This window comes from Chaetodon auriga, chromosome 5 (genome assembly GCF_051107435.1).
Source record: "Chaetodon auriga isolate fChaAug3 chromosome 5, fChaAug3.hap1, whole genome shotgun sequence".
NCBI lineage: Eukaryota > Metazoa > Chordata > Actinopteri > Chaetodontiformes > Chaetodontidae > Chaetodon > Chaetodon auriga.
The window spans coordinates 16284727-16412474 of record NC_135078.1 but is presented as its reverse complement, the minus strand read 5'-3'; the positions used below and the strand labels follow the sequence as shown (position 1 = coordinate 16412474).

Below are 127748 nucleotides of genomic sequence, written 5' to 3'. Positions count from 1 at the left end.
ACTATGCTAAAGTTTAGTTTAGGTTAGTTATGTGTTAAAGAACCCCCCTGTGCCACAATATGGTCCAAATGACAACAGATACTGAATTACTGACTAAAAGTGTTACCTTGTAGTTTTCAGTCATATTGAGCATCATGTACTCTCAGCCTAAGCTGTTATTGGAGTGTTAGAGGCAGAGAGCTGAAAGTTAGAAGAGGTCCTAAAAATATCTGGTCATCTCTGTGCCTGGTCCAAAATGTATTTGGCAGCATCCCTCAAAACCTACAAACATTTTTAATCTGGAGAAAATGGGCACGAAATGTCAGCGCTGTTTTCAAATAATAACAGTAAAAATAGACTGTGGTCAGTGAAAGGACATCGTCTGAAGTTCAGTACTGATACATATCTATGATATCAGCTGTCCAGCTGAAGATTTTACAAATACTTTACACTTTTTATACTTTGCTCTATTTCATGGTGCTAACACTTCTATTTGCAGGCACCAGACACTTCACCCATCAGTGAAGTGCAATTTTTGTTCTTTTTTTTTTTTTTTTGCAGGCTCTCTGCCTGTATGTTTTTTCAATCCATTTGTGTACTGTAGATAATCATAATGGTTATTGTAAGTTATCTTTACAATGCATCTGTTCTTGCAGGCAACTTCTGCTGCTGTAACACAATTTCTTTGTGCAGGATTGATAAAGATTCCCTTTTGCCTTTTAAAAGGGTAGAACTGGAAAATCAGTAAATAGTAATGTGCATGTTCATGAACTTCTTGATTTTTGATGTGCAAACTGATTTTAATCTGACATGGAGAAGAAAACAATGTAAAGGCGAGAAATAGAAGGAACAGAAAATTTACATGGTAAACATGAGACACAAGAGGGCAGTGTTGAAACGTCCAAAAAATGGAGGGTGGCGAGGCTGTCTTATCTGTCAAGGCGCTGCAATTTAACCTCACGGCCAAACTCACACTTGGCTGCTGCATAATCCTATTGTTACATGTGAAATAGGCACTGCATTGCAAATGTAAAATACAGGATGGTAAAAAATAATACCCCAAACCACTGACCTGCTCAGTTTTAACAATCATGCAAAATTTATTTTCAAATTACACCAACATAGATCTTGATTGTCAAATTTGGGTCTCGCTCCAGATAACATGAACTGAGCCCCAGCTGCTTTGGAAGTCCTTCCTAATGCATAATCCATGAGTTTTTATTTTTCCCTTGAAATGTGAGTTGTCTCTTTGAAGTGTTTTGTGGTATTATTATACTGTGGTTTGACGAGTAATAACGTTGATGTCTTGTATGAGCTGTAATTACTGGATCTGGAGGTAGGAGGGCAATGCCAAAATGGGCTTGAAGTTTCAGTGTGGCCGTGCTTTGATGTTTCATGGGTTGGGGGAGCGAAGCGAGGCGGCTTTTCTGCAGGAGAAAATACCCACAACTTGCTGAACTTTTCCTTACAGACACGGACATGTGTAACTAACCATAATGAGGCATAATGGCAAATAAAACAACAGTCCTTTTGAAGAGACTAGCCATTTAGCATTTGGCTTCAGTAATCACCAAATGATAAATACTCTCATCTCAGGGTAATTATGTGTATCCTTTAAACACTCATCAAATGATAAGCTTTCATTTTGGTGTATGTGTAAAACTGCACAGAGAGGGATAATGGGCTTTGTTTGCACTCAGTAAACCAAACCAGCTGCACTGCACTGCATGATAATACTGTTTTTGTTAGTGCCATCTCTGGCAGGCTTTCTGCGTTTGTAATCCACCAGCTCTTCCTCCTCTGTACTATAATTTCAACACTGTCCTACATTTCTGCGTAATGCTGCGACTGGAGTCAAAGCGTCCTTGGCTGTGAATGTTGTCGAGTCAACTGAAGGTGAGTTTACATGCGTGTGTCTGTGTGTGTTTTTGGCTGTCAGCATGTGTGAAGGCCTGCGTACATCAGCGCACGTATCCATCTGTGCGCGCGTGCACGCGGACGTGTGTGCGTCATCGCGTGAGGTGTCTATGAGTGTATCTCCTGTGCGTCGTGCAGAGGTAACTGTGAAACGATGGGAACAGACATTAGCAGTGGAGGAAGAGGGGTGAGCAGGCAGGATATCCCATCACATCAGGACTGCTGCTGCGCCCACTTCCTTCAGCTCTTCCCAGCGAGAGGTCAGCAGAGGTCAAGCAGGCTCCTCCCTCTGTCATTATCCTTCCATCACCTGCCGCCCTCCCTCTGCTGACAACAGAACTTTCTCCCCTCTGTTTCCACTCTTTACTCTCAGCACCAGCTTTAGCTCTTTATGATCCCTCACCCCTCTTCTTTTTCTTCCTGCCTGACTCTGCCTTTATGATATTCACATCTTTTTGCTCTCCATCTGTTCCCCAGCTCTGGCTCTTTTCTTGGCCTTTTATTTGTCTCTTTTTTGCTCTTTTGATGGCCCCGCCAACACCCTCAATTTCCCTCTGTCATTTTCTCTCTCAGATTCAGAGAACTCAGGGGTCTCTCTTTCTGAGACCTTTTGTTGAGTCTGCAGCTGATCTCTAGATTGCAACAGAGATACTATACACCCACAGCTGCCTTCAGAGACAGACTGCAGATTGAACCAAATTCTTTCAGAGGAGGATCTCTGGTGAGTTTTTAGTGAGAGAGGAGAGGACTTGCTGTGTGTTGTGACTCTGAGAGTGCAGTCTGATGTGTGTCAAAACTACAGCTAAAATCTGGGGCACGTGGTAATGCAATATAGATGTTATGTCATCATGAATATTTCATGATGCACAACAATGAACCTTAATAGAATAATGTATGGGTATTGACTAAACTGAGCAACATAGGTGATAATTTGATGCCTTTATATTCTGTGTCATGCAAATTTAAAGTGAAATCTTTCAGCCGTCTTTGAGAAAAATATGACAGCTGCATGGAAATGGAGCAAACTTCATTCACTTAATTCAGCACTTCAGCGTAGCAGCATGATGGTTCAAAATTTTAGCAAAAACTATCCCACTCAAAACTAGAAATTAAACTTCTCCGATTTGAGTTGTACTTTATGGTGTTGATCTCTCCTTGTTTTGAGCACAAAGAGGCTCTGGTTAACACGAATTGGAGCTGGATTCGCCTAGATGTGTTTTGACATTGTTTGAGCTCAGGTCTCTTCATCATCAGATGCTTCGGCGTCATTCTTTGTCTGACTGCCTCCTCCTGTCTGAGGAAATGTGGAGTGAACTTGCTTAATGAGGAGACAAGAATATTTTTATGTGATTTAAACCGAGATCACAGAGCAGGCGTCCAGAACACATCCCTCTCAAACAACACACATCTGATAACAAATCAGATACAGTGCAGAGACGCCGTAGATGAAAAACACTTACCACGGGAATCTTTTCTCCTGTCATAAGAAACTAGACTCACGCATACATAAAGTGACGCCAACATTCACTACATAGATTCCTGATATTTCTCACATAAAGTTTGCACCACCTTCACTTAAATGATCCTTAAGTTATGAGGATAGCTTATTACGAGACACACTTCACTCTAGCTGACCTCAAATCAAGAATCGCTTCATGTTTAAACACTTAACTGTCCATATTTTCTACAACATCCAATTATCTGTTCATCGGACAATGTGCAATCCAGCATTCAGCGGCTGTGACACATTGTTGAGCTACGGTTGTTGAATATACCTGTAATGGCTGTGGTTGGGCCATTATCCTCCATGATATCTGGTTATTATCCCCGTCTGATTTATACTGCTTCTGTCGACCCTCACCCACGGTGACCTACATTCACTTTCATCTCACCCATCAATCATTTAACAGTTCAAAGCCGAGGTCTGTCTGTGGAGGAATGCGCGGGGCTTGATCATAATGGCATTAATTCTCCAATGACACCATAAAAAAAGTATGTATCTAAATGTATCTGCCACAGTGCCGCCGCGGATAAAGCGGAATAGAGACTACAATACATCAAGAGATGGTAAACGGGAGGCAGATTGTTGTGACAATCGTCTTCGTGTAAGTGGAGTTATCCAGCTGTTATCAAGGCTTGCAGTAAATGCAAATGCTGTGGTTTTTCAAGGTCAAAGTCCAATTTCAGCAAATTATTCTCCCTCCTGCGATGTGGACCTCCCATCCGCTCACCCCCAAACAGCCACAAGCAACCTCTGTGCAGAGATAATTCAACAGAGACAGATACAGACAGACAGAGACAGATGGACAGGCAGACAGCATGCGAGTGAGAAGGAAAGCAATGGCCTGGACTAAAAAATAGATGAGTACTATGGGTGTGTAAGAAGAGGCTGGATTACTTATTCAGTAGCAACTGTGTGTACGTGTCATTAAATCAGCTACTATACCCACATCTAACCGCTCAGGTGAAGTTAACGCTGGAGCTCAGGGAGAAAATTGAGACACTGGGGTCGAATCTGGACCTGATTTTGGATCTGGATCAACGGGCTGGGATGGAGATGGGAATGATAATATGCAATGTCAGGGGAACATCTGCTTCCACTTTGTATGCCACTGTAGTTGTTCCGAGCTATACTGTGCTCTGCAGCATCATTTCCTCATAAAATCAATTCCACTCAACACCTGATATGCATTCGCAGGTGCAACAAGCAAGCAAAGGTACACTTGGCATGGCGTGTACACAAATATTTTGCTTGCTCATGTAGACAGAGCAAGGAGACAAAGGTCAGCTATGCTTCCTGCAAAAATGTGTACTGTTGGCAAACTTTCGAAATATCCCTCCAACCCCAAATCAACAATTAATGATGCTGTTGCATTATTTTATATATATGTGTATCTATATATATATATATTTTATATATAGATACACCTTCTAAATAATTTGCCTTTAATGAAACCACTGCAGCAAAATTATGTTAAGTCTACTTCTACTTTTCTAACGAGTAAAACCAGTACAAGCGGAACCGGCATTACCAGAAGCTGTCTTAACTGACATGACATAATAATGAGATAAGAACTGGCATGTAGGCAGAGGAGAGATAAGTGGCCATAGACAAAACAGAGCTCAGGAGTCAGCTGGAATGAGGGCTTGTCTGGCCTTTGCTTTCCACAGTTTGTCCAGCTATGAAGATTTGTCATTGCCTTCAAAGAGTTTTGACTCCCAAAGTTGTTTGTAAAAACTGGGAATTTATATCTTACATCTCGTTAAAGTTTCTTTTGGTGCATCATCCCTCCAACACAGCAACTAATAGAGGGAAGAAGAAAACACACAGGCTCAGACTCTCCAAAAAGTCCAAATCAGGATAGTCCATCGCGTATTGGCAGATGATGCTTAAATGCATTCACAAATCAAGGGATGCACAGGTGTTTAAGGACAGGTGATTCTGTGTTGGCAACACAGAATGCAGCCAAATATTTGAGTGTGGATTCATATTTGACCTTCAGATCACATATAACTGATAACGTACTGTGAGCTTAAGGCTCAGATTTCTCCCCCTGTGATCACACTTCAGCAAAGATCCATCCAAATGGACGTATGTTTAAAAATTTCTGGAAAAAAGGTTAGTAAGTGAGTTTAGAATAAACCCAGAAATATTAGTGTTCAGTTCTGTGATGACCCAGTTTGTTCACCTGAACCCTCAGCGGTATTCCCTTTTCACTTTACGGCTCCATTTGCAGCTGACGTCAACAACCCCCTTTCTCTGTCTTCCAGACCTCATTGGTGGCATGACGTCCATTTGTAAGGTAGAGGAGGGGAGGGGGAAGACACAAGCTCACGTGTTCAAGCACTCAGCCGCCCCCACCCGCCCTCCGCCCACCTCCCCAATCATACACACACACACACACACACACACACACACACACACACACTCACAGTCCCATCTGAGATTCTTAAGACTATGCTCTCTAACTGTCACTCCTAGTTACAGACCTATCATGCAGAAATGTTGACTTATTCATGGCTTTCATGCAAACCTGGATGCACAGAAGAAACTGAGGCTGGCTGGGGCGAGGCCCAGCAGGCTTGTGTGTGTGTGTGTGTGTGTGTATGGTCTGCCTTACAGTACTTTGCTAACTGTACCTTACTCAGCCATGCTTTACATCATTTTGCCATTACAGGTCACTCTGACAGACACACAAACACACACGGGCGCACACACACACACACACACACACACACACACACACACACACACACACACACTATATTTAGGTTATACGTGCTGACACAGATGCCTCTGGCTTACACTCAGAGCCAATTTCTAATAAGGCTTTTAGTATTTCTGGCAACTGTTGACTACATGACAGAACAGAAATGCAGTTTTTGCAGTGTGTAAGGGAGAATACACTCTGCTACTGTATTATCTCATCCTATTTTCATATTACAGCATATTCAGAGCATGGCTACTGATGATGGCACTTCTGTTGGTTTAGAAACACTTAGACAATCAAATAAAGCAGGACACTGTTAGTGGCCAATGAGCAACAATATAACAGCACCAACTCCATGCCAGCAGGTTAGCTATAATTAATGATGATAAAACATTCTAAAAACTGTTAAATTAACGTTCACACACACACACACACACACACACACACACACACACACAGTAAGTGTTGCCTATTCTTGGCAATGTTTTGAGGTGAAAATAGTGATAAGTGCCTGATGTTTATGTCACTGTATAAAAATTTTGCAGCGATCAATCATCCCTGAATACAAATCAGCTGCTCAAAACCTTTCGCCACCCCAGCAGTGATGCTTGAGCGGGTAGTGCTCAAAAGATTTACTCCACTCGAATTTTCTTGGAGACCAATTAAAATGTTGTGAAAGTGTTGCTTGCCAGTTGGATGGTGCTAAAAAATATGAATGTGCTTCCTGTAACACTGGGTGATTCTTATTTTCTGTAATTTTTACTACTGTCTACTAATTATCATAGTGCGTAACCACCAAACTCTGTGTGTGTGTGTGTGTGTGTGTGTGTGTGTGTGTATGTATATATATATATATATATATACATATGTGTGTGTGTATATATATACACGCACACTGAATTCCTAACTAGGGCATCTGACTGTAACTCTCTTCAGGGTCTTTCTTGTATGCATGTGTGTGTAAACCTGTGTGAATGTGGAGACATATGTGCATATGAGTGCACGTGTGAGTGACATCCCCCTGCTTGTGACAACTGAGGCATCTAATGATCATTATTCTGCTGCTCAGCAGGAACAGCATCTCAGTATATTCTGTGTTTGTTTTTTTTTTTTCCTGCCTTAATGCAGAAACTGACACTCTATCATCCAGGATCTGTTGAATGTTTTTCTTGATGTCAGGGGTTTGACAGTTACCTCACACAGAGGCGATGACATATCAGATGTACAGTAAACATGAACGCACAAACACTCATGTAGGCAAAAGTGCACTGATACACATAGAAAAAAGCACAGGGATACACAGACAGCAGTTTCTTAGCTTTGCTAGTTTTGTGCATAGTGTCAACAGGCCAGCGGCTCTCTGACTGGACTGGCGTGCTAATTGTTAAAAAACACACCTCCTGTTAAAACACACCTAATTACTTCAGTTGTTGCAGTCTAAGCAAGTATGAATTATCATTGTAGAATTTTTCAGTTGATTTATTAGTTCCGTTTTAATACTGTTAGATGAACCTCTGCTGGAAACAGACTCAAGGGTTTTGGAGTGAAAAATGCACAATGACAACAGCTAAATAATTTCCCTCTATATGTGCCTAAACTACAGCGAGGACTTTGTGGACCGTTGGGCAAAATGTCTCACTGTGGAACACAGCGGTGTGCACTTCGTTTCCCTATACTCTATGCAGTTTGTTAAGTTATTTATTCAACATTTTCTGGGCCCCATGTTTTCAAACAAATGTTTCCTTTGCTGAAAAATTGATTGTGGTATTGCAAAGCTTTAAATTATATACTGTAATTTATTCATTTTACTCGCATGCAGTACATCACATTGATTTAGGGAGCTTTGGTAATATACCACAAACAGCACTTTTAGATGGCTTCGACACTTTTATACAAAATTACATTCTGAAACTGTATTCATGATACTTCATTAAGCCCCAAGGGTTAAAAATGAGTTCATATATCATAATTAACTAGTTAGATGAAGTTATCTTGTGACTGTAGTTGAGTGAAAATGCAGGATTTTTGAACATCATCTGTTTTTCCCCTTGTATCTGGTAGCCTATATACTTTGTGACATATTAAATCTCAGCAGATGGATTTTATTATCTGTACAGCTGTTAAATCTCAGCACAGACTCTTCTGTTGATAAATTGGCCTGTTGGTGTTCATAGTGAACACTCATAGTCACTCTTAGTGTTTTTTTTATTTATCTTCAGTAACTGTTTTTTTTTTTTTTTTGTACTTGACTTCTTACTGCATCTGCACTAAAATAAACACAGTGCAAAATAACCGTGCTTCTACTTAATATCAATATCAATTTGGTCCATTTTATAGTCCTGGAGGTGCTGCAGGCTCATATTACAATGTGCTGTACCTGGACAACATTTCCAAAAACCTACAGTATCACTTTCAAGCCTGTGGCAGTTTACCAGTGTTTTAGTAGATCCTTATAATCCCCACTTTCCTGCCTGTTTTCAACATGGTCCATAAGTGAATATCCCTCACGAGATGACAGAAACAGCAGAATACGGTCCATGCTGTGAGTGCAGGTACAGCTGTCGTGCTCCCAGAAGTCCCATATGGAAAGGTTTACCAATCAGCACTATGTTAGCCACAAATTTTAGATGTAGCTACATGTTTACTCTATTCCACTTTACACCCTTTGGGGAAAATAAACAGGCTGCAGTGCCCATTATAGCACTAAGAGGAGAGGTAGCAGACAGATTCAGTGATTGGTCTGCAACAGTACAATGGTAGTTACCTCTGTAAATGGGCTATGTTCCTTTCTCAGCTGCCTGTATGATCCACAGGTGAGCAGCAGCCATTAGGACTCTGGCAGCAGCGGCCGTGGCAGTTTTAACAAATGATGCTCCTCCAGCGGTCCAGCTGTAAAACACACAGCTCAGCAGGCTTCGAACAGACATCCTATCACCTACATCATATTGTGATATAAAGGCACAACAAAACTCCTGTAGCACGAGCAGGCTGAGACCCCGAACCTGCCAAATCCCAAAGACACACTGCAGGCTGTTTGTGGGTTTGCTGTTTCTTTACCAGCCTTTTCTGTGCGTAAGCGTGCATGCATGTATTCAATGCTAAGATGACTTCTGCTCTGGTGGAATAACACAAAGGACATTTACAAGTACTGTTTTTGAGCAGACCTGCAAATCTGAGGTGTTTGTATTTAACTTGATTATATTTTACTTTACTTTAAAATTCAATCACTACATTTTTGAGGGAAATATTGCACTTTTTACCTCACTACAGTTACTAGTTACTTGTTCCGATTTTACATCAAAAACACATCATAATTTCACAAAAAACAATGCATGTTTATACCTCAACCACAACAAAAATGTACTCTTCTCTCTGCTGCGGTCAGGAAGGCCAAAATAGAGAGGATGACGTGGAGATTCTTCCCTCAGGCCATTTTGGTCCTGAACCAGTAACCTACAGAAAACTTTACTCCTAACTATAATTTATAATTCAGTATTAATATCATCACCACCCCTTCTAATGCACATATCATTATGTGCAGATTATAGTGTTATATTTTTCTGAAACTTTCTGAAATTTCTAGTTTTATTATTTGTCGATTTATTTTAAGTCTATTGACAGATTTCTTATAGATATTTTAGTTATCGATTCGTTTTTTTTTTTTTTTCAGAATTTCATTATATGCTGCACTGTTTGCTTGTCATGGAATAGTTACAATGTTCTAAAGTATTTTTCTACAGAATGAGAACTTTACTTCTACTGATACTTTAAGTACACTTTGCTGATTACACTTCTGTACTTTAACTTAAGTAAACTTTTGAATGCAGAATTTTCTTTCCTCATGAAGCTTCTACATGACATCAGTTTCACTTAAGTAAGAATCTAATTGCTCCTTCTGCCACCTGTGCGATGTGACAGCTTTTCCATCGACAGGTGGGGAGGAAGGAAAAGAGGTGTGAAGTGTCAGAGGCACAGGAAATTGCTACATGTTGTTACAAAGATTTTATTGATACACACTGTCTGGAGGAAAGTGGGCTCAGTTCCTTCAGTATGTTTTCAGGCCAGCAAAAGGGCATGAATTCGTCGTAGGACATTACTGGAAGCCCTTAGAATGGGTAGAGGATGTCTGTGACACTGTAATGTTTAGATCAAGTTCCAGGGGTTGGAGAGGAGATAGGTGGGGAAAGGAGCTGCTGTAGTCTAGTCAGAGACAAGATGAAAAAAAAAAAAGGCTGGGTATGGAGCTGAGCTGAGTCCCTGAAGAATGGCTGGTGTGTGCATTCTGTCTGTCCCAGCCGGGGATGCGATGGTTGCTCTATTTCAACCGCCTCTCCTCCACACGCAGTCCTAATGCGCCTGGGACAACTTTAGCAAGATAAGCGAGATAAGCTCTGACACGAGCATATTTCCAGAGTTCAAAACTAACTGGTGTGAATCTTGACATTAGTGAGCTCGAATTATACCCTGCCCGCCTCCCACACTTAGCAACACTTCCACTTCAAAGTGTGTGTGTGTGTGTGTGTGTGTATGTGTGTGAAAGGGATAGAGAGGGAGAGATTAAAGAATGTAAAGATAGAGTGTGTGAAATACAGAAGGGTTGCAGTTTGTTTTGGTTGGAGGCTTGCAGCATTTGCATTACTACTGATGTTAGCAGATCAAAATGCCTTTTTTCTCATGTGGTTTTGTGTATAGTATCCTTAATGATTCACCTGCATGGATCAACAGCACACGGTAAACTTGCACTCAAACGTCTCTCTCACGCAGAATGTTAATGAACTCTGAACAAGCCTGCAGTACATTATACTGTAAGATGAGATGTATGATATATGAATGCACTCCAGGCAGTTAATTGCCATAGAAGGCCTTGTATTTGCATACGTGTCAACCACATTTTAAATGTGGTCTGTTTATAATAAGTGTATTTTTAAACCACAAAAACTGAGTCCAATCTGCCAGAAGGACTAATAGAAAAACAACAGAGGTTGTGTTGTCTCCATCATGTGCACATACCCTGCATGATGGTTCAGTTGCATGATGGTAAATGACTTTTGTTTTTTCAAGCAAATTAAGTGATAGAGACAGATGAGGAAAGGAGTGGCAGGCATGAGTGCACTGGTTATATCAAAGAACAACAGTATAGTGTTTGGCACTGGGCCTGTGGAGGCAGCACTGTACTGAGTTGTTACAGTAACAAGACAGCAATAGTGCCTGACAGGCCACTACTCAGGAGCACAATTACACACACACACACACACACACACACACACACACACACACACACACAGAGGCATTGCTTTAACAGGTGGCCTGTTATTATATAATGATAAGCCCAAAGGCTCACACACATTAGCTCTGTCCCTCTGGAGTTTATATATCTATACGTATATGATCTAAATGTCTACCTTGGTGTGTGTGCGCATTGTAACATAATGTGAGTTTGTGTATCTTTGAGCATGTGGTAGCAGTTATAGTTGTGTTTTGTGGCAAGTTTGCAGTTTTCAATCTGACAAATTGATGTTGATTTTGGCTTGGTTTAACGCTAGGATGGCGTGTGCGTGTGTGCGTGTATGTATGTGTGACCAGGTATTTATCACGTTGTGGGGACAAAAAATCTGTTTGCACAGTCACATTGTGGGGACTCACCTGCCTTATGGGGACAAAATGCAGGTCCCCTTAATGTAAATGATTCAATTTTAAGGTGAAGACTGAGGATAGGGTTACGGGTTAGGTAAGGTTAGGGTAGGTACAGGGTTAGGAAAACGCAGATAGAGGTTAGGGTTAGGGTTAGGGTTAGGGTAAGGCTCCAGGAAAGGAATGTAAGTCTATTCTGTAATGTCCCCACAAGTGATAAAAACACAACTTGTGTGTGTGTGTGTGTGTGTGTGTGTGTGTGTGGCATGAATCCCTGACATCAGATTGTACCCTAAATGTACCATAAATTTAAGCAACAACTTTCTGAACTTTGCTGTTGTTTCCAGTCTGTACCTGATGGCCCCTCAGATGAGATCAGGGCTCATTTGTAAAGACCCAACAACTGCGAAGCATGTGTTTCTGTGTGCGTGCGCCCGCGCGCGCGCGCCAGCCCCGGACCAGGAGGGACCACCAGGGAAGGAAGGGCGGTTCAGAGACCACAGACAACAGACAAGAGAGGCTTTGAACCGGTTGACATAGCGATTCGCATCGGCTGTGCACAAAAAAACGAACAAAGTGCAGCAATGCGGGCGGCATGAAGGAGGACCTGCATCTTCATTGTGTCTTCAAAATGACCATTGACAGTTTGCATGACACAGAGCCAGCAGACCAACCTGCGTGTCTAGAAAATGCCAATTAATCTTATTTGAATTTCCAACTGACCTCTTCACATTTTCCTTTCATTTTCCTTCGGTGTCGAACTATTAACAGCGCTCGGGCTTTCTCCTCCAACGCGCATTCTTATGAAATGCCGCTGCGTAAAAATAGAAATACAGTTGTCCATAACTGGCACCCATTGACACAATACCTCCCGTTCCAGAGACGTAGCTCCTCCCTAAATATGTGTGAGAGCGTGTGTGTGTGTAGCGGGTGGGTGACAGCTGGGCTCGCTGCGCTGCGCTCCAGTCTGGTAAGAAGCTTCATCTCCAAATAGGATGACCGTCGGCTTTTGTGGAAGGGACTGCATTCAGCTCCGTAGCTAGTTCTGGGACACCGGGTTGGCTGCATGCGTTCAGTTTACCTGAGGGGAGTTTAAAAGCCAAAACGTCGGTTTATCTCTCCAGTGTGGATTTCCGATGGATATTCCCATTTGAAGAGGTGTGATTTCAGCGCGGCATGTAACAAAAAGAAGCGCAAGAGAAAAGTAGCGCTCGTATTGTTGTTCTGAAACGAGCATCGTCTGAACTGCTTTGACAGCCATATCTCATGGATTACTAAAAGACAGAGCTGTGAAACCACTCCGAGGCACTTCCATTCATGAGCTGAAGGTAAGATTTCTTTGTTTATTTCAAACTTTAGGTGCGCTTATAGCCTGAAACCAGTCTTTCTCCAGCCCCGGAGGCTCGCTTTCTGCGCAGCCAGGCTGCCGGGCGACAAGTGCACAAGCTTCACGGGACTACTTTATCAACTTAGGGCGATTTCGCGTATTTATATATCATTTTTAAAGTTCTAAAAAATGTGCAAAGGCCCTGTTTTTAACTCAAGTGAGAAATGCGACGCTCTCCTTCAAGAAAAACACCTTCTGCCGATATAAACAGACCATTTCCCGTGCGTAATCCCTCTATAGCTGTTTAGCCATGTCAAATGAAGAAGTGTTTGCCTCAGAGGACCTATTGCGAATCAAACAGTCTTAACACAATAAAAAACAATGTCAGCGTCATTCCGGGTATGGCAGATAATAAATTTGTTTGTGAAACTTGGAGGACTTGGGCCGACTGCTCCGTTTTTGTTTTTTTTTTTTCTTTTTTGTGCCTTTTTTAACCCCGTTGACTGTCTAAAGATGTTGCAGAACTACAGCCACTGACCTCCGATAGACTGTAGATTTCGAGAAAAACGAAGCATTTCACGATTTATATGAGCCTAATGACACATTCATGCTTGATTTGTTATGAAAACGCTCAAACACTTAAGCGCCTGCCCCGTTACTACAGTGCATGATGGGATTTTCACTTGCCATTTATTTTCACATGATTGGAAATTAGAGCAGCAATTTACATGTAGACTAATGATGCAGCCTGTGTTTCCAATCTCCCTTTCTGTTTTGAGTCTTTCTGTACAACTCTTATTTCAATCAGAGATTTGATGTGAGTTAATTAGTTATTTTACATGCAGATTTTTATTGTTCTCAAGTGAGTTACTCTGCAGGCTGAGACTTTTTTCTCTCTCTGTTTCACACACTCACTCACACACACACACACACACACACACACACACACACACACACACACACACACACACACACACACACACAAACTGGCCAGGGTGTGTTCAGGGATGTCAATTTATTCCAGGAGGCAGAGTGGTCACTGTTACTGTGGTCCAAGAGATCAATCAAATGTTTGTAATTCTGACCAGGAAACAAAATTGCACCGGTCTTCAGAAGTGGATTTGCCATTAAATGAAGTGCTGCTGCATATTATTTCTTTAACAAGCTGGGAGAAGAGATAGAGGCCTCGCAAACCACATCCAGCAGCCTGACTGCCAACACCCAGTCATTGCTAGTGGTTTCTTCTCCTCTCCTCTCCTCTCCTCTCCTCTCCTCTCCTCTCCTCTCCCAGTATGAAGGATCCCCCGAGAGGCACTGGGAAAAGCTGGAAAAAAGATTCAGCAACTCTAAATGTAGGTTATAGATTATCAAGTGCGCAAGGGTGATGGTATAAACGGGTGAATCTAAGGAGTGTTGAATGCCCCCAGCAAAATGTGCCTCTTGTCAGCTGATTTTCAGCAGCAGGACATGGTGTTTTGGAAACATATGAGCTTTTACACAAAAAAAAGAAGAAAAAAAAAGAAAAGGAGATTGAAAGATTTCATGCCAGCTCAGCGAGGAAAGGGTGTTGTATTTCATCTGTTTTTCCTGAAATCACTGGAAATATTTGGTACTCCTGTGTGTTGCAGGTCTTTTCATCTGTAACTTTATGCCTTTCTGTTTTTTTTTATTTTTTATATGCTTAGTATACGCACTGTGCTGGGGATAACACATAGATCTTGAGTGTGAAATACCAGAATGTTTTAACATTTTACCACCGCTCCTCCTACAACATTAGCCTCAAGGCATGCGAATGTCCTGGAGGCATGTTTTGAGATGCTGCACGGGCTGTAGATCCCACCACACTGCTTCATAAAGGCTACAACGCCACAAACCAGAGTGCAAATCCTGCTTTTAACACATTATACAATGACATGTTGTGGGGCTGATACATGAATTACAGCATGATTACCTTTGTGACAGCAGTTTGCCTGTTCTCTTCCTGGAGAGGCAGAATAGAGCACAGCGACCAGAGTTGTTGCTTGTATTTGGAGCAATGCTCCGTGGAGCGTTTGATCTGCCGATCCCCTAACAATAGCAATGGGGATGGCATTGTGTGTGACTGATGTGGATTTGTCACACTGTATGTGTGTGCGTGTACGTGTGCGAGAGAGGAAGAGAGAGGCAGAGAGAGAGAGAGGGAGTTAGTATTTACCTTTGCCAGTTAAGGACATATGAATACAGTAGCTTTGAATAATTGATAAATGGCTTTGCTCCCTTTCAGATGAATTGGCCTTCTATTATAAACGGCGAGACCGGTCGGCCGCTGTTAACCATTGGTCCTCATTCAGTCAGTGTCAACACCCAGCATTCAATAGTGTGTGTATTTATGCATATTTTATAAAAGCCATGCTTTATTTATGCAAGTCCTTCGTGTGTGGGTTGGTGTTTTTTTTTTTTTTTTGGAAACAATTAGAGTGAGAGAAAGCATCAAACCCCTCTCACTCATCTTGATGTGATTTATTGATGCTTCACCCATTTTCCAGATTCCACGTCTTTCTAAATTGCTGCTGCTTCAATTACACCGCCTGAACGCTAAATGACAAACCTGCTCTTGTAGCGGAACATTAAAAGAGGATAATCATGAGCCTGCGTATGCGTTGTGGCTCATTTTGTTTCAGAAATACAGGTCAGCATAATCAAAGCGCTTGTGTTTTAATGCAACTGTCCATCACAGATGTTACACGGCACATTCGCTGATTTTAGCTGCACTCAAGTTGGCTCTTTCGTCAGATTCAGCGTGAGTCTGTTGTGATTCAGAAGGTGAAAAAAAAGAAGCAGGAAGATTTTCTAACCTGCTTTAACAAATTACACAACTCCCCCTCTGTATAAACATTTTACTTAACCTTCTGCCGTTCCATCTTCTCACATTTTTTTGGTTCAGATTTCCCTGACCCTCTGCAGTTGAACTCAGTATTTTATAAATGTCTTTCATTTTATCTAAAAAAAAAACACCCTGAGTGATATTATACAGGATGAGAGGAGATGGCAGAACAGTGTTTAAATCTCATTGTATCTGCTTTGTTGATATATTTGATTTCTGAAGAGCCAGCAGTTTATTTTCTCACTACCCCCATCCTTTCCTGTTAACTTGGAACACATCGCCTACTGTTTATAGGAGATGATAAATGATACTCAGTGTACTGTAGAGACCTAATATATCTCACTACGCAGTATGGTCCACTGTGCTCTATGCACAGCATGGCTCATTGAAAATGTAATCACTCGCTAATCACTTGCTTTAGCGTGTTGTTTCATGTTCTCTGTGTCTGTTACACACACACACACGCAGTTGTGTTTCCATCACTTTTGGAGACATCACATAGATTTACATTTATTTCCTGGGTGCTTACCCTGAACATAACCATAAGTGCGACTTGCCTAACCTGAACCCTTATCCTAACCTGAACTCCAGTCTTCACCCTAACATTGAATGATTTACTTTATAGGGATCTGTGTTTTGTGCCCATAAGGCAGGCGAGGCCCGACAATGTGACTGTGAAAACAGATGTATGTCCCAACAATATGAGTAACACACACACACACACACACACACACACACACACACACACACACACACACACGGACGCATGCATGGATGCAATGCGTTCCAGTTTCATTGTGTTGTTCTATATGGGTGCTTTCTCCCACTTAGCCTTAACCCTTCCAGCATCCTATTAATGACTCTACAGTGCATCCATTGAGTTAACTGTCCATGTGTTAAACACATCTCATACTCGTTACATTAGCATAATTGATTGAGCGTGTTGTCTGTGCCAAGAAAGCCAGAGGCATGAAGGACCCGGCAAAAAGCTTATTTGGGCCAGGCGCCGCAAGTCAGTGGTGGAATTGGCGGAGTGTCTGTTGGTGTTTTGGCTGTTGATCCTTGGCAAAGCTTTGTTGTTAGAAATTAAGTGAATTAGAAAGTGATAGCCAGCCCATCTAGGAGAAGATTGTTGAGGAGCCAAGCCTGAGCACATGCGTGCCAAATGAAAAGGCAACAACATTTAAAATCAGCGCATAACATCAGGTTTTTGTCCGGGGAAGTTTTTGTGTTTTAAATACTCAGTACATGCGATATTAACATGCAGTAATTCCTTTGTCAAAGCTGAGTTTGGTCGCCTGTCATTATTCAAATGGAAAGGAAATGCATTTGCAGGGATAATCCAGAAGCAGCAGGGCTTTGTGTGATTGCCTGGGAGATGGATGAATGACTGGCCTTGAAAGGAGCCAAGTCCTGTACTCCAGATCAGATGATGTAAATCGTAGTACACAGCGTAAAAATATGATGTCCTAATTCTGGTCCTGCTGTTGTGCTTTTACAGGTGAGAGCAGCCAGCTGTGAGTCATGGAGACAGCCACAGTCTGTTAAGACTCATTAGGGCCGCATCCGCTGCTGAGGCTGTGGTTATTTCTGTGGTTAGTTTGCTTGTTGGCAGCCAATAAGGAAGATGTGTGTCCTGAAGATGTTAAGCATCAGGAAATCTCTGCCGCCTCTTTGTTCGCTCTTTTAGCCCCAACTCTGCCTGTAACGCATGTGCCTATGTGTTGCTGTGCGGTGTGTAAGTCAGACCCTTTTGCATTTTCTGTGTGTCTATTACCACCAAACACGGAGGGTGGCTAATGGTGGGGGGGGCGTTGAGTGCGTGTACTCAGTGTGTGTGCTATGCGTGCATGTTTGTGTGGCGTTGTTCGAGTGCATCTGTCCCTCCTCCCCAGGCCCTAGCGATTGGCACTGCATCTCTCATCTATTAATCATAGAGAGCGCTTGCTCTCTCATTCCGTTGCCATAGTTTCAGGACCTGAGACAGTGTTGGGGTGCCTGGCTGCCTAGAGAGGAGAAGTGAGAGGAAGAGGAGGAGGAGAGAGGAGGAAAGGAAAGGAAAGGAGAAGAAAGGAAAGGAAAGGAAAGGAAAGGAAAGGAAAGGAAAGGAAAGGAAAGGGAAGGAGAGGAAAGCCAAGGAAAGGAATGGAAAGAGGTGTGACTATGGAGGCAAGGCGGAAATTATATAAACAGTGTAGCGAGGGGAAGGCGGAACAATTGAAACAGAGCAGAGGAGGAATGAGGGGAAGTGATTGAAAGAGCAATGGCAGGCTAACACACCAAGCAGGTCCTCACACCGTGGATGAGTGTGCTTCAAGAACCAAAATGGATTCCATTTTTATCACAGCAGTGAACCCTCTGTCTCCTTCTGTGCGTGCATCTTGTCAGTCTCTCTCTCACACACATAAACTCTTTCCATCTCTCTACGCTCGCCTTGCTAAAGAGAGCAGAAGAATATTTTCACAGTAGGCATCATCTTGTAAATAGCATGCTCATGGGGTTGGTGCATCTCCAGTGTGTTACAGTACATTGAATAGCTGTTATTTCACCTTGCTTTACAATAGGAAAGCGTTCCACTGAGCTGAGATGGAAGATGGGCCAGGGCCTCCTGTTTCATGCTCAGTTGGATGTTTTGATGGTAAATCATGCTGAATTCATGCGTTATTCAATGATGGATTACTACAGAAATCGACCACTATGGAAATTTCCAAGTCAGGGAATACTTGTCTTGTCTTGCCTTGTCTCTCTGTCTCTGTCTCTCTGTATTTATCTGCCTGTCTTTCTCTCTTCCTTCCTTTTCCTGCCCTGTTTTCTTTCTCTCTACCTTCCTCCACATTTAGACTTTGTTCCTCTTTCTGCAGAGGGAATACTGAACACGCACTGTTACTTTCAGAGAGAAGGGGTTCTTGTTTTGGCTGTAGGCTTTGTACCTCCCATATGACCTCATAATCTCATTTGGGTCTTTTAATGGATAACCATGCACTAATGTGGTGGTTGTATTATCGCCTTGTCTCATCACATCATACCCTGCTTGTGAACATTTCCAGTGGGAGCTTTTGGAGAGCAGGCAACCAGCAGCACTGTAATCATGGGATTGTCAGCACACACAGCCACCTTTGACTGGATTGCGTGTACACAATCACAGATGAACTCGCTCATACGCACAAAAAAGACAGATGTAAGTGCACACAAATTTGCGCACCAGGGTGGTTTCTTTCATGTCACTAAGAGGGAAGAGGGATAAAGAAAGCTTGTCATTGTTGCAGTGGTGCACAGTGAGTGCCAATGGGCAGAAACCCAAGAATACCTGATTGTAGAGCACACTGTGAAATTCTCCCTTCACTGTGTATGGACTTTCTGCAGGGGAATTACCATTAGGGGACAGAAGGACAAAGGAGGAAGTGAGAGGGTGCTCTTGCTCTTTGTGCTGAGGGCACCGAGGTGCCTTTGTGCCTTTGAAGTGATGGGATTGCAGGTGACATCATAGCGGGCACATTCTCAGGTGCAGCAGGTGAATTAATCCAGGTGGGGGATGAGGTAAAGGTGTATGTGTGTGTCTGTGTGTGCAAATCCGCCGTGTTAATGCTCCTGAGTATCTGTGGAAGCAGGCATGCATGGCAGCATGTGTAGAAGTGCATGTGTGTGTGTGTGCATCAGTCATCAAAGCGGAGGAAAGCCAGTGTGTAAGGTGATCTGTATGCTCATGGCAGAGCAGCAGTCATACTCTCCCAGAGGCTATAAGCCTCGCTGAATGTGGAACAGGCAGCTTCTTCTTCCAAGAGCCCCACTGCAGGTTTCCACGTGCGGTCCAAGGGAGGCTATACAGATTCTGTTTATTATCCATGTTTCTGGATTGCCTCCACAGCAAGGGATATAGTTTCACATAATCTAATATTGCTCTCTATCTTGTCATGCAAACATTTATTAGCTAGCCCTAAACCTGGCGGGACGGGCTCAGCTCAAACAAGCATGATATCCTAGACAGCAGGTAATTTGTAACAACCATCCCAAGCTCATCTGACACACTGATGATGATAGATTGCTTGTAATTGACTCTGGATGTGTATGAATTATTTCCAGGTAACCGGTTAATCTTTACAATGACCTGGAGTTATTCTGACACGTAAACACACGTAAACATAATAAGGAAAGATTTTATTTTCAGTCATATTAAAGCATTCAAAACAATTTTCCAAGTTGTGGATATTAGCGGCTAATTTCTTACACAACCAATATGTTTTAGTTTATATTCACAGTGTTCCAAATATATACGACTAATTTAAAAATATAGACTACATGTGCTTCGTCAGAGTTTGCCTCAAACCTTGTTAAGAAATCAGCCTTCTCCTGGTCACAGTGGCTGGCAGACTACAAGTGATTCCCCTGAGGGTCCTCTATTTCAGAATCCAATCAGGCAGAACTCGGAACAATATTACCTCTGTGTGTGTGTGTACATTTATTACATAGCTAATGAACAAATTGCAGCCATGTGGCATGGTCTGGTGGCGTGGCTGGTGAAAAAAAGAAACACACACGCAGGCTCACACACCACACACACACACACACACACACACACACACACACACATGCACACACACCCCACAGTCCCCAGCCACCGTCTTCCCCTTTCCCTCTTTGCACCACAATACACACACAGGTATACACACACACACGCACGCATGCACACACGTCCAACCACAAGGCCCCCAGTGTTCTCGGCCTGTCTGTCCATCAGCTCATGTGGAGCGCTGGGCTGGGAGTACTTATCATCACTCTGCTGAGTGGAGGCCTCACAAAGGCCCACTCACATCACACAAACACACACATACATGCACACAGTTCAGTGAGCACAGGGAGACTGTTCGGTATAGCTGAACTGATTAAATGTATGGTGTGACAGCAGCCTGAGCCAGCACTGGGAGGAAAGGAGCCTGATAGGCAAATGTAGACTAGCAGGCAGGCAGACAGGTAGAAAGGCAACCCTATCTCCAATGAAATACCAAATACCTTGTGGAAGAAATGAAATTGCTGAATTACAGTCATGTTTTTTTTTGTTTTTTTTTTGTTTACAATCCATAAAGTGTAACATCCTTATAGTACGCAGAAGTGAAGAGGTCAAGGTGAATGGTTGGGCATGCAAAACCCAGAACTTTGACATGGAGGTCAGGCGCCACATCGTTTAGGCTAATGAAACACTTGGTTAAGGTTCGGGAAACACTCTCTTGTGCTCTCAACATCTCATACTTCAAGTCAGTGTTGACGCTTTCAGTAATTAGCCAGACTTCAGGAAGTTACTGCACCCTGTACATAACACCCCGTAAAAAAACACAAGGTGTCTCAAGCTTTTGTACAGGTTAAACAAACAGGATATAATGTGTTAACTTAGCAGATTTTTTTGCTTCTTGTTTCCTTCTTTTCTAGTCTTCATGCTAAGCTAACCAACTAGCGGCTGTAGTTTCATATTTTCCACGCAGACGTATGAGTGGTATCGATCTACCTCGAGGCAAAAAAGCCAAGATATTGCCAGATATTCAGGGCTTAGTAAGTACACAGGTAGAGTGGGAGACAGCCTGCCAGGGAGAGGGTAATAGAAGGAGGCTGGACTGTTAGCAGGGGAGGCAGGCAGTGAGGTTTAGAGGCACACTGAGTAAAGAAACTCAACACATCTCCTTTTCAAAATGAATTCTTGTGAAAAGAAATAATATTTCACCTCGCCCCCATCCATGCCCCTTTAATCTGGAAAAAAGGTGCTCTGTATGTGGGCAGGTAATCAGGCAAGCAGGTTGATAGGCAGGAAGACAGACAAGCTGTGAGGCAGGAGAAGACAAGTTGTGCCTTGCATGATAATGTATTCATTCATCCCCCACTCTGATAATGTTCACAGCATGCTTGGCTTGATTCATTCATCACAGTCTACTGGGGGCCTTTTTGCGTTATTTGTTAAAAAGCTTCTTTGCTTTTCTAAACCTGTTAAGGTTTTGATTTGTGTGCTTACTGGATTATTCAGGAGGCGATTGCTTCTGGGTTTGTGAAGGTGTGTGAGGCTATGTGCATGTATTTGAGTGTCTTGTTTGTGTATGTATGCACTCTTGCATAAATTGGTGTGTGTAGAGACTGCAATGAGGCCTATTTTGGTCTCTGAGTACTTTGGTTTGATTGGGCAGTGCAGCAGCTGCATACTGAAACGCCGTGTCTTTTGATCTACTCCCATCCTCAACTAATCTGGGACCGTCTCATCTGTTTCACTGACAAGCTCTCTGTTTTTGTTTCTTGTGGAATCTGTTTAGTTTCATCCAAATAACCAAGAAATCCTCTGTTTATTGATTGTGGCATTATAGAACAATTGAACCCTTGATTGTTTAATTGGGTTTAGAGTCTGTGTGAGGATGCATGGCTATGTGCCCAGCTCCTCTGAAGCGAGTCTGATGAGTCAAAACTGGTCAGACATCATCACGAAGAATTATTCCTGTTTTGCGAAGCGATTATTAGAATGTGTGTGTTTTCTCGCTGATGAATCCTGTTTGCATAAAGGCTTTCAATTGCCACTCTCAGCTGTTCGACAGGTAGGAAAAACACAAGACAGCCAATTCATTAGTCACCCCCTCTTCAGTTTCTTTCTTCCTCCCTGTATTTCTTTCTTCCTCTGTGTATTTGTGTCACAGTACATGTGAGCTAACACTGGGTGCATGGCATCTAGTAATGTTAGCTAGTCTAGTAATGCTAGCCTGGTAACTAGATAGGAAACACAGGACAGCAGGTGAGGTTATCTAAACCTGCTATCCGTTAATCATTTACATGCCATGGCTCAGTCTTACTAAGAAGGAATGGCTCTATTTACAGCTAATCTTCTTTCTTTAAGTGATTTTTTTGTGTTTTGTTTTTAATAGACATTCATATCAGGAGAATGTAATGCTCTTAACCAGGTTTTCAGCTGTTTTTAAACTCGTGTTCTGCAGTTGATTATATTGGGAATTAGAAAACCACAAACTCTCTAAGTTTTGGAGCCTTGTTTTTCAGCGCCTCCTCAGTGACTCGGTTATTTCAGAGAGTAGTGTTACTATCATGAGTGTTTTCAACACATGCCTCCGCTACCTGTTCTCCATCTTGACTTTACACTGCAAAGTTACAGTATGTTACATCACATGACAACAAAGAAATCAGACAGCAAGGAAAGGAGGTGGGATGAGTCTTTGGAGGTGCAGCTCTGACCTAGATAAGATTGGGAGTTTGGAGCGTTGAGTTGGTCCTGTGGTGTAGGCCTATTGTTGTCATCCAGCCTGTACCATTGATCTTCATCCTTCCCCTGTGATGCGGTGGATTTGCCCCTCTGTTCAGTCCTGTGAGGTGCACTCATCCAGGGCCAGCTGAATTCCCTCAAGCTGACGGGTTGATTGTTGCAGACTATCTAGAACAAACAGGTTTTCATGCAGCCAGCCGATAAGATGGGACATGGTGGTGTGTTCACACTGGCGCCGCTGCAGCAGTCATTTGTTTCACACATTAACAGGTGAAGGACTTAGTGTGTGTATGCAAGTGTGTTTGCCTGTGTTTGTGTGTGTGTGCTCTTGTGTTAGTCAAGCTGTCTAACTCCGGGTGACCCAGACTTTGGTAAATGAACAGACACAGATAGCACAGGGCACTCGGACAAAGATATTTGATGTCATTACAACACAGTGAAGAATGAGGATGTGGTTCATTTGTGTGCGTTACCAAACAAACATAATCACGTCAGCTCAATAAAGCCAGACCTAAAGCCAATCGAGCTGTGACAGCTGAGCGATTAAAAGGTGGGTTTGAAATACGTGCCATGGTAGAGTTCAGCACATAACTGGGATTCCGCATTTTAATGGTTACCGTGAATTTAAGTGCTTCTAGTAGTACATGTTGACCCTAACTTTGTTCAATATACTGTATATAGCGCATCTGTGCTTATAGACTCACGAAAGAATGAGCAAATCTTGCTTAAGAATAGTGTGGGAGCCATTTTAGCACCATTTACAAGCATGTTATTTAAATTTCACAGAGGCAACTCACTCACCTTTAGTGTAACCCACTCCTAAATCCCCACTTCTTGTTATCTGAATAGTTCATATTTTATTCTGCACTATGAGATATGCTGATTACGAAGCAAACCACTGCGAGGTTTCAGCCGTTTTTCCCATTTCCACTTGCGTCTCAGTCTTGTTGAGGGTGATTGTCTGTAAGAAGCAACCTACATGGCCTCAATTACCTTGGGAGGCTGTATTACTTACCTCCACCACTTGCATAACAAGGCGTGACTTTCTATTTGAGTGCTCTCATTGCCTGTCCCACCCTGGAGGCAGTCAGATAGTTATTCCTTCATCACGGGGATTTCCATGCTTGTAACACTGGGCTAATTACTATAGTAAATACTGCCTGGGCTGTGACTACAGCATCAACTGAATGGAAGGGGTGAGCGCAGGGGAGATGCATTTAATTAATTGATTGTTATTTGGAATCCTCTGCGAATGACTGGAGTCAGTCTGACACAACAAGAGGAAGAGTGGCGCTATTTTTATCCAAAGCACCTTACCGGATAGCAACAGAGTGGATTTTTTAGCATGGATGAATCAGTCTGAACCAGTTAACATACTGTTATAGTGTGCAAACTTTGGATAGGTGCTAGGATGTAGTGGCAGTGCTTCAGTCAATTTAGGATAATCCAAAAGGAGCAAAGTCTCCCGTTCTGTTCTGACTGAGCAATTTCTCATCCGCTTTTCATCCTTAATTCTTTGTGCCACTATATTGAGATTAAATAAAGATTGTGGTTGTGGGAGATATCGATTAGAGTGGCTAGAACGTTAGCTGATTCTCAGGAGCTTTTTATAGCCGTTAGCAATAGTTATTCATTCCCTGGGATGCATTGTATTACATCTAAAGAGGCTGTATGAGCGGATGGCGAGATTGTGATCAATAGAAGCATTAATACTGTTTTTGCCCCTTGTGTCTTTCCTCTTCTTCCTCTTTTAGATGAAACCACACTTATCATGAGTTCAGCTCATGGTTCAAATGTGCTCGGATATCGTCATCATATGATGTGGTCATAAGAGTGCAGTAACAAAACCATGACGGAAGGTTAGTCATAGGAACAGCTTGCTGACTACAGTAGGCCTGCCATATGCCTCAAGTAAACAGAGCTAAAAGGGGATATTATTCACAGTGGGATGTAATGAGGAGCTGAATGCAGAGAAAAGGGGGGGACCCGGCAAGTGAAGAGGCTTTGGTTACCCTTTTAACTGATAGCTATCTCTCAAATGGACAGAGGGAGGAGCGCACCTGTATTGCAGCCATTTGTATAAGAGGACAAATAGTGTATTTTATTACCTGGCGGATGGCGGAACTTTATCCTCCTCTGAGGGGTTTTATGGTGGAGTATGATGAACAAATATGTGTGAGAGATAACATGCTTCAGATAAGCTTCTGTGGCACTCTGACAGTTAGCTGTAAGTAAGTCAAGTGTGCACACACACATGCATGCATTCGTAGGTACGTATATGCATATACACACATTCAAGCATGCATGTATGCACGCACAAGCAATCATATATCATAGACAGCCTCTCAATGTCAAAAACACATTCAGAGCTACACAGCTTCTGGCTGAAGACACGCTATGCTATGGGCTGGGTTGCATATATGTACCTCTCTGGTTTCTGCTATCAGAGTTTTGGGCTGGGTTCTGTGTATCAAGTGTCGGTGGGTCGGACATGTGCTGGGAGTCAGATGACTTTGTGGTCAGATGAAGATCTGATCTGTGAGAAGCCTGATTCTCTGACTCAGGTTTTCTTTGTTTGCTTGGCGTCAGATGCCTCCCGGACACCACAATTAAATTGTGTAAGGAGTTCAGCCAGGATGTGTGGACTAAACTGAAACTGTGAGTGGATTAATCGATTAATATGTTACTTTTCTTTGCCATATATGATAGTGAACTGAATTTCTTTGGGTTTTGGATTGTTGGTCTGATAAACCAGGCGATCTAAATATGTCACCTTGAGCTCTGCATTTTTCAGGATACAAAATGATGAATTGAGTAATGGAGAAAATAATCTGCAGGTTAATCTGTAAGGAAATAATCGCTTTTTGCAACCCCAGTATGGACACAGTGCCACAAATGCAATGTATGGGTGGTAGATAAAATATACTGTGAGCTGATGGAAATTTGTCAACTAGCAGACATTTAGTTGTGGCTTGCTCTATCATATCTCTAAATGTTGTGTGCAAGAGCCAAAACAAACCAATTATAGTTTTTTTTTACTTTCCAGAAAATGTCCTATATCATGATATATATTCAGCCACAGAGAGACTAGTAAACCTCACACACTAAACACAAACAAAAGATGGTTTTTGGCACCATCACTCCCTACAACTCCACTGGGGGCACTAAAACAAGGTACGGCACAATATTGCTGCGTAATATAACACTTTGTCACACCATCTGTTGTTTCCAATTTCTTTACATTACAATATGTTTGTGGATTTGAACATCAAAGTGAAGCCAAAGTTAGAACATTGAGTCATTAAGGCTTCTGACAGAATGACTTTTTCCTCAATTACAGATTTTGCCGGTGTGGTGAATATAGCATTTCTCCCTCTTTATGATGTGATAAAAAGACATGTCACAGTGAGATTAGGTAGACCTGATTGCAGGGTGTGTTCTGTGCTTCCTGGACTGAAACTACTATAGATCTGATTTTTCATATTTAAACAGAGAAGAACATGATTCTACTGAGTGTTGAGTTGAGTGTTCAATCGAACCTATCCGATCGTGTTTCTGCCCACCCACCCTGCAGCTCAAGGATGTAAGCTATAGTAGTCAATCACAAAGAGCCATTCAAGAAAACTTCCTCTCCCAAACAGATCAAATGTATAGATAAGAGAAACAAACTCGTGTTGGGTGCCCGACCAAATCATATGATATTTCCTCTTACTCTGTTTCAGTCGATACTGCTGTTCTTTTGAATGTAGCAGGTGTAGCAGGCCTGTTCTTCCAGCTTTTAAGGTAAAGGCAGGCAGAGGGAAGTATCAGGTCACGAGAAAAAGCTGCAGGGTGAGAAATATTTGTTACCTCAGGAAACATTACTCACGTTTACAGTTTGCCCTTGTGCACACATAGTTTGACCAGGTAAGACAAGACAGGAAAATGTATTGACACGTTTGGTAATGAGTAGTTATCACCGTGCCATATTTATATGAAAAATTGACACATCAATTTAATTCAATTCCTTTAGCTTGAATTTTTTTCCTCCCGCTGTCAGCCTTGTTCTCGTCTCTCCAGCTACTGTACACTGACTCATGCTAATTACCCAGCTCTTTCTTACCCTATACAAACCTGTTGTCAGAACAACATCAATTACTGTGGATAAGAGAAGAGAAAGAGTCCAACTTCCACCTGGTCTTTAGAAAAGCAAATGGAAAAAATCTCTCCTGAATTGAGCATGTCTGAATCAGAGTTGCATTGGAGCGATAGTGGCAAAACAAACATTTATTTACGTGAAAATGTCTGATTTTCGAATAGAAAAAGCAATGCCTGTTCTCTCCCTTCTTACAGATTTCAGCTGCTGACATAGTGTAAGATTTGAAGTGTTTCTGTGAGGAGGAGGTGGATGAGGAGAGAAGAGAAATAGATCTGCCTTTGGTGGAGGTTGGCCTCTCAAGTGCACAGTATGGTGCCCTTGTAGTTGAAAGTGTGTGCATGTTTTCGTGTGAACATATGTGCGAGTGTGTGTACATCAAAGTTTTTGTTTCATGTATTTTCTCTGTGCTTTTGCCCGCCCCGCTGTGAGCTTGTGTGTACTTAGGTGTGCGAGCGAGTGTCTTTGCTGCTCTGTCAACCCCCTATGAAGTAAATATTGCAGCGCTGGGAAAGTAGACCCAGGAGGACCTGGCCAGAGCAGTAGAGGCGAAACAGGGCAGACAACCTGCTCACAGACCCTTCTTTATACCCCATTAATAACACAGTTCCACGAAGGACAGCCTGAGGCCAGAGAAGGTCTGTCAAGGTAGTTCATTGTGCGTTAGGAAGTGAGTTGTTCATATGGTAATGGCTGCTGGAGCGGGTTCCTTCAGAGCCCGTTTGTTTTAGTGTAAGTTGTAGTCACTCATTGAGGGGGACTGGATGGAATGTGACAGGCTGCACTGCTGTTTAGTTACTGTAGCTTAATTGACCCTGAGAAAGACGAGCGAAGGCGGGGGAAGGAGGGTAGGAGGAGGGTCGGCGCAGAAAGGAGTAGAGGGAGAGAAAGAGGGAGGGGGAGGGAAACGGATAGAACAGTGGGGGGCAAAAACCGAAAGCAGAAATTGATAGAGACAGAGGGAAAGAAAGAAAAGAGAAGACGCTTCATTATGGCAGAAGCAGCTCTCTGCTGGAATCTGTTTATCTGTTCAGTCAACAGGAAAAGTCTTATTGGTGAATGCACAGCACAGTGAGATGGATTCCTCTGAAGTCCATTCTACTAATGAGCCAACATGTCCAGAATCATCATCTTTTTAATTATTTACTTCATTTTTATTTACGGGTCCATTTATGTTTTTTCTGTTTATTGCATGCTGATTCGCTGTTTCATTTTCTAGGTCAGGAAAAAGCTGAGTCTTGTCTTTTCTCATTATGCTACATTAAGAATAACAATCACAAAGATGTTGGCTCTGCAGGAAAACATATTTGAAAGGTTTCTGCAAAACTGGGGTTTCTCCACCTACATGGGATCATGGACCTGTACAGGACGTGATGGTCTCCATATGAGGTGCCATCATGGAAACAGATACTGCAGAAAGAGCCACACTAGCAGCTCTGTGAGGCTAGTTCTTTGAGCTAAATGCTAATGTCACCATGCTAACATGCTCAGAATGACAATGCTAACATGCTGATGGTCAGCAGGTATAATCTTTACCATGTTTTTCATCTTTGTTTAGCTTGTTAGCATTTGCTAATTAGCACAAACTGAGGCTGATGGGAGTGACTTTAGCTTTGCAGGTATACCAAGTGCTTGGATGTATTAAATGTTTGACCAATTTGTGAAAGATCATGGGCTTACCAAACAGTTCATCCTGTGAGGAACATGACTATGTATGGCAGTCAGTGTGATGCTTTTCAACATTTCACTCAAAACCACAAATGTCAACCTGCTTCTGACACTAAAAGAAAACTCAGAGGATCACCTAAATCATTGGGATTATTCTTCTGGGGCCCATGAATATCTGTATGGAATTTTTTGAGCTACTTGGACAAAAGTGGTGGACCAACTGACTGATATTGCCATCCTTAGATCCACATCACTGAGATGGCTGAAAAAGATTCATCCAATGTGGTAACTACTTTTCTCTTCTTTTTTGATGAAAGAGTCATTCCTGTTTTGTTTTTGTTTTTTTTCTCTTAATACAGTAATGCACCCACTAAGATCATTAAAGTTTAATCTTATCTTAATGTGTACTCAGTCTCGGCAGCACCAGTCCCTTTGGAAGAGGAGGCTTTGATAATACTTTATTTGTCTAAGCTTTCATATTCAATGTCAAGCTGTTTCTTTTGCTAAAGAACACAAAGCTTACAGTGGACAGATATTGTGTGTGTGTGTGTGTGTGTGTGTGTGTGTGCGTGTGTGCGTGTCTATCTGTGTGGGTGGGTGGGTATTTGACTGTCTGACATTCCCCTGAAGCCATTACTAGGTAGGTTTAATCTGACAGATGTGATGGATGATGACACAGAAGCTCCACACGCAGACAAACACAGACACACACAGACACACACACAGACACACACACACACACACTCACTCTCACACAAAGACTTGTTGTGTGTGGGCTGCATTGTCACGTTACACCCTGATCTTTTCCTCAAACGTTCTCCAAAACACCAGTTCAAGGCCACAGACACACAGAACGAGTTAGATAGCCAGTTCTGTCCCATTTTTCTGTCTCCTCAGTATGAAATCTCTGTTCTGTCTCCACTCTACCCGGAGGTCATGAGCTAATCAAAAATGTAGAGACCTCCACAGACCTTGGTCAGCCTCCCCATTATTTGGGTTAAAGCTGAGCTGCAATCGGTGGAGCTATTTTAAGGCGCCGGCTGCTGCTTGCCCTGTACTTCCTATCTCTCTCAGTGGGAACACAGAGTCATTGATCTATTGCCTAGCAGCCCTCCTGCACCCCACCTCCACCCTTCCTCTCAGTGCGAACCCACAAAGCATCTCTACCCCGCAGCTTTCACCTTCAGATGGCATACCAGCTATACTGTGAGGAAACAAAATATCAGCGTGAAAGAAAATCAGTTGAAAATGCTTTAAGTGACACCATCAGCCTCACATCACAACACCCTGAGCCCCTTGAAAGACGTTTGTGCTCAGTGTTCAGTACACAGAGACTATGAACTGTAGTTTAGAAATCATAGACCCCGAGACCCTTGCCCTGTGCAGTGCTTGGGAATAGAAAAGTATTCCTCAGGTATGTGAGTTGAAACAAAGATAAAATGCTGCCTGACTCTCCAGCCAAGCATTAAATAGCCTGGCTGAGCACTACTGCTGATGATGATGAACAAAGAGCCCATGCGCCTCTCTTTGAGAGTAGATATTTTTCTGCTTCTGTTTTGCTGTGGTGCTGCTGTTCAGAGGGGAGCTGGTGGTTGTTTTTTAATATAATGACTTTTTGGAGTGGATCATTTAACTGAAGAGTGACTACACACATTTTCTGTGCTGGATAACAGAGCTTGGAATTTGAAGCTGTTTTTAGGGAAAATAAACAGTGAAATTACTGATTACTGTACTTCATAAGTTGTGGTAGAGATTTGGCATCAGGGGCGGGTTTCTGTCCAGATGTAGTGCAAATTTCAACCACATTTTCAGAATAGTGGGAAAAGAAAATGAGAATTACTGTGTGTTTCCATCTACTACTGTTATACAAACAGTAGGAGAATCAAGAAGGCAGAAGAAGAAGGCTCAACGAGATGACGTGATGAAAGAGCTCCAGTCAAACCTCAAATGGTAAACCATGTCGAAAACATGGTGGAAATGTGGCATTTATGTTCGAATAGAATAGACTAGAAATAACTTCAGTTTCTGTCACAAAGTAACAGAAATTTTCCTTTGGCCTCAAGATTTATTCGCTGAGTTGGTTTTCATTCCACCTTGTCTCATTCTGTTTTCACTGATACCTCAACTTTTCCACCTTATTGAAGCATGAAGACTTTTTTTTCTCAAATTTCTGCTGTTTTCACTCTGTTTTTGTTAATGCACATAAAAACAGTTAGCTGGAAACACACTTTACGTCAGATGAAATTCTCTCTACCTCACAGTAATACCTCACAGTGGGCTATTTCCTATCATTTTAAATGTCTATTTGACCAGGCGAGTGGTCACCTTGCAAGTTTCACCTGTTCCGGCTTGTCGGCACTCAGCTTGGTGACACTGGAGAGGAGGGTGACCAGCAGGAGAGAGGATTGCTGGAGAAAACTGACATCCACAAATATCCCACATTCAGCTCTCTCTGTGTCTGCCTCAGTCTCTCTCTATGTGTTTCTCTCTTCTCTCAAGTTATGTTCCCTAAGCTCTCTGCTGATGGTCAGTGTAGCAGAGGTGAGAGGAGAAAATGGCACGTTAAATCTGGAGTGTGTATTAGTGTGCTTAGTGAGGGTTAGTGCCAGCCTGTCTGTGTGCAGCTTAATCTCTCATATGAAAAGTCAATAGAATTTAGCTGTTTTTCAAAGAGACACAGACTTAAGGGATGTTTGAATGTTATAATAGTTGAAAGCTAAGTATTTCAGATTAAATCCTCTTGAGTCTGAGTCAAGATAATTCTGACTCATGAAAGCGTTTACTCAAACTACAGGCAGGGAGAAATTTGACTTTTCTGTAAATGCTTTTATTGAATGTCATCGGATGTCTTTCAAAGCCCCCTTTTTTCCCCCCAATAAGCAGTGGGGGAGGGTTTCACTGGAGTGATAATGCAACTATTGAGACATCTCGTCACTGTGACATGTGTTTTGGTTCATCAGCAATCAGGGTCGCTCATTCAAAAGTTCCTCCTGCGCCTACTCAATCACCACTTTAGTTTACACAGCCTGTCCCTCTCCCTGAGGTTCCTGCTGCAGACTCTCCTGCTATGTCTTTGTTTGTTTTGGTAATGGATTCCAAGTTGCTATTGTTGTTTATGTCACTTGGTGATTGATGGGAAAAATTCACCTTCTCTGAACCCCCCTCCTTCCTCTCCAAAAGCCATCCTTGTATGCCTTCCAGGATGAGGACACAGTGAGAAGAACAAGTTCCATCCTATTCTCCTGACAAAGTGACTCACTGACATCCGGATGCTCGCTTTTTTTGGACCAGCGGGTCGTGCCTTTAAATCAAGAAGGAGACCTTTCTGAAAACAAGGTTGAATCTGTGTGGCTATGACAGTGTAGCCTGCACATGGAAGACTGAGATTATATGCGTGGACGGTTCGGGGGTCCCTCTATTCATCGGCCATGTCACCCCATGGGGGAGGACTAATTGGTGGCCCCAAAGAGCCCCCTGTTTTGTCTCCGGCGCTCACAAAGACATCGGGGTGCGGTCGCATCGAGGATGGGGGTAGAGGGAAGCAGCAGCAAGGATGGAGAGAGGAGCAGGTTTCCCATAGAATAGTTGGCTGGGATGGACTGGAGGGGGGCCTCGCCACTGGGTTGCAAGGGGACACACTCATTCTCACACACACACACACGCACACACACATATATACACACTCTCAGTGGGGGATTCTGGTGCCAGTTGCTGGCCTCCTCCTCTACAAATGATCCAAGGCTGACCCACATAGTCAGCCATGTGTGAGGCTTCCCTTTATCCCACAGCCCAGTTGAAACATTGAGTTATGGGTGTTCTCTGGTGCTCCCTGCCTTCTCGGCTGGGACTGCACTGGGGCCCCATGTGGGCTGACATTGTTCACCCCGACCCAAGGACAATGAAGCTGTTGGCTGGGCAGAGAGAAAGAGAGAGAGAGAGGGAGGGGGGAAAGATGGGTGGAAGAGAGAAAGAAAGAGGGAGGCATGGAGAAAGAGATTGAGATGGACAGAATGAATAATAGAGAGAGGAAGGGAATGGTTGAGAGCTACAGATGGACAGATAGGAGGTATAGAAAGTGTTTGGGGTAAAAGAGACAGAGAGAGATTGCATCTTGGAAACAGAGAGGGAGGAGATAAGAACTTAGATGACAGAGGTGAAGGGAGAGTGAAAGATAGGCATGAGAGATAGAGAGACAGATGGTGAGACAGACAGCGAGCAAAATACTGAGGCGGTATAAGAAAAGTATTGATTGCAGTGTGTGCTGGGTGTCTTCAGCTGTCGTAGCTGGATCCAGAGCGAGGTCGTTAGTGTCTGCAAAGCATGGAGCCATGGACATTAGTGGCTCTTTAACAAACTCTGTATTGATTGGGGCTTAGAGGAAGACTTACATGTATACTAAGGGATAATGTCCTGTATGTAATTAGCACCATTGCTCTGATAGTGACATCATGCGAGAGGTAAAGGCTGCAGTAAAGGGGAAAACCATCACTTCCAATCAGAAAGATTTTTTTTTCTTTCAAAGTAAAAGCGTCATTTCATAATTTCTCTCCCAGCAGTTTTTATGAGCCTTTTAGCCTATCCACCCTCTCCAATATTCGATCTGGATTCAGGCATTTTATGCGGTTAAAAGCAGCTGATGAAGCTAATGCTAATAGTTTATCTTTAAGGCATAAAGAGGATAAATCAGGGAGTGGGAGCTGCGACTGTGTCATGGATCATTTAACGCGTTCTCATTCTCTCCTCTCTCCACCATCTCTCCCTCTCCATTTAACCATGATTAGTGACTGGTCCGGCTCTCAAAGAGAGCAGTATAATTGACAAATGACTTCAGCTAATCAAGTGATTGTGGCGATGATTACTGAGAGAAAATGTTACCTCGTATGCAACGTAGCAGTTAAAGTGTGCACACAATGAAAAAGTGCAAGTAGTATTTTCAGATGGAGGAATTTTTTCTTTAAGCCCACTGAGCTCATATTGCACCACTTGCTCCTGCCGTTAAGAGGCAGCCTTTTTTGAGAATCATGCAATGTTGAGTGAGCAATGAGTAGGGTGTGTGAAGGGTTCTGGCACACATGCATGCACACTTGCCAACAGAAACACACACATCCATACACATACTGAATAAGGTGTTTACATTACCCAAGACAAACAAGTTCATCTGTCACATCTCTTTGTAGGAGTTGTCCTACTGAGGTATTTGTTTTGACATTTTGCAGCATCAGTGTCCACAGTTATGGATGAAAGATGCTGCTGAATCCAGTGATAAAAGCTGCCTGGTTTCGACAAGAGTCCTATGTACGTCAGCTGTCATGTTTCCAGGTATATCTGCAAAGATCAAACACTTGTTCATGTTGGACAGTAAAGACTTTGTGGGAGTGTTAGGTGTATCAAACACTTTGTTACAGTTAATTGCTTGTAGTGTTAAAGAACATATAGCTAAGTATTGATTTACACGCTTTTATGTTTTTTCATTAAAGTTCCTGTTTTATTCTCAGCTCACATTCCTACTTTTACCTCCTAACTTGACTTTGTTTTTTGAAACAAAGGATTACATGGTTCTGACTCTGTGTGTGTGTCCTCACATGCATCTTCCAGGACACACACATACACACCACACCACACCAGTAGCATGTCATCAAAAGCTTACACTTAAGCGCTGTGTGTATGCAGCGCATTCGCTTCTGGAACCCATTTTAGAGTGGGGTAAAACCACATGAAAGGTCTGCCCCTATCCTTCCGCCCATACCCCCATCACTCCTTTTTCCCCGCCTTCCCGCCACTGCTGTTCAAAGATTAGACAACTTCACTGGATCTTATAATCAGTGATGTCAACCACAGATGAAAATGCCCAGCCAAATGCGTTTTGATAGCTCCCAAGAAGACGGAGACATATGCAGGCCATTACACTTTTTCCTCAAAGACAGCTGCTGCCTCTGGATCTCTGGACTCCTTGAAAGTCTCTGGCATAAATGGAAGGTAATTACCATATCAGAGATCAAGACTCTGGGCCCTGACACCACTTTTTCAATTACTCAGACAGGTTGTTAAGATGCAAATTCAACAAAATGGCAGAAACCCCCAGAGAGGGATACAGTTTCACACCCAAAGCTGCTTCTTGAGTTTCTTAGCTCATCACATTTTGACAGACAAAGAGAGAAACAGAGGGAGGGATAGAGGTTGGGTGGGGTAATGCAGGGTATCTATAATTCATTCTGTTCGTTAGCGTGACAACCCAACATCTCATCTCAGTGTGTTTTCATTTCTAAGCATGCAAAATCACCTCATTCATCCTCGAGTCAGGTCTCATTTTGTGTCGATATCGTGCATAGAGTGTGTTTTTTGAGTGGCTCTTTCATCAAATATAAAACTTTGGGCTCCTACTTCCCAAGTCAGTGTTTCTTCACCATTGCATATGAAATCACCTCATTCAATTTTAATCTGTAAGTTTGTTTTCAGAGTTCTAATATTTAGTTTCTTTGGATGATGCTTTGTAATGCAGATGAAATTATGCAGCAGCAATGTACAGACCGGTGCTGCACGTCTCCTGCAATAGTTATGCAAATCTGGGATTTTGCCTTCAGCACAAGCTCAGAGGAAATGATCCATTGTGTATGTAAGGAAAGATGCAGAGATAATACATAGGGAACATGTACTCATGGCAAACTGCACACAGATGAAAGATAAAAGTTTGTACTGGAGGACAAAAGATAACAAAACAGCTACTCATGCTCCATCTTAGATCAAAACTGGCTTGAACTTGACCCCTAATTGACCGTGTAGCAGACAGACCATCCTCAGCATCCTCAAAAGCTCAGCTCTCTTGCTTCTGTGGACCTACCAAGATATGAATGATATGATGATATGAGTGAAACTGGCATAGCTTGTGTTTCTGCTCTTGTATCATTTTTCATGATATCTACCAGCCACTTAGAGATAAATGTTCAATTTCACCAGCTGCTCAATAGTAAATCATTATTTTCTGTCTACCAGCTGCTTTCATATTTCACCAGCATTTAGCTGGTGGCTGGAGCAAATCCCCCACCCTGTTTCTGAAGTAGAATAAAAGTAGAAAGTCCAAGATTTTTCATGATGTGTCAAACACGTCCTGATAGTGTTTGTAGCTGAAACATCATTAAAACATCATGTCTTCAGGAGATATGACTGGAAATTGTATTGTGTTTCTTACAGCTCCCTGTGGAATAAATACAAATACAATTCGAAACAGTAACTGAAAGATCTGGAAGAGCAGCCTGGTTCGACTGGCGCTGCCAGGAACGCTGGAAACACTGTGTGTGTGTGTGTGTGTGTGTGTGTGTGTGTGTGTGTGTGTGTGTGTGTGTTTGCGTGTGTGTGTGTGTGTGCACGAGTGTGTGCGCGTGTGTTAGAAAGTGTGCGTGTGTGTGGGTGTCAGGGCCTGGAGGAGGGAAGTCTCTCGCTGAGGTCATGCCATGCAGGCCTCTCCACTGGGGCCCACCCTGCCTGGCAGCCACACACACACACACATGCACACACACACACACACACACACGCATACACACATGCATGCACACACTGGGTTTAGTGCCAGATAGACTAGAGGAGACTCCACGGCTCTATGTATGAATGGCTGTCTGTTAACTCTGTGTTGCCCTCATCATGATGGCCTCATTATGTAGGAGCTGAATTGTGTGTGTGTGTGTGTGTTTGTATAGTCAGAGAAAGAGAGAGAGAGAATGACAATGACACAGTGAAGGCCTTCATGTGCGTTCATGGGCAGCACATTTAGTGTGTGTGTGTGTGTGTGTGTGTGTGTGTGGCCTTGCTCCTGGGGTATTCCTATGTGCTGGAGTGTATCAACGGATGTTTCTTCTCAGTGAACACTTAAGGTAGGATGTCTTCATCCAGAGAAGGAAGAGGACTCCTACAGTGTCTAGGAACGCACTGAAGGGCTTATGTAATAATTCATTAGAACTGCATTTTATGCACATATACATAAAATTTGCTTGCTTTCTATTGTTAGTGCCGTGCCCAATTTTCCTCTTGACAATCTATACACAGAACTCATGCATTATGCAGGTAGCACAAGAGAACTAGTTTGCTGTGTGAGAAGAGAGAAAGTATGACTCCGTAGCGAATTATTAGCACACACACATGCCACATTGTTGTTTACACATTCTTACATATTCAGAAAGAAAAGGCAAGAGGAATGCGATGATTGGAGTGGTGTTTTTTTTTTTTTTTACTTCTCCCTTGCCTCCCTCCATCTTTCATGCTGCTTCTTAGAGTTAATAAAAACACTTTGGCAAGGGGGGATTTATTTGCATTTCCATGCCATGCTTTCCCATGCCACTCTTTGTTTTCCTTTAAGCAAACATGAGTGTATCCTGTGTGCAGCACCCTCTCTTTCCTCACCCCTACCTTCACCCTCCCTCCTCCCTCTCTAGTGTAGCACATATCTCATTACTCCCATGTATATCTTATTTGCAGTGCCTCCTCTCCTCACCCCTCTCTATCCTGTGCACGTTCACAAAAAAACGCTCATATTTACACCCCATTCTCCGCTCCCTCATGCCCTACTTTCTCCTCCCTCTTCTCTCAAGTAGTGTCACCCCCCTGGCTCCTCTGTATCCCTTGTGCATACTCCCCTCTTTCTCATCACCCATTTGTGCTGCTCTCCGTGGACAGAGCCCCCACGGCCCCACTTCTCCCATTCACTCACTGGTGCCATCGCGGCAGCATAATAACTTTTAATCGGCAGTCCTCCCTGTGCTCCCAGTGTTTCATTATGGCCTTGGCTCTGCTCCCCACTCAGTCAATTCTGGATGTTACCGGAGCCGCTCTCAGTGAGCTTATGCCAGCCTCCTACTTGATTAGAAGAAAAAGAAGAATGAGCACATGAGGAGGGAGAGTGAGGCAAAAAAAAGATAAAGACAGAAACTGAGCAAACGATATATTTGCTCAGGGAAGAGTGTACTGTAGGGACAGAGGAAGACAGACAAACAATCAGTATAGACAAACAGCATCTCTCGCAGAGTCTGAGAGCGTCGGCCAGCCTGCACAGCGAGCGGGCTGTAGACGTCACCTTTGCTTTTAAAATAGTTAATCTGCTCCTGGAGGGACAATGACTGCTTTAAGTCCCTCTCCTCTCTCCCTCTCTCTCTTGCCTAAGTCTCTCCCATGAGCTAAAGCCCACTGAGGCACATTGCTCGGATTAGCTTGTGTTGTTGTTGCGTCTCTTCAGCTCTATAGCACCAGCCCTAGATACAAATACAGCAGTTATATATACTGGGAAAGCCAGTAAATATAAGAAATCTGTGAATGGAGGGAGGTGATCATTTGGTAATCTGATGGTGTATATATGGAATAAGAAGAAAACATAGGTAAATCTGGTGATGTTAAAGCTATTGAATATTGGCAAAACAGCAGTATACACAGCTTGAATGTGCATGCTCTTGCTTTGTGTGTCTTTGTTACTCTTAGATGAAAAGCTGAAAGAAAAGCAGTTGAAATCACAGCTGCATTGTAATCTGTTGATTTGTCTCATGTAATTTCACATTCAATATGTGCTCTGTTAAAAATAGTATTCAGTGATGCAAACAGAAGTCTTTGGTTACTTGCCCAGTGATGTTCTCTGGCTGCAGTTTCTATGTCATTTCTCTAAGACTGTATTCAGGCTCCGGTTGGGAGGGTAATTTTTACCCTGACCCATCTGAAAAATGTAAGACAGATGTAGTTGGTTGAATTCTGAGTCATATCATGCAGTACTTCTTTGGCACTGTGCACTACACTGTACTGCTGTCATGTGACCAACTGTAATATCATTGGAGATAATGAAATGAACTGTACTGACATATCCTGTTTTTTTAAATAGAGATTATATCTTGATTATAAAAGATTATCCTGTCCATTTGGATTAATGTGATGCACTGTATGCATTTTAATGATCTGGTCATACACTTACAGAGTCACATGTAAATACACTGCAGGGACCATTCAAATTGAGACCTGTCTTCAAGTCGCCTTCGTCAAGCCCTGTCTCCTAGACATTGCGCTTATATACTTGTAATTTGTTTTTCCAATTATGTTTTGTACAGCAATGTAATTGCTGCTTGGATTATGTTCCCTGGCAACGTGTTTTTTTTTCTTTCTTGTAAGTGCACACAAGTCACAGGGATGTGGTAAGTTAGTTGCTAAGGGTAGATTTTGTATGCAAGAGCGGATTTACACAAGAGTAGGGAAAAAAAAATTAAATTTGTTGTCAGTGAACATTGGCTGATGCGTTCAGTATCAACACTTTGTGACTTGGCAAATATGCTAATTAACAATGTTTCCTCATTATGTTGATAAGAAAATAATACAGGTGGCATTGCATTTGTTTTAAAATGTATTTGCTTTTACAAATGAATACTATATAAAGATAAGTTCTAGGACACAGCGTGGACTCATCACAGTACCACAGTGTAGAAATATATGACTGGATTTTAATAATTGATGCATTGATGTGTCTTTAATGTTGCAGCTGGTGAAGGTGGGGCTGATTTTAAAAATGTTTTGAAAAATATACAATATTTGTTTGTGAATTGTAGTTGAGTACACGTATACATTAGCAATGAAGTATAAAGCAGTACAGTAGAAACAATGGAAAAGGAAATCTCAAAATTGTACTTAAGCGCAATAGTTGAGTAAATGTACTTGAACTCTGAAATGTCATTGTCCCACTATGAAACACAGCGATCCATGTTCATTTGATATTACAGTCTGTTCTACTTGGCAGCCTTTGTCTTTGAAACCTGTCACCTTTGACCTCTCACTTCAGCTGACTCTCCCTGTGTCCTCGTGGCATGCTCCACTGCTATGGCACGAGGGGATTAGCTGCTGTTGCCTGTTGGTGTTGTCTTGTCTACCAGCCAGTTTCATCAGACAGTCAACAGACACAGAGGAGGCAACAGTGGACTTACAGTTGAGTAATCTTGACGGGCCATTTTACTTTGCAGGCGCAGTTTTGACAGCACTTCAGCTGTCAGCTGCAGCCTTTTGACTGATGTCGAAATGGTGTCAAAGGGCAAATCAGATGTGTGTGTGCTTCTGGAGACATGTCAGACACAGGGTTACCTGTGTGTCATGGATTGTTTCTACAGAAAATGGCTTGGATTCAACATGACATAAAAATGCAGGGAGTGGCTCTCCAGAAAAGAGAAAGGACATCTCACACAGAGTTTGAGAGCATCGGCCAGCCTGCACAGGGAACGTGCGATGGACGCCACCTTTGCCTTTAAGAACAAGCTGAAACAAGCTTTGATTCTGAAACAGAAAGTGGCCACAGAAGATCCTCACAGGTCTCTATTGTAGATACTGTTTGACACTAAAGCAGATAAAAATATTTAATACATATTTAGACATGTAGAGCGCATGTGTAGCTGAATGGCAACACAACTACATGGGTGCAACCATCGCCGGTTCGATTCCAGCCGGAGACCTTTGTGGCATATGACACCCCTCACTCTCTCGTATTTCCATCTGCATCTTCACTGTTGTCATCTAATAATTGTGTCCACATTTCTTTGGATAGCAAAATCAGTCTGTGGTTGAACCTCCCTGCTAAATCTACCGAAATATCTTACTAAATCACCTCATAACCGTTTGTAGTAATTGTCTCCTAACCTGTCAGCGCGTGATTTTAATTCATCACATTAATATGCCACAAGAGAATGAATCTCTGCAGCATCATTTCACAGATGGCTTATCTTTGCAGAAGAAAAATGAAAATGAAAAATGAACTCTTCTGGAATGCTGCGCTGAATTGATTCCTTCGGAAACTGCTGAACTGAAGTGACTACCAATTAACAAACCGAATTGAGAGAGAAACAAGGGTAGTGATTAGACGCGCAGTATATAAATGTGTTTGACACATGCTAATGAATTTTTTCTATTAAAGTTGAAGTTCTTATCTTTTGGAGTGATGCAGGTGTATTTTGGACTGCAGGGTTAGAGCAGAGTCCTCAGTATTGTGTTTTAATGAACTGAAGATTATATTCTACAGTTGCATCAAATTTGAAAAGTTGAAATGCTTTTATATGAAAAAAATCAACTTCAATTAAAATATAATAATGGGATTTAATATAACTTCACCCTCCAGAATAATATCACAGCGGTGCAGTGTGGTGAAGGCTTTGAATGAGCATGCAGGAAGATGAATCTACAAAGAAAAGTTATATTGACCAATAAATGAAAATTTTGGAGAAAAGAAATATTTCGGTTGCGGGTCAAAAACCGGGGTGAAGCAACACCTCTTGGGAAACCGCTAGATGTGTTTGGATGTCAAAAAATCCACCATCTGTATTTTACACAATTGCACAAATGCAGGCAGCTTTGTCTTTTTAAAAAATAAAAAACACCAATGTACAGAAATCAAAAGCTTAGACAGAACCCAGTCAAATGTAATGCTAATTATCCCAATGTTGCATTATCCTTCTTTTTCAGATTAAGTAACAGTACCATTGAGCTTTAATGTAAAGTTAGTAAGCCACAGATCCCCCCCCACCAACAACAAGACTAGATGCTGTGGAGGGTCCGTACTGCTCCACTTTAGCTTATAAGTCAATTAGACAAAGACAAAGTTTGCATTAACAGTAACAGGCTACTTCAAGTTCTGGTTTAACGGAAAAGAAGCAGCTTTTATCCTTAAAAAAAACATCACATAGTGACAAAAATACACAAAAAAAGCAACTTCATGACTGTGACTGTTTGGTACAGTCCCTGTCACATAAGTAGTCTTTAAAAAAATTTAAATCTAAATTCGGAGTATTTTCTTTAAGCCAGCTTGATCAGGGTATTAAGCCTTAGCATTGTCTGACAAGATAGCTCCTTTGCATTGTTTTCTGTTCAAAAATTGCATGTCGTTGGAATTAAATGCACAAACAGTTAAATGGTTTAAGTTACCGGATGAGCAACCTGATCCTCTTATGTCTTTAGGGGTCCTAACTCTGTCAGTAAAGCACAGATTTCATTGTTGCAGCTAGTGGACTGAAAAGTGCTGTCTTTCTGCAGGCTTTCTCTCTGATTGCGTGCACGTGAAGGTGCGTGTGCACGTGTGCCCTGCTACAGGCCCTGTCCTTAGATTAGTGATGGTGGTGGTGCTGGTGGTAATGGTTTGGATGGGATCATATGTGGATGGATGAAAGCAGGATTGGAGGGATGGATGGAAGAGAGGGGCGGGTTACTCCAGGGACTCATCAAAAGAAGACAGAATGGGGGAAACAAGAAGAAAGAAAAAAGGAGGACATGAACCATCCTCCCTTTTTTCCTCTCCAAGGCCAGCGTGACAGCAGTTGAGGCCTGCTTACTGTTGTTGCCTTTTAGCTGAGTGGATATTTGAACCCTGAGCAACCCTCTCCCTCTCCCTCTATCTCCTTCTATCTCTTCCTCCCCTCCTGCTCCTCCTCGTCCCTTCATTTTGTGTCTTCAATTCCATTAAGTTGATTTACATTATTCAGACAAACTCATTAATCACATTTTCCCTCTGATATAATCTGCTTGTCAGTCTGAACCTAGTGAGGGGTGAGGGGAGGGGAAAAAAAGAAGAAGAAAGAATTCGAGGTAAGGAAAAATGAGGTAGACAGATGGATTATGTTCTGCTGGAGGGTGGCTTGGACTAAACAGCCAAACCAGCGCAGTTCACTGTGATTACGCTCATCTTCATAGATATTTTGTCTGTGTGAGGAGAGCCAGACTTGTGTTTATCTCAAGAGCCAGATGGACATGAGAGCGATAGAGGAGCACGGAGAGAGGAAGGGGAGAGGTAAAGACAAAGAGGGAAGGCCAGAGACGAGGGCAGAAAAGGGATGGGGAAAAAGAAAGTAGAAACTAGAGAGAGAGAGAGAGAGATGTGGAGTCGGGGGAGGCTCCAGCCACAGTCTTCCAGTCGATGATGATGAATTACTTTGACAGAGACAATCAGGATGAAATGTTAATGCGAGTGTGCCAGAGGATGCAGTCACAGCCAGACTAAGTCCTCCTATGGGGAAATGAGATGGTTAGTTAGAGCACACACACACACACACACACACACACACGCACACACACGCACACAGAGGCAGGCACACTCAAATGTTTGCCCAGATATACAGTCATGCAACAAATCACTCAGGGATTGGAAGTTATATTTGCTGGCTATTTGTTCATGTATGTATCGCTGCACTGAGGGATGAAATGTATGAAATGCCACTGCTCTCCTGACCTTTGTACACAAGTAGGTGTGTGGGTACGTCTGGAGTGTGTTTGCTTCTCGAGCTAAGAAGAGATATTCATACAGTGTAGTAGAGGCTGCGTGGGATGCCGGGTTTGCCTACAAATCCATTTTTCAACTCTCAGGATGCGCTGTCACAAAGCTATTGAAACATTTTGGGGTACCATCATCTCGTATCTGCTCTGTTTCTCATCATTCTAGCTGTGTGTAGTGATGACAGTTGTGCAGTAGCCCAGCGTCAGAAGTAATGGCCACATGTTTTGCTTGTTTATTTTGATAAAGGTTAGATAGACTTTTCCACTCCTGTTTTTTTCTGTTGATGGTGATGTCAGTCGGTTGGACCAGACTGAAATATCTCAACTATTGGATGGATTTCCCTCACATGTTGCACAGTCATTAATGGTCCACAGAGGATGAATCCTGATGACTTTGAAGATCCTCTCCCTTTCTCTGTAGCGCCAACATGAGGTGGACGTTTGTAGTTTTAAATGAAATGTCTCAGTCAGCAATGTGATGGACTGCCATAAAATTTGGTACATACATTCATGATACCCTCAGGATGAACTGAAAAAACTTTGGTGATGCTCTGACTTGTTCTATAGCGCCACCATGATGTCGAAATTTGAACTGCATTTCATTAACCACCAGCCTAGATTGTCTTCAGGGCTGATTAGTAAATGTTAGCATGCCAAACTAGGACAGTGAACATGATGAACAAACCTGCTAAACATGAGCATGTATACTGTCAGCATGATGACATTAGCATTTAGCTCAAAGCACCGCTGTGAGCACAGCCTCACAACCGCTAGTTGTAGCCTCTTCGTCTTGTTTAATGAAACACACAAAATCATCAATCATCTATCAAAGAATGTTCTGCAAAATAAAGGTGTACAGGCCTGCTGCTGCGGTCATGAATCAATGCCGCCTGGCTCTCAATCATTTAGGTCTGATTGAGAGTAGCTGTTCTTTTGTCTCTCTGCAGTGTTTGAGACAAAAAAGAGGCCTCCCTCCACACGATTCATCAAACTCTCCTGAAAAGTGGACTGACATGATAGCTCTCCATCTAGCGAAAAACAGGTATGACAGATGTGTCTGTTTATCCAAAAATAAGACTTTCTTTTGCTCTCTCTTAAATCCGCCCCTTTTCTTGCACACTTCAGCAACCATCCCCTAACTTCTCTTCAAACTCCCTCGTTTGATGTTTCCATGAACTGTGAGAGCATATAATTAAGAGAGGCCGGTTTAAGCCGTTTTATACCTGACGTACTGTGGGTTTGTTGTCTGGCAGTCAGTCAGGCAGACGGAGCAGAGACAGACAAAGAGAAAGACAAAGAGCCAGGCAGACGGGGAAATATAGCTAGATTCTTGTCTCGGTTTTGATTGAAAGGAAGCAGTAATCTTGGCATTAGTTTAACATCACGGTGAGTGGGCTTGACAGGCTCTGGTTTCCCCTCTGTGCTTCCACTGTGTAAAGGCTGGGAGCTGCAGGTAGGCACACGCCCACCATCTGACCGACTGACTGTAACGCAACACCTGCAAGGGCATGCACATAACCACATGCTGCATCGCACAAACACGCACGACAGCCCATCACGGCAGTCTCCCTCCTCAGTCTCTTCACACTCCATCCTTCATTATCACTCAGACTGAGAACAATAAGTCGGGGCTGAGGCTCTCGCCACCTACAATCTGGCTCCCTTCTCTTTCATTTTCCCCTCCTCTGCCCTTATGCTGACAGGAAGTCGTAAATGCAGATCTGGGATGTTCCCTGAGTGGGGAAGTGGAAGGGGTTAGAAGGTTAGAAGGTTAAAGATGAAAGGCAGACAAACTGGTTGCGGTTTTAAGCAGAAGCCTTGTGTGTGTGGTATATTCTTATAGACTCTTCGTCTGCTGGCGAGCAGCTGAAATAAAGGGAAGTTTTTTCCCCCCCAAAAAAGTAATCAGGATTTGTAAGCGTGAAATGGGAAGCTGTTAAAGCTTTTATCACTTCCGAGGAACAACACTTAGTGAGTTATGGTGTGAAAAAGAAAATAGATAAGAAAGAATAATTGTATCTTTCACCTTCCCGACTGCAACTTTTCAGCAATTAGAGTTCTCGTAACAGTTTTTTTTCCAGTTCACTGCTCATTTGTACCCTGGAAATCAAGCTACTTCTTCGTACATGCTTCATTTTACTGTTTTGAATGGATTTTGGTGCATCTATTATTTACTGTTGACCTCTCATATTTTTCTCTTTCGGGTAAAATAAATTTGCGTCTGCCTCGATCAATGAAATTTTAATGAAATGAGCAATTTTTTTAAGTTTTTGATATGATAATTAGTCTATCCGATGACTGCAGAATTCGCTTAACCTATCAATTATCAAATAATCATTTAATTGAGGACAAAATATGAAATTTCCCAAAAAACTTGAGCTAATTAATTTGTTTTCCAGAATCCAGAAACAGCAACAGTAAAAGTTTTTGTTTTTTATCTTTTTAGTTTTGGTCCTCTCAGGATATGAAGAACGCAGTAAGCATTAAGCAAAAATGGAGGTCTCTCGTGTGTTGCCTCTTCCTTGAAGGCTAGTCTGGTCTCGCTCAGCTCAGCTCAGCTCAGCAGTAAGACCCCACAAGGGAAATTTACAGCCATGATGTATAGCCCTCGCCACTGAATTAATGCAACATTTCCATTAGAAAAATTGCATGACACAGCTGATATAAGAAGTTAGTGATCACAAAGACGCTGTGACACAGCATGGAAAATTACTTATTGGGGAACCGTCATCTGCGCTTTGCTGAAATTTGTGACTGGAGGCAGAGACACAGACTGCAATAGATGTGCAGCTGTGGAAGGGCAGAGCTTAGGGAGTGAGATTTTGCCGAGGATCTTGTTAAAGTCTCATGTGACACTTGAAATAAATTTCAACACAAATGTCAATTAGGTTCTGCGTATTCGAACACTTATAATATCTAAAGAAGGTGATTTGGATGTAATCTCATACTGTTCTCGCTCAGTTAGTACGTGATTTGGAAGTCTCTGAAGTACAACCAGTGTTCATTGAAACCGAACACTGTAATTACCATGTGATTACTGCGCATAGGAGAAAGGATCTTGGTTCGAGGAACTGTTAAACAAAAGCAAGGTCAGTACACACAGTGCTGTTATCTTTGTCTTTCTTAATTTTACTCTTACTTTTAAAACATCTCTTTTTGTCAAGTTTGGGACCCCAAAGACATCCCTTAAGAAAGCAGCATATATTTTCAGTTGTCACACGCTGTTACATTTACAATTAGCATGTGCTTCACTCATGCTACCCAATCAGCCAAGCGTTTAAAGTGCTATGGGCACTTGCATTACCATTACATCACTTACAGTACGCAACAACAGGACGAACATGGAGAGGATTGTAACACTTTTCATATGCTGATCACATAACATTTTTTACTTGATTTACTTTTATCCCGAAGCAGTCTTTTACACTGCTGAATAAATGAACTTCAGAGCTGCAGAGCAGCTTCTGTGTATTGATTTTGTGGTCTCATTATAAAGAATGCACCTCTCTCGTGGCACCAGTATTCATACAGCTCGTTACATGAACCTGGCGTTCAGCGTTTATTAACTTATGCTTCAGTGCCAGTCATGCAAATGCTCTCTGTTTTATAACGTCTTTGACATTAAAAAACATTACATGCTATTTATAACTTCTTGTTGCAATGTTAATTATTGTAAGATGAGCTCATGTGGGACCCAACGTGCTATATGCACAGCAGCCATAAACACATCTTGAGTTAACTGAGGTTAACTGGTAATCCAGGCCCATGTATGTACAAACCAACGGGATTGTGTTTGCAGTCTTGTAGCTAATTGCTAATGAATAATTAGCCTACACTACTAAGTAGGCTTTGTAGTTAAAGGGTTCAGCATCTTGAATATAGATTTTTTTTTTTTTTCTATCCATGGCTGTTGCTTGCACATGGTGTTATTGTAACCCAGGTCACAGCCATGTTAAGGTCATAATTTGCATAGTTTTAATAGATGGGCAGCTTTTTGGATTAGAAAGTAGCATTTTTTGAAACATAGATCTATTTTTTACTTCTTAGAGACAGCTAGGGAAAGATATTTTAATGGTGGTTTACTTCATAAGCTCAGACAGAGCACAAGAGAGGATTTAGAATAGTTTATTTTCAATTAAAAATGTTACATGCCCACAGGCCTTTACTGTGTGGGTGCTTGCCCTATAGCTAGTCCTGTGTTCCTGCTGTCATGAGCGTCTAGCTAGCAACAGACATGGTAGTCTACAGCGTTGTGGGTATACTGACACACTAAGTGGTTGAATTGCACTGATTGGCTTGGCTCTAATCAGGTTTGGAGATGGAAACATTGGTTTCCTGAAGGATTACACACTTATGTCACTTCTATTATGCATCTTTGAAAGAATATTTTTAAAATCTTTTCCCTCTACTCTCTTCTGTTTCTTAATTCCTCTCATTTCTCCACATCTTGCCTCCTGCAGGGTAATTTATTGGCAGTTAGACCAAAACACAAGCATGCAATAGCTTTCCAAAGTCGCTCCCATGTCACCGTTGATCACTGTACTTTCTTGTACTGTGTTGCCTCTTCTTGTGACATAATGGTAACAGTAATGACAATCACCGCTCTGCTGCAGACTGACAGACTTTATTTGCAAAATGCTGTACTGCATGTTATACGTTTTCTTTTCATACATTTTGTTTTGCACACTAGTGAAGCGTCTCAATGATCTGCTTGCCTGAGCATTGTCATCTTGTTCATTAGTTTAGAGCTGGATGTGAGCGGCATCACTCGCACAATATGGTCTGTGGAGATAACAACATTCAGACAGATTCATTCTGTACGTTGGCAATACAACAGCTACTGTGGTACAATGTGTTGTCAGTCAGTCGCTGTGGCCGGGTGCAGCAGCAGGATTGAATGTCCTGGTTTATCAGAGATGATTCATAATTCTATTGGATATGATGCACTAACAGAAAACAAGATACTCTGTTATCAGTATCACAACATCACGGGCTAACACAGAACGTAATTATGTTTGGTTTATTCCGTTTTCCATTATAACTATATGTTTCCTGTCATAGAGGGAAATGGAGAGAAACAGAGTGCGGGACGAGGTCTTCTTCCATTCTGAATATGTATGCGGTGTTTAGTTGCAGGGAAGCTGAGAGAAGGAGGGAAAAGAAGAGAAAGAGAATGAGGACATGTCATGGACGGAGACTGACTGAACAAGGTGTTTTGTACTCACTGAATAAGAAGTAAAGACAGATATTAGGAGACAAACCAAGAAAGCGTGGTGTGCTCTGCTGCCTGTCCCCCGACCCTTGGCCAGCACATTACCTTAATAGAGATTAACATCATGCTCAGTCAGATCTGATAGGATGGTTTCTGTGGAACGGAAGGCCAGCTAGCCAGTTATCTGCGAGGACACAGACTCAATCACTTAGCATAATGGAACCTGCATCAAATGAGCTGGGGGCTCAACAAGAGAAATGCCATTAACAGATGTGAACTGATTTCTGTGGTGGTAAAATGAAAAGAAATTATGTTACATTTGCAGATTTTATGACTGAAACAGATGCCCACGGTATCTTGTGTTATAGCGCTGCATTATTTACATTGCACTTTTATGGCTTGCACTTCTTTCTTTGGTCACAAGGACGTGTAAGTGATGACATGCCTATAGTGATATCTCCAGTATGTTTCGCAGCATCGCACTGCTAATCGTGCAGCTACCAAAAAATGCACAGTTGATGGATTGTTGAACAGCGGCACAGTTCAACATGCTGCAAAGCTTGCTGAACAGCAGCAGAGGATCACATTAGGTGCACAATGAGGCGCAGATAGAGATTGTATCACACCTTTTAAAACTCTGAAGCACACCTATTATGAAGAGGCAGGAGGCTGTGAGATGTGAAAACTGCACCAGATGGATACAACAACAGAAAGCCATCACACCTCCGTCCCTGCAGGCCACCCGCTTATATGCTGTGTCTGTTTTTCCAGTTTAGTTGCAAGGAGTAAAAAGAACACAATAATGACAACAAAAACAAAACAGCTGCATTCTTGAGTGTTAAGATAGATGCAAAAAAATACAGCATATATTCAATATATAATCATCCATATCAAGTATACAGTCTTGCCATTGCAAAGTGAATTCTTGAAGGCATTTCGGCTTTTTGCCAGATGTCTTGGCTTGGAGTTGAACTGCAGCACAAGGTTCAACACAGGCACTATTTTTATCTTTCTGCCTCTACCCAAGAACAGAGGTCATGTCAGCTGCAGATACTGATGCATATGATTTTCTTGACTTCTTACATACTGTACATGCTGTATTGATTATAACTTTATGTCTGCTTAGTCAAGGTCCAGCAATGATAAAAATTTCTATTTCTTTCCTCCAAATCTCCTTGAGCTTGTTATATCCATAGTAAAAACCACTTAGCGAGCTGCCGTTGAATATCGACTTGGAGGCCTCTCTCATTTACAGTCTGAGCCTGTCGAGGAAAAGGGTTTGTAACTATCCAGCTCTTTGGCCAGACAGCTATTGTTTTATTGATTCCTCTTCCTCTTTTATTTGTGGGAAAACTACCTCAGGAACACAGTGTCCCTCAGCTTCTTCTCCCATACTCCTCTAAATACCCAAACTAATTTCTGCTGCGACTCAAAGAACTTATTGCATGAATTGCTGCAAGTCCACCAAGCCTTCTCCTCCTCCCCTCACTGAACCATTTTTTCCCCTTCTTGAAATTACATAAAAAATCATTTTAGGGCTCATGCATTTTGGATTTGGAAATACTTAACCAGAGACCCACAGAAATGGATTTCTCTGTTATGCTTCTCCCAGCTGATGGCTTAGCTGATGTTTACTGAGGACAAGAGCCAGAGGAGGACGTGCTTAACCCATTTCTAGAAGTCTTATCTGCCCCCTGCATTTAGTTTCCCCCTGTATCGGACACACATTTCCAAACATATTGTCATGTGTTTTCAACCCCAGGCAGCCTACTTTAAAGCATTACTTGACTCACCAACCTTGCAGGCTGGAAGTCCCAGGTCTGTATCATGACTAAGCATAGCGTGGCATGGCGCAGCATCGCCTGAAGGCACCCTGCAGTCGGCCTTCGTAATGTGAGTTTCCAAGTAAAAAGTGCATTATGCCGTGTGACAGTTTCAACACCCCCATCACTGCTCCACAGGGTGCTGAGCTTCAGTCATTCCAGCATCTCTCTCTCTCTGTGGAGTTAATGTGGCATTTAGCTCAGTGACATTCTGACATTTTTTTTGCTGGTGTTTCTTCTCTGTTGCACCTCAGGAGAAACACTGAGTCTTGGTTTGTATCCTTCAGCTAACTCTGCTCTTCTTACCAGGGTCAAACTCGGCACCAGATGGAAGATTTTTATTCAAAATGACCAGCTGCTTTAAGGACTGACAAAGGTCTGGCCTAAGGTTATGAGGTATATGAAGAGAAAAGGGATAAACAGGTTCATGTCAAACAATTAAAACGGCAGGCAACAGCATCAGACCAAAGAGATAATTGGATCAAAAGAGAGACAGAAAGAGACGGAAGACCGTGTGCTACCAAACATGTCCTTATCAGCAGCAATTTTCTCAGCTTTGCCCACACAGCTCTCTATCAGCTGCTTCCAGATTGATTAAGTTGCCCTGCTTGCATCATTGCGAGCGATGATTGACAGGCCTGGAAAAGGTTTTGATATTTAAATGTGTAACCTCGTTCTCTTTTTGGGGTCAATCTCTTAAGCACCAGTTGTGTGTGTAATGTGAGTTGGGCTTTGTGTTTGTGTGTGCGGTTGAATGTGTGTCACTGAGCAGGGGCTTGTTTTGATTCATAAATGCTTTTTCCAGACAAAGCAAAGGAGCAGCCTGCACCACACTCACCTTTTTCTTCTTCGCTGCCATTCTCAAGGAGATGAAGAGGAGCGAAAAGAGAGTTAGGAGAATGAAGGGAGTGGAGAAAGGGAGGAATGATGGATACCATAACAAATGTTTTCATTAAGTCTGTGAGAGGTAGTAAGGGAACATAGAGGATAAATGGGTATGTGGGCCTGATAGACCAAGAGTAAACAAAACTAAGAGCAAGCTAGCAGCTCTGTGAGCCTGCACTTAGATACTGTAGTGCTGTGAGCTAAATGCTAATGCTGCCATGCTCACAATAACAATAACAATAGTTTAGCATTTCCTAATTAGCAATAAACACAAAGCATGGCTGAGGCTGATTAGATGTCATTACTTTTGCATGTATTTGCTCATAAGCTATGGGACAAATCAACATTTTGACCTTATGATGGTGGTAGATGAGTAGTTCAGGGATCGCCAAAGTGATTACAAATTATCCTGAAGGGATCATGAATGTCTGTAACAAATTTCATGGCAATCCAATCAGCAGCTGTTGAAACATTTCACCAAAAACAAGAATGCCAACCTCTTCTTGGTGCTATTGGGAAAGTCAGGGGTTAACCAAAGTTAGAGGGCTTCACCCTCTGGGCAACATAAATCTCTGCTCAACATTTCATGGCAATTTAACCTAAAGTTGCAGAGATGTTTCACTCTTGAACAAACCACAGCACAAGCATGGCTAAAAAGGCTGAAGTAGTGTCCAGGTTGTAGGCCGAATCAAAAATTATTTGCAGGTGGAAAAGCCTGATATTTCCTTTCATTGTTCATTTTCCGTGTTGAGTATCCATACTTTAAAACCCATTTTGGTCATTTTTTAATCTAACTCCACGTAACATACTGTCTAGTGCTAAACCATTAGCTGTTAGAGGTTTTCCAGAGTACATTTTGGGAACTCATCCGAGTCCCAGAAGCCTAACATGCTCTTGACCTACTTTTAAAAACAATGTAGTCAGTTGTAGGTAGTTATCTCCTCTCATCTTTCTCCCCGGTTGGTTTCTGCTGGTGGCAGGGTTGGTGTGATGTCAGTTTATCTTGGATCATTCTCAGACAGCGAACACCCATTAACCTCCCTTCCTCTTCCCCTCTCTGCTCTGCTGTCTTTTCCTTTCCCTTCCTTTCCTTGTTACACTTTTACTTTTCATTCCTCTTATAGTTAAATCTATGATAATTTGCTACAAAGGGTGTCCTCAATACATCCCAAAAAAGGATATCCATTGCTTTGCGACAGATAATTGTTTTCAATCATTAAGAAGCACAGAGGCATGTCCAGGCCTAATGGCTTTTAGATCACAAAGGCAGAGTTTTAAAGATAGCAGCTTATCTCCAGTCACTGAATGTCTTTGTTAGGTTGCTGTTGTTCCAAGTTGGTACTTTGCCTCTCTTCTCTCACTCCTCTTATTTCTCTTGTTCCCTCTCTTTTCCCTCTCGGCTTTTTGAGCCGTCTTTGGCCCCCTTCCAGAATCAATCCGTCACCTCTTTAAAGGGAGACGTTCTTGCATTTGGGCTTGTGTTTCAATAAAGGGCCTACAGCGACAGGGTGCCTCATTCATGTCCACTTCATTGTCTTTTAATAATCAAACCATGATGGATTACTTCCATACAGATATTCATTTGAAAGCAACATCTAAGGCATGGAAAACAGGGGAGGAGAAGAAAAACACCAGTATGCTTTTTGATAGCTGAAGGATTGTTTGTGGGAGTGTGCATGTGAGTGCGCGAGTCTGTATTTGTGTGCTTATATTGGATGCTACTTTGGCTCTCGTTCTCAAAAAAGACAGGCAGGTTCCTCCCTCTCGCTCACTCTCCATTCCCTTCTCTTATCATGGCCTCCTGGGTTCAGGCAGACAGCTCCTCCTGTCTTTTCTCTCTGATTTATCAGGCCAGGGCTGACAAGTGTAAACACCTGCCAGAGTATCCTCCCCATTTGGGAGCCCTAGGTGGTTGGATATGTTCCATTTTTTATCCCCATATGCTGGATCAATGCATTATTCTCACCTGGCTGTGTTTCCAATGTTCTCTGCTAGGTCCTCTTCTACTTTCACACCTCACCCAAAATCATTTCCTCCAGCCTGCCTGTGAACAAGTGTTACTATGGACGGTGGTCTGAAACTCAGTTAGGTGTAGCAGTATTGTGGCTGTGTGGCTGAGTTGTAAAAGTGTACAGTTTTATTGTGGTCTGGTGTTGGAGGTGTTGTGTTCACACTCATGTGTAAGGTCTGTTTCTGCTCTGTAATGATGTGAGATTGTCACCCAGCAGAAACTTCTGAAGTTGTGGGAATTCCCCTGCTGACATCCATCCACCTGTAAAATCGCTTGGACTTTTATTCAGTTCCAGCAACCATGAAAAGCAACACACAGACTCTCCTCTTTCTCAGACATCCTTTTTACTGCTTTTATTCATGTTCGACGGGTGGGTTTACAGAGGCATGCAGTCAGTTTTGATTGTATTTGTCAAGGTTTTCTATCTCTACCTGAATGCAATGAAGACTTGAACTGCTCACAGGATTACCAAAATAATTGTTAAATAATTGAACAGTTTTCTGACAAAATGTATGGATAGTCCATAGAAAATGTTGTGAACAGTTTTCTTTGGAACGGCTTTGTACTGAAGAAATAGTCCTGCTGATGGTGATGTCTAGATGAGTAACAGGGACAAATATGTTCCATCCTAATTTGGCTAACCCAAAACTTTTTATTACGACACAAAATTCCTGAAACTGATGCAAAAACACAAACACTCTTTCTGGTATTCTGCTTGTGTCATCTGTTACAAAATTCCAATTGAAGAGAGAAATAGCAGCAGCTCCTCCAAATGTGGTGACGGGCCGCAATTACAGACACGTAACAGCCCATTGCCAGTAAGCTACACCCTCTCTTTGGGATTCCTGTCATATGTAAACCCTTCAGCTCCAATCTGCAGACATTACCCAGACTGCCAAATATAAACACAAGCAGGCTGCACATATCGAAGCTGTCAGACAGCATTTATAAGAAGCTGCTACTTAAAAATCTTCATATGGAACGGTTCCTCCAGACTTGACTATGATCAACTGCAAAAGTACAAGGAAATGAAAACAATGAAAACGTTCAGTATTACACAATTTGATCACATGACACAGAAGACAGAACACACGACTTTATGTAGCGCATGCCCTTAACCGTCAGGTCAACTATGCTGCACAGCTCTGTTATGTAAACCACTCATATTGGTAGCAGCCACTCAGAATATGTGTGAAGAGTTCAAGTACAGAGTGGTGGACATGAAGGAAGCAGTGAAGAACACACCAGCATATCCAAACATAAGAAGGCCTCCGAGTTGTCGAGCATTTTAGATCTCGTGTTGACATCATTTATCAGTGCCTTTAAAAACATTGCTGTGCTTAAGGTTTGATTCAGTTGAGGCACAAAAACAACTTGGCTAGGGAAAGAAAAGCTGTCCCACATGTTCAACTCTGACTTTTTATTGACTCATCCATTCACCCAGAGCACCTCCCTCTGCGGACTTTGCGGCTCGGTAACAACGTCACACTACTTCCTCCTTTTCTCATGACGGACGAGGCCGCTCGAGCGCTTAGTCACTCGGGCGTAAACACGTGTTGTTTCTGGACATTTGCTGAAACGACTGATGCTGTCGTTATTTTGTGGGAGAGCAGCTTCTAAACACGTTCAGAAGTGTCAGCCTATCATCAACAGGTCTGCGCTGATATAATTAAATGGCAGTCTCTCACTTCATTGCACAGTCTGATGGCTGGCACAGTGGGGGCCTTCAGGAGATGAATGGCTGGGACCTTCACGGGATGAGCTGTGTGCGTGTCTGTGTGTGTGTGTGGGAAAATGTCTTTTGTTTGTTTACGCATTTGACAAACTAAATGTGTAACTAAATGACGGGTAACATTTCCTTCGTTCTCCTCACCTTAAGCCCACCGTGGCTGACCCTGTCACTCCAGTGAATGTGTGTTGCTGTGTGTATGTTTAAGCTCCGAGCACCTACGGCTAACATGTTGATGCAACAGCAGCAATAACATCATTAGGCCTCATAATATGTTTATTGTTAAAGCTAATGCAGTTTGAGTCGGCGGCCCCCCTGGGGCTGCTCAGTCTGGGGAGGGAAAGTGGCTGAGTGTGTTTGTGATTTCCTGCCTGCTTTGAGTTGTATGAAATTGTTTGTTGCCACCACAGTGTGTTTTCTTCAAGTCTTCTGGTGCATTTGCTTCTTGCAAGGAAATAAAGTGACTGTGTGTGTGCGTGCACATATGTGTATAGTTCTTCATATGTAGAGGGATTCTGGGGGGTCCTTGTGTTTTTATTACCTGCTGTTGGCCTCCTGCCAGCATTCAGCTTGATTAACTCCCCGCTCTGCCTTACACACACGCGCACACTTAAGCACACACACACACAACCAGCTACTTTATCACTGAGAATGCGAGGGAGGTGTGAGGGAATAGAAGCTAAGGTTCTCAAAATGTTATTATCTATTAAAAGCCTGAGGAGGAGGCACAGGGCGCCACCGTTACTCTTTATGTCTTCTCTTTGGTTGATTTCAAGGAGAGCTTTTACAAGAGAGGAAATCCACACACTTCCACCTGCGCAAGTGTGGTTTTTGGTAGTCGGTAATTTATTGTTGAAGCTTGAGTCTTGATTCTTGGATCCTGATGTTCACAGCTTGTGTGTGTCTGTGTGTGTTTAAACAGACGTCTAGAGTGGTCCACAAAAGTAGCATTTTACAACAGGATTTAACACACACGCACGCACACACACACAGTCACACTCACAAGGAAGCAATTTGCTCGTCCACAAAAAGAGTGTAATTCGGTAAAGACAGACTGTGTCTCGCTCCCCCCTGTTACTCATGTGTGGCAGCTGGTAACGAGAGGGCCACTGGAAGGCTTAGGGGTTTCACTTAAGTCATTTTGTGCTCAATTAATTTTGTTTATCACAGGAGGCAGTGTGAGATGGTTCGACTAACAGTTTTTAGCATGCTATTACACCTCACTGATATAGATGGAGGATGTGCCTCGCTTTCAGCAGCCACCGATTCACAGGAAGCCGGCGTGCGATTAACCCCATGGGATTCATTTCAGTGAACAATAACACGACAACATCTACATTCATAAGGAAGATGCAACTAGTTTCACATTTGATTCTGCCATAATCAAGCCCTATCTAAAAATGGCTTTGTAGAATTATTCCCATTCATTAGATTTGAGTACAGATCTCCTTTTCTTGCTTAGGGCAACCTCTATCTGTCATTCACTGTGTTCGCTCCCTCAGGGCTAAACCTCTGTGCCTCATGCCACTTCCTGCTCATCAATCAGTCAATTACTGGAGGACTTCCGGGTCAAGGTTTTGGAGAAAAACACTTTTCAGTCCTCCGCAGAGGTTTCCTGTAGAGAGAAGAAAGAGAACATTTTTATTAACAATTCAGACAAAGTTGGAATGCACAGCGTGAGCGTAGCTCAGTCAGCCTTTGCTGTATGGTAAAGGTTAGGGTGAGGGAAAATCCAGTTTAGTGTTTTTTTTTCTTCATGAAATATAGAGTGCAGTATCAAAAAAAAAAAAAAATGTTAGTGTAAAAGTGTAAGGATAAGAGGAGGAGGCCAAGGAGGAAAAGAGGAGGGAGAGGGACAGAGAGGCTTGTGAGATCAAGGTCGTATCCAGGCTTTAGTATTGGTATTCTCCTCAGTGTTAAAGTGATTCTCCGAGTGAATAGTGTTTTCATTCCTCTCCTGAATGAGATTCACAGGAGCATGGAGAGAGAGAGAGAGAGAGACAGAGAGAGAGAGACAGAGAGAGAGAGAGAGAGAGAGACAGAGAGAGAGAGCGGGAGATGTGACAAAGAGAAGAGAAAGTAATTCCCTCCCTCTTTCTCACTTTCTCCATCCTTCCTCCCCCCTGTGCGTTCCCCCTCGGACATACAATAGCAAATGAAAATACAGCGTGGGATAAACAACTTTTATCAGACTTGAGCAAATGAAATCGACTATTTTATTCAATTCTTCATCCCTGAAGCATCCCTTACTCTATCTACCCGGCAACATCTCACCCCTCCAGCTTCAACTGAGAAAAGAAAGAGGAACGTGCTTTATGCAAATTAAATGCTTTATTCTTGATTAGATTACAGACGCAATAATTGTCTTGGATGATTTATGGGTGTAATTTGTTGTCACAAACTGCAATGGAAATAGCTCAGTTGCCATGGCTTGTGCAATGAAGACATTACATCAACACAATTTAGAGCATCTGCTATAAAATCCACTTCAGTGGTCACGTATACATTACATTAGAAAATGAGTTTGTCGAGGACATAGTGTTTTCCAGGATATAAAGGTAAATAATCAAGAAAAGGTCTGTCTTATCCAGGAAATGGCCAGTCGTCACGCTTATTGAGTGAGAATAGAGTCAACAGTTGACATTTAAGGTAGAGACCGAGTACAATGAGAAATGAGATGAAGAGGAAAGAAAGGAAAGTGCAAGCCTCCAGGTGGCCCTTAAACTACTGCTGTGGTAAATTGGAGTGTTTAATAGCCATACTGATGCACTGATTTAGCCTGCGGTAGTCATCGGCCTGTAGGAGTTAGGATGTGGGATTGCTACCCTTGTAGGAGACTGACAAGTGGGAAATTAGGTACTTGCCTTGCCATCCCGCCCCATCTCCAGGTACGGCTGACACTTTATAGCAGGCTAATCTCAACAAGAGCTCCCACTTCACTAAGACCCTGTCACACACAGGGAGAGAGAGAGGGAGAGAGAGGCTCTTCTTCTCTGCCTGACATCGATCTATGACGCATATTGCCACGCTAATCCAATTAATTCTGTTTCGCTTGCAACGCGGTTCACTTTGAGTCATCGAAAATGCATATATAAATATATCTCTGACAGACTGCAATGGGCCGTGCAAAATGCACAAACAGCTAATTCAGGTGGACTTGATTTGGCCGACTCGTTTCTTTTTCTGAAACCTTTGTTTCACACGAATAATGCAGAAACCGAGCAGGGAGAGTAAATGAGGAGGCAGTCAGCTGAAAACAGATCTTTGTGACAAACTTTGTTTCTTTTCTGTCTCTCCCTTCTTCCCTCCCCATCTCCTCCTTCTCCTCCTCTTCGACCACTTTGGTCTCTCTTTGCACAGGCTGAGGTAAATCTGTAGCAGAGGACCAGCAGCAGCAGCAACAACAGCAGCAGTGTTGGTGCGACCATGAGGTCAGAGGCCTTGTTACTCTACTTCACGCTACTGCAAATAGCCGGGGCGGGCTTCCCCGAAGACAGTGAGCCCATTAGCATCTCACACGGCAACTGTAAGTATATCCGTCTTTCTTTTTGCACTTTCCTTCTCTTTGCACAGTTCCTCCTCCTCTCATTACAAGTCCTCCCTTGCCCTCTTCCTGCACTCTTTTTCTCTCTCCTTTTTGTCTTCCACTTTGCAAATCCCCCTCTCGCTATCTCTCTCACTTGTTCTATCCCTTTGCTCCTCCACATCCCTCTCAACCCTTGCTTCCTCTGCAGCTCCCACCTCCCCCGACACTGAATGCATTTTGAAGGCATGGGGTGTAATTTGGCGCCCAAGGATAGGCTCTCTACACACACAAAAATGAAGGACTTAAAGCAGCATTTGAAACGGAGCCCACCCCACATCAAAGGATAATCCACTATTTTTCTGTCGGGCTCCTAATGCTGTGTGTGATAGTCTAAACGCTGTTGCAGGCTATAAAGATACGGTCATTGTTTCCTCTGTTTTTCTCTGTGTTTCTCTCTCTCTGTCCTGCCCTGTCCTCCTCTCTCTGGGCCTAACGCTGTACCAACGCTCCTGGCCAGGAGAGCTGAAAGAGAAGCCAGCCAACCTCACATAGACCAGCTCCTCTATCAGACTGTTTGTTCAAACAAAGCGCTTTCATCCAAAGCCACTAACAATAGAACGATTGCATGGTACAGTGCAGCACATTTTTAGCCTAAAATTATTGGTCGCAGGAGGAGCTCAACCAGCGGCTGAGGTGGGGTTGTGGTTTGACAGTTGAGTTCAAACCCATGAGACACGTGATAAAAACTTTGAAATTCATACACTTCTGCTGCTATTACTGCAGTAAGTACCAGAGGTCGACCATGGATTTTTAAAGGCCAAACAACACGTTGGAGCAGGAAAAAGATGATATATTACACCTCCAGTCGGCCAAACTGATTAATCTGTTGAACTGTAGTTGCTACAGTTGTAAAGTTACACATGCAGGGATTCATTTTTGTCCTCTCCTTGCAGACACGAAGCAGTATCCAGCATTTGTAGGCCACAAACCTGGCAGGAACAACACCCAGCGGCACAAACTGGACATCCAGCTCATCATGATCATGAACAGGACGTTATACGTCGCTGCCAGGTGGGTGAGAGTAGCTGTTTGGTCCGATTTTGGACATGTGTTTTCTCCCACACACAAGAGATTCCTCAAATACTGATGCTATATCGGAAAGAAACTTTTCCCGATTTTCCGTGTGGAATAAAGCAGGCCACTGTAGATTAGGATTAATTAAACTGAGCCAGCGTGCTTCCACTGGGATTATTGAATCCTTTATCATCCCCTCGCTTATTAGAGTTGCTGATTGAATTTGACTTTCAGCGATGAATGATTCTCATCAATTGCTGCCAGTTGAGGATTGTGAACATGTGATTCCCTTTTAACTCTATAATGGCTGAGGGCTGTGAGACCCACAGCAGTCGGGCTGTCGCACTGAACGTCGGAAGCCTGCTGTGCTGTTTTCTTTTAAAGTTTTGGGAATCAGGAGGGACTAATTCTGAGCAAAATGCTGAGACTTTTAAAGCGCTTTGCCGTCTGGGCTTTTTCTTTCATTACCTTTTTGTTGTTTTCTCTTTGGGGCTCACAGTCTGCCAAAACCCCTTTTACCTCGAAGGACATCCCCGAAGACTCATTCCCTCTTTTGGTTTAACAGGCAGACATACAAACTCACACAAACACACACGTGCACAGGCAGATAAAAACTACAGATAAAAAGAAGGAAATTCTTTGTGATATAATCCACATTTAGGGTTTAAATGCACCATTTAGGAATCCTTAAGGCACCTTCTGTGCTGTCAATAAACAGTAATGCAGGACTAATACAGAAGTTTTGACTCCGTATTTGTTGGCAGTCTAGTTGCCCTTGCGAATCGATTTTTAAAACGCTTTGTTTCTCTGCCTGGCTGTTTTTTTTTTTCCCTTGTCTGTCACCTGCCTTTATTGCTTTCTGTCTACCAGTCAATGTGTTTTTCACCTTTATTTTTATGTGACTCAACTTTCAGAGATACTATAGCTCAATTACACCATCTGGAGTCATGGAGAAAAAAACGCCATTGATTTTGACTTCTGTCTTGTCGTCAATATTTCAGAAATGTTCATGTTTCTTCATCTCTGTAAAAACAGTCAGATCCATGTCCAAAGCATCAAGAGACAGGTTTACCCTCAATGCACGCTGGAATACAACAATAAGGCAGCAATGAAAAGGTCTTAATAAAATGGATCCTTGTCCATTTGTCCTGTGCTGTCCACGGCTAATTGAGTGGCAGGCTTGATTGGATACTGTTAAAAGCCACAATAGTGGTCTTTCTTTGTTTTCCTCCCAAGCATGTCAAATTAAGTGGCTGAGAGAGGCTGCTGCTTTAAGTGGCAGAGCTTTTTAACATATCTGTGGTCATTAAGAGGAGGTGTTGGGAGAGTGGGAAAGGAAACAGAGCAAAAGAGAGCGTCTGTGTGTGTGTGTGTGTGTGTGTGTGTGTGTGTGTGTGTGTGTGTGTGTGTGTGTGTGTGTGTGAGCCTGTTGCCCACCTGCTCCACATGGGGTGGCAGGGGCCTGAGGGGTAGGGCAGGGAAATGAGACACAGAAGGTTTATTGGAGGGGTGTGTACATGAGAGAGTGTGTGTTTGAGACCAGTTGTCGCACAGATTTAAAAGTGATTTCCCCTGAGCGATATGTGGTCGTATGTGTGCGTATGGATACACTTTTGGGATGGCGAACATGTGTTGGTGTGCCGGTGGGCGTGGGTGCTACAGCCTGTGATGGTGTCTGCATGTGCGAGGTCACCTAGTGCATCGGTCCCACTCTTGCATACTTGCTTAAAGCAGGCGGGAATCCTGACACATGGCCGAGGTATGTGACCCCCGAATGACTGGAATGGTTGCCTCAGATTAGACCGAGCCGGATGACCGCCATTGATCCTGACACAGAGAAGAATGTTGGAGTCGATTACTTGGACACACAAATGACGGCCTGCGCGCAAAAATCCATCGTGTCTAGCAGGATATCGATAAAGACACGTAAAAGTTGAATGACAAACAGTTTAAGTCAAACGGCGGAGACAATCACTGCTTCAGAAATCAATGTGAAAGCAAGCCAACAGTCAACCCAGCAAGACTCGAGCTACGAAACAACGAACAATGCTGCAGAAAAAAAAAAACAGGCAACATCAATAGTGGCTTTTATGATGGTTGTCCAGTCAAATGACTTGTTTATTCTGCGGCCAGCATCACACAGCTTTGCCATCATGCCTCTAGACCAGTGAGCCTCAGTTCTTGGTGCGCAGCAGCTTGCAGATGGCCACTGTGAATGCAGTCCAAAGCTCAACACTGTTTCAGGCTGTTTTTTGAATGGCTGCTCAGTGTATTAAATCCCTTTGGCTCCTGTTTTGACGCTGGCAATAAAATCACAAGATTTTTAAGCTATGAGATGCATGCAAACATAGCAACTGATGAAATTGTAAATAGACAAAAGTGGCTTAATCCGTAGAGGGAAAGAGGCAAGTCTTTGGCAACGCGAGAACTCAGCAACAGATGCGGTGATTGATAATTCACACTCGGGTTGGAGTCTTGAATGAAATGTATTGATTTGGTGGAATCAGACCCTCTTTTTGCAGTCCTGTTTGAGCCAGTATGTGCAGAGAGATATTGAAGAAAATGGCATCTGCTGATGAGGTCATATGGCTTTTCCAGTACATGTAAAATATCATTAGCTCTCTTAGACTCATGTGTATTGAATGTTGATTATGAATTCAGCACATGACTAGTTTGGTCCCTTATTATTCAGAATCTTATTCCATGACTCAATTTCCATCAGCTGCATTATCTAGAGGGACGGTGCAGCCTGATAACATATCACACTGCTGTCGTTTCATATGCAGGCTATCAAACAGCCTCCTGTTTGTTCAGTTTTAACAAGACAAGCATTGGACTGACTATAGTGCTGGTTTCTCTCACTTATCTGCCCTTAAAAAGAGGGAGGAGTAGTAATTTTTCTCCTCACAACACCCTCTTTAAATCACTCTCCACATACAGATGCAGGTTCACACAGAAAATAGTTATGAATCTGCGAGAGGTGTTTGTGAAGTCATTGATGAATATGAGATTCAAACTTGCAGCAATTCGGCTTATGTGAAGCCGCTGTTTCATACATTTTTATGGCAGCAATCAGTTGTAAATTATCCATGATAAACTGAGACATGATGTGTATTAAAGTTCAGGTAATGAACATAAAAACTTCTTCATGTACAAGCTCAGTGGTTTATGTGGGTCTGTTGTCATGTGTGTTGTAGGTGTTTAGCAGCAGAGTCACGTTCAGTAAAAGCAATAAACTGTTCTTGATGCAGTGAGAGATGGACGCAGGAGGATTTCTATCCCAGCACTCCATATTTCATGGTTAGGGTACACTATGTACAGCATTCAGAGGGAATTCATCACAGTGCAATGGGAGATTTATCACTCTGATCTCTAGAAAATATCTTTGTGCACATGTGTGTCTGTGTGTGTGAGTGTGTGGGCATGAATATGAGTGTGTGTGTGGCTGTAACCACTGCGAGTCATGTCAATGTCACTCCACTCCACTGTGTGTTCAATCAATGGGTTTGATTGAAGCCACTTTCCATGTAGCAGTCAGACAGACATATCCAAACTCTAATCTTCATTCTCTTTTCTTTTCTTTCTTTTTATGCCTTGGGGACATCAAGCTCATTGCTGTCAGTCCTGAAGATGTCAGTAGAAACTGTGTGTGTGTGTGTGATCCTGGATTTCTACCTTTGTGAGAACTACTTTGAGTCTTAGATCATCAGAGTGTTTTAGAGACACTTTTTTTATGTGCAAAAAATCAATCAGCTGAAGAAGCCAAGACTCTCAGTAACACAAATAAGATGGATATGAAACAAAAAGAGTTAAAAAGCTTAACAAATATTTATATAAAAGCGAACCAATCATATACATACACATCCATATCAGCCAATGGGGCAGCCATACTTATTGGCTTGGTTTATGATTGTGTGGCTTAAGGTCAGTCTTATTGTCAAAAAGGTCTGGCTAACATGGGTGTCTCATTTGAATCATTATTATCTGCCTGCTTCTATTCAGCAAAGTCATTTGGTGTTATTTTTATAGAAATTATGGCTAAAACCCAGGATGTATGAAATTTCCTTTGAGATTAGGTGAAAGGTTTGAGAACATGTGGAGACATGAGAGACATGCAGAGAATGAGACAGACAATCCATACATAACTGTGCATGTGTGTGTGTGTGTGTGTGTGTGTGTGTGTGTGTGTGTGTGTGTGTTACTGTATAGCCTGCTTAGCGAGCGTGCCCCAGGTTTCTCCACATGCAGGGCATAGTCGTCATTCCCGACCCACAGTCGGTCTTCACCATGGTAACACCAACCACACTCTGTTTACACCCCTCTATGAGGCTGAGAAGCATGGGAACCAGAGAGAGAATGCGTGTGTGTGTGTGTGTATGTGTGTGTGTGTGAGTGAGAGACAGATCTGTGTGAGAGTGGAGAAATTTGTGGTTGCTGTTAGCAGACACAAAGACACACACATACACACTAAAAATCCTGATTACCTTCCCTCAGTTGAGTCCTCTGGAACAGTCGTGCCTCTGTGGCTGCTGTTCTTCCCTGTCGGGTCTCTTTGGGTCTCGCAGTGGAGGCCACTAGAGTCTCCATTATTGTAGCTGCACCAAATCCTGTTAAAACCCACTAATGACTGGGATTACACGGTTGCCTCCTCTCCCTCTCCTCACAGCACCAGCGACATCCAGCCACGTCCACACTCTGAAACAAAGCATGCAGCTCCAGTGATCATAATCACCTGAATTAAAAATTGGAGCAAGTTTCCATCCAAAAAAGTACCTCAGAAAGTTTGCAAAGCACATTCTTTCTTGTAAGGCGTTCAGCAAAGAGCCTGGAAACAGTGATTTACGCTTTCGAATAAATGTCACGTTATTATAACAGCAGGAACTGAAGTTACAGATTGTTGTGGCTACTCCGGTCAGTTAGAGAGGCACACCCAGAGTGTTGGTGCCAAGCTAGAATTTGTGTTTTTGCAGCCTGTGCATACTGCTGATTATCAATTATAAATATACAGCAGCCTCCCTCTGTTACCAATAAAACAGAAATGACCAACACTAAAGAACAAGAGTGAAAGAAATTAAATAACTGCCAGTGGACAACACAGAGAGCTATAACCAATATAAGTGGATGCAGCCACTTTTTTTTTTACACACCATGTAGAACACACACACACACACACACACACACACACACACACACACACACACACACACATTTTACCCTAACCTTAACCTTAACCCAAGTCTTCATCCTAAAATTTGATGATTTTCATTACGGGGACCTGCATTTTGTCCCCATGAGGAAGGTGAGTCGCCACAATGTGACCGTGAAAACAGATGTATGTCGCCACAATGTGAGGAATACATGGCCACACACACACACACACACACACACACACACACACACACACACACACACACACACATACACACACACATAGTGCTATGTTGCAGTGGCTGTTCATGTCTCTGTAGTTGTTTTACTCTGAACGTCATTCTCTGAACCCTGTGCACCACGAAATCCTCTTTTGAAACACGTTGAGTTGAATGAAGCTCTGCTGTCCCAACTGTGACAGAAATGATGAGAAACAGCAGAAAGTCCTCCCACACCTCACTGGAGGTGAAGTTCCTCAGCAGTCAGAAGTCACCGCTGGGGATCCCCTGTGAGAATTTTAGCATCAGCCTGTGTGCGTTTGATTTGGGCCACTTCGCATGCTCGCCGGGTGGAGCGTAAAATCAGTGATTAACGTAGATTTTTTAAAACCATGCCAATAATAATCCTCCTGATGCTCGACCAGTGAATGTACGCAGTCAACATGTATGTTTTCCAGCTTTTGTCCTCCTTGTACATGTTTCTCTGCCCTCCTGCAGACACACCAGCAGCTTCAGACAGACAGACAGCTGAACAGACAGACAGGTGAAGAGCCGAGTCAAAGTCCTTGAGTCCTTTCTTTTGCTCCAGTCTGATACATAGTTGTGATAGAAAGTACTGGCTGAAAAAATACTCAAAAAAAGTAGAAGCACACAAACAAACTTTGTCACAGTGATGAGATTAAATGTAATTGTTACTTCCACCCCTGGTTATTACATTGATTGCATTTGTCCTTGTCCCCTTGATACTTGTGTTGATGCTATATTGTATGTTGTTTGAGTATTACTGGCTAGGTTTGGCTGTTTGCCTAATGTTAATGCAGTGCACAATAAACAGTGAGGCAATGGACAATCTAATCTAAATGCAAATGCCTTGGGTATGATTTTGATCAGAAAGATGTGGATATACTTAGTAGATTGTGTATTAAAACCAAGTGGCAATCTCCAGTGATGAAAAATCAAGTGCCAAAAACTGCAGTTCCTTCAATGTCCACTTGAGGCTAATTTCAAACGCGAGTCAACTCCCATGAAACATGGTGTGATCTGACCCATCCCTTTATCGTATGTAAAAATGTTAGCAATATTGCCTAATGACGTGTTCTGTGAGCTGGCGTGCACAAATAATTAATTCATGGGCACAAATTACGTATGTCAAAAGCACATATTGCCAAGTTGAGAGCATTGATTACCAATTCCTTTACTTACTGGGCCCCCTAGCGATAAAAATGGAGCTGTGGGAAATATTTAGAGAACCATTTTAATCAATAAATGCAAAAAATAATCACATCTTCTATGCACTTATTATGCATGCCTGTCTAATTGCGCTAAGTGTGCATGCTCAAAACATGCCCCTCACCCCACTGACCCAGCCGCACACAAAAACACACATACACTCATATGCACACACTCACAAAAGGAAATGTGGAGAGAATGTAGAAAACCATAATGACAACTTCAGCATTCGAAAAGAACAACCTGCCTCAGCTTGGGGGTGAGTGAACCCTGGCTTGTTGTATTTCATGCCACCACATCACCGAGGGCCTCTCTATGCCCTGAGCCCATTCAGAACCTCAACAGCTCCCTTCACAGCCCAAAGGTGCCTGCTGGCTTCCCCGGTTCCCTCCCATCTACTTTGTGAAGAGGATTTGAACCAGGGAAAGCCACAACAACATACAATGGACCCTCCTCTACCACCCATGATCCCGTTAGGAATATGGGTGAAGAGGGTGATGAGAGAGAAAAGGCGGGAGGTGGAGAGGAGGGTGGACGTGCAGGCATTTAGTTTGCGGAAAGAGGGGTGGTAGCGAAAGGTGCGGGGTGCATGCTAATCGCGTCCCTCTCTTTTCTGCTACCGGAGTGCGAGATAGTTCGACAAAGGCCCAGCAGATGGACCAAGCTGGCCCGCCGTCACCCCAGAAGAAATGCGCTGTTATGAAAACGACATTCTTCCACACAAAGCCCCTGTGTTCTCATGGCCACGCATGGCTACATGTCCGACGGAGACCTTCTATGTCACTCTATAGCACTCAATCTCACACTCTTGCCCGCGCTCAGTCGGTCTACTGTCCTGCCTTGATCATTCAGCTCTTTCTCTCTGTCTGTACCCATCTTTTTTCAGCGCCTCCATATTTGTGTCTGAGAGGATATTTGCATACCTTCCGTCCTACTCATACATTTTTGTCACTGAATATCGGGAAACGCAAAGCCCACGCCAAGTGATTCACATTGACAGCCAATTGTCTGCACCCATTGGTTGTCAAAAGCTTCTGTTATCCAGCTCCCCTCAGAATCTCACGGTGTTTCGAAATCCAGCAGCAGCAGCAGCAGCAGCGCGGCCGCGGTGTAGTAGGCCCTTATGTTTTTTGTAACAGCACTGCGCCATCCTCAGAGCATGTTTGATTCATAGTTTACAGTCCAGAGTGAGAAAATGATTGGGAAGAGAATGACGTGCAGCAAAAGCGTCTCTGGATTTCAGTAAATGAAGTCACTCGTAAACATGTATCCAAAGTGAAGGCCTTGTCACACAAGACAAATTCAGATTGATTTGAACCAATTAGATCTGAGCCCAGTGGTTGGCATAGATAAGAAGTTTTCAAACTGCGAGACGCATCTCCCCAGGAGGGCACTGGAGAGTTGAAGGAAAAGACTTGAGGCAAAGATAATGCGTGAGGGACAGCAGACAGTTTCATACTGTTGTTCAAAAAACAACAGGAAGTTAGTTAATGTAGTTCTGCGTGCTGATTTGGCCCACTTATTAACCCGGCCAACAGTTGGAGCAGCAGCTGTAGTCGTGACTCACAGCTCGTGGAGGAAATTAAGATATTTCTCAATCCTTATTGCCCAATTGCTGCAGTTTGGGTAAAAACTGACATTTCCCTGAGTCACAACTCTTTCAAATTGAACACAGACATGATACACATAGTGTTAGACTCTGACAATATCATAACCTCTTTATCATTATGTCCAAATTAACATCCATATATCTGCTTAGAAATCAGAGAAAAAGATCCTCGTAGCTGCAGAACTACTACTGGGAACTGCTAACAGCTAATCTGGTGCCAGTTTGCCAAACTATGAATAAATGTGGGCTAAAAAAATGGGTCTCAAGTAGTCGCCCACAGGCCACAGGGATGGGCACAGTGTCAGACTTTGAAAACCCCTGGTATAGATTAATTATGATGTGGTTTGATTGGGCTCAAGACTAAAGCCGTAAGCTTCCTGACAATTCCTGATAATTTTGTTGGACTTGGTCTGAAACGTGTGGTGGGAGTGTTTCAAGATTCAGCATGAAATGTGACATTAACTGAGGCAAGAGTTAAAGGGAGTTCAACTCACGGCGAAGAGGAAGAGAATAAATAAACTGGCATTTGCATTGTTTTGACAAACAACATTGTGAGTCGTTTTCAGCTTGTGTTCTGCACTTGATCAGTTATGACAAAACCTTATTTAAAATCTACACAAATTAAGCAGAAAAACAGCAGCGTAACATTTTTCATTCTGCACTTATACATCTGTATTGTAAGTGAATTCTACTCTGCAAAACAATAAACAATATTAAGTAACACAACTTCGTGCTGCTGCATCACAGAACGAGGTCGTATCATTACTCTTTTCTGCTCTGGCAAGACAGCAGCATTTACTCAGATCGGTTGTTTAGTCTGATCTGTGCTCAGCGGACAAGAACAGACTTGAAATCTGACCTTGGCTTTTGGCCGCGAGGTCAGTAGGGCCCTTGTCTTTTTTTAGTTTTTGAGGAATCATAACAGGAAAATATTCTTAAAAAAGCGAACAAGATGAAGTGCTGATATCTCTAGCCACTAAGCTGTAAGTGTGCTATAGTTTATAGGACCTCTGTTGGTTTCTTTGATATCTAAACTCCCTGTTGGTGGTGACACATGACAGACTACGCCACAATAACATAACTTTGCCTGGAAATAAAAGCAATGAAATGTTGGATCATGTATTACACGGAGGTTTGGACTCAAAATCTCTAAAATGATTTAGTTATTAACTAAACAGAAACCACCGGCAGGCTTGACTCTAGGAAATCAATTTTTGAAACTTCAGATTTGCTGTCTACTGTCTACATTAATGTTAAGTGTATTCGCTTTGTAGTTAACGGTCTACAACATACAATATCAGCAGTGCAGACCTTGAAAACCCTGTGTTTGCTTTCTTGTCCTCTCTTCTTCCCCATGAAGTTCTATCGATGTGACTCACACACCAGAGGGAAGTGAATAAGTTGTAATATGAGTTCAGGTGCACTGGAGGAGAGGTGAAAGGGTGCATGTGTGTGTTTGTGCGAGCATGTCTCCCTCCACATGTGTGTGTTTAGAGAGCTGGTGTTGACACAGACACAGCCGCTCCATTGTCCTCCTCCATCTCCAGTCAGGATGTTTGAGGGACGCCTCATCGCTTGGCTCCCTCTAATCTCTGCTGGAACCAAAAACCCTGCGGCTGGAAGGCCTCGGCCCTCGAGGATGCTGTCAGCACCGGGGCAAGAGAGGCACAAGACAGGGAGCATAGCTGGGAAGGTTACTGTCGAAAATTATGGAGCAGTCAATTATAGATTTCTCATGAGCAGTTTTAAAATTGCAGGCAGTGAAATAACCCACGGGATTACACTAAATCCGCCAAGTAATCCTCTGATTTAATAGCTTTTGATTTAGCTTTGTCTTTTTAATATAAGTTTGAATTAAATAAAAAGATATAAATGAAGTTAAAAGAACAAGTCGCTGAACTTCAGGAGACATAGCTCAACGTTATAGTGATATCGTCTATCAGTGTTATAACCCGTCGTTGTTCCTTTGCATTTAAATGTTTCCTCCTCTCTGTCTTTCCTCTATCTTTTGCAAATCACAGCTTCCGTTCCAATAATCAGATTTACTGTCACTTCATGATATGTTTGCTGTTTCCTTGGCAGCAAGGTGAAAGAAACATTGAAACACAGAAAGGCCATTCAGGAACCCTGGAAATTCAATCCAGATCAATTAGCCTGAGCGGTAGTGCTACCAGAGACATTAATGAAAAACATTCTGCCAGCAGATTTAGACTGAAATGCTTGATTTTTAGTCGTATCGGTGTGACAGTCAGCATCTGGCATTTGCTCAAGCAACTTGAATCTGTCATGGCCGAATATTACATGAAAATGTTTTTAATTTCAATCCATTTCAAAGAACAGGAATATTTAGTTATGGTCATCCATTGGGAGGGACTAAGCGGGCAGGCATGAGGAATCACAGGTAGATTTTATTTACCCAAAAATGAAGAAAGCAGCAGACCTTCAGACTTGACAGACTTCAGTTTATACAGGTTAACCTGAGAAAATGGTACAGCCATAAACAGAAATGAGAAAGTTTAGTTTAAATGAAAAAAGAGTTTTTTCAACCACTGGAGTGAGAGAAACACTCTGAATGACTAATAGCTTGTTTTACCTGTTTCATTCAGTGTTTGATCTCTGTGTCGACGTGGAAAGGAACAGAAAACAGCAAAAAAATGTCACTGGCAGAGATTTCGCCCAGGGCCTCACCGGAAATGTGTCCTCTCCCGCCGAGAAAGCAGCGCTGTTTTCTTAATTTCAACTGCTCCCAAAGATTAATTATTCAATTTAAGCGTCATGGCTGATAATGTACAGTAGACTGGGTTTTATCCTCGAGGAGATGGCGGTGGCCCCCAGGAAAGAGATAAAAGTGGATTCATTTCAAGATGCCTGTTCCTCCAAAGACTTTATTAGATTTAGTTAATGAGAGAGCAAGGCAGGCTGACTGGCTGAGCGCAGGTTGGGGAGCTGGAACGTAATTAAGCCGTGAGTCTGACGATGCCACTGTTATACACTTTGATTAAAAACACGTTCAACAGCTAATCTCCAACAAATTAAAGCAGTTACATCGTTTGGCACGGTCACCTTTGGTTCTGTCTTCAAACGAGGAAAATCCCTTTTTCTTTCTGTCTCATCCGCCCACACCACTTCTACACCTTCTACCCCCTGCCCCCTGCTGCACCCTCTCTCTCCCTGTCTGCACCCTAATTCTCCATGGTAAGTAGGTGTAGCTACTTGCATGGTCCACCAGCCGGTCCGTCTGTCTTAGATGTAGTTAACCCTTGTGGTTTTTATGTCTTCCATATGCCCTGCTGGGGCCTATATGGCTGGATGGCGTAATACAGGAGAAGCCTGTATATTTCCAGGCCAGCACACACAAGTCTTCTTGTCTGAGCTATAATGAGTGTTAGTATAGATTTCCTGTGGCTCAAACACAAGGCTTAATTGACCTGAACAGCTCTGAGTGACTTGGCACCTCCCGTCTCAACCTTCCCCTCCTCCCTCACACCCCCTCAAGACCTTTCTCGGGGACAAAGAGGCTTTGTCCTCAGGCCTGCGCCACAGCGCTCTAAACCTTTGTTGAGTGTTTCTGTCTGACAGAGCAAATAGCTCTGGCCTCCTTTTGTTTATTGTCATTTTTGAAGTTTGAACAAAGTTTATACAAAGCCCCATTTTCTGACGTTGTTTGCAGCCTGCAGGGGGAAAACAGAGGGAAGCAAAGAAATGGGTTTATTGTTTGTTGAATTTTTGACTGTCTGCTGCTGTCTGACCCTTTATCTTCTCATCACTCTCCGTTCTCTCTCTCTCTCTCTCTCTCTCTCTCTCCCTCCATCACTCGCAGGGATCACATATACACGGTGGACACGGACACTGCCAACAGTGACGAGATCTTTTTCAGTAAGGTGAGTGAGACGTCTGTCTCTTTGAGGACGTGTTGTTCTCGGCGTGCTGTGATTGACAACGTAACCCTAATAACCCGGCTCTGTGTGCCACTGTGTGTTTATGTGTGCACGTGGGTGTATACGTGTGGCTGCCAGCAGTCTTACTCACCCGCTCACCGGTGTGAGCTTGCCGTGCTCGCCGGTCTGACCCCGTTAAGAAGATTATCCAATCAATCAGCTAGCAAACCGCCTGCGTCATCCTCACTCATCAGTGGGACAGCAGGAAGGTCTGATGGGTATGTAACGGAAGCTGAGAGGACAGTGGAGGAAGTGAGAGAAGAGGAGCTGGGGAAGCGCATAAAAGAAGATGAGTAGGAAAAAGACAGGGAAGAAAGGACAGAAAAGAGGGAAAGGTAAGATGAGATGAAGGAGGACAAGATGGCAGCAGTGGGGAACAAGATCCCATTGTATATTTTCAGATTATTCAAAAAAAAGCACTTTATATTTACATACGCCCTCGGCTGTAATAACCCACTCTCCATCTCATTCCAGCCACTCCTTGCTGGCATCACTTTCCCTTAACATAATGCATGCAAACAGAATTCAAACAAGGCCATTCTCGTGTATACAACAACCCGCTTTCCCTCCACCTCATCCACTTCAATGTCAAAGCCCGGCGAGTGGGTCTTAATGAAAGCAGGCTGCAGATGAAAGGCTGGTGGGAGACGCGCAGATTGATTGATGACTGAGGGTCTTTAATCAGTGGCCGAGCTCCAAACATGTTGTACAACAACGGCGGGAACTCGATGGTCTGAACCAGCGGCTCGGCGCTGACCCTCGGGCCACGCCGGGGAAGGACGAAAAGATGTGTGTGTGTGTGCGTGACTGCATGCCAGATATAACTTAGCAATGACTGATAAGTGTGTGTGACAATGAAAGAGGGCTTATAGGTTTATGTGTTTGCAGTTGACTGGCAGGTATCGGCCAGCACTGACCTGCAGGTCAAGGCAGTGTATATGTGTGAGTGCGTGCGTGTGTGCGCGCGCGTGCATATGTATGCACAAGTATGGCCAACCTATCAATCCACAGAAATGAGCTCTCAGCTCTGAGGCAGGATCTGCCCTTGGAAAGACTGTTCTGATCAGGGGTCAGTATCGTATTTCCTCCTCACTGGGAGAGAATGAGAAGTTCAAGGAGGTAAACTGATCTCCAATCAGCGCTTAGAATAAAGTTCACCTCAGAGCAGGTGCCTCATTAGGGGAATCGATGATGGAGAATCTCAGATGATGATTATTGATCTCAGTATAGATTAGTTATTGAGCTCCTCAGTGCCTCCCAACTGAATGTTTTTCTTGTTTGCCTTCTCTCCCTCTCCTTGTCTCCTTGTCTCCTTTGCTTCCGTTGTTTTTTCTCCAGAAAATGACATGGAAGTCCAGACAGGCAGATGTGGACACTTGCAGAATGAAAGGGAAGCATAAGGTAGAGAAAACACACACACACACACGCCCAAACACCGCAACTTCTGTGCTTACACCCTAACTTTATTTATAGAGCAAATGTTACCCTGTTCTTCACGAGACACTTCTTAAGCGAATCACACATTATACAATGCAGGCAAGCTGTAACAGATGTAATTTCTCACAGTCTCTCTGTTTCTTTCTCTCACACTCACACACACACTATCACACAGGAAACCCTGAAGGTGCAATAACACACACCTGCGGTTCATATAACTTCCTGCTATCACAATTTATAGAGCGCATCAGTGACAATCTTCATATCAAATAGCAGTATTATTATATCTTCACTGGATTTATTATAAGTTCTAACAACTGCGCAAAATGAATAATGATTTCATTATTGTTCCATAAAGACAGTGAAGGGAGCATTACAATTTCCTGTAAATATGTCTTAATGTACCATGATGAAATGCTGCATTTCATGATTACATGCTTGATGATGCCTCTCACTTTGCTGTAGAGAACTACATGCGGCACTTCAAAAAGAAAGACTAGAAAGAGCCCCTCGTTTTAAAAACCACATGTGGCTTTCAGTGTGAAAGTGTCTATTGTTAAAAGACACAAATGTCACCACGGACCTCCTTTCTTCTTTCTCTCCCGGCTCCCTGAAGGACGAGTGTCACAATTTCATCAAAGTCCTCCTGCAGCAGAATGAAGAAACCTTGTTTGTTTGTGGGACAAATGCTTTCAACCCCTCCTGTCGAACCTACAAGGTAAGGCCGCAGACACATCTACACACATACACACGCATAGAAACAGCTCTTTGGTGCACTTTGATCATTCTAGGACCTCAGCGGCAGGCTTTTTGTCAGACATATTGTGCACATATAGCTCTTAAAACTCCTTTTCGCTCAATCTCCTGGCTCTCTTTTTCTTTTTTTCCTCTGTGACGCACTCATACACACACTAAGGGATAATTTTTACATGCAACCTCAACCGTGTAGTTGACGGGGAGGGTGGCTATGAAGCGACGGACATAGATGGATGACTTTCACAACTCAGCAGGCCCTCCTGCTATGTCTTTATCTCCAGGTGTACTTTGACACGCTCGATTTAGAAGCAGAGAAACTTAACTACCTGCCCTCTTGCACACACACACTGAAGTGAGGGTGCAGTCCTGAAATCTGATTCAACCCTGTCCGGTAAACAGACGCCTTGCTGGCCATATTCATGCGGGCATGTCTGGAGTAGCTTCAAGATTCCGTCAGGAAAAGAAAAACCACCTTGTGAAGATGCATTTAATGAGCTCGGGTCAAAGAAAGAGCGCAGGTCGACGTTAAGATAGAGATGTCACAAAAAGATAGATGTGGAGAGAGAGAGAGAGAGAGAGAGAGAGAGAAAGAGAGAGAGAAAGATTGGCACAGAGGGAAGCAGATGGACAGAAAAAGAGAAAACACACACACAAAAAAAATAGATTTTAAGGCATACAGGCAGGCAGGAAGACAAACATAAAAAGCAGACGGGCTGTCTCCAAACTGCTGCCGAAAATGTCCCAATTTCTTCCTTCCCTAGTGACATAAATATGATGTTTTTTGATGCCTTAGTGTGAAAAGTGAGCAGCATTGCCATTACATTGAATAAATCTCAGCTCATTCATGAGACAATTTAACTGCCTCTGCAAGCTGCAGCAGCTGGGGTGACCGAGCATTAGGAGAGCAAAACGTGGCACCGGAAGAAAATAGCTACATTTAATTGGTAATTACCAAAATTTGATCAAACTTTAAGGCACGTACTGCGCCTGAAATATGCTCAAAAGTAGCAAAAGTGCAGGAAACATGGTTTCAACTTCACTGTCATTTCATTGAAGCATGTGGAGGGGTTATTTTGCAGACTAACTATGAGCCAATCATTCAAAGAAATCATACAAATACAAGTCATATCAAACAACATCATATAGGCAGAGAAAGAAAGATGTGGGAACAATCAGGCAGACAGACATGCAGGCAGCAAGAAAGGCTCAGCAGAGGTTCTGTCCTGAAGGATGTTATTGTTTGGTTTGTTTGGATGTGATGCGATGGTCACAGCACATCTAGATGTTATCTAGGTGGCCTGTGGGGAAAACTCTCCTGCTTTGGTTCACTAGATCTGTTTACCAGAGAAAGAAGACATCTCCGCTCCGTTGCCTTTGTGGTTCAGCATGCTAAGCACACAGAGTGGACGTCTTTCAATTGACTGACTCCTCCTGCGGCGAAAGGGGGATTTATGTCTCTGCATTTATCAGGCGTGGTTAGCTTTAGCAGCTCCTCCGGTTATGGCTTCAAGGTTTGTGTGTTAGCTGTTGCTGCACTGATATTGCTGCTACTCTGGTGGAGTTAAAGAGAAGTGTTGTAAAACAAAGTGAGGATTGATAAAATACACAGACACACGCACGTTTGCCTGTGTAAACATACCGATCAATGTGCACTGTACATAGATTACTGCACATGACAGGCAATGTTAACCTAATCTCAAAATAAATGAGGAATGTTTGTTAAGAAGAAGACACATCTGTCCATAGCACGATGGTAAAATACAATAATTTTATTCAAGTCTTCATTTAAATATTTTTCCATGTTTCCAATTTGCACAGTCCAATTAGCCCTTGCATATTTTAGTGAGTCAGTTTAATGTGCTTGCAAATGCTCTTTCCCCTAAAAAATAATTCCACTGGCTGCACTGCAATTATTTCCGTTGAATAAAATAACCATTTTTGACTGGAAATAATTGAATGAATGTGACATGACTAAATTCAGATGAAATATTATGATACTGACAGCATTTAAATGTAAGAATTATGACTGATCGCTTGCACGCAAATGTGCAAATGTACGTAGAAATGCATGCAGGCACATGTGTAGGGAGCAGTGTGCATGCAGCCATACAAACACTGACAACTGTGCAAACAGGCAAACAAACACATTTTGCAAAATCATCACACACACGCACACACACCCTGTATTGCTGGCAGGCTGGCAGGCTCTCTGGGCAGATACCAGGCCTTTGATGGCGTGCTGGGTTCATCCACTCTGCTTGGTCAAAAGTGTGTGTGTGTGTGTGTGTGTGTTTGTGGTTAAATCCACCTTGGCCACAGTTTGCCTCTCCATCTCCCCAGTGTGACAGCGCTGAAAAGAGCTTCTGTTTTGGGGCCAGCCTCATCCCACATTAATCAACAACGCTGCAAGGGCGAGCGGGAGGGAAGGAGGGATGGAGGAGCAGCAGAGGTGGAGGGAGACGAGGGGGGGATACAGAGGGTGCAGGGAGGGCTCCTGCCCAAACCAGCAACACCCCACGCTCTCCTCTGCTCCAACACCTTGCCTGCCTGGTTACCTCTTCATTTTTTACCTCTGTCTGGTTTTCTTTTTTAACAAACCGACCAATTTTCTCTCTTCATCAGCTTTTTCTTGTTATCTGCCCCTTCACTTTGTGTTGATAGTGTCAACACACGCACACACACACACACACACACACACGCACACACACACACACACACACACACACACACACAGAGGAAAAAAAAAACAGACACCTTGGCAGCCATGGCACAGTCCTCTCCCTCGGCACCTCACAGCACCCAACTACCCTCTCTTCTTCTATTCATCCTCCCTCCCTCCTCCTCTCCTGCCAGCCTTAATTCCTCTCCCCCTCCATCGCTCCCACCACTCCGCCATCTTTCCCTCTGTTGCTTTCTCCCTCTGTCACTCCCTTGCTGTGTTGTAATAATAAACACCCCATCCAGCTGGGCTGATATATGACTGGAGTCAGTTTCATCGCCTGTTGCCGGGCGAAGCGGGGGCAATCAGTGGGGGGGCTTGGAGGCAGTGGGTCCCAGGTGATGCGTCCTGGACTTGTACTGCTGGACTGAGGTGTCCTGGGAAATTTTATCTGTGCCAAGTCTTTGCATTTGAAATATGATTAATGCACACAGAGGGATTTATTGTAAGGCGCAAATACATCCACACATCTTTCTATATTACAGCTGTGTGATTGACATAATGTTCATTATGAAGAAAGACAATAGCATGCAGTATAAAAGATAATGATTGTACATCAGAAGAGACTCATAATTAACTGAATTATTGTTTCATTTGTTCACCATTTGTTCGCCATTCTTGTCGCCAAAGATCAATCATTTTAAAAGTTGAGGGTAAAGATAAATGAGGTTTTTCCTCTGTTGGTTAAAATAACAGATTTCTTTCAACAGTACTCCAGTTTCCTGCTCAAGTGTAAAGATGGCCATGGAAAGGGTTCATCCTCCCAGGGCTCAGAAACAGGTTGCAGAGAAATGGGCCATGACTATTAATCTCCCAGGGAGATATGTCCTTGTTTGCTTTACACAACCGCTTTTGGCCCAGGTGTGATCTTGTGCTCTTGACCTTTATAGATGGAGAAGGTTGTGTAGGCGGAAATATGGACTGAATATAAAGAAATGTGTGGGGACGACTGAATTCTGTAAAAGAAAGAGTTTCTTCTTCTCCTTTATGATGATTAATACGTCTTTGGCTGCCCTCTCTGGCACCAGCAATTAGGACAAAATCATAAATCAAAATCAGAGGAAGGTTTTGGAACCGCCGTCGTCAGAGAAATTAGATTTGCGTGCGGATACGCCTCAGAAAATGCTCTGCGCTGTCCTTATTCTATAAAATAAACAAGGAAACAGCAAACAGTTAATAAGTGGGACACTGGCTCGGTTTACCCTAAGTTTGTCCTCAGTAAGATTTCACAAATCCCTCAGCAATAATAAATAAAGCCCATAAAGGAGTCATAAAAACAACAAAGACACGGAGGCAGAACGTGTCCCTCACCCCGAGTACTGAAGCTGATGCTGAACCAATTATAACACTCCTGATGGGCATGTTTTGGATCTACAATGTGTTTGTCTAATTAATTAGCATATAGCCTATGGAAAACACCAATGAGCTGTTGTAGTAATTAATTCATCTCGATACTCTGCACCCCAAGCCAAGGTTACTGTACATTCGTCTGCTAAGCTACAGTAGATCCCTACAGAACAGTGTGTTGTTAAGGCGGCTCTGACGAAGTGTGACAGCGCTCCTGTTCCCTTCCCATTACTTTGAATTGTGTTTCTACAAAGCTGAAGCACTTCTTTATTTTCTGCAGCTAGTGGAGCTGACAGCATAATACGGTTTTCCTGGTAAATAATGCAAAAAAAAAAAAAAAAAACCATCTGGCTGTTTAAGCATCAAATATCTTTATGGTAATGTCTGTAAACGTTGTGGTTCAGTGTGGCAGTTTTATGGATCGCTCTTGCCAATTTTTTAAATGCTGAATATTGCTTTGGACAAGGCTAACAGGAGCAAGTGAGCACTCGGCTGTTGTTCCTCCACACATGCCAGCTTGACGGGAGACCGGAGCCGTACGTATATCTGCGGCCCGGCTGGGAGTGTCTTCCTCTGTTCAAACGGCAGGAATAGATCAGTGACAGCCAGCCAAGCCCTGTAGACAGAGGTCACCGCCTCGGTGAAATCAACCGAGGGATGGAGGGGTGGGGGTAGCTGCTGTGGCGGGAGAGATATCTGAGTGTGTGTTTGTGATGTGTCAGAGAAGGAGGGAGTGTTTGTGTTCAGTAGCTGACACAGAAGCTGCTGACGTTTCAAGCTTAACCGAGTTGCCCTGTCACTCTGTACATCCAGACGCTCTGATTCAGTGGACGCACCTGACCTTCAGCTACTCACGTCCCTTATGATTAACACAGTCTAATCTATAATTACAGTCTCCCCTGTCTAATAACAATATATATCTTCAAACCAGCTTACCTCCATATATTATCCTCCTGTAATTTCCGAAGAAACAGAAGGAATTTGAAATCGAGAAATCCGCCGCTGCTGCTGGTGGTTCTGTGTTTGTTGTAAAAGGTCACTTGTAATTTTCTCTGCCAAATCAGCCTCAACAATTTCTCTGGCAGGCTTTTCCAGCATTGCGCCGGAGTGTGTGTGACCTTTTTAGTGGGCAGATGATAACCGTTTCCGCCGAGACAGGAATAGAAAACAAAATGACCTGTTTAGAGACCAGAAAGGGCGGCGTAAGCAGTTTGCAGCTTTGGCAAGCGACGCTCCTCTTTGTCGAGAGAAAGGGAAAAAGTGAGGGAGCGGGGAAGTAGAGTAGGGGAGAGATAGAAACAGAGATAGAGAGGAAAAATGACTATGTATTGTCATCTCAGACGGCAAACAGTGTGTTCAGTAATCTCTCCTGACCTCAGCCTGCAGCCAGCGGTGTGGCCTCTTCTCTTCTCTCGCGCGCGTGTGTGTTTGTGTGCATCTCTGGTCTTTAGCTGAGGTAGAGCGTGTCCTTAGGCATGCTGGGGAAGACAAGCCAACCCATGGTGGAACGACACTGACCTTTCACCCACATCTGATGCTCCGCACTGCAACCAAACTGGGCGCAAAACAAGAAAATCTTGTCTGAATTCCAATTCACAGAGATCATCACCACTCCGCACCAAACTACACCAGTAGTGCTTCGTAAACAATGGACTAGGCCTCAAAAAAGCTCATGGAAATGGGACTACTGAGTGACTGGATGACAAAAGTTGGGATAAACTACACTCCCAGTGCTAGGAAAGGACATTTTACATTGTCGTAGTGCAGAATTAAAACTAGGATCGCTCCTGAAATATACTTGCCCAAGGAAAGGCTCTAAGCACAAGACAGAGTTGAGGCTGTAAAATATAAAATAATAACTACTGTATGATCTACTATTTAAAGACCACTGTGGTTTAGCAGAGATTTCTCACGTTCCCCGCTCAGGGCCGTGCACTCAGCCGTTTTTTTTCTTCGCCCATTTGTTCCCTCTTCACAGCAAAAGCACAGACTTTAGAAATCAGGGCAGGGGGAAACACTGCAGTAAATGGGTTAAAGATCTGTCTTGAGGGTTGTCACAAGTCTCCTTTCACACCAGTACAGTTGAAGGATAAAGGATGTCAGAGGGAAGCAAACAACATCCACCCATACTGTGGAACATGTTGCTGTGGAAAATGTCAGTTCTTTTCTATCTCCCTTCATGACAGTTTCCCAGATACTCCCAGATGGGCTGCTTTGACAGCTCTCAGTAGGACAACAGAGTGGCATCCACGGGATATTAGTTTAGGTCAGAGTTAGATGGGCACACTCCTGGGCTGGGTACCACAGCTGTTAGGGACTATTTTATTATGACTCACACCACATTTCTTTACTTCAACACAGTATTTTTGCAGTAGTGCCCTCAGATTGTCATTGTTTTGACATTTGAGCGCATTTCTCATTTTCCTCTTGTAGATCTTTCCCTTCTACTGGGAGCCGGCATTTCCTGTCTAAGTTATATTTCAAGACCATTGTTTGGTTTGACAACACTACATTGTTTTGACCCTCCGGTAACCTTTCACCTCATTTGTGACCCTAGATGGACACCCTGGACGCTCTGGGAGAGGAGATCAGTGGGATGGCACGCTGCCCATATGACGCCAAGCACGCTAATGTTGCCCTCTTTGCTGGTAGGTTTAAATGCATGTGTGTGTTAACTTAGCTATTTATTTATCTGTGTTATAAAGGTATAGTATGCAGGAATTTTCAGCACTGTCTTCATAGATTTCTCTTGGATGCATGCTGCTTGCAGTCTGGCACCTGGTCATTACCTTTTTATAAAGTCCTGCCCTCATCTGTGTGCTGTTATTGGCTGGGGGCTACACACCAGCAACCCATAGGGTGCAGCCCACAAACATCCTGACCACAGTAAAATAAAAAATTAAAGGAATACATGCAGAGGGTCTCTGCAGATCGAAACACACTTCTAGTCTGTCACGATGAGTGAGAGGGATTACTTTGTCTGAGTGTATACATTGTCTTTTAGGAAAATCCTGCATATTGTACTTTTAAGTACTTGATTAAGTGTATCATCAATCTGATTTTCAATCTTTAATCCATCCTTTCCTGTGGCTTAACATTAGAGAAACTCTGCATAAGGTGAAAATAGATTAAGTATGTGTGATACTACTACTACTCACTGACTGCCAGGAGGGAAAAACATTCATCTTAATTTTCTCCTATCTGCACTTATTAAACATTGGAACATGTTTAAGCTAGATGGGAAAGTTGAGTCTATTTGAGCGAGGGGATTAGTTGCGGTTGTATTCAATATTGTTCTTAATCGCCTGCGGTTTATTCTAATGGCAATACTCTGACAACGTGTCAAGAGTGGAAGCCAATCTGTGTTAGATGCACCAGAGCAAATCGTCAAACTCGAGGGCACATTTGCTCTGCGTCAGGAATTTGCTGGTTTGTGGAGCCATTTGGAAACACATCAGTAGTAGCAGAAACAAAAACAAAATCATCTTTCTCTTGCTTTTATTGTACTTTTCTGTCGTCCTCTTTGTTTCTCGTTCACTTTCTTTCAAAGTGAGATTAAAAATAAGTCCCAAACGGCTGGGACCAGAATGAGTCAGCTTTCCGTTGGCGGGGTGAGATTCTTCTGATGCAGCGGACCCACAGGCTGCTAGAGACATTCAGTCCCCATTCATATTTGCTGTGAAGCGATTTATGGCAGTATTGATGAGCTGTCCCCGCCTGCTTAAAGCCGAGGATGAGAGCAAACGCCTAGCTTGACCAGTTAATGTGGAGCAGAGCTGCTTGGAAGGAGCTGGAAGCACTGAGTAATCAAGAGGGTTCCTCTGGCTGCTATCCTTTCAATTATGTAGTTTGAGTTTCCACTGTGGTTATGGCCAAGGCAGGCTGAGGTCATGCTGGTGGTGGATTGTGTTGGTGAAGCATGCGTGTGTGCGTACGTGCATGTATCTGTGGGTTTCTGTGGGTTTCTCTAAGGCCGTGTGTGTGTGTGTGTGTGTGTGTGTGTGTGTGTGTGTGTGTGTGTGTGTGTGTGTGAATGCAGGGCTCCAGTGTTTGTGCTTTTGAAGTGTGTTTGAAGTGCGAGAGTGAGCAATTACAAATGTGCAACATGTTTAAGTGTGTGTACAGCCTGTTTGTTGTCCATCAGAGAATCTCCACAGTTTGTGTGATTCATTCATTTTCCAGGTCTGAGCCATCTGAAATGTGTTTGTGTAGCCAGCCACAGCGAGCCGGACGCTCTGAGTGGCTTTATGTGTTTTTCTTTTAATTCAACTCCACTCCCCTCACCTTTTCCTCTTCCCTTACGGCTCTCTCTGTCTTTCCCTCTTCCTTACCTCTTCTCTCCGTCTCCATCTTTCCTTCTTATTGCTCTTTCTGTCCCTGTGTCCTCTCTCCAGATGGCAAGCTGTACTCGGCCACCGTAACAGACTTTCTAGCGATCGATGCGGTCATCTATCGTAGCCTAGGAGACAGCCCGACTCTGCGCACTGTCAAACATGACTCCAAATGGCTGAAAGGTGACACAAACACACACAAACACACAAACAAAATCTCAGTGGTAAGAAAGCACCGAGCTGACTGACAAGTGAGAAAACAAACTCGAATATCGACATGCATGCTTGACCGTGTGTTTCTGCGATGTATGATTTGTGTGTATATGAGTCTTTTGTGCCTCTGTGTATGAATCCAGGTATGAAGTGCAGGAGCACTTATGCTAATGCCACACGCTCTGTTTGACGCAGTGCATTTTGCCAACCTGCGCTGGCAGAGTTGATGTAGCCAGGAAATTGCTCTGCCCCAGGGAGAAACAAGCACAAGTCCAGCCTGTCAAAACTCAATAGAGAGATCCTCCTTTCCTTGCATGCAAATTGTTTCGCTGATATGATGGATGATAGATTGAAGCACTCAAGGCTCACAGTCAGTGCTTTTCTGCATAATGTGACAGATATTCCGGCTGTTTACTGTGAAATATGGTGTCAGAACTGTTTTGTCACGGCAAAACGACACTTTGACTCATATTTCATTTGATTTTCTCCCCCTGCAGAGCCTTACTTTGTCCAGGCAGTCGATTATGGGGACTTCATCTACTTCTTCTTTCGGGAAATTGCTATGGAGTACAACACAATGGGAAAGGTAAGCAGAGGCCTTATTCTTCTGCTATTGTTTGAACCCTAATCAGAGGTGACTTCCTATTTACCGGGAGAATCAGGAAGTGCCTGAGGAAACTAACAGGATATGGGTGTATCACAAGATTGAAGGAGGCTTTCAGGAGCTGTAAAGTGGCCAAACATTTTTTCAGCAACAACAGATAAACACTGGGCAGGATGCAGGATCTAAAATAGATCCAAAAAGAAAATTCTGTGGATGTCTGCAGATCCCATTTTGAAGTCTAAATATACCACTTGAAATGCACGTCCGCATCCATCCGACAATGCTCCCGTTTGACCTATCGTCTCAATGTTTCCCGAGAGGATTTCCACCCAAGTGTCTCTGAGAAATCAGGAAAGTGGAGGAGGAAAGGTTGAAGACGAAACCGGCTTTCCTCAGGTTCGCACCAGAGGGACTGTAACAGACACTTTTTCTATTAATCTCCTCAATTCAGTTTTGGACCCTGCCCTCAGAAAGTTTAATTGGATCCCAGATAGAAGAAAATACATTATGGAAATGAATCGCTCAATATGTATTTTTCAGAATAAATGAAAGGAAACACACGAGAGAGTGAGAAAAGGGAGGGGACGAGAGAGATGAGAACAGGGCGGAGGTAACGAGAAACACAGACATAATGGATTCGCTGCCAAAAGTGACAGGCATGTGTTATCCAGTGCATGAATACAGATCAGGCCTCTCAATCTGCTGGGTGTTTTGAAAGCAACGTCAGAATAATTATGCACGTGGTGGTGGAACTGATGGTGCAGAGAGCAATTTAACATTTAGTGAATTACATCTCTTCATTATTAGAAAGTGGATTGGCCTTCCCTGACAATGTAAGCAGTCGTCTGTTCTTTATGGAAAGTTGATAAATCGACTGTAGCAGGTTTGTGTTTGCTTTAGTTTTAATGTTGGATTGTTCCATCATTATCTGGAAAACGCAACAGGGTGAACATTTCACAACACAACTGAATTAACAAGCCTTGAGTGATGCCTTTTGTTCGGTGTTTGGAAATCCACTCATGATGTAAGGTCCAACAAATCATTAAATATCAGGGTGCAGATTTGGGTTAGGGTTAGCGTGAGGATAAGTCAGTGTCAGTCTATGTGATGTCCCCAAAAGTGATGGAAACAAAATTGTGTGTGCGTGTGTGTGTGAGTAGTGGCTGTGCCCAGGTAACACAGGTGTGTTCAGCTATCTTTAGCGAGCAGAAATTTGAGAGAACTGAACTGATTTATGTAAAGCTGACATAATTTCATATTCACCTTGGCAGTCTCACTTGTTCTGTGCAATATATTTTCTGTAATCTCAGTGCTCTATAATGTCACAGTGAAGAGGCCCATGTTGATCTGTGTGTGTGTGTGTGTGTGTGTGTTTGATAGTGTAAGTGTGCAAGTATTTTTGAAAGCTTGCTTTTGTGCATACATTTTTTTGGTTGTAATAAATGCATGGCTGAGGGTGTGTTTATGTGTGGTTATCTGTGGGTGTGTGTGTGTGTGTGTGTGTGTGTGTGTGTGTGGAGAGATCTGGTTTAAATGCATGTTCGCTCCCATTCACACTGTTTACTCTGGGTTGCAATTTTGGGTCAGGGTTAGATTTATTGCTGTTAAGTATAGTGTGACAACAGCTAATTACAATACTGACTGTGTGATCTTACGGCAGAGTTGTAATTACAGCGCCGGCTCTTATTTGAAGCCGTATACTTTGAATTGTCTGTTGCCAGGTGGTGACTCTTTAACAGCATATCAAACACATCAATTTACTCTTCTGTGTCTTTAACTTGCTATAAAGTGATGAAACATTGGATTAAGACACGGTGGTGTCTCCCAGAGACTTCTGTCGTAACAGGGCCCATAATGTGTCCTGCTGGGAATCAAATTCAGAAGTGACATTCAGTATTCAAACAGCCTCACCACCGGATCCATTTGGCAGCTGTTATGGAGCTTTTGATCATATCTCATGATCTTTATCCTAAGCAGGAGTTTGCCCAGTTACTTCCATTTGTGTCTGAGCAGTCTCAGGACGCGTCATCCATCCCGGCTTTAAAAGCTTAGCTTTTAAACAGCTTTGACGAAAAGGTCCTAAATTGCACTGAGATTGTTTTCTCCATTTCTTACCCTCATAAAAATGCAGGGTGCAAAATAAACGATTCAGAGTTAAGTGTGTGTGAAAACTTCTTTTTATAGGAAATTATGGCCCATTATGGGTTGCTTACAACCCATAACAACAACCTATTAGAGGCTCTTTAGATGCAAAAAAGGAATTATTTCATATGCAAAAGCTGACAAAGTGTGAAAAAAAATGAATGCTTTGCTCATAAAAGCATTCTCATCAATCAGTTTTGTTAAACCAACTTCGGACCGTAAAGGGGAACCAATTCTACCAATATTACACATTAAAGTTTGTTTACAGGTAAGTGCTATGTGAGTAACTTATATAAAGATTTTTGTGCGTGTATGCCTCAAGTGATGTCACATGAGTAAGATGAAAAAGAAATCTGGGGTTCAAAAGTTAGAAAGAGGTGAAAAACCCTGAGCTATCCAAATGTAAGCCTTCAGTGGTTTTTGTTCTCGGTCAGGTGGTGTTTCCTCGGGTGGCCAGGGTTTGTAAAAACGACCGCGGCGGCTCGCCCCGCGTCCTGGAAAAGCAATGGACCTCGTTTCTCAAGTCTCGCCTGAACTGCTCCATCCCCGGTGACTCCCACTTCTACTTCAACATCCTGCAGGCTGTGACAGATGTCATCCACATCAACGGGAGGGATGTAGTGATGGCAACCTTCTCCACACCTTACAACAGGTACCCTGAGGAAAAGAAAGCTAAATAGGGTGCCGAAAGATCAACATGTGTATCGAGGTTTGAGGTCAGCAGCAGATGGAAGTGATTTGTTGAGGTCATTTAATTCAACCATCTTCTTTTCCCTTGTCTCAAATGAGTTCATGTGTCAACAGCTGTGTCGCACTTTCCATTTATTAAGCCAATCATCTTTGGCAGTTTGAAATACTTTTAAAAACGCCCTCAATTCATCAACATTATGACAGTCTGACCTTTGTTAATGTTGGCGTGCGCCCCTGATGAGCCTCTCGGCTACATGTAATTCCTGAGACCACTGGGTCAACATTTACATCTTCTGTCAAAACAGTTCTGTTGCCCTTTTGACACGTAGGTGTATAATCTTATTTTCCCTTCTACAATTCGTATTCAGAGCTGCTTTCAAATTCAAAGGCTGGGGGAGTTGTTATCTAAATTGAAAATTACCACAAAGCCATAGAGCTTGGCTGATAGCTCGCACATATTGTAATTTTCCATTTTATGGCTGCTTTTTAGCAGATAAGACAATTGCTTGTGACAATGCAATTGAGCATGGTTAATGGACATTAAAACCCAATGAAGCAGTGCCTCTGAAAATTTCTATAAGCGCTGGTTTTGATCCTGGCATTAATTTTCCATTTCATAGTCAGGGGGTGAAATTAGAAGGAGCATATTCAGACTGTAGGCAGCGCTCGACACTTTGTGTCATTTAATTGTCTGTCTGGATGTCTGGCTGGGTTGCTGCCTGGCCCAGTCATTGCTAACTGGCCGGCTCGCTCACCATCTATCCGCCTTGTTAGCAGTGTGATATAAACAGACTTATGACTGTCTAACTTTCTGTACATATCCAATGCAGAGGGTAATTACTGTAATTTAGTAGCTAAGCCAAGAATCAACAGCTCTCCGACCTTGCTCTCCATAATACTGCCCTTGTGTATGCTGTCTCCCTGATGTCTACATGAGTTTCACCCATGATGCAACTGCCCGAAAATCCAGCCAGCTGAGAGATTTTTCTTTAAAAGAGAGTCTGATAAAGAATAAACAATTCCTAGCTTCAATTCGAAGATGCATGAAAAATAGAAAAGTGACTCAGCAATCTGCTATGCATTGATTCCCCACAGACGGAAAGATGCCAGTAACTCTGCTGCTATCACAAGATGGCTGTATTCCCTCTTATATGAATGGCAATAAAAAGATAATCTGTTGTCCATATTTCTTGCCCAACAGTGGACTTGTGATGAACTTTAATGCCTCGAGGCTATTGGGGAAACCCAGTCATGGAGGGAAGGGTTAGGGAGCGCGTGTCCTCATGAGGCTTGGCAGGCGCAGACACTGTAACTCATAGACTACTATATGCAATACCACTGCAGTATATCCAGTGATACAATAGCACCAACACTGTAATTAATACAGAAATAAGAATAACTGCTGCTAGAATTGGAGCAATTAATTCTATTCCAGTTAAATAAATGGGGGAAATTGCGAGGTTTTAACTGTCATATGTCTTTTTGTACAAGTGAGGCAAGTGCAGATAAACACAACTCTTATTTTTCTAATATGGCAAAACCTTGTCAACATGGCACATTGACTGTATCGCACAGTGTAAACATGCAACAGCTAAAATGAGCCATTCTCAAGGGATTTAACCTCTCTGAATGGGGACTGGAAATCCATTTTTTCTGTCTCCTGGTGATAGTCCAGACTTGGCAAGGTGTTTCATTGATATGTTCAGTTGAGAAGATTGTTTATATCTTTTTGGTGTGTGTGTGCGTGTGTGTGTGTACGTGTGTCATGGCAGTATACCAGGCTCTGCAGTGTGTGCCTATGACATGGCGGAGGTGGCCAACACGTTCACAGGGCGTTTCAAAGAGCAGAAATCCCCAGACTCCACCTGGACGCCTTTTCCTGAAGAGAAGGTTCCCAAGCCAAGGTACAAAAGCAGTTAATTAACCACACACACACACACACACACACACACACACACACACACACACACACACACACAGGATTACAGTAGCACAGTCACACACAAAGTATATTTAGTCACACTTTAGTCTCTCTGTTGTCCTCCCTTTCTTCTCTCTCTATCTCGCACACACACACACACACACACACACACACACACACACACACACACACACGCAGGCACACACAATGTATGGCCCACTAATTAATGCACAAGACGTTTTAATGTCACAACATTTTTAAGTCATGTTGCAGCATTTTTCTATAGGCCTACATCCCTGCTTTTTAAGTAAGGGATTACACATCCTGTGTCACCTTGCTTCACAGCCACACACTGTTTGCACAGCAGCATCACACACATACCACCTTTTTTCACTGTTGCACCCCTAAGCCATTACCTCACCTCTCTCCCCCACACACAGCTGCATCAAAGAAGGGCTCAGTATCAACAAATGAAGCATGAGATCATTTTACAGATGGCTGGCTAATTCCACAAATGCACCAGCCTGATCAATCTCCCATCTATTGCTTGCTAATTAGCGAGCTAAGAGCTGCACTCCTATCCTCAAAAAAAAAACAGATTTACCACAAAGATCTGGGCCACGATAATTGTTGGTACCCTTTGTGTGTGTGTGTGTGTGTGTGTGTGTGTGTGTGTGTGTGCACGTGCGTGTGTGTGTGTGTGTTCCCATATGGCTCAGGAGGCAGTTCCTCACCAACAGAGAGCCTGCACTGTTCTCTCCTTGCATTCACCTGCATGCATTGTGTGAATGAGTGTATATGTGAATTTCCCTAATTAGCATGGAATTACTTATTTGTGTTCAACAAGGTCAGACGCTGAAAGGCTCAGATATACTGGCGTTCCTCCTGCAGTGATTGATGTGATTGATTTCATTTCCGTCCTCTGATGCGTTCAGACCGTCGGCAGGCAAACAGACGGAGACTTGTAACAATGCCACCTAGGTCTGGCCCTGCAGCAGACTGTTCCTCCATGTGTTAGACTCTCATACTGAATCATTTACATGTTTTCGCATTAAGAGATGTCTGTTTCCATTCTGCCCCCCATATGTCCGCTGACATAAATGTAGCTGCAACACAGAAATTGTCACAGGACAGGCCGCGACTGCCTTTCTTTAAACAGTGACAAAAGGATCTGCTGGCCCTTAATTTATCAATATCAATTTAATTTCAGCAGCAGCTGAAATCATCTGTCAAAAGCGATTTTCCTGTTCTTCATTTCAGGCCAGAAAAGTAGACATTGAATAGTTAAAAAGCAATTTTCAAATAATTTTTCTCTTTTTATGAAAACTAAATCTAATCTGTCAAATTCTGTTCTTTGTACAGATTTGACAGAGGCAGATAGAGAAATTATTGGATTCCCCTTATACTACTTTTTCATGGGTTTTTGTTGGAAGATGGACACATTTCTCTCAAGTGCACATGTATATATTTTTCAGGGTTTTGGTCCTTACATGTTGACAGAGTCACACATTCAGTGGCCAGCTGGCTAATATTTCTAGGACTTGGTGTGGATTATGTTGTGTGGCAGGGTATCAAAGATCATGCTGTAAAGGGGTTTTACAAGCTCTCAGAGGTGAGATGCCTGCAAAGGGGATATGCTATCAAAAGCAGCTTCTCTTTTACAAGCAGCTCACCAACTCCCTGTAAAAGGATCAGATAGATAGAATGTCTCAGTGCTTTGCCCCGTCCAGAGAAAAGAAGACATCTTAGGTCCTCTGCTCCCGCCAAAGCCTCTTGGAATGAGACTTTAGTAAATTAAGGCTGGACTCTCATTGATTTTAGGCAAGTAGAACTTTCTGTTTTCTATTTGAGCTCTGTCCTGAAAAAAATGCACATGCCCTCCCTACAGTCAGCGTGGAGGTTTTTCTTTTGTGCTTTCTCCTCCCTGTTCTCGCAGTTTTTTTCTCTCCCATCATCCCTCCTCCTCATCGCCTTCATCTTCCTCCTCTCCATTTGCAGGCCTGGCAACTGCGCCGGCACTCCATCCATGGAGAGGTACAAGGTATCCAATGAGTTCCCCGACGACACACTCAACTTCATCAAGATGCATCCTCTGATGGATGAAGCGGTGCCCTCCATCGCTAACCGGCCCTGGTTCCTCAAGACCATGGTCCGGTAAGTGTTACACACTCCAAAGGCCGTCGTCATCAGAGGTCTCTGAGCCTCTTCAGCCCAGGACAATAATTACGTGAAGTGCTGCTCTGAGAGTGAGCCTCATTAAAACACAGTAGTACTCCACCGCAAACCAGCCGCTGACCTATTTTAGTTCCTTTGGAGGAAATACTGATCCGCACGATACTATCTCTCTCCTGGAGTGACCGCGTCGTGATGTGATGAAGACAGAATAAACAATTTGAGTTCTTAGTGATGTCTGCTTTTATGGGTTAGGAAGTCCTCATGCAAACAGAAATTTCATTTTAACACTTAGAGGCTCTCATTCCGAAGATGATTCCAGCGATGTTTAGTCTTTGTTGCGAAGTGCTTGCTTAAATCCTCTGAGGATATTTCAAAGTGAGGACACTGGAGTGAAAAATATTCTTTTTTGTTCTGTGGTTGGCTTTTCTCCTGAGCTGCTGGAGTTGAGCCCATTTCCCAAAAGCCAGTGCACTGCAGCTGATGCCGTTTGATCATAAAGGTCTGTCTGGTTTTTAGCTACACTACACACAGACATTTCAGCCAGCCTCTGGGGGACTACGACAGCACACCGCCACCCGATCGGCAAGGAAAAGTAGCTGACGGAGCATTTGGTTCAAAGTTTTTAAAAAATCTAGTTTTTAATTTGGAGCTGTTTCTGAGTTGCAGCTGCTTGAGATTTAAGGTTAGGAGCGCTTGCCAGACCCTTGTCAAGCCTCAGTGGTGGTAACATCACTTTAAAGATGAGCTACATAAAGAATTCTTCATAGGTTTTACAAATTATTTGCATCGTATCACATCTTGCTACTTTGCTGAGGTCTGACCTACATACTGCGCTGGCTCACTAGTCAGAATCTGAACAGCTTTCATCAAGGTTATCTCTACAGCTCTCTCTGTTCATTAGTGCACTATATCACAGAACCACAGTATGAATAACACACTGTTTCTGTCTTTACATAATCAGCAATCAAACTATTGTATTTGATTTGAAATGACACCACAGTGAGGAGGGCCTTGCATGCAAGTCAGAGGCAGTAGTTAAAAGCATTATGTAAGCTCAAAAAGCATCATGAAGGCATATGAAGTGGAAGAGGAGTGAGGCCTTTTATGGTATCTGTCATAGTCTCAATGCAGAATGCTATTCTTGAGCTGAAGTCAACTGGAAACAAAGTAAGTAATAGGGTTTGATCCTTGGATCCACCCTAGGGAGGACACCCTAATACCCAGCAAGAGCATTTCCTGCAAATTTGAAAAAGCTTTTCTGTCCTGTCTTGCTGTGCTGTGGCAGGGACCTCAGCTGGCTGGCCAAAATGAATCAAATGGAGGGGGAAGACACACGGAAGAATCCCCCTCTTGAGATTTTCATTATCCTGAATAGGAGCAGTGAATGTTTCAGTCCTTGAGATTGTATTATTTCTGTCAGATCAAATCCCATTGACACAGTCCTTGGAGCTCCTGTTATGCTTGAATAGATCAAAACCACATTAGACCTTCAGATTGCTGTTACTATTGATTGGATAAAGCAACTGACACAGTGCATTTTAAGAAATATTTAAAGAAAACAGAGGGGAGATGGGATAAGAGGATGTGGCCTCGTTCTTCAGTGGTGTCATGGTGTAAACTGCTCTTTCTAATAAGGTTAAATATACAAATATACAAATTCTGGGCCTTTTCACCCATTTTCACTCACAAACACTCAATAAACCATTACCCAGGGTAAAAGTGGACTTCCTAGATTTCCGTATAAGCTCTCATCTTTAATCTTTAACTCTCATCTCCTTCAATTTAAAAATCATGAAAACAAGCGTTTACTGAATAGACTGATGCACAGATATGTACCTTTTTGATAACTCTAAGAGTGTCTTGGCCCTGAAACTAACTGAGAGATACGGGTGCCTGTGATGCAGTGACATCAGATGTAAATAGCCCTCAGAGGCATGTCTTAAAACCTGTTGCTGTTATTTGATCTGTCTGAATTTTCCTCCTAATGCCCACAAGCACAATAGGGCACTGATTTGGGCAATAGGGAAAATGATTTTTATGCACGTCCACCGGGTGACGAGCCAGACTGTGATCAGCAGCTGTCAGTTAGAAAAGAAAGCCGAGCTTGTAACTGTTGTGTGTTGCTTTGCCAACTTTTGTGTAATGACCTGACCTGACATGCCCTATGGCAACCTGATCGAGTTTCTAATGAAATAACAATCAATTAATGGGATAATTAAGACTGTCTAATCTCCCCTGCTGTTCCTTAATCTCTTTTAGACATCTGACGTAAGTGAGGGAAGGCACATTGATTGATTGGTTGATTATATAATTATTATTTAGGAATTTATATTCACCTATTTTGTTGTTCTTACTTTTCTAGTTGCTAAAATGTTTTTTAATAAATGCAAATTTAATCTCTAAAGTTTTTGAATGTGGTCAGAAGGAGAACTGTACTGGGAAATTGAGTCCATCGAGTCCCAGCTGGGGTTCTTCATCACCATCTGTTGCTCCTCTAATGAGTAAACGTCTTCCTCTGCAAACTGACTAATTAATTGACTGATTGATTGGTTGATTCATTTCAATTGATATTCCTTATTCCAGGTATCGTCTGACGCGCATTGTTGTGGACAATGAGGCGGGTCCCCATAAGAACCACACAGTGGTCTTCCTGGGGTCTGAGAAAGGCATCATCCTCAAGTTCCTGGCCAAGATGAGCAACGGCTTCCTCAACGATAGCCTGTTTCTGGAGGAGCTCAACGTCTACAACCCTGACAAGTATGTCGCTCTGTGTGTACATGTGTATGTGTGGATAGAAATAGAGAAACACATGGATACAGTTGCTACAAACAAAGGAAGGTCACTCACTGCATATGTGTGTGTCATAAAGAGTGTGTGTGCATGTGTGTGCGCGTGTGTGTGATTTTGCATGTTTCCAACCATCTCCCGACTCAGCCAACCCACCAACCCACCAGCTCCATCAGTACCAGTCAGTTCCCCCGACCCGAGCTATATAGTGAAGCCAGCCAGCCAGATGGCTACTCTATCATTTAAAAGAGTTTTATCAGGTTACACTCTGCCCAACCGCAGCTACTAAATTAAAGACATAGACCCTAAGGCCCTGGATAACGTAGCGCTGTGGTTCCCAACCACAGTGGAGCCCAGCTCCTCCAAAACTTTGGCTGATTAAAGGAAACACACACACACTCGCACACCAGGGTCTGTGTTTGTCTTCGGAGCCAGCCTGGGATCTCTCGCTAATACATTACACGGCTGTTGGTGCATGTATGGACGTGACTGTATGTGTGTGTGTCCGTGAGTGCGTGTGAGCTGGCCACAGTGGGGTGAGCGAGTTGAGCATTGTTGTGTATTTGGAGAAGAAGTGAATAAGGAAAAATCAGCCACAGTACGACCCTGCCAAAGCAAATATTTAGAAGAGGGGTAATGGATGAGGGGGAACGAATGGCAGCACAGAGGAGGGAGAAAGAACAGAGGAGAGGACCAGAGGGGAGAGATGAGGAGAAGCAGAGCGGAGAATTCGTGATTGTGTTAGACAGCTGAGAAGAAGAAGGGAAAGAGAGCGAGGACTCGACTGGAGGGCTTTCAAGGTTACCGCTGTTTGTTATCCAACATGCTGTGGCCATGTGACGGAGGGGATGAAGGGCAGGCCCTGCCTTCTATCCTCTCCCCTTGCTGGGTCTCCTTCTTGCCTCCTGCCTGTATCTTGTTTCCCCTCTCTCCCCCTCTCTGCCTCCATGGCTGGGGCAGAGCATTCGTCGGCTGCTGGCCATCTGGCTTTAGTGGCGTTCAGTAAGTGACTTTGCCCGCCTGCTTCCTGGGCCCGGCTGCCTGGATCAGCGCAGGCCCGATTGTCGTGCATTACCCAGTGTAGATGGACTCTAAGTCCTAATTGAGAGCGTTAATGCGGGACCAGAGCACTGCGAAGGGGAGATTAAATCCCAGGAGCTGGATGGCAGGATGGAGAGAGGAACGGATGGAGGCAAGGGATAGAAAGCTTGACACGCCCAGAGGGATTAGAGTGTGCTCCTGTGGGGCCGAGTAGACAAAGAAGACAAGCAGGGATGGAGGAATGGAAGAATGGTGGAGTGGGGGGGGGGAGGAGGGAGTTAATGTTGGTGGGTTTTACAGTTAAGTGCGGTGTTATTGCTGACTGCTCACAGTGCCCATCTGTCTGTTTATCTGTTGTATCTGTATCACCCCTTCCTTTATCTCTCTTTATCTCCCACTCTGTTCCTGACCCCATGTTCTCGAGTCCAGCATTATCTCTGTTCTCCCTGACCTCACAGTTTGTCTCGCTGCCATGTCTTAATCTTCCTCTTTTTCATCTCTTTAAATGAACTGCTTAATCTGTAGCCCCTTACATCTCTCCTCATCAACAAGACTTTGTCCCGAAAATAGCCAGGTAGTCGAAGGAAATACAGAGAAACCCATGTTTTATCCTCTTCTCTTCTCCTCTCTCTCCCTCCTCTAGGTGCAGTATTGATGGTGTGGAGGACAAGCGCATTATCGGCATGCAGATAGACAGCAAGAGTCACGCTCTGTGGGTCGCTTTCTCCTCCTGTGTGGTCAAAGTGCCGCTGTCTCGCTGTGAAAGGCATGGAAGATGCAAGAAGTAAGTTTGTTGATTTCACATGAAAGCTGTCCCCCTGATTGGAGGAAACATTACTCCAGTAAAGAAATATGATGAGGGGCTGATGTTGTGTGTGTGTGTGTCACACCCAGGTCTTGTATAGCCTCCAGAGACCCGTACTGTGGTTGGGTGTCAGAAGGAGCCTGCAGACAGGTGGTTGGCAACACCAAGTAAGTAACGTGTTAAAGCACAATCACAGTAGACTTACACAAACACAGTATGAAAGCACTGGTGTAAATAAGAAAATGAACGATGGCTGAATTCCATTTAGCTGCTTCAGTTTCAGGGTCCTGGTGCATGCATGCTGGCTCACTGTCATGGCTTGAACAGAACAGAGCAATTGTTTATGTCATTTGTAACACCCGTGACTGGCAGTTGGAGCACTTTTAAGGCTTGGACGGGCCGATCGGCAGTCATAAAGAAGCAACTGCATTTGAAAATATCTGGTTCTTTGAAGAAGTCAAAGGCACAACATACATATTTAGTGTAAGGAGACAATACCAGTTCAATTAAGAGTCCAGTCAGTGAGTTTAAACGTCGACTTCATGTGCTGCTAAAAACACCTGATCATACATTCAGCACTGAAGTTCAACTTGTAACAGGTTGTTTTTGTTACGTACGTACAGCTAATTACTGGCATGATGCTGGTGGTTTTAGAAAGTCTGACACGCACGTGTTTTCAGAGCAACTTTTATGAAACACTATCCCACCTTCTTTTTCATGCCTGGTGGCATTCGTCTCTCGATTTGTCGTGCCTGTGATCTTTCTAATTTTATGGTGTGTAAGTGCAATTTCCTTCAGCTGAAAGGGCTATTGGAAGGATGAATGGAAGGAAAGTGTTGTTTGCCCCAGGCTCGGGGTTGGGTATGCAGGACTGGGGAAAACTTGATGGTCGCTGTAACTATAATTTGTGGTTGTAGTTATGACACAGAACCAGATTATGCTTTCTGAACAAACAGCATATGGAGTTTTGTGGTGGGAAAAACATTTTACAGATGAAGTCATAACAAAAGGACCAGTGCTCCAGTGGCTATTTGACGTTGAACGAATTTGATCCCCCTGCTGCAAAATGATTGGTCTGGCATGCCAGTACACCAAAGGCACACGTACCCACATGCACACACATGCACACACACCGACTGTACTATTATTATTCCGTAAAGCTGAAGTAGACTGTTCTGATTGAGTTTCCACTTTGGAGCAGGAGCTGACACAGAGGCATTAAGAGGGCAGATGACCTCGCTCCTTTACTGTACAATATTTCTAAGTGGGGGGGGGGGGGGGGTTAGGTCCAGTAGGATCTGTTGGTCCGTGGTGAGCTTTTCAAAGCATTTGCCAGGCTGGACAGACGGAGAGATGAAGCGAGGGAGTGTAGTGTCAGAGGCATTTTGGTGTTAAATAAAAAGGTTTGCTCATACAAACAGGTCCCTGCAGAGGATTGGCTTCTCCTGATCATCATCTCAGTCTTACTGTCTTTTTCTTTTCCTCATTAAAGTAAAAACGTTAAAGCCCATCTCTCCTTGTTTCCTTGTCTGTCTCTCTTTGCCTACCAAACCGTCAACCTGTCTGTCTTCTTACCTGCATATGTCCGTCCCTGCCTGTGTATCTATTTTTATCCATTTTTCTTTTTCTATCTTTCCTCTGCCATATTCTTTCCCTCTTGCACGCCTCCCCTCCTTTCTTCTTCCATCTGGCCTCGACGCTCGTGTGCCAGCTTTCCCATGTGGAGTTATGCCTCTCATACCTACTGCCTATGTACAGCTGGCGCTCTGGTCTCCCGCAATATGGTCCCCAGTCACCCCCTGCTCATGCATATAATCCCACATGATTCTGCATGGTTGTTATTATTTAAACTACGTGCTTGAGTGTGTTTGACTGACAACAGATCAACTTATTAATAATTATTTGTTAATTAGTGAAGGGATTGTCACAGTCACCAGCCCTGACTCCTCTCTGAACCATGGCTGGGGTCTTACACTGATTAAATCTGCCCACATATACTGACTTATTTTCCATGATTGATAAAGTCTGAGGTAATTGCAGGTATTTCTTTTTAAATCAAAGCCATAAATCAAAATGAATGGGTGACTTTGAGGAAACATTATGCATACTTACCTCACACTGTACGTACAGTATATTAAGTCTCTGGTTGCCCATTCACTTCTGATATGAATAATTAATGCTATTATGCCTGACCTGCATTTCAGCAGCCAAGTCCCTTCTGTGCAACCACACATCTCACATAATAATCACATCTGATGGAAGATAATATAAAATGTGGCCCTTAACTGCCTCCGGTTATGTACAGTGACGTTTGAAGATGATTTAAATATGCATTGTGCGGTTGCAGTGGGATCTTAACCCTGAGCTGAACGGTCTGTAGTGTCACATTCAAACGCACTGCACTTCTGTTGCTGTAATGCAGCCACTTTGGGAGCTGAACCCTTGAACTGAGGGTTCACGCTGTGGTTCATTCACTTTCACATGGGCCAAGTAAGGCCCAGACACTGCATCTGTAGTGTGACTGCTCATTGTTAATTCATCACGAAACCAATGGGATTTGAACCTTGTAATCTTCAACTCAACACAGTCTCACCACAGTATGTAATGTTATTATCAACTGTGGAAACCAGGACCACAAGGTTGCCAGTGTTTTGGTCAACATTTCACGGCATGGTGGGATGAGGTGACGAAGTCTGCAAGGAAAATCCGCCAGATAGCATTTGTGCTTAGACAGGTTTAATTGTGCAACTCTGCGTCTGCTTTGTGATTATGTCTGTGTATGATAAGCAAATCAGATAAGCAGATTAAATGTACCCCCAGATATGAAGAGCGGTTGTTGTTGTTTGTGTGGCTGTTATTGTGGTTGCTTTTGAAAGGAAATTGTTTATCAAGAGGGTAAGTTTTACCCTTTCCGTCCTAATTAAGGTTCCATCAAACTGGAGGAAATTATACTGATGCTGATAGCGTGAAAATCTTCACTCATCTCCAACATATAAATATACTGTACATGAAGTCGTGGCTTTGGCTTTGTCTCTGATTTGAGAACAGAACAGCAGAAATCCACTTGTATTTTCCTCCCTGTTGTCAGGTTCACGCTTTCGCCTCTGATCAGGGGATAAGGAGTGGGTGATGCTGTTTTGGAAAATCATTCTTCTTCATGCTATAATTGTGACCAGTGGAGGGTGAGGAAGACGAGAGGCGGGTGGACAGGCAGGAGGAGGAGGAGGAGGAGGAGGAGGAGCAAGGGGGGGAACTGAGGAGGACTGTGAAAAGCTGTCATGCGTGACTGTGATCCTGGTTGACAGTTGGTCCGCTCTGTTTCACAGATCTCCTTACTGCCTGCTAGGTGGTCTTTCAGGAAGAAAACAGGTCTCAGTGCAGATTGCATCAGAAAATAACATCTCCGAAACTCTCTCCCTCACCCCTCTTTCTCCCTCTGTGTCATATGATGGCCCTCAAGCATGGTTACCCCTCGCTGCCCAGGTCTTGGCCCGTGTGATTGGGACTACAGCCTCATATCTCTACTGAACCTAAGTCAGATACTGAGAAATAGGAGAACGCTTTGAACAAAGTGAATTTCTCATAAAAACAGTTCATGTTTTTTTTTCACTTCTTCCATATCTATTAAAGAAATACTGCAACATTTTGTGGAAATGTGCAAGAGTTAGACAAGAAGATTGTCTTTACGATACATATGAAGCTGAAGCCAGCAGCCTGGTTAGCTTAGCTTAGCACACAGACTGGAATCAGGGGGAAACAGCTAGCCTGGCTCTCTCAATGATAGCAGAATCTGCCTACCAGCACCTCTAAAGCTCTCTCATTATATTTTGTTTGTTTAATTTTCTGAGGGGTTTTGTGCATGACTATTTCTTGGAATCTCTGCTGGTTGCCTGGCAACTGCACAGAGCCAAGTAATAGTCCAGCCCATAATCCTTGTAAAAAAGTGAAGATTAGTGAGCTTAAAGGTGCTGTTAGGTGGATTTTGCAATCATTTGCCTTAGCCAGGCTAGCTGTCCCCCTGTTTCCAGTCTTTTTGCTAAGCTAAGCTAACTGGCTACTGGCAGTAACTTCTCTCATCTAACTGTCAGCAAGAGAGCGAATAAGCGCATTTCCCAACATGTCACACTACTGCTTTAAAAATATACAACATAACAATTTTATTACAGTTAAATAAAACATGAATCTATTTGTGTCAACACTACTGGCGATGAATCCCATGCCAGCTATGGATTTACTAGCCTGCCAGCATTCTTCATAACCACTGATTTTAGGACTCCAGGGCACCTGCTAGGTGTTCTTTGATTTTGTTCCAGTTCAGGGCTTTCTGCAGCCTACACTGTGTGAAAGCATAGGGTATGCTGTGTTTGCTGGTGTTTTTCTTGTAGCTTTCCTATAGCTTTGTTACTTTGTTAGGTGTGGTGAGCCGGCATGGCCTGGCCTGTTTTCCTCTGCTGACCATGATGTCTCTGTTCCCCGCAGATCAGCCTTTGAGCAGGACGTGGAGCATGGTAACACAGATGGCCTGGGAGACTGCCAAAGTAAGCAGGCCCTCTTCACTCTTATCTTTCCTCCTCTATTCCATAACCCCCCCCCCTCCCCACCACCACCACCACTACCACCATTCCTCTCTTCTCTGTTAACTCAGTCTCCCTCTTCTCTCGGACCTCCGTTTCCTTCTTCGCTGCTGTCACCTTTTTCTCCCCCGTCTGTTCCGCCCTCACAATCCTCTCTTTCAGCCTCTTCCATCCATCTGTCCCTTTCGGCTCTCATCCTCCTCTGTCTTCCCCCCGCTGTTTCTCTGGTCCCCTGGTCAATAGAGTGTTGTGTCCACTTGGGCAAAGACTGGGCTCCTTCTTGCAAATCCTTACGGAAGCACAACACAAACATTCAGCGACACACAGGGAAGGGATTTGACTTGTGAGCACTCACAGGGCTCATTTAGAAGCACAAAACAAGACAGGGCTCTCAATCCAGTCAGCCTCAAAAGTCTTGATCGAGAATGGCACATATGGAGAATGTATATTTGATCTTTTCACACCCAGAATAACTGTTTAGATTCTTCAAATGTGATATTTTACTGATCTGCCCGTTTGGCGAGAGAAACTTCTAAACAATTTGACATTATATCACTCATCTTAGTCCATTTCATCTCAATTTCAAAGATTTACTCGGAGTAAATGAAGGCGCTCCATTTTGCCTTCAATTTCATCAGTATGTTTAGTCAAGGGAAGCCAAAGTGTTGCACCTTCATTAGCTGTAGAAGCCATAGATCACCTCTGATTAAAAGTTAGGAGAATATTGAGCAGGCGGTCGATTCTGAATTACTTTAAAAGTCATGGCTTTTGATCATGTTAAAGCATTAGCTCTCTTTACTGCAAGCAGTAACATGTTTCCCCTTATTTCTTTTCTTCTTCCTCCAGACACCTTTGTTGCGCTGAACGGTAAGTATCCCACATATATACTGTAGAGGCAATCAAATAAAAGACAGGAGCTGCATCTCATCTCCCCTGACTCTTTAACTTCAGCCACACCTCTTCATCTAGTCAATCAATCGTTCCCTCTCACGGAAATGAAAACTCCTCCCACATGCGTAAAGACGGGTTATTAATGACTCAAGGTTTTAACTGAATTCATTTCATTCCTTCTTTTTTGATAGACGTTCCCTCCAGTTACGAAGGTAATGAAACATTACAGCACGGTCGGTCAATTTCAATTCTTGCGGTATTTCCCCTCATCCAGCTCCTTTGGTGTTTAGAATAAAGGATGTAGAATTAGAAATCAGAAACATGGAATTAAAAATGTTTAATGCTGATTCTGATTCTATTAGTTCTACCTCCTAGACCCTCTTTCCCCCCTTCCTCTTTATCCCCTGTGCAATTTCATTGATTAGCCCTGACCTTTGCTTCGCTAATTGGATGGATCTGGTTGTTGGTGGTTTAAGGTGTTGATGGTGAAGAAATGCCTCTATATGCACATTAAACAGGACATGTGTCAACAGAGGGAGAGAGAGAAAGAATAACATGGTCTGTTTAGAGTGAGGAAAGATCAGATATGTTTCTGCCAACTGCCGCCAAGTCTGTGCAAACTAAAAGATATTTCAGAAAGGCTAATGTAAACAAGCTCGTGAAGACATTTTTAGCGCTGGCTCCTTCCTGCAAATATGTTTACCCTCCTAATCAAACACCATATCGCAATCACACTTCACTGCTGGCTGATAACATTTTCATCGATCAAGCCTTTTTAAGAAATGATAAACACACACGATCTGCCCGCAGCAAAGTCACTCTTATCCATAGTGCCCACACCTATGCTCACATCCACTTTATTTTTATCTAATCAGAGGGTGCGTTAGTTTGGTTTTCAGTGAATCTCCCTCTCTCTCTCTCTCTCTCACCTCGCAGCTGCCAGATCAAAACAGTCAGATCCATACAGAATGACAAGAATAGATATTTTGAAGTTGTTCCAGAAAGCCCAGCTCTCTCTCTCTCACCCCCCTGTGGCTGTACCCCCACTGTGATTCTCCCTCCTTTTGGACATCCAGGGTCAGAAAAAGCATCTGTGTTGGTGTGCACCCCTATAGTGCTGAATATGCTCCCACAGGCTTGGCTGTGTGTCTTCAGGCACACACACACACACACATACACACACACACACACACACACACACACACACGCGCAAGCAACACAACCAACACCCACTTTACAACCTCCCAAACAAAGTCTCAGCCATTGCCCCGGCCCCTCCGTCTATCTGCCAGTGGTTGATATGGATTTGAAGATAAATAAATGCCCCCTCTCCTTTCTCCTCTCCCCTACTCCAGACTAGACATCCTCGCCTTGCTTTTAATCTGTAGAAAGAGAGGGATGTGCATCCGTCGGCAGTTTAGGGCTTTTTTTCCCCTGATCCGTGGAGGAGCACTGAGGCTCCGAGCTCTCTCTCTCTATGTGTGTCATCTGCCTGAATTGCACTTCCCCTGGCGGTGGGGGAATGAATTATAAAATAGGCCTGTCACACTAATCTCTCAGCCTTGGGCCAATAGTTAAATAAATCATTTTAATGATTGCCACGCCACATGGAGGAGGAGGAGGAGGAGGCTCTGGGTGGTGTTGTGTGCGGGTGTCTGCTGTGCGTAGTCTACCAGCAGCATCAGCGTTAGTCCCCTGGAATGCCTCCCCCCTCTTCAAACATAAGCATAAACACATATTGAAAAGGCACTCGCACATTTGCAAACACACACACACACACACACACACACACACACACACACACACACACACACACACACACACACACACACTTCTGTCACCTCCTCCGTGGAGAGAGCGTGTCAAAATGGGAATTGGGGGTTGAGCTCCACAGAGGCTGTTGATAAAAGTGTTGTCACTCTTCATCTAGGGTGGATTTTTTTTTTTTTTTTTTTTTTAAACGTGGGGCTTAAAGACATTATATTCAACACAATATATAGCTAGTGCAAAATTGTGTAGGGTGGCTTAAGTGTAAGCAAGTGGGATGGTGATGTGATTTGCATGGTTCAAAAATAAACAGTCAGACAAAGCTTAGTATGCACAAATACCGCTTATGAAAGGAAATGAGAAAACAGCGGAAGCAGGAACACACACAGATTGTTTGAGAGACCTGCGGTGATGGACGGAGAGGAGATACATGTGATCCATCACCCACAGATGAAAGAGAACTTGCACTTGTACTTGTTGCAACTGTCAGATAATCACAAACTTTACGGCGTTTGAGCACTTAAGGTGTATTTGTTTCCACGGAGAGACACTCTGTGTGTGTTAGTCTTGTTAAGAGTCTCATCCTCAGTGTAGCTTCCCTGGCTGTGTTATGACACCCTCTTCAACTGCTGGCCAGTAGTTCATTTAGCCATTAAGGAATTTAATTACAGGGAGGAGTCAGATCAGAGAAAATTCATTAAGTCTTAATGACGTATTTCTGATGATTGATTTAGCCGTGTTGCTGAGGGTCTTGCTAAATAAAGATTACTGCTGGTGCAGATGTGAAACATTCGTGAGATCTGTGGTTTAAAATAAGAAAAGAGGGGAGAGGAAGAGAGTGGAGAGGAGAAGAGGGGTTATGAGGATGTAAGAGAAGCAGACAACAAAGAAAAGGAGGGATGAAGGGGGATGGACTGGAGAAATTTTTTTTTTTTTTATTTTCTCAATTGATTAAAGCAAATCTTAACAGTTGAGAATCTGGAGCCAGAGAATATTTGTCATCTTGGCTTTGAAAAATGCCCAAAATGATTGATCAATTATCAAAACAGCTGTCAGTTTCTTTCATTCGACTTCTTGTTCCGCCTTTTAAACAAACTTTGGGATTCAAAGTGCAAGAAGTTAGCGGCGCACATCAAAACGAATTGAGCATTGCTCGAAAAGTTAGATTTAAAGTAGCAGGAAGCTTGAGAGAGGTAGCGGGGAAGAGCATGAACAGAGTTTAAAGCGCTTTACAGCTGAAGAAAAGTTACAGGCAGACTTCTCGACAGGAGCGATGGAAAGAAAGTTTGTCTCTTGTCCTTCATATCAAAGGTAGGCACCCTATGGTGAGTGTGGAGAAATACGATTGTACTGTCTGCTCTGCTCTGACAGGCCCAACGGAGCTTTGACATGTCAGTCAGAACAGGAGGGGAGAGAGTGAGAAAGGAAGAGAGAGGCAGAGGATGGCAGGAAAAAAGAAAGGACACGTCTATCCTGAGACACACACACACACACACACACACACACACACACACACACACACACACACATTTGCTAATGAGTTGCCCCCGGTCACCAGGGAGAAACACTTTGTTGCCTCACACAGCCCAGCAGCTGTCTTTGTGTGTGTGTGTGTGTGTGTGTATCTGTGTCTGTGCGTACGCTTCAAAAAAGGAATAGATGTGTATATATGTGTGTGTGGTATTGTATGTGTGTGTGTGTGCGCACACCCCTGCTGGCCTGTGCTCTTGTGCACTGAAGCCTGTCTCCCTGTCTGCCCCGAGCGTTGGTTAACCTGTGTTGTGTCCGGCAGGCCACCATCACCGCCACCATCACCACACCCTCTCACTCCCCACCTCGGCCCTACCCAAGGCCGCCGAGGGCCCCCTGGGGCGGGGCCGCATGGTGGAGCGGAAGGACCCCCCCATGAGCTCAGACAAAGGGGAGGACCCCTACGTAGCCGTGCCCTCTCAGACTCAGCCCGAAGCCAATGGTAAGCCTTGGAACACAACAGTGAGCAGTCAATTTGGTCCATTGTCACCTGTGGCAAGGGAGGGGGGAGGGGAGGGAGGACGGGGAAGGGAGGGGTTTATGTAATTGAGATTTACGGCTGCCTTGCTGCTTCCAGCTGACGAGGTGTAGAGATAGTGGATCACTTTCTCTCTAGGGGACAAATTGCCTCAAACTGTGAACGTAAACCCCCCGCAGAAACGTACGCAAACACACCTACTGGGTACATACATATGCAGACACACACACAGTCTGTGCTCATTTAGACATGTACGCACACGCAAACACTCATGCCTACACCGCAGGATGGATTTATTATCCGTGGACTGTAATGTCCCACAGGAGATGTAATATCCAGACCATTACACTCTGAAAAGGAAGATGGCGATGTATTTATTTCCTGGAGAAGATGGCCCCGTCCCCGGCTCTTTCATGCTTTGCGACACAGTGACATGACATTGAACGCCCTTTTCTCCTGTGTTAACAACCTGCCTAATGCTGTACCGCCTCAAGGACGACTTGCTGGATAAATGAGACAGAGAGAAAAGGAAAGAGGGGAAGGAGACGATGGGGACGACACAGGGAGGGGGCGGGGGGAAGGTCACTGCAGTGCGGCTGATCCATGTTCTGCCCCTTAATAAAACAGAGAGGCAGACCTATTACACATCCCAATAAAATAACATGCAACACGTCCCTGCAACATTTCATACTTCATGCTATTAAAGGCAGCGTCACCATGGCCTTGAGGAGATATTGATTATTAATAATGGTGATTCATCATGAGTGCTAGCATGGAAGGGACTTTGTATGGACATATTGAATATAAAGAAAGACACAGAGAGAAAATCAGAGCAGCTAACCTGCTAAGACCAAGAGATTTTTGTAATTGAATTTGCTCCAAAAATGAAAGTGCTACACTGTTTTTTCATGCTAAAAACTAGCCTCAATTTTTGCCTTTTATGTATTAATATAACATGTGAGTCACCGCGCCAAGTGTTCAGGTTTCTGAAAGGGATTATTTGACACCATTTACTGCTGCTTTAAAGGTATTTCCAGAATTTGCCCAAAGACTCTTCTAACCATCTGAAAAACTATTCTGGCTGTTGCACTGTAAGATAAGATTCCTCAACCTGTTCCTCAGGTTGAGCTGAATATAGTAGTTGGATCTTCTTACTCAATTTGTACAATGTGAGCCAAGATTTAAAAATTAGTCTGTTGAGTTGCGAAGTGAGGGACAGGTTAATTTTTTTTTTTTTTTTTTTAATGGTGCAGCAGATGGAATATCTTTTCATCCAGATGGTTAGAAAAGTCTTCAGGGATTTTTGGAAATGCCTCAAGAACAGCATTAAGTGCTAGGATCTACAGGTGTGTGTTTGTAATATCAGGAACAAAGTCATGTGACTCAACTGTGATACACAAGAGGCAGAAAGTAGGGCTAGCGGAAAACATGCTGTGTCCCATAATAACAAGCACTAAAATTAAGGTGGTTCAGTTGTGTCACAATACTCCCGTACCTTCTGTGTGTGGAATAAACAGAGGCAGTGACTGCAGCACGTCAGCTGGAAGCAGTAAGGCACCGGTGGGTAGATCCAAGCACAATGGTGGCAGAGACTTCAGACAGCATGCCTACAGCCAGCATCACAACATGCTGTCGTTCCCCTCGTTGCCTTTACCTGAGCGGGAGGAATATTACCCGAGCTTCACGAGGAATGACGAGGAACGCCTCGCTTTGAGAATCACACGTATCAAAAGCGAAAAGCTGTCTTGCATTCGTTAAAGTTCCAGGAATTTTTTTCTCTTAAGTTTTTCGGGGGGTAATGTGGGCGTCCCATGCTCAGGTAACGGCAACAGGGCTTCACATTTCAAAACAATGCTTCCTGCTGTTTTTTCTGTATGATCATTATTGTTCTTATTATAATTTTTAGAAGACACCTTTGCGGCTTGTTTCAGTATTTATCAGTTCTATTTCAATTTCAGCTCAACAGTCTTTTCTTTTTCCTTTTCTACGCGAGTCAGCTCTGATGAGATTCGTTTGATTTTCTTGTGTTGGTTTCTTGTGAGCAGTTCTTGATATTTTGCATGGCTTGGTCTTTTTTTTTTTGTCTTTGCTATTTATATATTTGCCTTTTTTCCTGCCTTGATTATTGCTTTGATGGTATTAAGCACAGTTTTGCCTCCATACAGCTTAATGCTTTTCAGCATGGCAAATTGAGCACCACAGTCAACAGTATTCATTTCCCGCTCCACCCATCCTGCCTCCTCTTCCTTCCTGTCGCCCTTAGTATTATTGGCTTCAGGTGTCAACTGTACTGTGAAAACTTAGCAAACTGCATATGGGAAAGTGAAAATGGAATCAATGTATGAGTCAGAAACTAAGTAAATGAGTCATTTTATCTGCATTTTAATGCGTCAGAGATAAATCCATGCAGCCCATTTTACACAAGAAATGAGGGATAAACATTTAACCAAACCATCAATCTCTCAAATTAAGTAAAAGGAAAAAAAGTTTATGCTTGAGTGAAAATGCATTAGCTCATATCCAAAGTCGTTTGCAAGCTTGTTTGTGATTTAAAAGAAATTACAATTACTCCCCAACTTTTTCATTTGCAGTGGAGACATTGTGGAATCTTATCTGCTAATGAATATTACAGTGCTGCCAATATGTATTAGCCCGACACCACCAGAGTAATTAGAAATGCTGCAAAGTGATGAGTATTCACACACTGATGATATTTAGCACCCAACAGCATCGTTATCCGGCGGTCCAGTGGGGCCGTCCCTGTTACCAGGTGGCCGCTTGTGTTTCACAGTACATTTGAGCTCGGTGTTGGTCTGTCTGTGAGTCTGTCTCGGCCTCATCCGTCTCTGTTATATTTCCTTCCACTCCTGTCACCCTACCTTACACCTCTCCCTTCGCCTCCCATCGCTCACCCTGCCCCCAAACACCACCAGCCCCGCCACTCTCCACCATCTGCTGCCATTGTGATCAGTCTCCCTTCCACAGGACCTCTCATCTGACTGGGATGGCATGTTCCAAGGCTATACCTTACCTAGTGCAAATGAATTCCTGAACCAATTTATGGAGCCTCCTCCCCCAATGCCCCTCCCCCTGTCTCTCTCTGTCTCTCCTCCATCTCTGCACCTCCTCCTCCTCCTCCTCTGTCTCTCCAATTGTAGTCTGTCTCTTCTCCAACTGGAGTCATATCTCTTGCCCTGTCTGCAGGAATGAATCCTCGCCCTGCTCCCCCCCCCCCCCCCGCTCTCTCTCCTCCTCTTACCTCTCTCTCTCCGTCAGGCTCAACTCTCCCCCCTTTACATCCATCCTCCCCAAACACGACCTGTAGCCACCGCTGTGTTGCTCCAATTTATGGGTTCATTACAGCAGCTATCCAGGGTAGAAGGAAAGGGGAGAGGTGGAAGGAAAGAGGGATGGAGAGAGACAACAGGGGGAGAGACATGGGAAATGAGGGAGGGGAGAGAGAAGGAACACACATGATAAAGATTTATTAAACAGAACAGGACAATAATGTAGCAGTGAAGGTTATAAAGGAGAGAGTAAAGAGATAGATGGTACAAACTGGGTGGATGATAGAACTGAACAAATGGGGAATAAGAGAGGATATAAGATGTAATGCAATATCGTAGGTGAACAGCAGTGTTTCTCTCCATCCCGATCAGCCATTTGTTTAGTCGACATTCTCTATTTAATGTCTAACCAGCTAACATGACTAATCCCAGCTGAAACAGTGTTGTGCTGAACATAATATCTGCTTTCAACCCTGTCTCCTTAACATTAGGAGATTTAATGAGGAAATTTACACATTTTTTTTATTTGAAACGCAAGTTTTTTATTTATCAGAATAATGAAGTTGTCAATTTATGTAATTGGCTAATTGCAAAATGTTGATACTGAACATCAGCAAGCTTGCGTCCAAAGTTTAACCAGGCTGAAGTTTGGCCGCAAGCTCGCTGTGCGGCGCTTGGGCTGGGTTTGGAAAAGTTGCCATGGCAAAGCGCAAGCCAGTGGAAACGGTGGGTTTCAGAGCACTGAGCACTGAAAAGGCCTTGTTGAGGTATCTCATTCGTTTTCCTGGACTATCTGCTCATAGCAGCAAAAGCACAATTAAGGTGCTCAAGATGGTCTTGGTTTAATATTGCAAAAACCCATAACCCACCCCAACCACCTCCCAGTGGCTTGTGTGTGGTATTTATAAGCAGCAGCGCTCACAGTAGAAAAATGTTGCCTATGAACATATTCCAGGTAGCAGCTGTACACACTCATTATAATTCACAGGATGAGTTTTCTCGTGTCACATGACTGAAGCTGATGCAGTTTACATGCTGATAAACAGGAACTTGATTTGTGAATTAAAATCTGAGGAACGACGTTTTTTTCCCAACATCCTGTTTCCCAAACAAAATTTTGATATTTCCTCACCATTAGATGAGAACCTCTGTTGTTTATTGAGAGAAATGATTTCCCTCCACGTCAGGATTTCATGGTAATACCAACTGTCTGACAGCTGCTCTGCAAGGGCTATTTTCAGCTGCAGGCAGCTCTCTGACACCTGTGTGCCAAGGTGGTGTTATGGGTCACATTACTTTTCTTTTTGTCAAGCCAAAAGTCATGATAGCCGCAGCCTGAGCTTCGTCTGACAGTGTGGAAGGCAGCTGAAGATTTCTCCATCGTTACTGGGTATGCCGTGTCACTCATGAATGTGACCTGTAAAACTGTCAGATAGGTCCAATAGTGCCTGAGAAAATATTTGTTTTTGTTTACAGTCAAATTCTGGTTTCAAACTTTGTAACACTGTCACAGCGTTGTAATGCATTCTGCCTGCACCACCTCGACTCCGTCCAGCTACATGCCCCTGGAAGAGCACAATCGTAGCTTTGATCTGAGTTTCTGAATTTTTAAAAAACACAAAACCAAAAAAACCTTGAACTTGTGTAGTTTGGAAAGGTCTGTTTAACCGCTGATTTATCCCCATATTAGCTCCACAAACGAAACCAAATCAAAAAACGAGTGCCAACTGGAACGCTCCATGGCCATTTCTCATAAATGTGGTCAGTATAGAACTATCACACATGACTTTTCAGCTGTATTTCTTCCAACACTAATGAGCGAAAAAAAAGATAGAAGAGGGATTTCTTGGTTGTCTGATTATGGAGACATCTCTCCTTTCAAATTACCCTCGCTTGGAGGCGAGCCGACAAGATTCGAGGTAATAGACGCTTTAGTTCAACATGAACTGCGCTCACTGTCAGATGATGCATTTGGCAGGTGAAGTTTTTCAGGAGCCTGTGAGGGCGATCTCTTTGGGAAATTTAATGCTCGTAGTTTCATATGTCCTTGTAGTAGAATGATAGGATTTAGGTTAATCCTATGAAAAAGGGATGATAGGATTTAGGTTAAAAGTTGGTGAAGTAGCCCTTTAAGGCAGAACAACTGCACTGGAGCGTAGAAAAAAAACAAAGTCTTAATCAACTAATCCTTCGACTCGTACTCTTGTCGTTATAATACCTTAAATATTAGCCACTGGATTTTACTTTAAGGGTTCTTACTGGCCAAAGATTGTGATAGGCCTTTGTGTGGCAGATGAATTATTCACAGCTCATTGTGAATCATAATAGAAACAGTGGACTGGATGTTTTCCCGGCATTACGCACTTCCCTGACTGACGTCAAGCCATGAGCCATAATTTCCTCCACTGATTAGCTTATTGTTCTCTCAGACCGCTTTTGTTTTCTACACACATTTGCTGCTTACTTTTCCGTTTTTACGTTTTGGATATGCTTTTCAGTAAGACCTCTTGCCATCGCTGGCTCTTACAAAAAGCTTTGCTTTGTCTTTTTGGCCACTGAAGCTCATATCACAGCAGCTCATCCTTTTGTGCTCTTGAAGCCTGTCTAACCCACATTCAGCTGTCATTATTCTACTTTGGACTGAATTTAAATGGCCACGTTCACGATGTCCGTGAGTGAGCCACTCAATGAGTAGATAGGAGCTTTTGTTCTCTGGTGGCACTATGTAGGGTCTTTTGTGTGCTAAAACATTTGTGAATGATTACCAATGCCTGCATTTATAACTGGATGAATTACAACACATATCGCGACACACAGCGTTTTAATCATCCATACAAGTCAGAAGCTTGCCAGACATTTTCAGCAGTCACAGCACAATAAAACACACTTGAGTGGGTCACAATTTATATAACAGTGATTCATCAAGATTGAGCACTAATTAACAGCATTCAACGTTTCAGAGGAAATCACACAGGAGTTCAGACTGCAGTTTTTATCCACAGAAAAATCCCAATTTTTATCAGTTGTGTTTGTTTTGTCAGGGATAGCAATGAAATTCAGACAGACTTGGTTTAATTGTTTTAGCTGTTGGACAATGCTTTTTAACAAGTCTATCACCCATTAAATCAACCAATAGAAGCCTCAATTTAAGGCATCAAACAGTGAAAAATGTTCCCAGGGACGTGTAATTTCAGTTGATTTCCTGTGAGTATTAAATATTACAGTTTGTATGCAGGGAGGTGGATAGGTTAGTACATCAGTGTTAATACCTGAGGTGCAGAACGATATAATTAAGGGTTTAATTATATCTTAACTGGCTCATCAGTATGCTGCGCACTGACTCACAATTGTCTGATGAATGCTTTAATACTGAATAACACCATTAATGCAAGTGCCTCTCGAACATAAACATACACAAGACTTAATGGGATTATGCCTTAACAGGAGATTAAATAGAATTTAATGAATTGCTGTCATCATCTAAACAGCAATGTCCTTTTTAAAAGATGACAACAAGCGAGTCCCTGACAGCGAATAAGAAGTTCCCAAAGCTCTCGCCGCAGTGAAGGCAGAGGAAATGCAAGGCACTAAGCATTCTCTGCTCCTCCCCTTCATCCTTTTTCTCCTACTCCATTAGTCGAGAAGGTCCACTGTTCTGTCTTTCAACAAGTGACACTTCAGGGAGTGCAGTTAACTCTGATTAAGATTTTTATCATTTCTCAAACACCGTCTTTGTGCAGCAGCCTGCAGACAGAGGTTAGAGCCCTCTCCGTAACCTCTCTGTGATGTTTAACTACCTTTGAAGTTTTCCCAACACCAACACAAAGACGAGCTCTGTGGGCTTAAGTCAGTTGCTGCTTCTGAAGAGATTAAAAGAGTGTAAGAGTGTCTGTGTGTGTCAGACAGACAGAGAGAGAGCATTCACAAGTTCCAGTCACAGCAGATTACAATGTTTCTGATTTACAAGTCAGCGTTGCCGACCCAGGCTGTTTTGACAGCGAGAAATATCTGAGTATCTGAGATATGTGTTTAATATCTGAATGTTGAGGCCCGAGGCGGTGTGAAATTCAAATCAATTCAACGCTGAGAGAAGTGTCGAACTGCAGGATGCCTTGTGAGGCATTCTGGGGGCAAGGCAAGAGTTGAAACCAGAAGATTATAAGTCACTGTATAGTCAGAACCCCAACAAGATGAGACTAAAGCAGAAAATCTGTGGGTTTTAGCAACACTTTGATACTTCTCAAGGTCACATTGTGGAAGTTTTGAAAAGTTTTGCCGAGATCACAAACAGGCCTCGGAAAATGAGCGGCATAGCCACCTTGATTCAAAACCCCGAAGTCCTGTGATTCGACAGAGACACCTCCTGGGTCCTCTGTGGCTACTTTCATTCTCTTTGATGTTAGGATGAGAAACAATTCCTCACATGAAAGATGGAAGTCTTCAAAGTTTCCTCTCTTTCTCCTTCTTTGTGTTTTACCCAAGGCCTTGGGCTAAGTACACACACCAAGTGGGAAGTGTGTGTGAGTGCAGGAGACATGAGTGATGGATGGAAGGGGAGAAAACCCAAGAAGAAGATGCAGACAGGAAGAAGCACGCGGTGCAGGTTAAATAGGGCTTTAACCTCGGCTCCCACACCCAGAATAGAAGACAAAGATCTAGCTCCACAGTTGACCGGAGTGGACACCCGCTTGCTTTTGCTTCCTTTGTTATTCAATGTGAAATTCAAATCGCCAGTGGAAGAAAGTTAACCTTTAGCGGCAATAAATTCACTGTCATGAAAATTCATAACAGTTTTGATTTGCTCTTTCAGCGTGTAAGCACCGTAGGCAGAGATGGATGAAGGTATTTACATTTAACAAGGATTATGGAAAAAACCAGGGGTTTGCCAAAGCATTTGTTTATTCTTGCACTTTCATTTTCTTACGTAAATGGTTTTGGGAGGCTTCTGCAGCTCCTCTCCTCAGGTGAAGCTGTATTCCTCTGTCTTTTCTCCTTTGTTCGCAGCAGCGCTTTAACCCAGCACCTGTCATCATTGTCGGTTCTCTCAAACAATGATAACTCACAAAGACCAGGAGGTTATAATTACAGTCTTCCCAGTTTCCACTGAATAGGACATTTACCATATGGGAGCATAACAGTGGGAAAGAAAACACTCTGATACAAGAAGTCAGAAAGGTGATTCATTGTTTCTGTGAAGGAGAGAAGAAGCAGATAGTCAGGAGAAAAAGATCTAAGTGAGGGCAGAAGAAAGTCGAAAGATAGCAGCGAGGGAAAAGCATCTCTCTCGTCCGCAGATGTTACTCCCCGAGATGGGAAGCAGATGTTTCGTCAGACAGGCCGGCCATTTGGTCACACGAGTCCACAGCATAACACATGTCAAACCTTAACGCTTCGCTGCAGATAACACTCATCGCTTCTCACACGGTCTCCACAGCAGGGCACGTCCCTGATAAGAAACGATTTTAGCCAGGCGAGACGTTTTGTTGAACACTAAATGAGGGATGGCCGAGCTGCCTCTTGTCAGCACTCTATTAAAGAGAAAAGTGAAGTTTTGTTTTCACAATAAATGAGGAATGATCTGAGCAGAAGTAACTGCTCTCTTTTTTTCTTCATCCAGGTTGAGCTTTAAAGTCAACGCAGAGACTCAGGCACTGCAGCGTGCCTTGTTTCGGCTAGGAAGACTGATTTGCAGTCGGGTTTTTGGACTAATGAAGTATGACTGCAGCGACTGAGGATTATGGATGTTAGTTTAAGAGAGTCTGGATTTCAGTTCCACAAGAACAGATTACCATGTTGTTTCTGTGTCTGCGTTATGTCTCGCTGAGGAGACACAGAAAGAAGATATTCTCCAAGCACATCTTCGGTGACACAGCCAAGCTGAAAAGCCTAAACATGATTACCCAGCCCCTTCAGGATTTTAGGAGTTATTGCAAACTAATGCGTCATTTTGTGGCCCCTTCTTTTAGAAAATTACACAACAAATTGAAACATATTTCCTGCAGAAAGATGAAATTGCAGACATGTGCTTGTTGACCACTGTTTTGATTACTGTGTTGTGTTAAACATTGATGTTTAAGGTATTTTTGAATGTATGTTTTCTGTGGGCAGTGCACTGTGTTTGTTTTGAGGAACAAACTGAATGTCCATGTTCACGTAGCTGTTTTAAATATCTGAGGTATTCTTATTTGTTTCATGCAGTGCAGTGTCTGACTTTTCAAAGCACATTTCGCTTTTCAAAGTGCAGTGCACAAAAGACATACAAAAAACAAGAAGATTTTACAAAATGCTAATTCTTAAGAGCTGAAACCAAAAAAAAAGAAAAGAAAAAAAAGACAGCCATTTTCAGCTATTCTTGCCACTTCTATGTAAATTCCTAGAAAATGAAAATGGTTTCTGAAAGCTGTTACACAACTCATATCACCCACATAGTGCTTATTTTAGAGCGTATATTCACCGTAAACACACAGGAGACACACACCGGCATAATGGATTATGTGGAGTTGAATTCCATTCATGCAGGTTCATACATATCAGGTTATTGTTCTTATCTATATCACCGAGAGTGACTGAAAGCTTCCATGTTTTTTTTTTTTTGCATTTGACACTTTTGCAGGTTTTTACGACCTCCTCGGGACACAAACAGCATGCACGGGGAATGTCTATATCGTGCCTGTGCTGTACGGTGAAAAATATACACCCTAATGGGAGACAATGAGCGCGGTGCACACGTGTAACTGAGTCACGTTATCTAGACCAGCGGTGCACTGTGGGAGCTTTTTACGTGATAGAGCCCACCTGCCTAATCCTCTGTCTGCGGTAACTGATCTGTGTTGGCCGCAGGTCATGTGTGAACGCATTATAAATCTCTCTGCTATGAAACGGTGTCTTTAACCCAAAGAGCAGAGCACCGCATTAGACGTCTACATTCATCAACAGGCTGGAGGTTATGATCTGTGAGCATGTGTGTGTGTGTGTGTGTGTGTGTGTTTGGAGTGGGGCGCATGTGTCCGCACTTGTGTGTACGTTTGTGCAGATTATTGTTGACCCCGTTTTATTGCAGACAACCTGCTGCTCCCACTCTCCCACCGCTAGAATACTTCATAGCTGCTTTTATTGAATTATCTTTTATTTGGCCGTATCGCAGCGCGTATTTGCCAGCCTTTGAAAATGCCGCTTTCAGAAGACACTGATGACACTGCTCATTGGATTTAACGCCTAATCAGAGGCTTTTTAATGTATTCTCTGTGATTCATGAGATTGGATCCATTTATGAAGATTTATGAAAAGTCTCCCATTTGCATCCAGGAGAAGAAAGGGCTTGGGTATTTCAGGCTCCTTTATCTGCACTCATATCTTTTTTTCATTTCAGCGGAGGGGTTTATCTGGGATTTAAAATGTGAATCATAATCACTCCTTCAAAACACATTTTCAGTCTAAGATTGGATTTTCGGGAAATATTGAATGTTGCTTCTTCAAGACACCGTTTGTGTCTGTTTTGAATAGGTGTCCCTTATGATGGGATAAACCCCATCTTCATTTGCATGTTTTTTCTCAAATTATTTGAACTGCTAATCTTTTTACGCAGAAAATAGCTTTTAATTATCAGAATCAAATATCTTTCCCAACAGCTCCTTTCTTCTTAGAAACAAAGAAACAAGCTCCAGTATCATCTCTCCCTCTCCTAGTCTGCCAGTCTGAATGTCATCTCCACGTCTCTCTGCAGGTGTGATCCGTGAGAGCTACCAGAAGGGTCATGACCAGCTAGTTCCCGTGACCTTGTTGGCCATCGCTGTCATCCTAGCCTTTGCCATGGGCGCCATCTTCTCTGGCATCATTGTCTACTGTGTCTGTGACCACAGGCGTCGAGACATGGACCTGACAGGCCGCAAGGAAAAGGACAACCACCACCTCCACTCCCGCCGGGGATCAATGAACAGTGTGACCAAGCTGACGGGCCTGTTCGAGACACAGGCCAAAGATGGTCGACCTGAGGCTATCCTCACCCCTTTGATGCACAATGGGAGACTGACACCGAATGGGAAGATGCTGATAAAAGCAGATCAGCACCACCTGGACCTTGCTGCTCTGCCAACGCCTGAATCCACCCCCATGCAGCCGCGGCGTAAGCCCAGCCGGGGCAGCCGGGAGTGGGAGCGGAACCAGAACCTCATTAACGCTTGCACCAAGGATATGCCACCGATGGGCTCCCCTGTCATCTCTACAGACCTGCCCCTGAGAGCCTCACCAGGGCACATCCCCAGTGTTGTAGTCCTGCCTCTGCCACAGCATCAGCACCAGCTCCAACCTCATCTGCACCAGCACCAGCAGTCCTACCAGCACGAGTACGTGGAGCAGCCCCACCATAGTGACCTCAGCATGGGCCACGGTGTCATGGACGACCAGGGCGCCACCCTGGAGTACAAGACAGTCAAGAGCCCCTGTCACAACCTCAACATGGTGGATCCAGACGGGGGCCTGCCACCACGTGTGCCCCAACGAGAGGCCTCTCTCACTGTCCCTCCAGCCGTCCCACAGATGGGCAAACGCCTGGAGGTCCACTCGTCAGTCTACGGGCTCCGGAAAGGATCGGCATCCGCCGCTTCCGGATCCTCCGTCCTCAAGAAGCACAACACCAACTCCTCTAACTCCTCCCATTTGGCGAGACATCACAGCTTCAACCGTGTGGAGACTCCACCCCCTGCACCCCAGAGGGTGGACTCCATACAAATGACAGCACAGGGCATATCTCTGTCACGGCAGCCTGGAATGAGCTCCTACGGTTCACTGCCTCGAACGGGCATCAAATATCTCAAGCCTGATGTCCCCCCCAAACCCTCCGTAGTCTCGCTCTCGACAAAAGTCAAGTCCAGTGACTCCTGCACATAGTCAGCTAGCTAGCCAGTCGGTCCAATGTGAACGGACGGTAGTGAAAGCTTTTTTCTGAAAGAGAGAAAAAAACAGGGAATACTGTACAACTTGCATCTCCTTTTAGTGTATTTTTGTTCGTTTGTTTGTTTATGGTGTACAGTACAGTGGAAAATGCAACACAGTTTTTTTAAGAAAACACTTTCTTTTTATATAAATATGTAGATATTATACAAATGGTTGTCGTCATTTGTTGCCGTCACGGAGCTCATGCTCTGGCTGGCTCCCAGTTCCTCTGTAAACACACATGGGAAGGTGTGCTACTGAAACAGAAGAAGATGATGCTGTCCTGAATATTTCAACCAACTGCGCCCTGTAGCATCCAAGGCGGTGGCTCTTCTGTTTGTGTGTCTTTGGCCACCGGGACTTGACCTGATACTTTATCATGCTGGTAAAAGCACATAAGAAGTCAGCAAGGGGGAGTTTGGAGACTAATCATTGTACAGTACCTTGAGGACTGGGAAATTTGAGCGAGTGAGCACTCAGAGAGACTGAGCTCGGACTGAAAGGACAGACAGCTGCCTGAGTTCTGTGAGAAACTGTGAAAAGCCTCTCAGTGTTACAGCAATCAAGTCCTGCCTGGGTTTGATTGAAAGCCTGGGCCAGAGGAATCTTCTACTGTACTGGTTACTGAATAACACATGACTGTTAATACTAATAGCTTGTTGTATTTATTTTTATGAAGTGCTTTTGAAAAAAAAAAAAAGACTGACTTTCTAGGCTCGGAGAGAGAGAGAGAGAGGCAGAGAAGAGATCTTTTAATATTAATTAAACAAGTGTGAGAAAAAAAAAAAAACGTATTTAAAGTCATTAAACTGGAGCCCGTAGAACTTTCTTGATGACTAAAGGTCCACTAGGTCTTACTGTGTGCTCAGTGGGACCTGCAGCTTGAGATATATGTGACCTCTGTGAAGAGGAGGAGATATTTATTTAAACTGTGCCAGACAGGGACTTTTACCTTCATGGACCAGAATTTCCATTGTTTTAGACCAATCATAAAAAAGACTTCCTGAATCTCACCCTTTCACTCCTCCAATGAGCATCCCCCGTCCCCCCCTATCAGCACTGTGGTTTTGTGTGAGTCAGTAACATTTGTCCTGATTGGTTGCTGGCTTACCGGTGCCATCCAAGCTCACTGTTGCATGTTGCAAATATAAGAGAAGTAGCTGCAGCAACAGTACGGGAATCTGCATACACACTCACAAAAAGAAGAGGCTGCAAGCAAACGGAGCGATGCGTCCATCTCGGAGCGCGTCGTCCTTTCTCGCGGTGACGAGCAGGTGAAAAAGAAAACTAGAAAAACATCTGTATTGCCTGCTTCTTTTTCCACATGTAAATTTGTGCCTTACACCCTAAAGTAGTGACAATGTTTTCTTTACTAGCTGTTAACTTTGTCTCCTTGTAGTATTTTTTTATTTTTCTTACGTCATGATATTTCCCTGGTTTGATAAAAATGCAATTAAAGAATGTAGGTGTTATTGTTGTAATTCTGGTCCCTAGACATAACACACTTACAATCCAGAGGGGAGAGAGCAAGGAGGATTCCCTTTCTTCTTTCACTCTTTATCTCTCTCACACGCACGCACACACACACACACACACATACACACACACACGCAAACACACGCACACACTCATCTTTGTGGTTCATTTCAGATTGTGCCATTAATGCGCTTAAAGCAACCCTTTATGTTGTGCTGGCAGTGTCGATGAAGACGTTGTGAGTGTTTTTGATTCTATATTTTATACAGTTTTAAAGTCCTGGTATTTGTTTTTACGTTGTTTGTTTCTGGGTTTTTTTTTTTTGCTGTCTAATGGTTTGGAGTGATGGTTGATTGACTGTTTAACTGAGCGATTAACATTTGTTACTTGAGAGGGCCAATGTATGTGCATCTTTCTGGTGCACTGCAATCATAATGCAAGGTCAACACAAGCAAACGTACAGTATGAGATACACATAAGCACCCAGCGTACTAACACAGTTCTAGGCTTCTTGTGTGCATCGTAACAGTTGGCAGGCAGTTGCATAAACAGGCTGGTTCCTGTGAAGAAAGTTGACATTTTAAAACAACAATATTAAAAAAGTACCTTATTTAACCCCCCTTTTTGTAAAAGAAAACAGTTTGAGGAAGTCTGGAGATGTGTTTTTATTTTGCTTCACTCTCATTATCAAAGCCTTATGAATGGCTGAGAGTTTGACTAATCTTTTTTTGCTTTCACTTCCTTTTTACTTGAGGATTTTTATTGATCACCCCTCCCCCCCCAAACACTTAAATCAATGGAGCACTCCCTTAGTGTTGTATGTGTAGATAGGTAAAAGTTCTCTTGACATCAAGCAATTTTCTGTTTCTCAATGGAGGAAAGCCAACTATGTCTCGATCCACAGCTAACGGTAGAAGAACGTGTAGGATCTGTCACCTGACTAACGTGTACATAGACGCTTGCAGGGTTCGGTTGCAAATGACGGGGTCATGGGCAACAGAGTAGGTCAGGAGGAAGGTGCCCCTTCAGAAACATGGGCTGAGGTCAGCTGAGACAGTTATTCCAGTGATTACTTAGATATGATCTTCAAAGTGCAAAAGGCCCAAGATTAGTGTGAAGGGGTGTGTTCACTCCAGATTTTCCAGAACACCACTGCGTTGTAGACTGGTCACTAGGCGCCACAAGGCCCTATTTACCCCTCCATTGTACTGAGGAGTGCATGAACCAGCAACTTTCCCAGGCCTGGAATAACGCTGATCTACAACTAAATATTTCTTGTCCAGAAATGTTCAGTTGAGGCGGCTCTCAGCTTGGAGAATTGCCGTGTCCACACAGAATGTGAACAAGAATATCCGTCGATGTCAGAAGGTTAAACGTCTGCATCCTGTGTTGACGAGTCAGTTTAGCTGTGGCTGCATCTGAGATCCTGTAACATCAAGTGTTTTGATGTTCAAACATTTTCAAGACTGGATTTGGTTGGACTGTGAAGGCTGCTGTGGACAGTGAGGTTCTTTGGTGTGTGCCTTTTTTGTCTTTCACCCTTGTTATAATACACTGCTATTAGATGCAAATCGACTCTCTTCTCAACTTCTCAACCTTTTGAACTTTGTAAGCTTGTAAGATATTGTGACGTCACAAAGTTTTTTGCCCTACTCTCTTCACTTCCTTAACATCTGATTCACAGCTTAATGTATGTTGTAAAGAAAAAAAAACTCTTTAATTTAATGCAAAATGTAATTAAAAAAAAGAAGAAAATAAAATTCTTGTCATGAAGACTGTGATACGTCCTTGACTTTTTCACTTGTTTCTCTGGTGGTTATCTCTATGGTAGGAACAACTTTTAATTGTCGAATTTTGTGAAACACTGCTTTTGAAAAAAACAAGCCTGAGTTTTGCACAGGATGTGAAGGTTCTTTCAACTGAAAATCCATTTTAAGAAAAATATTGTACTTTTGTGACCTGGAGTGCACTGTTCTTCTTTGCTTGTAAAAATACCACCAACCCCTCGAGATCTGAGAAACTTTCCTTTAGAATAAAATTCTACTTGTCATACAAAGCACATCTAAGTGGATGAAAGTACTTTAAACTAAAGTGAAACTGATTTCTTTAACTTTATATCTAATAAGTGAAAATAAGACTTGGCTATGAGCAGAAGGAAAAGGCCTGCATTCCCTTGTACTATTGATCCTGTCGGTTAAATGAAGCAAACAATTTGATGGAGATTGGGGGCAGCTTTCTGTTTGGCAGATTGATACAGAAGGCAATCAAATCACCCTTTAAACTACAATACATGATTGTCCACAGAGGCATTAGGAGTTCATGAGTGCAGTGCAGGTTCAGGGAAAGCCATTCCTAAATGGCTTACCCTGAACCTGAATGGAGGAAATCAATAAACTCTTCAATTCTGAAGACAAGGACATTGAGGGATTCCAAAACATGGATGATAGCTTATTTTCTTCTTGCTCTATTTAAAAGATGGCATGTTAAAAACATATATATCTTAGGTCAATTCTCCAGTCAGTGCCCTCGACCGGGGAGTAGAGCCGGTTTGCCCACTGCTCCATTGTTTCTTACAATAAATGAATCATCTCTTCTTCAAATGAGCAACAAGTTTGCCATATCACCTATATAAAGGCAATAATATGTCAATGTTGTGTTCACGCCTAGTTTCTGCTGCCCCCAATGGCCAAAATGTATTATATTATTACGTTTTGAAAACATAAGCAGAGCTGAATGTAACCTCCAAACGTCAGGCAGAAGGATTATTAAAGGTTATTACAAGTTATACATCAAACTTAAGACTTAACAGAAGGGTTATGTGTATATCATTTACTGTGTGTAACAATGAAACGAGCCTTGGAACGTGGCTGCTTATTTTGTTGCTAAAGGAAGAACGTAAACTAAGCACAGAATACTTGGTATGATTACTTGGTATGATCTGGCATCAGGGGAAAAAAACTACATAATGCAAAGGAGAAACCTGGTTAAATATTAAAAGTAATAACGCCAAAATGCCTTTCTATGTCTGTCTGACGTTAGACAGCCGCTGTCCATTCATGTCTCCGGTTTAACACAGATCTTAAAAAGAAATCAGAGCATCAGCTCTGACTAACACTGACCAGAACAGCTCCTATTTCAAACGAACATCTCCTTTTTCCTATGTTAGCACATCATTGGTATAATTTTGTCGGGAAATGCGGCTTTGGCAGAGCGTTTGACACCTTTGATCATGAGGTGAATCACAAGTTACAAGTGTTGGTACAAGTCAGACTGTGCATGGAGATCAGATAACCAGGATGTGGTGCAGCTAATGAGGCCTGTCGCTGCCTTCACAATGCTGCATTGTGCGTCTCTGTTCAGGCCCCAGTGTGTTGTTGCACTACTCAGAGATCAAGATTCAGATATTCACCACCAAGCCTTTTCCAACATGACAAGAGCACAATCGTTTCTAGTTGTGACTAGTGTGAGCCGGTATTATCACCCAGTTAGTCAGAGTGTGGCTTGATGACCTCAAGGGTTGGTATTTACGGGGTTAAAACAGGTGAATCCTTTGTGTGTGGGGTGTGTGACAGACTCGGAGATAAAGACAGCATGTCATAGTCAGGACAGATATCAGGCTACAGCTGCAAGTCATCCAGTGCCTGCAACTAAATGTGTGTCAAAGACCTACTAATATAACAGAAACCACAATTCTAATGTAAGATACGATGTTTATCACTTGTCTTTCAGTTGGTATCACTGTAATATCACAGTGTTTATGTAGAAAATCTATGTTGTCCTATCTAAACTATGTTGTCCTAATGTTACTTAAGTTTACTGATGCTTTTAAATGCATTTACAGAGGTGAGATGTACATAGAGCACTCAACAAACAGTGTGAGGCTACAGAACTGTACTGGAGTATTACTCATATACGAGTTGTCCCTGTGCACTTAGGTAGAGCAGATATGTTAATAATTACTTTACACAAACTCTTCTCTCTGTGTAGTCATTAAAATGCGCACTCATTAACCAGTTTATTAGGTGTTCTTACATGGGAGGTGTTTATATTTTGTCCACTCCACTTATATTAATGAGGGTAGACTAAATATTAGAAGCACCTCTTGGTGTAACGCAACACAGTTTGGCAGCACAGACCACCCAAATGACCATGAATCAACACCTCTGAACAAAAACTGGAGATCATGGAAGTTTGAATTATTGTTGGGCTGTTAGACTGTATTAGTTCATGAGTTTTGTACTAACTAATTTAGCAAGTGAGTATACATAATTTGTACAGAATCTGAGTCAGAGGTGTGACTAAGTGTGCGAGAGAGAGCGAGAGAAAGCTGTCGATGAGGGGTTACTTGATGTTAACTGTCCCTGTGCACTTTACATTAGTACAGATTCCAGTGCAAAATCAGAAAGAGAGAGCTGAAATGTTGCTGTGGGTGCATACACTAAATACACCTTAATGCATCCAATAATCTAGAAGTAATTGCTCCTTGATTAGCAGTTGCTGTAAGAATACCGTATGCTGCAAATCTTTCCTGTGTAAATCAGTAGCAGTCACTCTGGCTCAAGTCCTGACATTATGACCTGTCAATCCTACAGCTCGATGGCTCTTTTCCCTGCCAGCGACAGCTACAGAGGGCAGCCTGCCAGACTTCCAACAATCCCGGCAACAGACCAGCCAGCAGAGCAGCTAACCAGTCAGCCAGCCCTTAAGTAAACCATGTGGTCATTCATGCAGCCGTCCAGCCCCTGCCCCCACCAGTCCGATACAGCTCTAATCCACCCTGGCCGTGGCCCGGCAGTGCTCATTTCGAGTGCCCTGCAATCTGTGGTCACAACAAGCTTAGTCGTGTGTTAATCCTCGCCGTCCCATCCAGCTATCATTATCCCCGCACTGATACCGTCTACATCCGCTGCTGCTCTTAATGGCACACATCCTAGGCTTTTCTTTTAATGCATTTTTCTGCCCAAAAAAACACAAAAGAAAGAGACACAAAGGCACAAAAAGATAGACAGATAAACAAACGGAAGAGATGATTATCTGCCTTTTGAAAAAAAAAAAAAGTCTGCATAGATTCAAATGAAGCAAAAATACAGGAAGGCAGACAGATACACACATTTGAGCACACACACATTTACACACTCCTGAGTAATGTGTCCCTTGTGAATTAATATGACTCTCTGTGAGTCATTAATGGAGGTCAATAGGCCCCTTAATGGTCATTCTGCCTGTTGGTTGGTTTGTCGTTAATGTGTCATGGTATAAGTACATGTGAGCTTCATAGTGTTGTCTCTTTGTCTCTTTTACAATGAGGTGAATGTGTGTGTGTGTGTGTGTGTGTGTGTGTGTGTGTGTGTGTGTGTGTTTTGTAACTGTCAGTTAGGATACTAGGGTAATTTTCTCTGTATTTTTCATGAGGGTTTGAGGAGCCAAGGAGAAGTTCACATTGTACAATTAAGAATTCACCCATGGTGGTTATTTCATAAGATGATTCCAGTATTTGTCGTTAACTGTTAAAATCCAATTACTTTTAGGCCAATAAATAAAGAAAGGATTCAATATTTGTCTACCAGTTTATTCATGGAGAAGACCACATTCAAGCTTTCATTTAGAGAAGAAATCATGTTAGCTTAACTAGATAGCCAGCTATTGCTGATGTGGGCTAGAGGCTCCAGGTTGGTGGAGGCAAGAGGCTGGGCAGCGTGGTGGCAGAGACGCTGCAGCTGGAGATCGGTGCAGGAGAGTTCACCGAGCACAAAGCAAAAGACACAAGAGATCAAGTACTGGTAATCAACACGAGAGAAACAAAGACTAAACATAAACTTGTGCTCGCAGGTAGCACTAGTAAAGCAACCAACTCTCTCCCTAGACAGAAACAACCTGGCCTCGAGTCCTCTGCAGAGCACAGTCTTTATGCTGTGCTTGATTGTGATGAGTCTCAGCTGTGTTGGAGCCAGCTCCCAAGCCACCTGGAGAACCACCCAGAAGAAAATACCAGAATTTCCCAAACCACCATAGCTACAGGTGTATTTTAGGACTTTAGTGGGGCAGGACTTTGTTAGGGGTCAATTTGGGAAGTTCTATGAGGTTCCCCCATCAGTGTCTATGTTTACATGCACACAATTGTTCCACTATTGTTCCAAATGTAACAATATTCTGAATTTGAGACAGATCATATGAACAGCACATTCCTGTTGCATTTTTTGAATAAGGGCTTATTCCAAATGTAGCTTTGTCCAATTAAGACATGTGGGATGTACAAATATTCAGGGATTTTTACCCCAGTTTGCGACAAACCCTTGCCTGCTTACAGTCAGCTCTGTGCCTTGCCAAGTAGCAAACAAAGCTGGGGTGCACAAAAAAATATCAACAGGTTTTTGGATATGCACAAATATTGCAAAGCTAACCTTTTCAAGAAGGTGCTTGAACGAATGGAAGAGGGAGGCTGTGTTCGTTAATTGCACAGCTGCATGTAAACAGCAACATTAGCGGAATACTCACCTTCATTAGCCATGTGAACAGCTTACTAGGAATATTGTCTTTTTTGAAAAATGGGCAAAAAACAGAACATTTTGTGCATGTAAACATAGTCAGTGTTATTCTGTGTTTGTACACTGGTTCTCTCTATGAATGTCTCTAATCCTGGACTCTAAGGAAAAACAATCTTCCAGAGGAGATGCAGGGCTTATTGTTGTTTTAAATCCATCCCAATAGACTAGTCTTTACAATAAACAAGAATATAACAAAAAATACTGGAGTGGTGTTACTGTATCTGCACTTTTGTTAGTATTATAATGATATACAATACAAAACCTTTGTTGCATCTTTCTGTTAAATACTGAATATAACAATTATAAAAAAAATAGTCAGCAGTCTAAAAGCACCACAGTGTTAATCTCTGCTTTGTTGAGGATCTCTGTGGTTTAATGGCGAGCAACAATCTTTCACACAGCATGTCTTGTGCACTGAACAATATCTTCTCCACTTCATATTAAGCTGATTAGGTCTTGCAGTAATCTGGACAATGGCCAAAATTCAGTGCGGAGCGCACATTATTGCCTTGTCGAATACATTAAAGCTCACTGGAGACATTTTACCCTTGTAGGAAGTGTATTAACACATCCCAAGCACTTAAGCTGTGCTAAATGTACCTTTAAGGCATTTAGGTGGCCTTGTTGTGAAGTGGAGGGACCTGTAAAGGTGTAAACAATGAAACGGGCCTCCATGAGCCACAGAGTAAAGACAATAGCAAAAACAAAAGAGAGAGATTGACTTGAATTATGACATTGTGTAGATATATTGAGGAAAACTGAGCAGAATAAATAGTGTAGTTAATCATCGCGTACCTTCATGCATCTTTCATGCAAAATTCAAAATGTGTGTCACTTCTAGTAATCCATTAGCAATAAACTTGCATTTGTTGCACGAACTTTAACCTCAAATCCATTAAAATTTCCCTGAATGGGTCTTATGATATGATGGCTCACTGAGAAAACAAGGTGCACTTAAGAGATGGGTAGCACATCAAACACTGTTGTGGTGTTAACAGCCTATCCTTGTATGATTTCCAGCGTGCTAAAGCATGCGTCATTTAGCTCAAACTTCTCCGAAACCGAGAAGAATCCAGCGCAAGATTCTCAGCGAGGATTCACTGGAACGAGGGCGAGAGCGACTGTCTCTCACACTTTGAAAAAAAGCCTTGGGCTGTGAAGAAACAGCAAGAGGAGTATACCTCTGAGACTTCTGATGGCAGAGTGAGCAGGGAAAAGAGCCAAGCCTTGTTCTGCCGCTATAAGCCATGCACTGCATACATTGGCGAATGAGCAGGGGAGAAATTGGCATTGGGAATAAGGGCAAGACGGTGTAAATGTAGAGCACAGAGGGCTTAAGGGTGCACCGTGCATGCATCCCTGTAGTTCTGCACACACATACACTACAGTATGCACTGGGCTTAAGAGGTGGCTGAGGAGAAAGACTGGCGACGGGATCAAAACAAAGCCCATGGGTGATGTTGGAGGGGAGCTCAGGGACTTGGGATGGAAGTCTGCTCCTCATCTGACGGTCATATGCACGTTTGGATGTGCACACACTCAAACACATATTCAAGAAGTCTAAGAGCATAATGACCATAAGAGAAGGGGAGATAACCCCCTCCAAAAAAAAAAAAAAAAGACACACCACCAAGAGAGAAAAGTCAAACTCACATGCATCCATGCACACAGACACACACAGCATAAGGCTCTAACTGGCTGATATTGCCAGGAGTGCAAGGATAATCCTGTGAAACTGTGTTTGTGTGGAGAAACTTAGTTTCAGTGGCCAGGAGAAAACACCCTCCACAAGTTGAGAGGAGATGCCAATCAACTTTATACCACAATAATCTGTGACCTGGTTTCTCAGTGCTGTCAGCCTCTTTGAGGGGTGAAAATAACAACAACGCAGCTACATCCAATTATTTCCGTTTCAGGGCATTTCAGCATTTTCTGTAAACATGCTTGCTATTTTCATAGTCACAGTTTAGAGCTAGTGATTGGCCCGATCAAAACACCATATGGGTGTATATATAGTGTGGAGCAAATAGTGTGAGTTGTATTTGTAGAGGCTTTAGTGTGATGTAGCCTTCCTCCAACAGTGTAGGTTCAGCGAGTGGCAGGAAAATGTGCTGATAATTTACAGAGAACCAAAAAGTCAGAATTTATGGGAGTGCAGCTCCCCATTAATGGTGTCACCCTGTGAGGAGCCCAGAGTCACAACTGGGGTGACAAAGATAAAAATGGGAAAGGACGTGATTTATGATTTCGCATATGTTGTTAATTTTGCACAGGGCAGACTAATCAGTGTGTTTGAGTATAAACAAGCCTCTCCCAAAGCTATAAACCCGAGCAGCCTGTTGTCCGTGCCAGGAGCTTCTTGAATAAAACTGAATCCAGGACTGATTTTGTTGGAATGACAGCTACAATAAAACCATCAATTTGATGTTAGAAAGCTGTTTCAAGAGTTGCAGCTTGGCGTTCTATGTCTCAATAAGACGTTGCACAAAAGGCGATTTGTGTGCTTGTGTGCAAACTTACGATACATATCCTGAAGATCTCAGTCTCTGTTGAGAATTTTGCTTCTTTTTCTGTTAATATACATGGTTAACCTTGAATATGGCAAAGTCGTCTAAAGCCCCTTTTATACCGCTGCTCCACCTTGTCGTTCTGTATAAAATGCATGAACCAAGAATGGGGAGGGCATTGTTGCTCTGCCACTAAGCCGGCAGTGGAGGTGGTAACAGCTGAACATGTGTGTAAAGAGGTAATGGAGGTGTACGTTTTCATGACATATTATGTGTTTATGTACCCACTACTGGGGGATTTAGAAATCAGCCAGCAGCAGTTAGCATCAAACTCAAAGATGAAGAAGACGAAGAAGAAGAAGAAGACAGTAGCCGGCATGCTATCTAAAATCAGACACCAGGGCAGCATCATGTCGGCAATGTTTGGTTCAGTGTAAATAATGGCTCCTCTTTACTGCAGTATTGTGGGATCTCTGTTTTAAAAGGGCTTCAAAGTGTCATACTTTTGATTTCAGAGCAAGTGGTTTTGAGCACACTGTCAGTTCAACAATGGCCGAGAGTAAACAGAATACATTGCTAAATTTGTGTATTCTCAGGGACCCAAGATGTTAATTTTTAAATAAGTGAATAAAACATTATAATCCAATAAATCTTTCAAACTCAGCTTAATTTCATCCTGTTTCTTTTCACAATAAGAGTTCATTGCAGGCCACTCTTATTTTAATTCAGCAGCTTTTATTTCTTTTTTGCCACCATAAAGTCTTTGTTGGACGAGACAAGTAGAGCATAGCCAGTTATGTTATCGGCTGGTTGCTCATTCAAACTAAAGCAACGCCATTTTTCATAATATACGAAATAGACACAGAATATTCCCCAGTATGTGAAGTTAAAGTTTTGTTTTGTCATATATTGATTGGTGGTATCTACTCACATTCATCTTTGAACTCATGTGAAGACATGTTTATTATTAGAACTTCCATTATGGTCTCTGACTCAGAACTTGTGTGAGTGTCCCTGCAGTCATCAAAAGCATGAGAGGAGGAGGTCAAAAGAGTAGTGTGATGAAAGTCACACCTCCCTCTCACCCTCTCAGGCCACTGCAACAGGGGACAGGACTGAAAACATGCATGTGTGAAAGCTGCCACATACTTGTTAATTTGCTGA

The 127748-nt window shown here is 43.1% G+C and overlaps 1 protein-coding gene across 3 annotated transcripts; it reads left to right on the top strand.

The window, feature by feature from the left end:
• The first annotated feature begins 12643 nt into the window (after nucleotides 1-12643).
• sema6a (sema domain, transmembrane domain (TM), and cytoplasmic domain, (semaphorin) 6A) lies at nucleotides 12644-119305 on the top strand. 3 transcript variants are annotated; one of them, XM_076731471.1, is made up of 20 exons: nucleotides 12673-13066; nucleotides 58248-58413; nucleotides 59367-59484; nucleotides 71513-71573; nucleotides 72969-73031; nucleotides 73684-73785; nucleotides 80447-80537; nucleotides 82284-82403; nucleotides 82931-83019; nucleotides 85614-85831; nucleotides 87642-87773; nucleotides 89789-89944; nucleotides 92549-92722; nucleotides 94437-94577; nucleotides 94688-94765; nucleotides 99078-99136; nucleotides 100019-100039; nucleotides 100255-100275; nucleotides 103623-103802; nucleotides 114849-119305. In XM_076731471.1, the coding sequence occupies exons 2-20, from the start codon at nucleotides 58314-58316 to the stop codon at nucleotides 116009-116011; spliced, it is 3087 nt and encodes a 1028-aa protein (XP_076587586.1). In that variant the 5' UTR covers nucleotides 12673-13066; nucleotides 58248-58313; the 3' UTR covers nucleotides 116012-119305. The 3 variants fall into 3 exon arrangements, with proteins under 3 accessions (XP_076587588.1, XP_076587586.1, XP_076587587.1); XM_076731472.1 differs by lacking the exon at nucleotides 100255-100275; XM_076731473.1 differs by lacking the exons at nucleotides 100255-100275; nucleotides 103623-103802 and having other exon boundaries at nucleotides 12644-13066.
• The last annotated feature ends 8443 nt before the right edge of the window (nucleotides 119306-127748 follow it).

What these genes read in the sequence shown, in the direction of transcription:
- sema6a (XM_076731471.1), top strand. Translation starts at nt 58,314, where the DNA reads ATGAGGTCAGAGGCCTTGTTACTCTACTTCACGCTACTGCAAATAGCC. An exon ending in TGGCCTGGGAGACTGCCAAA is followed by an intron (nt 99,137 to 100,018) that starts GTAAGCAGGCCC and finishes TTCTTCCTCCAG; the next exon opens with ACACCTTTGTTGCGCTGAAC. An exon ending in CGTTCCCTCCAGTTACGAAG is followed by an intron (nt 100,276 to 103,622) that starts GTAATGAAACAT and finishes TGTGTCCGGCAG; the next exon opens with GCCACCATCACCGCCACCAT.